At 42.9% G+C, this 144,179-nt stretch overlaps 3 protein-coding genes across 4 annotated transcripts; all 3 read right to left on the bottom strand.

Moving 5' to 3' along the window:
* Window positions 1-6,921: 6,921 nt before the first annotated feature.
* Window positions 6,922-112,444, bottom strand: LOC139403093 (mannosyl-oligosaccharide 1,2-alpha-mannosidase IB). 2 transcript variants are annotated; one of them, XM_071146802.1, is made up of 15 exons: window positions 112,234-112,444; window positions 111,530-111,596; window positions 110,429-110,898; window positions 83,773-84,028; window positions 65,882-65,978; window positions 48,785-48,903; window positions 41,901-41,981; window positions 33,896-33,990; window positions 33,658-33,781; window positions 29,161-29,254; window positions 20,707-20,822; window positions 18,885-19,104; window positions 11,935-12,107; window positions 9,559-9,674; window positions 6,922-9,312 (listed from the first exon to the last, which is right to left on the bottom strand). In XM_071146802.1, exons 3-15 carry the CDS (start codon window positions 110,740-110,742, stop codon window positions 9,180-9,182), a joined length of 1,938 nt encoding a protein of 645 aa, XP_071002903.1. In that variant the 5' UTR covers window positions 110,743-110,898; window positions 111,530-111,596; window positions 112,234-112,444; the 3' UTR covers window positions 6,922-9,179. The 2 variants fall into 2 exon arrangements, with proteins under 2 accessions (XP_071002903.1, XP_071002912.1); XM_071146811.1 differs by lacking the exon at window positions 112,234-112,444 and adding an exon at window positions 111,864-112,174.
* Window positions 112,445-119,237: 6,793 nt separating this feature from the next.
* On the bottom strand, window positions 119,238-124,548 carry LOC139406114 (E3 ubiquitin-protein ligase TRIM45-like). Its single transcript, XM_071148589.1, has 6 exons — window positions 123,796-124,548; window positions 122,824-123,575; window positions 121,476-121,605; window positions 120,374-120,488; window positions 120,147-120,273; window positions 119,238-119,692 (listed from the first exon to the last, which is right to left on the bottom strand). The coding sequence occupies exons 1-6, from the start codon at window positions 124,284-124,286 to the stop codon at window positions 119,505-119,507; spliced, it is 1,803 nt and encodes a 600-aa protein (XP_071004690.1). The 5' UTR covers window positions 124,287-124,548; the 3' UTR covers window positions 119,238-119,504.
* A 411-nt stretch (window positions 124,549-124,959) lies between these two features.
* Window positions 124,960-127,277, bottom strand: LOC139406115 (V-set domain-containing T-cell activation inhibitor 1-like). The gene is made up of 5 exons (XM_071148590.1): window positions 127,246-127,277; window positions 127,001-127,065; window positions 126,402-126,779; window positions 126,055-126,309; window positions 124,960-125,289 (listed from the first exon to the last, which is right to left on the bottom strand). Exons 1-5 carry the CDS (start codon window positions 127,275-127,277, stop codon window positions 125,162-125,164), a joined length of 858 nt encoding a protein of 285 aa, XP_071004691.1. The 3' UTR covers window positions 124,960-125,161.
* Between the last annotated feature and the right edge of the window lie 16,902 nt (window positions 127,278-144,179).

The raw sequence follows: 144,179 nt of genomic DNA on the forward strand, positions 1-144,179 counted from the left end.
TTAAATTAAGTTAACTTTGATATAAACCACATGGAACATTTTATAAATATGAATAAAGACTTGCGAAAGAGCCAACATTTTGCATTTTGACATGTCCCTTTGCTCACCATCATTGTAAAACCCTAGTTATTTTCTTGCTTTGACAAAGTAATTATTCAAAGTTATTATTTTAAATCACATTAAATGTATTTTCCTTATTTTCAGGTCAATCCTGTTACATGAACTGAAATGTATTTTTAATATGGTGAAAATATTCCTTTAAAAAAAATTTTTTTTCAAGAAACATTGATCATCTGATAGTCAAATCATTGTGTAAATGTAGGTAGGAGCTGGTTCTACTCTTTTTGGCAATATTCTGGTGTTTTGTGGTGGAAAACTGAGTGGCTCCATCAATCTGCACACCACCAAGGTGACTCTTTGTTGACAGTGTTGGGGGATGGGTAATGTATTGATGCTCCGTGTGCCAAATCAACACAAATTTGTTTCTATTTGTCTTTGTCACCTATTTTTTATATTTATGAGTCTTATTTTTGTATATATTTATATAGTTTCAAATGTTATGATTATTTATTGCCCAAAGAGAAGAGAGCCATACAAGCTTGAACCGCCACTGTCCAGGAGTCTTGATGATCTTCCAGGTGCTTCCTGGTGCTTTTTGGAAAACTTCAGCCAACTTTTTGGACCAGATGGGTCCCATTATGTCTGTTGAAAACCAAAAGTTGCATTCCACAGTAAGAGCCTCATACCAGCGGTCAAGCATGGTGGTGGTAGTGTGATGGTTAAAATGAGGTGAAATAAAACATTTGTTTTGACTAAGTTACACTACCTAAAATGTATTCATTTCATGGAACCCGTATGTTTTGAAAATAAATGTATTGTTTTGTAAAAGGCCAGTGTCTTGTGGACTCCAAAAAAATGCTTGTCCGTGATTGAGAAAAACTGTAATACACTAAATATGTTTCAGCCCACATGTTAGGGGTGGAAGACATGACTAGGCATTCATAATATTAATTGTATACACATCTATACAGTATTGGTGCAGCAGAATAACAAATCCTTACTGAACATTTGATATCCTAAATGGCCCTTGCAAACCAGAGCCAAGAACGGGTATTGACAAATCAGCTTGGTAATTGTCCATCATATAGCACTATACTATGTTTTAATTCAGTGGTATTGCAACAAAGAGAGTAGCACAATGCTCCCTCCTCTGACCAAGCTGGGGCATTGCATAGAGTGAAACAGGTGATAGTCAATGTGATCTTTAAAAAAAGTCTTTCTCGATGTGGAGGAAATATATTTGGGAGATTTTGCAACTACTTTTGGCATTTCTTAGTTTCTTGAAAAAAACTTAACAGAAATACTTTATTAACAGAAACTGGTATTGGCTGTGACTATTTTATTTGACAATACATGGATTTAACCACATTTTGTGGTTGTAAAAAAAATTTGCACATTTTCGGGATTTAACTGCCAGGCCATAAGGTTTACTTGGTTAATATGATCAGCTATCATAGATAAACTTAAACCACATAATGAGATCTATTCTTTAAAATAGAAAAAAATCTAGATCTAGTTATAGGTAATGACAAATAATATTATCTTGGCATATTCAAAGTGACTTTTCTTGAAGGTGGAGATATATCATACACTCTCCATGTCATATCCTCTCCACTGCCACTTCCCAGTTCTTGTGTGACTTGATGTGAAAAACCAGAAAAAATACTAGAATTTATAATTTTGTTCAGAGTGATGGTAATAATGCAATACTGTGAGGCTGTATTTTGTGTAAAAAAAGGAATAAATGACTTGTTATGCCCATTAAATGTTTATACAATTTCCATTTCTTTTTCTAAACAGGTGCACTAAATATTTTCAAATGATCAACATATTTTAAAGTGTAATAAACATTGCAAAACAGAGAAATCCAGACACTGCATTAGAAATTAAACAAAGAAACAAAATTGCAAGCTGAAAAAATAGGTTACGGTTATTTTAGTGTGTTCTTTATACAGCGCATTCAGAAATTATTCAGACCCCTTGACTTTTTCAATGTTTCAGCCTGATTCTAAATGGATTAAATAGATCTACACACAATACCCCATAATGACAAAGCAAAATCAGGTTTTTATGAATGTTTGCAAATGTATTACAAATAAAAACTGGAAATAACACATTTACATAATATTCAGACCCTTTACTCAGTACCTTGTTGAAGCACCTTGAGTCTTCTTGGGTATGATGCTACAAGCTTGGCACACCTGTATTTTGGGAGTTTGTCCCATTGTTTTCTGCTGATCCTCTTAAGCTCTGTTAGGTTGGATGGGGAGCGTTGCTGGACAGCTATTTTCAGGTCTCTCCAAAGATGTTCGATCGTGTTCAAGTCCGAGCTCTGGCTGGGCCAATCAAGGACATTCAAAGACTTTTTCCGAAGCCACTCCTGCGTTGTGTTGGCTGTGTGCTTAGGGTTTTTGTCCCATTGGAAGGTGAACCTTCACCCCAGTCTGAGGTTCTGAGCGCTCTGGAGCAGGTTTTCATCAAGGATCTCTCTGTACTTTGCTCCATTCATCTTTCCCTCGATCCTGACTAGTCTCCCAGTCCCTGCCACTGAAAAAGATCCCCACAACATGATGCTGCAAACACCATGCTTCACCGTAGGGATGGTGCCAGGTTTCCTCCAGATGTGATGCTTGGCATTCAGGCCAAAGAGTTCAATCTTGGTTTCATCAGACCAGAGAATCTTGTTTCTCATGGTCTGAGTCCTTTAGGTGCCTTTTTGCAAACTCCAAGCGGGCTGTCATGTGCCTTTTACTGAGGAGTGGCTTCCGTCTGGCCACTCTACAATAAAGGCCTGATTGGTGAAGTGCTGCAGAGATGTCCTGGAAGGTTCTCCAATCTCCACAGAGGAACTCTAGAGCTCTGTCAGAGTGACCATCGGGTTCTTGGTCACCTCCCTGACCAAGGCCCTTCTCCCCCGATTGCTCAGTTTGGTTGGACGGCCAACTCTAGGAAGAGTCTTGGTGGTTCCAAACGTCTTCCATTTAAGAATGATGGAGGCCATTGTGTTCTTGGGGACCTTCAATGCTGCAGGAATTTTTTGGTACCCTTCCCCAGATCTGTGCCTCGACACAATCCTGTCTTGGAGCTCTAAATCAAATCAACTTTTATTGGTCACATACACATGGTTAGCAGATGTTAATATATGTGTAGCAAAATGCTTGTGCTTCTAGTTCCAACAACATGTAATCTATCAATTCCACAACTACCTAATACACACAAATCTGAGGAATGGAATAAGAATATATACATATAAATATATGGATGAGCAATGACCGAGCGGCATAGGCAAGATGCAATAGATGGTATAAAATACAGTATATACATATGAGTTGAGTAATGCAGGATATGTAAACATTATTAAAGTGGCCTCATTAAAGTGACTAGTGATCCATTTATTAAAGTGGCCAATGATTTCAAGTCTGTATGTAGGCAGCAGCCTCTCTGTGTTAGTGATGGCTGTTTAACAGTCGGATGGCCTTGAGATTTAAAAATAGCTTCTGTCTCTCGGTCCCAGCTTTGATGAACCTGTGCTGACCTCGCCTTCTGGATGGTAGCGGGGTGAACTGGCACTGGCTCGACTGGTTGTTTTCTTTTATGATCTTTTTGGCTTTCCTGTGACATCGGGTGCTGTAGGTGTCCTGAAGGGCAGGTAGTTTGCCCCCATTGATGCATTGTGCAGACCACACCACCTTCTGGGCGGTGCAGTTGTCATACCAGGTGGTGATGCAGCACAAAGGATGCTCTCAATTGTGTATCTGTAAAAGTTTGTGAGGGTTTTAGGTGACCAGACAATTCCTTCGACCTCATGGCTTGGTTTTTGCTCTGACATGCACTGTCAACTGTGGGAACGTATTGTCATAGCTGAATCAGAATTAGTTAGGTAACAAAGATAAATAAGATGTTTTATTTACTTTCATTATATGCTTATGTGAGATACTTGTCATTAGAATGTCTCTTTTTGGACTATACTGTCGGCAGTTGCATTTTTCCTTTCTTCTCTAGGAAAAAGTCACTTGGGGCCCAGAGAGGGGAGAGGTCAGGCTTGTCTTTTACATGTCTGGTAATATGCAGAATATCAGAAAGGAAGAGGTCAGAATGGAACTTGATCTTCATATGTGAATGTATCTGTTAAACCATGTGAAGGGATGATTAAGGGGGAAGCAATTATCTCTTGGCTCCACAATGTCTGTGTACAAGTCACTCCCCTCAGTGAGCTTGTCCAGGGGTGGGGTGTATTTGAGATGGGAGTATCGAAAGTTGACAATCGATATATGCCATTGGATGAGGTAATGTTTAGGTACTATGAAGTACCAAGAATGAGATTAGAACCTCATCTTAGAGGTCAAACTGAACGATAATTTATAGCTAATGCTATCTGGCTATGGGATACTCCTCTCTCAAGTAAAAGGCCCTTTGTGAAGTTCCTGAGATCTGTGGTTCGTCATGTGAGTTGAGAGGGGTGTATCTTGGCTATAAAATATACTATAATTATTTTGTAAGCACTCAATTCATTTATAGACACTGAATTAATCTGAGAGTCAAAGGGCTATGGTGAAGCTCATATAATTAAAGACAAAGTTGAAATATAACTCTGACTTGTGTGGTTTGTAAACTCTCCTCATTTAGTAATACAGGAAATTACCATGACATTATACAGACAGGTGTGCGCCTTTCCAAATCACATAATCAATTGAATTTACCATAGGTAGACACCAATCAAGTTGTAGAAACATCTCAAAGATGATCAATGGAAACAGGACGCAGCTAAGCTCAGTTTCATGTCTCATAGCAAAGGGTCTGACTACTTATGTATATAAAGGTATTTCTATTTTGTTTTTTTTAAAATCTATATTACCAAACATTTCTATAAACCTGTTTTCACTTTGTCATTTTGGGGTATTGTGTGTAGATTGATGAGGGGGAAAAAAAATCAATTTTAGAATAAGGCTGTAAAGTAACAACAAAATGTGGAAAAAGGGAAGGGGTCTGAATACTTTACAAATGCACTGTACATGTAAAAGAAAAATATACATCAAAAAATCTAAAATCTATAGCCTAGTACTCGTGTAGCGAAACAGAATGTAAGCTTGCGAGATCAGGATGGTTAGTACGAGGCAAAAAAAATCTACACCTGAAACAAAAAAAGCCTGCAGTTGCAAAATCTCACTTGTGTGAAAATAAGAGCACGGGGTGAACTACTGTATGTATGATGTGAAGAGTGAAATAGGGTTGTTTGCTTGGGACAAGTCTATTTACCCATTCAGATCACTGTAACCTTGGCAGAGTCCCATTCTCGACAGACCTGTCCTGTTCCTCTACACACACTACCCCCTGCTCCACTCCAGGGTGTGTGCAGATGAAGCAGCCTAGAGGAGCAGGACATGGACAACACAAATACTTCAAATAAACCTATGACATTTTGTGGAGAATCTGTTGGACTGATGTGGGCAAATAACCAGCAATAGAAATCAATGTCCAAATATTTTCACCTGCTTTTTTATTACCCACATCCGACTACTCCTTCTTCAGGAGCACATCAGTCCAACAGATCCTTCCAACATAATGGAACTGCTTTCCAGGAACAAAGACAAGGTGAATAGTTGATTTACTAATGCGTTTTGCTATGCTGTATTATTGCCAGTCCTTTCTGGCCATTTGTAAATGCAGTGATGTGACCGGTATGTCTGTAGTGGGTGCATCTCAATAACTTTAAGTGGCTTTGTTTCTTCTACTGGACAGGTGGAGGTCGAAGCGACAGTTTAAAATGCCATAGTGCCTCCACCTGTCCTTTCAGATCAGTGCAGATGAAGAGTGGAAGCCATTTTAGACCATTGAGATGCAGCCTGTGTGTCTGAAGGCCCTAAGCTGGAAATCGTCTGACATAAGGATTCTTCTCAGGTCAGATAAATGTTAGGTGGTCAGGCCCTGCTCTCTGTCTATCCATCCTGGCCTGTCAGCCTGTCACTAAAACTGATGAGACTGATGAGGGGTGGATGAGAGCAGGAGAGTCCGCCATCCCGATCTGGACAGAGGCCGAATAAAATCATTGTAGGAAACATTACTGAACTGCTAAAATCACTAATCTGAACAGAAACGAACATCTACATTGGGACTCTGCACTGACATTGTATGACTCAATTAAATAGTATAATCACTTGTCTTCCATCGACACCAGTTGTCATGACATCGGTCATGTCATGATTACTTAATCTAGGCTTTGAACAACAGGGGTGGTTGAGTGTAGTGGTGCCAAGCAGACATCCGTCAGAAAGCGGGAGGAAGAGAGGGGGCAGTGTGACATGCCGTGGTTTTGTAGGCAGAGGCTGCATGCCAGGGCTGTGAAATACCTGTTCCCTGTAACTGTAGGTCTTCCTACTAAGATAACGTGGAGAGCAGGGCAAAAAGACTGGGGCAAAAAGGTCCCAGAACTCAACTCAATACACTAAACGTGTAGAGATGATGTGTGCAGGAGTTCTCTTATAAAGAATTGAACTGTGGAACTCTAATTCCCTGGCGGCACCACGAGACAGAACACAAGTGTGCTCATCTTTTGGGACTGGAATTATAACACCAACCAGTGATCTCTGCCGAGCATCAGATCAAAGTTTTGGTGTTGAACATCTGAAATAGGATGAATCTGTGAAATCAATGAAACCTTATTGTTAAGCCTTAGCTGTTGAATTGATGTTTTGTTAACCAAGGCTGCCCCCTCAGGACAGGAGCTGAAAGAGAAGACGACTTCACCTTCTATAAAGAGGTACAGTAAAAGAGGTGCTGAACACCACAAGCTAACACCTGCATGTAAACCTCATTAGTTAAGGGAACAGAATGAACAACAGGTAACAATCACCACCAATACACCGTTTTAGTTATTCTGTTCACTTTTCATAAGATCTTTATTGAATTTGTGTCTCATTTAAACATATTTACATGTCTTTATTTGTTCAGTAAAAATACAAATACAGAACACTTTTTTTCCTTCAAAATCAACATTCTCACGGCGACTGACAGCGCCAAAGGCCTGGGCTTCCTCCCCAGACAGAAAGCAGTAATGTCAGAGAGTAAGGTGGGGGCAGGGGGGCGAACAGTGATACATATACTTCATAACGTTCTACACCAGTAGGCTGCTGCTACTGCCTCCACCACGAGAAGGAGACACTGAGCTGGGGACAGGGGGAGGGATAGCTGGGGAGAAAAAGACAAATAGAAGATTCTAGGGATATGAAGGAGTAGAAAGGGTGTGACAGAGTAAAAAGAGGCAGAGGAAAAAGGAATGGTGAGATGGTGGGACAGGTGGTACTCAGTTAACACATGAGAAATGAGTGACAGAAACCAACCAATTAGCTAAACAGAGACACACATTGTATGGCTTTATTGATTGGCAAGGTGAGTGGTTCTGTAATCAGCCCATCATCATCGTGTCTCTGCTAGAGGGACAGCAGGGTGGCTCTGCTAGAGGGACAGCAGGGTGGCTCTGCTAGAGGGACAGCAGGGTGGCTTATAGAAAAGGAACTAGTGTATGAATAACTTTTTGTAAAAAAATGATAATGAAAAAGCACAGTATTGGTGAAAGGCATCACATAGTAACACTTGATAAGGCTTTAAATAAATGTATAGGTCCAACAAAAATGTTTTTTCTTTCAGGGTACCCTTCTATTTCCTAGTGTTACCGTCAGCCCCCTAAACCATTCCCCTCCACACACCAATCACAGATTCATCACTGAACACAGCAGACTTCCTTGTGTTCCATCTGCTGTTGCAGAAACCACATTCACACAAAACACAATAGATCCATTTAGAACACACAAGTCCATAGAGAATGAATGGCATAACATTCAACATACTCATTGCACAGGTGACTGAGGCCAAGTCCTAATTTGCAAGTGGTGATTAGGATAAGAAGAAGAAACAGTTTGGGTAGAATCCTATCAGCAGGGTGAGGAGTTGTTCCTGAAGAGTAACAACTCCAGGCCCAACCCATCAGTGGCAGTGCAACACTCTGGGTCCATGTCAAAGACACAGGGATTATACATGGAGGGCTTTGTCTTCAGCTCCAACAGTGGTGTAACTCTTTTCCCTCTTAGTAATACAAACAACAAAGTGCATAACAATTTATCTATAGGGGCCATTTAATCAGCAGACAGAAAACACTACCAAAACAAGCCTTGTCCCAATCTGCCTGTGGAGTGGTAGTGATTTATGGAAAAGACAGGAACGGAAGTTTACCAGGCTAGAAAGGCGTGATTGGAGAAGTGAAGAATGACAAGAAAAAGAAGATGGAGGGAGTTGGAATGGTGTGGTAAGACGAGGTAGAGATGCAGCATCGGTTGAATAGCAGCAACAACATGAGGCCAGGCTAAGCTACGTCACCTGCTAATCATAAGAGATGGAAGGAGAGGGCGATACAGAGGGAGAGAGAGTGTGTGTGACAGAAAGATCAGAAAGTATACAGAAACGGCAGAATGTAGCATAGAGAATGCTATTGAAAATAGTTCCATATCCCCGGTCCACTTTTCAAAGGTTCCAGAAGGGTAGACATGAAGCCGTTGCTCCCATCCACAAAGTGACACTGATACAGTTCCAGGTCAAAGTTCAGAGTAAGACAGTGAACAGGAAATGGCAGAAGGACTAGGACGGTCGCAGTCTGTCGTGCCCCCGCCAATCAGCATCCAGGACACAAAATGACAAAAGAAAACAAACCCTATAGATCCCATAGTCTTCGGTTTGACTGTCAGTCTGTCGGTCTGTCTGAAACATACACATCCCTTCAGAGGAAGGTCCATCTGTCTGTTTGTTCTGACACTGTCTTGCTCCTGTGTGCGTCCATTAAAAGACAGTTTGGCCAAAACAAATCAAGCTTCCTGATTGTGGCTCTGTGTTTCAACAAAAAAGTAACAACGAATAGGAGGACTTCCCAGCCAATCACAAAAGTCGAACGCACCCTCCGTCCTGACGATAAGCAGAGAGAGCTATAGAAAGAGTACGAGCCAGAGAATGAAAGGAGAGCGAGCGAGAAAGGCTATTGTTTCAGTGCCTTCCACTCTGCAGTGGTCTGAGCGCTCTCCTTCTGCAGTCTGTAGCAGTGAGGGAGAGATGGAGGCAGGCAGGGCCGCTGGTCTCTACGGCTGGGCCTGGCTCCCTGGGAGGGTGAGGTTGGCCAGGTGCAGTACCGGCAGGGGGTGAGCCTCCGTGTTGAACACCCAGCTCTCCAAAGGCATCAGGTCATCACTGGAGAACAACAGGTACAGATACCTGGAGAAGAGAGAAGGAGGGAAAGAGAAGGGAGAGCAGACAATATTCAGCTGCTATATTCTGTTAATCAGTGCTGTAGTAGTATTTGTGAACAAAAACAAGCAGAGCGACCAGCAGGGGGGAGCAGAGCACATAGTTCCAGTGCATTCTGGGGGCTGCCAGGACATCCCCATTTCATACCAACTGGATGTGAATTAACAGAACACAGAGGAGCAGTAAAGGAGCAGCAAATGGAGGAAGACTTACTTGAGCGTCTCGGCCAGGAAGAAGCTCTGCTGGACATCGTCGTAGGTTGGGTTGGACGAGTAGACGTCCTTGACACCAGAGAACCCACCGCTGACCCTGCAGTACTTATCAATGGCCTGGAGGGGGAGACCGAGAGCAGCACTTAATTACCACACATTTACATTGCAGTCACTTACATTGCAGTCACGAGATGGGTAGACTCTTATCCATTAAAACAGTGTTTAAGGGTTGGAGGAGACATTCTATCCATCACCACTCTAGTCTAAACTGGGTATGTGATGAATAACATTTGATTTAAAATCGCTTTGTTTTAATTGAGATTTTAAGGGAATGCCTCCGTCTGTGACCTCAGTCAACGTGCTAGATCTGTGAATTTACAATGCACAGAGTATTTATTTTCTGAAGTGTCCAGACAGAGTTAATCAGTTGTCTTTTTAAAAATCTCTTTGTCCCTCTGCACCGCATCAGGTGTAATTCAAGGGAGGGTAAATATGGTGGATCTGTTAACTGACACAGTAAGATGACTTTGTGTCTCTGCCTCGGTACTTGTCTGGTCTTCTCTCTTAATGCCCCTCTATTAGTCAGTAGCAGTCAGCAGAATCTCTCTGAAGGAGATTAACTATTTTCAATGTTTCATGGACCACCGTATCCAATGTGTGTGTGCGTTTGTCCTTCTGCACACACACACACACACACACACACACACACACACACACCCCTAGACTGCCTCTGTACTCCAGGCCTGGGCACAACCACATATGCACATCACAACTACCCAGCCACATGCACACCTGAACTAGAATCCAGTCCTAATACCATCTGGGTTAATAAAGTGTGTGAGTCTGTTTCTCTTTCTACCTGGAGGAGAAGGGTGTGTGTGTGTGTGTGTGTGTGTGTGTGTGTGTGTACAGCTGCTCTCTACTGGGCTCATTTCACAGGGCCATGCACTACAACAGCTGGGCCAACAAACCTCAACACACATGACTCGCACACGCTTAGACGAAGTAGGATGAAGTTGCCCCTAGACAATGATCTTAGATGTTCTCACTAATGGTCAAGCTTAGGACTTAGGAAGGTAAGCTGCCTACTACACAGAGCCTCGGGTAAAATAGTAGTGTGTGTGACATCAAACAGGAGCTGATGTGATGGTGTAGGAGCACTAGACAGGTAGGGAGATCAAACTGTATAGAACTGTCAGGTGATTTTCACAAGGGGAGAAAAAACGAGACGGGGGCAGAAAGAGGTAGAGAGAGAGGGAAGCAGGGAGGGGTAAGAGAGGGGAGAGGAAAGAGCATGTACGACAGAGGAAGAGAGGAAAGAGAGCGTAAGAGGGGAGGAGAGGAAAGGAGAGAGTAAGAGGGGAGGAGAGGAAAGGAGAGAGTAAGAGGGGAGGAGAGGAAAGGAGAGAGTAAGAGGGGAGGAGAGGAAAGGAGAGAGTAAGAGGGGAGGAGAGGAAAGGAAAGAGTAAGAGGGGAAGAGAGGAAAGGAGATAGAAAGAGGGGAAGAGAGGAAAGGAGAGAGAAAGAGGAAGAGAGGAAAGTAGAGAGAATGAGAGGGGAAGAGAGGACAGGAGAGAGAAAGAGAGGGGAAGAGAGAACAGGAGGGAGAAAGAGAGGGGAAGAGAGGAAGAGAGTAGGAGGAGGAGAAGAAAGGAGAGAGAGCGTAAGAGGAGAGGAAAGGAGAGAGCATAAGAGGAGAGGAAAGGAGAGAGCGTAAGAGGAGAGGAAAGGAGAGCGTAAGAGGAAAGGAGCGAGCGTAAGAGAGGAGAGGAAAGGAGAGAGATGTGCATGGTGCACAGGAGCAGTCGAGGTTAGAACAAAGAAGAGAACTCCCTCATCTCCACTCAGTCACTCAGGCTGAGGGAGGCTGCATTCAGACCCACATCAGCTCAAGAGCACCAACACAAACACACAGGAACAGATCGAGAGAGGGGAAAGAGGAGAGGGAGAGGAGAATAGAGCGACAGAGGGAGATAAGACAGGTGAATGGTGGCGAGAAGGAGAGAAGTGAAAAATGAGAGCAGAGTGATTGAGTGGTTGACGAGGATGAAGAGAAAGCAGAGGTAGAAGAGTGTTTCACTTTGACCTTTGAAAATAAAAGAAAGAGGACTATAACTGGAGAGAAAAAATGAGAAAATTGAGTTCTCTGTTCTCAAGTAGCATTAGTAGTCTGTTGTGTGTTGATACTCTGATCCGCTCTCTTTTTTTAAGTTACAAAGGGTCCATGCACTTATCCAATTCTTTCAGATGTACACTGGTGCAGAGAAGGTACTGCTAGGGGTCAGGAGGTGATAGGGGATTGGGCATGATGGATAAGTAAAAGCATAAGGGCAATATCATAGTAGTAATAGTTTGGAGTGATTTTCCAGTGGCTCACCTGTGCTGCTTCCCAGCCCCACTGCCTGTACTTGGGGTCGTGGGTGAACCTCCACATGTACCAGTAGGTCTCGATGACCTCTGGCCTCAGGATGTAGTACTTCTCATTCTGACGTACTGCCACTGCCTCCAGACCACTGTCAAACTTAAAGGCCTCTGGACCCAGCTTCAACACTACAGAGAGAGGGAGGGAGAGATATTCAATAACCATTAATTTTCCTGGTTTAGCATAAGAACACAACATACTTCCTGCCAATTAAACATTTAGAGTAATAGGAGCAGATTACAGTGATCAAGTAGTAGCCAGGAGACTTATGACAGATTTGTTCTGCACGCCTTGTCACTGTGGATGGGAACCAGAGACCACTGGATTCAGGTTGCAAAGGGTCGGAAACTTTCCGGTAAATTTTGGGAATTTTGCTTAAATTAATTTAAAAAAAGTTAGCTTATAACAGTTAACCTTTTTTATGGGATACACTTAAGGCAATTATATTTCAATTCATATTTTGGTTAAACTATCCCCAATTCAATGGAATTGCAACCCTTTCATCACATGTACAGCTGATTCTGAAGATCTTGCACTCTAATGAGATGCTATTGATCCCACACTACTACACTGTCTGAGCCAAGGACTACATGCTTTCTGGTAAGTTGTGATAACAATACTGTGTGGGGTGAATATATTTTATATGACATACATGATTTTGTGTTAACTAGTAAATACAAGCCTACAGTAATGTGTTTAAATCATTTCTAACTTCTTAACAATTTCAGTTTTTGCTACCATGTGGGTTTCAGCTTGCTTGATCCTGCTAATTGAGTGTTAATTCACCTGTTTCCATACATGTTTCATTTTAAAACATGTAACTTACAAAGGAGCTGTTTAATCTATCTGTACATGGAATTGTATTTATTTATTCACTAATTTTTTTCCTAATCTTCACAGGAAAAACCTACGAGCACTATCTGATGTGTGGAGACATTTCACTGCACCTAATGTAGAAGGAAAAGCTGTGTACACTTGCAAATACTGTACCAAATCATATGTGAAGAATGCAACAAAGATGCAGAATCATCTGGCCAAGTGCATAAAGCTCCCTCAGCTATCACAACAAGCAACCTCTGACAAAAGTCCCTCTACTTCTATTCGAGGTGAAAATGTTGAATCAGACAACTTATCGATAGATGGTCCTCCTGGAATCTGAAGTTTTTTTAAAACTCAATGGAGGAACGTAGTCAGAGAAATGCTGATTAATGTGTATGCAACTGGTTCACCTCTGATGCTCACAGGCAGTGTGTATTGGAAGAGATTCTGAATGTTCTTCGCTCAGCATACACCCCTCCAACCAGACATGCTTTATCTACTAAATTGCTGGATGCAGAGTTCAACAGAGTTCAAGTGAAGGTCAAGCAAATAATAGAGAAAACAGACTGTATTGCAATCATCTCTGATGGGTGGTCGAATGTTGTTGGGCAAAGAATAATTAACTCCATTATACACTGCTCAAAAAAACAAAGGGAACACTTAAACAACACAATGTAACTCCAAGTCAATCACATTTCTGTGAAATCAAACTGTCCACTTAGGAAGCAACACTGATTGACAATACATTTCACATGCTGTTGTGCAAATGGAATAGACAACAGGTGGAAATTCTAGGCAATTAGCAAGACACCCCCAATAAAGGAGTGGTTCTGCAGGTGGTGACCACAGACCACTTCTCAGTTCCTATGCTTCCTGGCTGATGTTTTGGTCACTTTTGAATACTGGCGGTGCTTTCACTCTAGTGGTAGCATGAGACAGAGTCTACAACAAGTGGCTCAGGTAGTGCAGCTCATCCAGGATGGCACATCAATGCGAGCTGGGGCAAGAAGGTTTGCTGTGTCTGTCAGCGTAGTGTCCAGAGCATGGAGGCGCTACCAGGAGACAGGCCAGTACATCAGGAGACGTGGAGGAGGCCGTAGGAGGGCAACAACCCAGCAGCAGGACCGCTACCTCCGCTTTTGTGCAAGGAGGAGCAGGAAGAGCACTGCCAGAGCCCTGCAAAATGACCTCCAGGAGGCCACAAATGTGCATGTGTCTGCTCAAACGGTCAGAAACAGACTTCATGAGGGTGGTTTGAGGGCCCGACGTCCACAGGTGGGGGTTGTGCTAACAGTCCAACAGCGTGGAGGCCGTTTGGTATTTGCCAGAGAACACCAAGATTGGCAAATTCGCCACTGGCGCCCTGTGCTCTTCACAGATGAAAGCAGGTTCACACTGAGCACGTGACAGACGTGACAGTCTGGAGATGCCGTGGAGAACATTCTGCTGCCTGCAACATCCTCCAGCATGACCGGTTTGGCGGTGGGTCAGTCATGGTGTGGGGTGGCATTTCTTTGGGGGGCCGCACAGCCCTCCATGTGCTCGCCAGAGGTAGCCTGACTGCCATTAGGTACCGAGATGAGATCCTCAGAGCCCTTGTGAGACCATATGCTGGTGCGGTTGGCACTGGGTTCCTCCTAATGCAAGACAATGCTAGACCTCATGTGGCTGGAGTGTGTCAGCAGTTCCTGCAAGAGGAAGGCATTGATGCTATGGACTGGCCCGCCCGTTCCCCAGACCTGAATCCAAGTGAGCACATCTGGGACATCATGTCTCGCTCCATCCACCAACGCCACGCTGCACCACAGACTGTCCAGGAGTTGGCGGATGCTTTAGTCCAGGTCTGGGAGGAGATCCCTCAGGAGACCATCCACCACCTCATCAGGAGCATGCCCAGGCGTTGTAGGGAGGTCATACAGACACGTGGAAGCCACACACACTACTGAGCCTCATTTTGACTTGTTTTAACCTCTCTGATCTCCCCATCCCGGATCCGGTATCAGGAATACAGACTCAAGCTCATTACCATAACGCAACGTTAACTATTCATGAAAATCGCAAATGAAATGAAATAAATATGCCATCTCTCAAGCTTAGCCTTTTGTAAACAACACTGTCATCTCAGATTTTCAAAATATGCTTCTCAACCATAGGAAAACAATAATTTGTGTAAAAGTAGCTAGCTAGCGTAGCATTTAGCGTTAGCATCCAGCACGCAACATTTCAACAAAAACATAAAAGCCTTCAAATAAAATCATTTACCTTTGAAGAACTTCTGATGTTTTCAATGAGGATACTCTGTTAGATAGCAGATGCTCAGTTTTTCCAAAAAGCTTCTTTGTGTATTAGAAATAGCTCCGTTTTATACATCACATTTGGCTACCAAAAAAACCCGAAAATTCAGTCCTCAAAACGCAAACTTTTTTCCAAATTAACTCCATAATATCGACTGAAAACATGGCAAACGTTGTTTAGAATCAATCCTCAAGGTGTTTTTCACATATCTCTTCATTGATATATCGTTCTTGGAAGCATGGTTTCTCCCCTCAATCAAATGGAAAAGTACAAGCAGCTGGCAATTGCGCACCGAATTCCACGCAGGACACCAGGCGGACACTTGGAAAATGTAGTCTCTTATGGTCAATCTTCCAATGATATGCCTACAAATACGTCACAATGCTGCTAACACCTTGGGGGAACGACAGAAAGTGTAGGCTCATTCCTTGCGCAATCACAGCCATATAAGGAGACAATGGAAAACAGAGCTTCAGAAATTCTGCTCATTTCCTGGTTGACGCATCATCTTGGTTTCGCCTGTAGAATGAGTTCTGGGGCACTTACAGACAATATCTTTGCAGATTCTGAAACTTCAGAGTGTTTTCTTTCAAAAACTGTCAAGAATATGCATAGTCGAGCATCTTTTCGTGACAAAATATCGCGCTTAAAACGGGAACGTTTTTTATCCAAAAATGAAATAGCGCCCCTAGAGATCAAAGAGGTTAAAGACATTACATCAAAGTTGGATCAGCCTGTAGTGTGGTTTAATTTTGAGTGTGACTCCAAATCCAGACCTCCATGGGTTGATAAATTTGATTTCCATTGATCATTTTTGTGTGATTTTGTTGTCAGCACATTCAACTATGTAAAGAAAAAAGTATTTAATAAGAATATTTCATTCATTCAGATCTAGGATGTGTTATGTTCGTGTTCCCTTTATTTTTTTGAGCAGTGTATATCCTTTCTTGGCAATGACAGAGGTCAAACGTTTTCTGTAAGTCTTCACAAGGTTTTCACACACTGTTGCTGGTATTTTGGCCCATTCCTTCATGCAGATCTCCTCTAGAGCAGTGATGTTTTGGGGCTGTTGCTGGGCAACACGGACTTTCAACTCCCTCCAAAGATTTTCTATGGGGTTGAGATCTGGAGACTGGGTAGGCAACTCCAGGACCTTGAAATGCTTCTTACGAAGCCACTCCTTCGTTGCCCGGGCGGTGTGTTTGGGATCATTGTCATACTGAAAGACCCAGCCACGTTTCATCTTCAATGCCCTTGCTGATGGAAGGAGGTTTTCACTCAAAATCTCACAATACATGGCCCCATTCATTCTTTCCTTCACACGGGTCAGTCGTCCAGGTCCCTTTGCATAAAAACAGCCCAAAAGCATGATGTTTCCACCCCCATGCTTCACAGTAGGTATGGTGTTCTTTGGATGCAACTCAGCATTCTTTGTCCGCCAAACACGACAAGTTGAGTTTTTACCAAAAAGTTATATTTTGGTTTCATCTGACCAGATGACATTCTCCCAATCTTCTTCTGGATCATCCAAATGCTCTCTAGCAAACTTCAGACGGGCCTGGACATGTACTGGCTTAAGCAGGGGGACACGTCTGGCACCGCAGGATTTGAGTCCCTGGCGGCGTAGTATGTTACTGATGGTAGGCTTTGTTACTTTGGTCCCAGCTCTCTGCAGGTCATTCACTAGGTCCCCCCGTGTGGTTCTGGGATTTTTGCTCACCGTTCTTGTGATCATTTTGACCTCACGGGGTGAGATCTTGCGTGGAGCCCCAGATCGAGGGAGATTATCAGTGGTCTTGTATGTCTTCCATTTCCTAATAATTGCTCCCACAGTTGATTTCTTCAAACCAAGCTGCTTACCTATTGCAGATTCAGTCTTCCCAGCCTGGTGCAGGTCTACACTTTTATTTCTGGTGTCCTTTGACAGCTCTTTGGTCTTGGCCGTAGTGGAGTTTGGAGTGTGACTGTTTGAGGTTGTGGACAGGTGTCTTTTATACTTATAACAAGTTCAAACAGGTGCCATTAATACAGGTAACGAGTGGAGGACAGAGTAGCCTCTTAAAGAAGAAGTTAAAGGTCTGTGAGAGCCAGAAATCTTGCATGTTTGTAGGTGACCAAATACTTATTTTCCACCATAATTTGCAAATAAATTCATTAAAAAATCATTCAATGTGATTTTCTGGATTTTTTTTCTTGTTTTGTCTGTCATAGTTGAAGTATGATGAAAATTACAGGCCTCATCTTTTTAAGTGGGAGAACTTGCACAATTGGTGGCTGACTAAATACTTTTTTTGCCCCACTGTATGTGAAGGGTCATCAAGCTATAGCAGCAATCTACCTAACCAAGCAAAGTGAGAAGAATAAGAGCACCACATTGAAGCTTCCCAGCAACTCCCATTAGCGTGGTGTTGTCATCATGTTTGACATCTCCTGGAGGGAAAGGAGTCTCTCCAAGAAATGGCCATATCACAGTCTGCCAATATGGACAGCCCAATCAAGAGGATCATCCTGAATGATTACTTTGGGACAGAGTGGTAAGCAGCCTGAAACTCCTGAAACCTATAGCAGTAGCCATTGTACGGATTGAGGAAGACAATGCCATCCTGTCGACTCTGCTTGCCCACCTCACTGTTGCTCCAAGCAGTTCTGAAATGCAACAAAAAGTGTGAAGACTTCTGCCTGAAGCCCATACATGCCGCAGCGTACGTTGGACCCCAAGTATGCTGGCAAGAGCATCCTGTCTGGTGCAGAGATCAACAAAGCCTATGGTATCATTACTACCGTGTCTCGCCACCTTGGCCTGGATGAGAGCGAGGTTCTTGGCAGTCTGGCGAAGTACACTTCCAAGCAAGGACTTTGGGATGGAGATACAATATAACAGTCATGCCAACATATCTCATCAGCCACCTGGTGGAAGGGACTTTGTGGATCTGAGAATCTTTCCCCTGTTGCCTACATCATCCTCCAAATCCCACCAACATCAGCCGCCTCAGAGCACAGCTGGTCCTTGTTTGGGAACACACACACCAAAGCACAACAGGCTGACCAGAACAAGGGTTGAAACATTGGTGGCCATTCGGGCAAATTTGAGGCTTTTTGAGCCTGACAACGAGCCATCCTCAACAAGGTTGGAAAGTGACTGAAGATGAGACTGATGTTCAAGAGGTGGACATTGAGGAGGTCCAGGGAGAAGACATGGAAGGTTAAGAGGAAGACAACCAAAGCTTTAGTTTCTAGACTATCATTTTACAGATGCATGTTGGAAACGTTTCTCGGAGACGCGATGGATCATAGGGAATCATTCAATATTCCCTTTCTTTTGTTGTTCAGTAAAATCATCCCATGTGAAGAGTCAACTCATTTAATTAAAGTTACATACGAAACTAATTAATTAATTAATTTATATTGGAAGGATTTAATAATTTGCAATTATGTCTACTTATGATAAGGTAAAAGGTTTATGTTTGTCTCCATTTGATATGGTAAATATACCCAATGCAAAAAAACATCTACATTTAAGTGGTATTAATATTCCCATTAATTCCCACGGAAAGTTTCCACCTCTGAATATTCCCCAAAATGTGCAACCCTACGCTGGATGAAACTACGAAATATCAGTCAAACCTTACTTCCAGGAAGTTCAGCAAGTTCCAATGGTAACCTCACTTAAAAAAACATTATCCTAAGCTCACACTAAATCGGACTCAACATCAGGGAACAACTCAAATCCATAGTACCAAGACCACCCCAAGTTACCATTTATACCTAAACTATGTTTAGATGTGTCTCACCGGTGCGGTCGTAGGACTCGTGGCAGGTGTGTGCGATCTCAGCCCCCAGCTGTAGGTAGTGTCCAGCCTTGTCGTCAGGCGAGCCGTCGGCCCCCAGAGCGAACATCCCACCGGCAAAGCACGTCAGGTGACCCATCTTCCTCTCCAGGTGGCCGTTCTTCCACTCTCCGATGAACGTCAGGCCGCCGTTGGACTTACGGATCAGGTGACGCTCGATGGCCTGGAGGGGGGTGGGGAAAGGGTGTGGGTGGTGATAGGAGAGCAAGGTGCGTGTTTAGGGAGGAGGGTGTGTGGGTGGTGATGGTAGAAGGGATAGGTGTGTGTATGAAGCAGAGAGAGATAAAGGACAGGTACTTTTTTGTTCCTGTTCCCGCCACTGTGCCAGGGACTATGTTGTCTAAGTGTCCTCAGCTCCAGTCCTTGAGAGCAGCAGCAGAATCTGCTGTTCTCCTCTCCCTGACAGCAACTGTACCTGATCAATCAACATCAATAACTGGCCATACAGTCCAGGCATCTGCTTACTGTTAACTAAATCACACACTGAATAAAAGGCAAACATGGAACTCAGTTGACCCTGCAGTTAACTTCTCTGGGAATAGTGGGACGCTAGCGTCCTACCTCGACAACAGCCAGTGAAATTGCAGGGCGCCAAATTCAAACAGAAATCTCAATTAAAATTCCTCAAACATTTTACACCATTTTAAAGATAAACTTTTTTTTAATCCAAACACAGTGTCTGATTTCAAAAAGGCTTTACCGCGAAAGCACACCATGCGATTATGTTAGGACAGCGCCTAGGCACAAAAAAACCCCAGACATTTTCAAGCCAAGGAGAGGACTCACAAAAGTCAGAAATAGCAATTAAATTAATCACTTACCTTTGATGATCTTCATCTGGTGGCACTCCCAGGACTCCATGTTACACAATAAATGTTTGTTTTGTTCAATAAAGTCCCTCTTTGTCCAAATACCTCAGTTTTGTTTGCGCGTTTAGTTCAGTAATCCAAAAGGCAAAGAGCTCGCTCACAACATCCAGACAAAAAGTCAAAAAAGTTCCATTAAAGTTCGTAGAAACATGTCAAACGATGTTTATAATCAATCCTTAGGATCTTTTTATCATAAATATTCAATAATATTTCAACCGGACAATACCGTTTTCATGAGAAAGGAAAGAACGGACGGCGCGCTCACGGCCACACGCGATAAACAACTCATAGCTTTCAGCAGAGCCACTTACTCTGAGTGGTCTTATTCTCTCCCCTTTCACAATAGAAGCCTGAAACAACTTCTAAAGACTGTTGACATCTACTGGAAGCCTTAGAAAGTGCAATCTGACCCCACAGACACTGGATAGGCATTCACTTAAAACTTTAGAATTCCCACTTCCTGGTTGGATTCTTCTCAGGTTTTCACCTGCCATATGAGTTTTGGTATACTCACAGACATTATTTTAACAGTTTCGGAAACTTTAGAGTGTTTTCTATCCAAACATACCAATTGTATGCACATCCTATCTTCTGGGCCTGAGTAACAGGCAGTTTACTCTGGGCACGCTTTTCATCCAAACTTCCCAATGCTGCCCCCTCTCCCAATGAAGTTAAAGGACTTTGAGGAGTTGAGGAACAATCCTAACTATCTGGCCTGAAGGATATAGAGCAAGGTAGTTGCTATTTCAGGGTAGGCTAGATGGAGTTGAAACACAGCTGTGTGTTTGCCAATCAAAGCCATCTCTATGGAGACCAGGTAAGGGAAGCCAGTCTCCATGGAGACCAGGTAAGGGAAGCCAGTCTCCATGGAGACCAGATAAAGGTGTGGTGCGTACCTCGATAGCGTCGTCGTAGGTCTTGCGTGCCTCTGTGTCGGTCTTGTCTGACATGAGCCAGGCCTTCAGCAGGTACTCATAGAAACTGTCCCCCAGACCTCCAACTGATGTATGGTCTACAGGGGGAGGGGCGGAGAGAGAGAAGAACAAGAAGAGAGGGAGGAATGGGAGAAAGATAAGTGTTTGGGGAAAGGGACAAAGCAAGGGAGAGCGAGAGAGAAAGAAGAAGAGATGGAGGTAGTCAGAGGGACAAAAATAATTAATTATTCATTGGATGATGTTTTCTTCAGAACTCCAACCAGAGTCAACACTATTCTTCAGTAGGGGTTTTAAGTTACAGCAACAAAACAGCTATGGAGATTATTTGCCCGTTTTACAGTATGATGGCAGAGACTAGATGATTTGGGTTGTTTACTTTCTCCCTGATGTAGTACTTAAAGACCCTAATGTCGTAGTAAAAATTGATTCAGACTTTCTAGCTGGCCTAAAAAGGGACACATTACAGTGAGCAGGAGAATGTGCCAAATCTCACTCAGCAAGAGGACACAGATGGGTAGGCACACACACACCCACGCATATACACACACGCGCATATACACCCCCCCACATGCATGCATGCACCCACACAGTCTCTCGCTCTCAATCTGTCACAGACTACCCCGAGCCATGGTTCTGCAGTATTAAACAATGTGGTAGTTTAAGTAGCAGAGCCAAGACACTCAGAGTACAGTGTTCTCCATGAGGCCCGACTCAGGTTAAAACCTCTTGAAACTAAGGGGCACTATTTTTAATTTTGGAAAAATAACGTTCCCAAAGTAAACCGCCTATTTCTCAGGACCAGATGCTAGAATATGCATATAATTGACAGATTAGGATAGAAAACACTCTAAAGTTTCCAAAACTGTAAAAATATTGTCTGTGAGTATAACAGAACTGATATTGCAGGCAGAATCCTGAGAAAAATCCAATCAGGAAGTGACTCTTATTTTGAAACCCCTGTCTTTCTATGCATCCCTATTGCCCATTGAAAGGGATATCAACCAGATTTCTTATTCTGTGGCTTCCTTACGCTTCAGTTGTTAGCCAGGAGGGACTTAAAAGAAAATTCAACCCAAAAATGATCCATTTGTTTCATTAGTCCATTGTTGACATAGTCCCAAAATGTTTTTCTTGTCAGTATTCAAGTTAAGACATGTAACTTTCACAACAAATAAAAATCCTCCCCGTATGATGGAAAATGCAGCATCTCACCATACAGGGACGATTTCTGTATTTTGAAAGATACATAACTTGAAAACTTGAATGCTGACAAGCAAAACATTTGGGACTATGTCAACAATGGACTAATAAAGGAAAATTCCACAAAAAGTACATTTTGGTATTTGTTTCAAGTCCCTCCCTGCTGGCTAACAACTGAAGTTAAACAGAGTCAGGCATCATGGGGAGAACACAGTACTCTGAGTGTCATGGCTCTGCAACTGGCACTTGCTACCATACCCCATTCAAAGGGACTTCAATCTTTTGTCTTGCCCATTTACCCTCTGAATGGCACAATCCATGTATTAACCTCTTGGAACTCCCCATACCGGATCCGGTATCAGGAATACAGACTCAAGCTCATTACCATAACGCAACGTTAACTATTCATGAAAATCGCAAATGAAATGAAATAAATATGCCATCTCGCAAGCTTAGCCTTTTGTAAACAAAACTGTCATCTCAGATTTTCAAAATATGCTTCTCAACCATAGGAAAACAATAATTTGTGTAACAGTAGCTAGCAAACAAAGGATTTAGCGTTAGCATTAGCGTTAGCATCCAGCACGCAACATTTCAACAAAAACATAAAAGCCTTCAAATAAAATCATTTACCTTTGAAGAACTTCTGATGTTTTCAATGAGGATACTCTCAGTTGGATAGCAGATGCTCAGTTTTTCCAAAAAGATTCTTTGTGTATTAGAAATAGCTCCGTTTTATACATCACATTTGGCTACCAAAAAAAACCCGAAAATTCAGTCCTCAAAACGCGAACTTTTTTCCAAATTAACTCCATAATATCGACTGAAAACATGGCAAACGTTGTTTAGAATCAATCATCAAGGTGTTTTTCACATATCTCTTCATTGATACATCGTTCTTGGACACATGCTTTCTCCCCTGAATCAAATGGTAAAGTGGAAGCAGCTGGCAATTGCGCACCGAATTCGACGCAGGACACCAGGCGGACACTTGGAAAATGTAGTCTCTTATGGTCAATCTTCCAATGATATGCCTACAAATACGTCACAATGCTGCTAAGACCTTGGGCGAACGACAGAAAGTGTAGGCTCATTCCTTGCGCAATCACAGCCATATAAGGAGACAATGGAAAACAGAGCTTCAGAAATTCTGCTAATTCCTGGGTGATGCATCATCTTGGTTTCGCCTGTAGAATGAGTTCTGGGGTACTTACAGACAAAATCTTTGCAGATTCTGAAACTTCAGAGTGTTTTCTTTCCAAAACGGTCAAGAATATGCATAGTCGAGCATCTTTTCGTGACAAAATATCGCGCTTAAAACGGGAACGTTTTTTATCCAAAAATGAAATAGCGCCCCCAGAGATCCAAGAGGTTAATTGTCCGAGGCATAAAAATGCTTCTTTAACCTGTCTTCTCCTAGTCATCTACACGGATTGAATTGGATTTAACAAGTGGCATCAATAAGGGAGCATAGCTTTCACGTGATCAGTCTGTCATGGAAAGATTCCTAATATTTTGTATACGCAGTACATACATCTATATAAAGTTGAAGTCAGAAGTTTACATACCCTTAGGTTGGAGTCATGAAAACTCGTTTTTCAACCACTCCACAAATTTATTGTTAAACCTCTTGATACTACCCATCCCGGATCCGGGAGCGTAATCATCGCCTGAAACTAATTAGCATAACGCAGCGGACATAAATATCCCTAGAAAATATTCCTATTCATGAAAATCACAAATTAAATATATTGAGACACAGCTTAGCCTTTTGTTAATCACACTGCCATCTCAGATTTTCAAAATATGCTTTACAGCCAACGCTAGACAAGCATTTGTGTAAGTTTATCATAGCCTAGCATAGCATTATGCCCTGCTAGCAGCAGGCAACATTTTCACGAAAATAAGAAAAGCAATCAAATTAAATAATTTACCTTTGAAGAACTTCAGATGTTTTCACTTACGAGACTCCCAGTTAGATAGCAAATTTTCATTTTTTCCAAAAATATAATTTTTGTAGGTGAAATAGCCCCGTTTGTTCTTCACGTTTGGCTGAGAAATCGACCGGAAAATGCGGTCACTACAACGGCAAACTTTTTTTCCAAATTAGCTCCATAATATCGACAGAAACATGGCAAACGTTGTTTAGAATCAATCCTCAAGGTGTTTTTCACATATCTATTCAATAATATATCCACCGGGACAATTGGTTTCTCATTAGAAGCGATTGGAATAATGGGTACCTCTGTACTTTACGCAAGATTTTTTTGCGGGAGCCATCATGTGACCACTTGCTCAATGTAGTCCCTTACGGCTATTCTTCAACATAAATGCGTAAAAATACGTCACAATGCTGTAGACACCTCGGGGAATACGTAGAAAGCGTAAGCTCATTCGTAGCCCATTCACAGCCATATAAGGAGTCATTGGCATGCAGCGCTTTCAAAATATGGGGCACTTCCTGATTGGATTTTTATCCGGGTTTCGCCTGTAACATCAGTTCTGTTGCACTCACAGACAATATCTTTGCAGTTTGGAAACGTTAGAGTGTTTTCTATCCAAAGCTGTCAATTATATGCATAGTCGAGCATCTTGTTGTGACAAAATATCCTGTTTAAAACGGGAAAGTTTTTTTTTAATCCAAAAATGAAATACCGCCCCCAGAGTTTCAAGAGGTCTTGACGCTCCCCATCCCTTAAGCGGGATAATTGTCATCAGCAACCGCTGAATAGCATAGCGCCTCAGTCAAATAATATAACTAAAAATATTTATATTCATGAAATCACAAGAGCAATATAGGAAAACACAGTTTAGCCTTTTGTTAATTCACCTGTCGTCTCAGATTTTGAAATTATGCTTTACAGCGAAAGCAATCCAAGCGTTTGTGTAAGTTTATCGATCGCATGACAAAACATTAAGTACACTTAGCATCAGCTAGCTTGGTCACGAAAATCAGAAAAGCAATAAAATTAATAGTTTACCTTTGATGATCTTCGGATGTTTTCACTCACGAGACTCCCAGTTACACAACAAATGTTCCTTTTGTTCCATAAAGATTATTTTTATATCCAAAATACCTCTGTTTGTTTGGCGCATTATGTTCAGAAATCCACAGGAAAGAGCAGTCACGACCATGCAGACAAATTCCAAATAACATCCGTAATGTCCACAGAAACATGTCAAGCGTTTTTTATAATCCATCCTCAGGTTGTTTTTAAAATACATAATCGATAATATATCAACCGCAAATGTCTTTCACAGTAGGAGTAAGAAAAGCAATACCTATCCAAACTGTTGCGTGAGCAAAACTCATGTGACCACTTGACGCGATGTTATCGTTCTGGCTCATTTTTCAAAATAAAAAGCCTGAAACTATGTCTGAAGACTTGACACCTTGAGGAAGCGATAGGAAAAGGAATCTGGTTGATATCCCTTTAAATGGAGCAATGGGAGGCTATGGAACATGGAGTTTTCAAAATAGAAGCCACTTCCTGGTTTGATTTTTCTCAGGGTTTCGCCTGCAATATCAGTTCTGTTATACTCACAGACAATATTTTGACAGTTTTGGAAACTTTAGAGTTTCTATCCTAATCTGTCAATGATATGCATATTCTAGCATCTGGTCCTGATAACTAGGCCGTTTACTTTGGGAACGTTATTTTTCCAAACATAAAAATAGTGCCCCCTAGCTTCAAGAGGTTAACCTCTCTGGTACAAGTGGGACGCTAGCTTCCCACCTCAACAAGAGCCAGTGAAATTGCAGAGCGCCAAATTCAAATACAGAAATACTCACTATAAAAATTTAGAAAAAAATACAAGTGTTTTACATAGGTTTAAAGATTAACTTCTTGTGAATCCAACCACGGTGTCAGATTTCAAAAAGGCTTTACGGCGAAACCATACCGTACGATTATTTGAGAACATCACCCAGCAGACAAATCATTACAAACAGTAACCAGTAGAAGAGTTACACAAGACAGAAAGAGATACAAATTAATCACTTACCTTTGATGATCTTCATATGTTTGCACTCAGAAGACATTCATTTACTCAATACATGTTTGTTTTGTTTGATAAAGTCTCTTTATATCCAAAAAGCTCCGTTTTGTTCGTGTGTTTTCTTCAGTAATCCACAGGCTCAAACGCAGTCACAACAGGCAGACAAAAAAATCTAAATTGTATCCGTAAAATTCATAGAAACATGTCAAACGATGTTTATATTAAAGCCTCAGGTTGTTTTTAGCCTAAATAATCTATAATATTTAAACCGGACAATAACCTCATCAATATAAAAGGAAACATGAAAGGCACTCTCGGTCGTGCGCATGAAAAAGCTCTGACACTGCAGGGTCCACTCATTCAGACTGCTCTTACTCCCTCATTTTTCAGAATACAAGCCTGAAACAATTTCTAAAGACTGTTGACACCGAGTAGAAGGCATAGGAACTGCAATTTAAGTTAGGGAGAGGTTGGCCGGTAGGGATATCCTTGTCTCATCGCGCACCAGCGACTCCTGTGGCGGGCCAGGCGCAGTGCGCGTTAACCAAGGTTGCCAGGTGCACGGTGTTTCCTCCGACAGATCGGTGCAGCTGGCTTCCGGGTTGCGCATTGTGTTAAGAAGCAGTGCGGCTTGGTTGGGTTGTGTATCGGAGGACGCATGACTTTCAACCTTTGTCTCTCCCGAGCCCGTACGGGAGTTGTAGCGATGAGACAAGATGGTAGCTACTAAACAATTGGATACCACGAAATTGGGGAGAAAAAGGAGGAAATCCCCCCCCCCCCATTATGTTTGGCCATAATGACCATTGTTATGTTTGGAGGAAAAAGGGGGAGGCTTGCAAGCCGAAGAACACCATCCCAACCGTGAAGCACAGCAGCACCATGTTGTGGGGGTGCATCAGGAGGGACTGGTGCACTTAACAAAATAGATGGCGTAATGAGGGAGGAAAATTATGTGGATATATTGAAGCAACATCTCAAGACCTCAGTCAGGAAGTTAAAGCTTGGTTGCAAATGGGTCTTCCAAATGGACAATGACCAAGCATAAGGACAACAAAGTCAAGGTATTGGAGTGGCCATCACAAAGCCCTGACCTGAATCCCAAAGAAAATGTGTGGGCAGAACTGAAAAAGCGTGTGCGAGCAAGGGGGCCTTCAAACCCGACACCAGCTCTGTCAGGAGGAATGGGCCAACATTTACCCAACTTATTGTGGGAAGCTTGTGGTAGCCTACGCAAAACGTTTGACACAAGTTCAACTATTTAAAGGCAATGCTACCAAATACTGAGAGCGAGAGAGGAGCTGAAGAGACTCAGACACACATATAGTTTGCACGCCCAATTTTTCAGTTTTTGATTTGTTAAAAAAGTTTGAAATATCCAATAAATGTCGTTCCACTTCATGATTGTGTCCCACTTGTTGTTGATTCTTCACAAAAAAATACAGTTTTATATCTTTATGTTTGAAGCCTGAAATGTGGCAAAAGGTCGCAAAGTTCAAGGGGGCCGAATACTTTCGCAAGGCACTGTATGTATGTATGTATGTATGTATGTATGTATGTATGTATGTATGTATATATATATATATATATATATATAAAAAAGTCAAAGGGTTGCAATACTTTCCGAATGCACTGTATTAGCAACCCATCCGAGTTGTTGTATCTGTAGATTCTCACTAAGTTTCTAAAATAGATTTTAAATCTCGGGTGACATATGGAACCGCTATCAGGTGCACTGCTTAGAATGGTGTTTTCTGTCAAATGTTTGAAAATTATGTTTTATTGGCAGCTTCATTACATGAGTTGCATGTTGTGTTTTAACTTCTTAGAACTACCCCGCTCGGACCCGGGAGAATTGTCATCAACTACACTAATTAGCATAACGCAACGGACAAAAAATCTTCCTTGAAAATATTCATATTCATGAAATCACAAGTGAAATATTGTGAAACACAGCTTAGCCTTTTGTTAATCACCCTGTCATCTCAGATTTTGAAATTATGCTTTACAGCCAAAGCAAGACAAGCATTTGTGTAAGTTTATCGATAGCCTAGCATAGCATTATGTCCAGCTAGAAGCAGGCAGCTTGGTCACGAAAATCAGAAAAGCAATCAAACCTTTGATGAGCTTTGGATGTTTTCACTCACGAGACTCCCAGTTAGACAGCAAATGTTCATTTTGTTTCATAAAGATTATTTTTATAGCCAAAATACCTCTGTTTGTTCTTCACGTTTTGTTGAGAAATCCACCGGAAATTGCGGTCACGACAACGCCGAAAAATATTCCAAATTAGATCCATAATATTGACAGAAAAATGGCAAACGTTTTTTATAATCAATCCTCAAGGTGTTTTTCAAATATCTATTCGATAATATATCAACCGGGACAATTGGCTTCTTAGTAGGAGCGAGAGGAGCAATGGCCGCCTTTGTCTATTACGCACCAATCACTCAGAGCCACCAGCTGACCACTGACGCAATGTTGACGTTCACGCTCATTTTTCAAAATAAAAGCCTGAAACTATGTCTTGTGACTGTAGAAACATTAGGGAAGCCATAGAAAAAGGAATCTGGTTGATATCCCTTTCAATGCTCAATAGGGAGGCATAGGAACGCAGAGGTTATACTCACAGACAATATTTTTACAGTTTAAGAAACTTTAGAGTGTTTTCTATCCTAAGCTGTCAATTATATGCATATTCTAGCATCTTGTCCTGAGAAATAGCCCGTTTACTATGGGAACATTATTTTTCCAAAAATGAAAATACTGCTCCATAGTCTCAAGAGGTTCAGATGAATTACCATAATCTAAATGTGATTTCTGTCATTCTGAGCACCATGGTTAGACACCCTAATGGGTTATACATCCAATGCTTAGGGGTCCGGTACATTTCTCAAATGGCCGGTAAATTATAAATCTTCCCGGTCATGTTTTCCTGTGCCACAATGGAAACCCTGGCGTGTGGGTGCGTGGTCAGGTTGAGCAGTGAGAGGTAGAAAGAGTAATTAAACTGCTCTGTCTAAGTCAGGGTAATTAACAATTAGTTAAGATGCCTCCCGCCAACAGCTTTTAATTATACATATTTATTAAAGCTCCAAAAACACCCAGTACTCACACACAGTCATTTGCACAGCCTAGCGGCCCACAGTGGTGAGCACAGGCACACACACCTGTCAGTATTATTCTCTGATGAAGTGAGAGACAACAGGTACTTACGTTGGCCCCAGCGGCCAGTACGAGGGTTCAGATAGTTTGGGTAGAGCCCGTTGGGTCGGTCCATTTTGGCCAGCAGCTTCCGTATGTGCATCACCTGTCAGGGTTAGAGGAGACATGAATCTCTCTTACCCAGGAGAACACACAGACACTAAGCCTGGAAAGCCACTAGTGGGCTTTATAGATCTCCACCATCGTTTGGGCTTGATGTGTACAGGCGTGGCCAAAAGTTTTGAGAATGACACAAATATTAATTTTCAAAGTCTGCTGCCTCAGTTTGTATGATGGTAATTTGCATATACTCCAGAATGTTATGAAGAGTGATCAGATGTATTGCAATTAATTGCAAAGTCCCTCTTTGCCATACAAATTAACTGAATCCACAAAAAACATTTCCACTGCATTTCTGCCCTGCCACAAAAGGACTAGCTGACATCATGTCAGTGATTCTCTCGTTAACTTCTCATGGTAAAGGGGACGCTTGCGTCCCACTTGGCCAAAAACCAGGGAAAATGCAGTGCGGCAAATTCAATTAAATTGATATAAAAATCTAACTTCCATTAAATCACACATGTAAGATACTCAATTAAAGCTACACTCGTTGTGAATCCAGCCAACATGTCAGATTTTAAAAAGGCTTTTCGGCGAAAAACTGATGATAGCACAGTACAGTAAACAAAAAGGGTAGCATATTTCAACCCTGCAGGAGCTACACAAAACACAGAAATAAAATATAACACATGCCTTACCTTTGACGAGCTTCTTTTGTTGGCACTCCAATGTCCCATAAACATCACAATTGGTCCTATTTGTTTGATTCATTCCGTCCATATATATCCAAAATGTCAATTTATTTGTCACGATTGATCCAGAAAAAAAACAGCTTCCAAAATGCGCAAGTCACTACAAAATATTTCAAAAGTTGCCTATAAACTTTTCCAAAATATTTCAAACTACTTTTGTAATAGAACTTTAGGTATTTTTAAATGTTAATAATCGATCAAATTGAAGACGGGTCTATCTGTGTTCAATACAGGAACACAACAAACCAAGCTACTTTTCAAGTCTTGCGCAACTCTCAACAGTGTTACGCAGTCCTAGTTGGCCCTAATTCTTCATTGCACAAATGAATAACCCAAATTCCAAAGACTGGTGACATCCAGTGGACGCGGTAGGAACTGAAAACAAGTTCCTAAGAAATATCATTTGCTAATGAGAACTTAGTGAAGAGACCTAAAAAAATATATATTCTCAACGGTTAGTCCTCTAAGTTTTGCCTGCTACATAAGTTCTGTTATACTCACAGACATGATTCAAACAGTTTTAGAAACTTCAGAGTGTTTTCTATCCAAATCTACTAATAATATGCATATCTTATATTCTTGGCATGAGTGGCAAGACATTGGGCACACTATTTATCCAAAAGTGAAAATGCGGCCCCCTATACCTCAAGAAGTTAACACAGGTGTGAGTGTTGACGAGGACAAGGCAGGAGATCATTCTGTCATGCTGATTGAGTTCGATTAACAGACTGGAAGTTTCAAAGGGAGGGTGGTCCTTGGAATCATTGTTCTTCCTCTGTCAATCATGGTTACCTGCAAGGAAACATGTGCAGTCATCATTGCTTTGCACAAAAAGGGCTTCACAGACAAGGATATTGCTGCCAGTAAGACTGCACCTAAATCAACCATTTATTGGATCATCAAGAACTTCAAGGAGAACGGTTCAATTGTTGTGAAGAATGCTTCAGGGTGCCCAAGAAAGTCCAGCAAGCGCCAGGACAGTCTCGTAAAGTTAATTCAGCTGCGGGATCGGGGCACCACCAGTACAGAGCTTGCTCAGGAATGGCAGCAGGCAGCTGTGAGTGCATCTGCACGCACAGTGAGGCGAAGACTTTTGGAGGATGGCCTGGTATCAAGAAGGGCAGCAAAGAAGCCACTTCTCTCCAGGAAAAACATCAGGGACAGACTGATATTCTGCAAAAGGTACAGGGATTGGACTGCTGAGGACTGGGGTAAAGTCATTTTCTCTGATGAATCCCCTTTCCGATTGTTTGGGGCATCCGGAAAAAAGCTTGTCCAGAGAAGACAAGGTGAGCACTACCATCAGTCCTGTGTCATGCCAACAGTAAAGCATCTTGAGACCATTCATGTGTGGGGTTGCTTCTCAGCCAAGGGAGTGGGCTCACTCACAATTTTGCCTAAGAACACAGCCATAAATAAAGAATGGTCCCAACACATCCTCCAAGAGCAACTTCTCCCAACCATTCAGGAACAGTTCGGTCACGAGCAATGCCTTTGCCAGCATGATGGGGCACCTTGCCATAAGGCAAAAGTGATAACTAAGTGGCTCGGGGAACAAAACATCGATATTTTGGGTCCATGGCCAGGAAACTCCCCAGACCTTAATCCCATTGAGAACTTGTGGTCAATCCTCAAGAGGCGGGTGGACAAACAAAAACCCACAAATTCTGACAAACTCCAAGCATTGATTATGCAAGAATGGGCTGCCATCAGTCAGGATGTGGTCCAGAAGTTAATTGACAGCATGCCAGGGCGGATTGCGGAAGTCTTGAGAAAGAAGGGTCAACACTGCAAATATTGACTCTTTGCATCAACTTCATGTAATTGTCATTAAAAGCCTTTGACACTTATCAAATGCTTGTAATTATACTTCAGTATTCCATAGTAACATCTGACAAAAATATCTAAAGACACTGAAGCACCAAACTTTGTGGAAATAATTTGTCATTCTCAAAACTTTTGGCTACGACTGTACAGTCAGTAATACACTCGTGTCCCCCCGGTGACCGGTTCATTCATCTTTATTTTATCCCGTCAGGCTGCAAAGGCTTTGATTTCCTCCTGAACTACATTTAAGAGCGATAACTGGGTATGCAACACCTAGGACTAGCATTCCTAAGCATTAGCCACTCTAGCATGGTGGTGGAAAGTGGTGTCTTCACTGACATTTTCAACCTCTCCTTGACAGTCTGTAATACCTACATATTTCAAACAGACCACCATAGTCCCTGTGGCCAAGAAAGCGAATGTAACCTGCCTAAATGACTACTGCCCGTAGCACTCACATCTGTAGCCATGAAGTGCTTTGAAAGGCTGGTCATGGCTCACATCAACACCCTCATCCTGGATACCCTAAACCCACTCCAATTTGCATACCGATTCAACAGAGCCACAGATGACAATCTCAATCCACACTGCCCTTTCCCACCTGGACAAAAGGAACACCTGTGTGAGTATGCTAGTCATTGACAACACCTCAGCGTTCAACACCATAGTGCCCACAAAGCTCCTCACTAAGCTAAGGACCCTGGGGCTAAACTCCCTCTGCAACTGGATCCTGGACTTCCTGACGGGCCGCCCGTCAGCAAGACAAAGGAGAAGATCGTGGACTATTGGGCAAGGGCCAAACACGCCCCCAATCACATCAACGGAGCTGTAGTGGAGCAGGTTGAGAGTTTCAAGTTCCTTGGTGTTCACATCACCAACAAACTATCATTGTTCAAACACACTAAGACAGTCACGAAGAGGGCACAACAAAACCTCCTCCCCCCCCCAGGAGACTGAAAAGATTTGGCATGGTTCCCCCAGATCCTCAAAGTTCTACAGTTGCACCATTGAGAGCATCCTGACAGGTTGCATCACCGCCTGGTATGGCAACAGCTCGGCATCCGACCGTAAGGTACTAGAGGGTAGAGCGTACAGCCCAGTACATCACCGGGGCCAAGCTTCCTACCATCCAGGACCTCTATACTAAGCAGTGTCAAGGAAAGCCCAAAAAATGGTCAAAGGCTCCAGTCACCCAAGTCATAGACTGTTCTCTTTGCTACCACACGGCAAGCGGTACCGGAGCACCAAGTCTAGATCCAAAAGGCTCTTTAACAGCTTCTACCCCCAAGCCATAAGACTGCTGAACAATTAATAAAATGGCCACCTGGACTATTTGAATTGACCGCCCCCCTTTGTTTTTACACTGCTGCTACTCGCTGTTTATCTATGCATAGTCCCTTTACCCCTACCTACAAGTAAAAATTAACTCGACTAACCGGTACCCCCTGTATATAACCTCATTATTGTTATTTTATTGTGTTACTAAATAAAGTAAAAAAATGAAAATATTTTATTTACTCCATTTTCTTCAAACTGCATTGTTGGTTAAGGGCTTGTAAGATAGCATTTCACGCTAAGGGCTACACCTGTTGTATTCGGCGCATATGGCAAATAAAATTCGATTTTCCCCCTGTTTTTTCCACCTTCTCGCCATTAAATCTAGTTGAGGAAATCGAAGCCTTGCAGCCTGAATGAAGAATGTTTAATGTACAAACTGGTCACATGGGGAAAAGAGTGCATTACCTTCTGTACACATCAAGCCCAGATGATAGTGGAGATCAAAAAAGCCCACTAGCGGCTGCTCAGGCTACCAGACACCCACTCTGACACACACACACACACACACACCAGTACTAAGGAGGTGTCTCACCTTCTGATAGTATGCAGGGTTCCCGGTGAGGTAAGTGAGGTGGACAAACTCCATGTGGAGGGTTCCAAACTCTGCTAGGATACTACTGCCTGCTGACGCCCAGCCCCAGTTACGACCCACACCACTGAACACAGGGCGAACAGACACACTTTGAATCATTAAATACAGAATCATGCTGAAATGAGATTGTTGCAGTTGGGGACGTAGATCTAGGGTTGCGTTGTGATCCGAGACTGACCTCTTGAGGTTGACCATGGCCCAGGGGATGCCTGTGGGAGTGTTGAAGGCTGGGAGCAGCTTCTCAGCCAACTGAACTGCCTTTACCTTAAACACCTAGAGACAGAGAGGGCGAATGAAAGTTGAGAAAAAGCTTCAGAAAGAGAGGAAACATACTTACGAGATGTAGCAATACAGCAGTTTACATGGGACAAAGAAATATCACAAAGCATCTGAGCTGGTTTACAGGAGGCTCAGATCTCTTCTCTTCTCAGAGACCACTAGAATAACTGGACACACACGCATGAAGAATGCACAACTACACTACATGACCAAAAGTACGTGGACACCTGCTCTACAAACATCTCATTCCAAAATCATGGGCATTAATATGGAGTTGGCCCCCCTTTGCAGCTATAATAGCCTCCACTCATCTGGGAAGGCTTTCCACTAGATGTTGGAATATTGTTGCGGGGACATTAGTGGGGTCGGGTGATAGGTCTGGCTCGCAGTCAGCGTTCCAATTCATCCCAAAGGTGTTCAATGGGATTGAGGTCAGGGCTCTCTGCAGGTCAGTCAAGTTCTTCCACAACGATCAAGACGAACCATTTCTGTATGGGCCTCGCTTTGTGCACGGGGGCATTGTCATGCTGAAACAGGAAAGGGCCTTCCCCAAACTGTTGCCACAAAGATGGATGCACAGAATAATCTAGAATCTCATTGTATGCTGTAGCGTTAAGATTTCCCTTCACTGGAACTAACGGGCCTAGCCCGAACCATGAAAAACAGCCCAGACAATTTTTCCTCATCCACCAAACTTTACAGTTGGCACTATGCATTTAGCATTTTTCTGGCATCCGCCAAACCCAGATTTGTCTGACGGACTGCCAGGTGGTGAAGTGTGATTCATCAATCCAGAGAAAGCGTTTCCAATGCTCCAGAGTCCAATGACAGCAAGCTTTACACCACTCCAGCTGACGCTTGGCATTGCGAATGGTGATCTTAGGGTTAAGTACTGCTGCCTGGCCAAGGAAACCCATTTCATGATGCCTGCGATGAACAGTTATTGTGCTGACGTTGCTTCCAGAGGCCGTTTGGAACTCAGTAGTGAGTGTTGCAACCGTGGACAGACAATTTTTATGCGCTTCAGCACTCGGCGGTCCTGTTCAGTGAGTTGTGTGGCCTACCACGTCGCGGCTGAGTTGTTGTTGCTCCTAGACATTTCCACTTCACAATAACAGCACTTACAGTTGACCGGGGCAGCTCTAGCAGTGCAGAAATTTTACAAACTGACTTGTTGGAAAGGTTGCATCCTATGATGGTGCTACGTTGAAAGTCACTGAGCTCTTCAGTAAGGCCATTCTACTGCGAATGTTTGTCTATGGAGAATGCATGGCTGTGCGCTTGATTTTATATACCCGTCAGAAACAGGTGTGGCTCAAATAGCGGAATCCACTCATTTGAAGGGGTGTCCACATACTTTGGTACATGTAGTGTACTTCAGGGGTCAAATAGCTACATGAAATCAAATAGCTTAATTATCCTTACTATGAATTTCTTAAAACAATTCCATACAGCTTAGAAGAACCCCCCTGGCTTTGACTCTCATTGGTTAACAAGCTCTCCCTCTCGCTCTCTCCATCCCTCTATCATGATTAGCTGTGAGGCCAGGTTGGCAGGCCGGGTCAGTCGGCAGTATTCCCAGATTGCAGATTTGGAACTCTGGCTGGCTGGTCGTAGTGCTGACTAATCTGCTGCTCCCACCTATCCTCTAATTTAGGAGCTGATCCTGTTATTACACATATGAGTATATGAGCCCTGGTCTCACTGGGATAGACCCGCAGGACCACTCAGCCTGCCAGGGAGCACACACACAAACACACTATAAAAAATAAAAACACTAACAAACAACGATCTAGGCAAAAAAATGAAATGCAATTTCACGTACAACACAGATCAAAACACTTGGGTAAACTGTTAGAATCATTATTTATAATTATTTATAATAAGCTAAAAGTGGAAAGTAGCATTGTTCGTGTTCGCATTTCACCTAACAGAACAGAACGCAAACATAGTGAATCTAACAGCGAGGAGGAGGAACTGCAGTACTTGAGTGCCATGGCGTTGGTGTGTGGGAAGCAGCCGCAAAAGGAGAAAAAAACTGAGTTAACTATAAAAACGAACATTACACCTGGCTAAAATGCGTTTCATAATACTGCATGCGATTTGGATCTCTGCACATTTCAATATTTTGATTTCGATGTGAATTAGATTAATTGTGCAGCCCTAACACACATTGAGGCACACAAACACACACTCTCCGTCATCTCTCTCTCTGGGGGAGTATGCCACTGTGTACATGTAATGGAGTCCCATAAAATGATCAGAAGGTATACTGTGAAATCTGGTGAATGAGCCTGTTTAGGAAGAAGGCCCTCAAAGGCTCCAGGGAGAGACAGGATTAGGTCAACTCACGATTCTACGTCTATGGGGTTTACACCGTTTATTACTTCGCTAATTATTGTTTATCTTAATCCTGTGTCATTCCTTAATTATTTGTCAAATACTATATTCTATGGTATCAGGCCTCAGAAACAAGCTTGGAAAACCATGGGACTGTGTTCTTGGGAATTTATCCACAACTGCGTAACTGAATTTACTAATCAAGCAATTGAGCTACGGTTTTACCTGAGCTCAGGCCATTCTAGCCAATCAAGATTGTATGCCCTCCAACTTAACCAATTAAATTGCATGATTATCTTCTATATGACCTAGCTGATTCTCTCACATCCATACTATTCATATGCAGTCCCTCCCTCCCTCGGTGCAATGGTGGCCGGCCAGTGTGACAGAGGGAGCGGTGTTCTGCATTTGATGGGCTCCATGTTTGACAATATGAAAGTGAGTCAAGCGCTCCCCAGCGAAACAGACACAGCCTCGGCTCACAGCACCAAACTGAAAGACATAGCAAAGTAGAGCACAGCATACATGATAAACCAGGGAGAGCACGCAAGATGGAGGGAGGGAGAAAGGAAGGAAAAATATGTATTGTAGAGACCGCTGTCTAGCTGCAGTATGTCATTGTCCCAGCTCATTATCTTACATTACAAGACCTGCTCCCTTCTCTGTTTTCTCTCTGCAATCAGCTTGCTCTCTGTGTTTCCCGCCCCAGTCTCTCTGTCGCTCCCCCATCGCTCGCTCCCCCCATTGTTTCTCTCTCTGCGGAGAGGTTATTACTCTGTACATGCTGTTAGCTGTTGTCCTCCTGGTCTAAACAGTAGAGCGCCAGCAGCTTTCACCGAAACTACATATCCCAGAGGTAATAGCACCTTTCACCTAATCTACATATACAAGACACTAGGATATTTTTATTTATTTTATTTTAATTTCTTATTCTTATGGTCGAGTCACAATATATACATTGATCTTTTAAAATGTTTCTTTAAATAAGCTTCGTTAATACAATTAAAATATAAAATTCACTGTATTTCTAAGTCAGCCATAATCAAATGAATTCAGTGCTTGTGAAGTTATACCTAGGTTAAATATAAGCCTCCCTTACCCATAAGACCCACTAATAATGTAATTATTTTATCAAAATAGTTAAATCTGCTTTTTTGCAATCACTGATATGGCTTTCAAGTCGGTCTTTGTTACAAATTTAACCAGAACCATGCATGTTTCAGTCTCCATATGACCCATTCTGTTGGACCAAAAACTCAAATACAAATAGTGAGTCGAAACCGTTTGTCAGAGAGGAAGAAGTGATCTCTGGTCTTGGGGGAGGGGCTTGGTGCGTGTATAAATGAAAGGTGCGCACAGCAAAGAATGGAGTGAAAGGGGATGAGACCAAAAAGACATGAACAAGCGGACATACAGTGGTTCTGCCTTTAAATGTTTCAAGCTTGCTCCGACCGTTCGTGGTAGATAGAGGCATTCTGTCATTGCACCACAATACCACAGGGGGAGTTAGAACGCTAATCTATCAGTAGTCTAAATTGTGGCACAAAATGACTATCTTGTCATAAATTAATGGAGGCGTTTTCAGTCTAAGAGTCCTCTCTTCTCTGGCACTAGATTTGTGCATCAGGCAACAATGACAAACTGTCAGTGGTCCTGGAGTTAAGAGAGAACTTGGGTAAATACAATGGGGGAATTACACTTGACATGTGGAATGACGATTTTTGAAAAATATGCATGGTGGGCTTTTGGTTTCTCTCCCTCTAAAAACCAAAATAAATCATTCTAATTAACAAACTGTTTTTATTTACCACAGTGTGAAAGACTGATAGCCCCTCTATAGAAAGTCCTTCTTTGCTGATGAAGATATTGTTATTTTTTAAACAAGCCATAGAAAGTTGGTTGCAATTTCAGTTTAATCCACCAGAAAAGACAAAACAAATAATACAACAAATAGTGTGGTTAAACTTAGATATACTAATTTATTTTAAAAAAACACACGTTATTAATTGGAAGGGAGGAAAAGTGGAAGGGAGGAAAAGTAAGGAAGTTGTTTGTGGGTCCTGCATTAAAGACTATAATTGGTTAAAGAAAATCGTGATAAATAAAAATATACCCGTTTCATTTAAGGACCAAAAAAAATGACAGTATAGATTGCAAAATAGTTGGGAAGAGATTTGAGATGTCGCGATTCAATGGCACATGGTTTATGAACTGACAGATAATTTTCCGTTCCTCCTGAAAGCCTTAATCTGCTCACTTAAATGAACAGAGATCCTGGTCATGGTGCTACATACAGTATGTTGTTATAGCATCAAAGTGAGGACAATCGCCAATCTGATGTATACTTATGGCTTATTGTAAGCTGCAAGTCACACCTTTCAAGTACTCCTCACCTCACCCCAAACTCCCCCCTTAACACAGTTACCATTCAAAAATGAGCTATTTATAAAAAATAAACATAAATGACATTGCGACCAAAGAAAACAGACAAAATGGACAAAGTTCTCATCAAGCCAGCTACCCGTAACAGGGTTAGGACTGTAACCACCAGAGGACTAGAAAAAGAGATTGTGAACTCTGCAAACAACATTTCCACTCTGAGAATGGTAAATTACTACTTAATACATTCATTCAATACATTGGAATACAAAAGAGGCCATCCACTCAGGATGGACTATTAGCCGGACAATACACTTGCCAAGAAGGAGGGGGGCGGGCATTGTAATTGTATAAAAGCCCCTTAGATATTTCTCTAACGTTTTACATCTCTAAATCAATATCACAGACCAGATTTGCCCTAACGAAAAATGCCCCGTAGATATTAATTTAGAATCCTTAATTAGATCTACAGGGACATTTTATTGACTTGCAAGTATTTTCATTCAGAAGCCACCTCTTAATGAGTTCCGAGAGCCGTGCCATACCAATTATTATTGGATTATTCACCATGGCAACCACTTGTTAGTATAAAATGGGAAATTATGTGCAATTGATTTTTTTTATCGAATTCAATAATATATTTGTAGCACTGTAGATGCTGTGTTTTTTTTACAGTAGTGATGGACAGCTGGAGGCATTTTGTTTTTCACAAGCGTAGCAGGCTGTGAATTCTGTAAACAAGGTTCCCATGGATGGGCTTTAGCAAGACAATAGACTTCAACCTTTATAAAAGGATAGTCTAATAGCTCGGCTACTGTCGGTGTGAAAAGAAAACGCCCCCAACTTGCAATGTATTAAGTACTCTAAAGTTGTACATTTCTAACTCTAAACCTCATGCAACCGGAAAATGTTGGATCAAGCATATATTGTACCGTATTTGCTCAACATATTTATGCTTTCGTTAATAAAATAATGATAAAAATACTAATTCAAAATGCAGATGGAGGGAATAAATATCACTGAATGACAGAGCATGGGGACTGGTCTTTATAAATCAGATTTTTATGTGGAAATGTAAGGTTTAATTTGCTCTTCACTCGCAGTCACTTAGTAGCCTAGACCTACACCCGACCGGTCACGTTGTACAGCACCATCTTTTCCTATCTGAAACCCTCAATTAAATCGTTTTAGCCGTGATTGTAAAATTAAAATCAAGGCTCCATTTCTTATTTAGTTTGTAACTAAAATGCTTGACTGTAATTAAAGACATGGATGACTTGTATGCTGTGTGATGACATGCACAAATTAATGAGTGACTGATGTACTGTATATTTAAGCAGGCCTTTATGCCAATAAGTAAGTTACGCTAAAACAGCTACAGTAACAAATGCATTTTTGTTTTCTTGGAATAGAAACACGTTGTCCAGTGCCATATCTTCGTAACGGAAACCCTTAGGCCTACAGTACCACAGCTACATTAAGAAATACATTTCAATTTTTCTTGGAATAGAAAAAAAAAGTATTCAAATTAAGCTACATTTCTAAAAAATCAATCCCATATTGTCTGTTCTATTCAAGACTCCCTTTGACTTGACACAGTGGTTGCATTAAGGAGAAGTCTATGCCTTTCAGCGGAATGTTGTCGAGGGGTTCCGCGTGCCATAGAAATTTGCGGCAGCCAGCATGCTGTGCTGCAGTACAACACAACTTTTAAAGGAAGAACCACTATAAATGACCATGAAAAAATATACAATAAACAATTCTTGCGATACAGGCATTTTGAATATCGCACCAAAACATATATTCTATTAAATGAAATTCAGTCAATATTGCCCAGCCCTACCAGAGGCGCTAGCACCTTTCACGTAAACTACATATCCCAGAGGACCAAGCACCTTTCAGGAGAGAAAAGAAGGAGAGGGGCAGAGTGAAGGAGTTTGTGAGAGAAAAAATTAAGTAATGAAACTGACCGAATGGAGAAAGAGAAGGGAAAGAAGAGGAGAGAGGGGGAGAGCAGAGGAGTACACATCATCCATCACTGCATGGCAGGGCTAGTTCTCTGGCATGCACACACACATGGAATAAAGGACTCAAAGAGCTATAACCCAATGGACGAACGATATCACCCCTCCCAACCACAACACTCCTCCAGCCTCAACATCTCCGATTCCCTACCACACCCAGCCTCAACATCTCTCCGATTCCCTACCACAACATCTCTGATTTCCTACCACATACAGCCTCAACATCTCTCCGATTCCCTACCACAACCAGCCTCAACATCTCTGATTTCCTACCACAACATCTCTGATTCCCTACCACACCCAGCCTCAACATCTCTCTGATTCCCTACCACACCAATCCTCCAGCCTCTGCAGAATTATCACCATTTATTCAGAGGGGGAAAGAGGGAGAGGTGAGAGTAACGTCAGAGAGTGAATGAGAAGAGGACAGTGGAAGTTAAGCAAGCGAGTGAAGGAAAGGAGGGGAGGAGAGATGAGCACTAAGAGGGAGCATGGAGCGCAGCCAGAGATCTGCTCCTGTTAGACGAGGAGCATGGGGCCGGCAGAGAGGCCGAAACGCATGGCTGGAGCTCAATTCCACCACTCACATTCCTCTAATAGGAGCAGGGAGAGGGGGATGACTGATACCGCAGGGGAGACAGACAGAAAGAGGGGGAGAGAGGGAGGGGGGGGGGGACAGGAGGAGGATTTGTGGTCATTTTCATTAGAGCTAGAGGGCAGATAAGAATGTTGGGAGGTGTGTGTGTTCATTAACATGGTGCACCTCAAGTGTTATTTCCCAGGCGACCATCTCTAACCTGTGGGCCCCCATCACTCCCCAGATGGCTAATGAAAGACTCTATCCCCCTTTCTCTTCCTCTCCTTGCTTTCACTCCCTTTGCGTTCCTAATCTGAGCCTATTTTTCATTTTGCTCTCCCCTGCCTCTGCTTCTCTACCTCTTTTGCATTCTGTTCAGCTGAACAAAGTCTGGTGCTTCATCAACAGCCTGTCAAATACCCCCACACACACACACACACACACACACACACAAAGTAAACCCTCCCCAGCCTCCCACAATTGACACACACAGCAAAGACTCCCCCCCCTTTGCAGACACACACACACACACACACACACACACACACACACACAGTGTAAACTAATCCCAGGTGAATAGTTACCTCCTGTCCTGAGAGGTAATAGGCGGCAAGCAGTCCTCCAATGAAGCGGATGTTGACCTCGAAGACAGACACCTCAGCGTTCTGAGGAAACAGAGGAGAGGGGGATCAATCAGAGACAGAGCACAGTACTGCCAGAGCAGCCTTGCACCAAAAACACATCCTATATACTGCACAGTAACACTAACACCAGTTTGTAATGGCACACATTCCTAAATTCAACTAGCCTACTATTCAGACCAACACTAACACCAAATTCATGTGTCAGACTAATAAAAAATAAGAAATGTACCTTTCCAAGTACTACCACAAATACAAACTTGTTCCCTGTGTAATACCCTCAACGTTCTCTCGAACAACCTGAATGGGCTGTAAATCCAACTGTCACCCTGGGAGAGTGGAGAAAGAGGTGGAGTGGGGAGGCAGCCCTGTCAGCTCCGCTACCCATTTCCAACAAAATTTAGGAGCCAGGTGCAGAGCGCCGTCGTAAAACATCCTGTGTTAGAAAGTCTGCGGTTGGTCAGGTTATGCACACTACTGCACAACACAAAATGTGATAGCTGCCATATGGGTGATGCGCGCGCGCGCACACAGTACCAAAAAAGAGAAGTGTCATTCAGGTGACTGAAAACCTCAACGCAGTAACTATAAGTCATTCTGGTTACGCAGAAAAATCAGAAACGTTACAATCATACAGTCATTCAGGTGTCTCAATTCATGTCATTCATGTGACTCCTGTAAACACAATGTGTAAGAATGAGAATACTGAAAGACTTCATACAAAGTAGACGTGAGAAGTCAGAAATGTTCTTTCCTCACCCCTGCAGTATTTCAACTCCTTTGAAATACGATGTGGCTTTTCATATTCAAAAGAATCTTGCATGAAACATTTAACATATGTCAGAATTTTCCTTTAAACCATTTTAAATTGTGAATGAGGAATGTTACTCCATATTAAAATCAGGTTAATCAAATCCAAGTGGGACATCATGTACTAGGCCTAATTCATCTCCCACAGTGCTATCCATTCACATCAAATCTTACTTTAAACTCAGGTTTATTCATTCCGATCCCAGCATTGACTAACAGACTACATTAATTCAGTCGTGTCAATTAAATCTGACTGCATTCAGAGTCATCCATCACTACAGGGTGGTCTAGTACAGGCCTTGCAGGAGCCATCCAGCTTTCGATGACTAAAGGACAAAGGACACGCCAACATGGCAGCTATTTAATCATTAATTATTAGAGGCTTTAACAAACACACACACACACACACACACACACACGTGTTTTTCACAATCCTGACATTTAATCCTAGTAAAAATGACCTGTTTTAGGTCAGTTAGGATCATCACTTTATTTTAAGAATGTGAAATGTCAGAATAATAGTAGAGATCATTTGATTTATTTCAGCTTTTATTTCTTTCATCACATTCCCAGTGGGTCAGAAGTTTACATACACTCAATTGGTATTTGGTAGCATTGCCTTTAAATTGTTTAACTTGGGTGAACAGTTTTAGGTAGCCTTCCACAAGCTTCCCACAATAAGTTGGGTGAATTTTGGCCCATTCCTCCTGACAGAGCTGGTGTAACTGAATCAGGTTTGTAGGCCTCTGTGCTCGCACATGCTTTTTCAGTTCTGCCCACAGATCTTCTATAGGGTTGACGTCAGGGCTTTGTGACGGCCAGTCCAATACATTGACTTTGTTGTCCTTAAGCCATTTTGCCACAACTTTGGAAGTATGCTTGGGTCATTGTCCATTTGGAAGACCCATTTGCGACCAAGCTTTAACTTCCTGACTGACGTCTTGAGATGTTGCCTCAATATATCCACATAATTTCCCTCCCTCATTACGCCACCTATTTTGTGAAGTGCACCAGTCCCTCCTGTAGCAGAGCACCCACACAACATGATGCTGCCACTCCCGTGCTTGAAGGTTGGGATGGTGTTCTTCGGCTTGTAAGCCTCCCCCTTTTCCTCCAAACATAACAATGGCCATTATGGCCAAACAGTTCTATTTTTGTTTCGTCAGACCAGAGGACAGTTCTCCAAAAATTATGATCTTTGTCCCCATGTGCAGTTGCAAGCCGTAGGCTGGCTTTGTTATGGCGTTTTGGAGCAGTGGCTTCTACCTTGCGGAGCAGCCTTTCAGGTTATTTCGATATATATGACTCGTTTTACTGTGGATATATATACTTTTGTACCGGTTTCCTCCAGCATCTTCACAAGGTCCTTTGCTGTTGTTCTGGGATTGATTTGCACTTTTCTCACCAAAGTACGTTCATCTCTAGGAGACAGAACGTGTGTGTTTATACTTGCATACTATTGTTTGTACAGATGAATGTGGTAAACTTGTCTACAAATACATCCACAGGTACACCTCCAATTGACTCAAATGATGTCAATTAGCCTATCAGTAGCTTCTAAAGCCATCACAATTTTCTGGAATTTTCCAAGCTGTTTAAAGGCACAGTCAACTTAATGTATGTAAACTTCTGACCCACTGGAATTGTGATACAGTGAAATAATCTGTAAACAACTGTTGGAAATTTGTGGAGTGGTTGAAAAACAAGTTTAAATGACTACAACCTAAGTGTATGTAAACTTCCATTAAAAACCAGCCATTTCCAGCTACAATAGTCATTTACAACATTAACCTCTCTGGGATCGTTCGGGACGCTAGCATCCCACCTCGCCAACAGCCAGGGAAATTGCAGGGCGCCAAATTCAAAACAACAGAAATCTCATAATTAAAATTCCTCAACCATACAAGTACTTTACACAATTTTAAAGATACACTTCTCGTTAATCCAACCACAGTGTCCGATTTCAAAAAGGCTTTTCGGCGACAGCAGAACATATCATTCATTATGTTAGGTCAGCAACTAGTCATAGAAAGCATTCAGCCATTTTCCAACCAAAGAGGTGTCACAAAAAGCAGAAATATAGATAAAATTAATCACTAACCTTTGACGATCTTCATCAGATGACACTCCCAGGACTCAATGTTACACAATACATGTATGTTTTGTTCGATCAAGTTCATATTTATATCCAAAAACCTCAGTTTACATTGGCACCATTGTTCAGAAATGCCTCCAAAACATCCGGAGAAATTGCAGAGCGCCACATAAATAACAGAAATACTCATCATAAACTTTGATGAAAGATACATGTTTTACATAGAATTATAGATAAACTTGTTCTTAATGCAACCGCTGTGTCAGATTTCAATAAAGCTTTACGGCAAAAGCACAATATGTAATAATCTGAGAACAGCGTTCAGTCACAAAAGCAAGCCATACAGTTTCCCACCAAATTGTGGAGCCAACAAAAGTCATAAATAGCATTATAAATGTTCACTTACCTTTGCTGATCTTCGTGGGGAATGCACTCCCAGGACTCCCACAAGAAATGTTTGTTTTGTTCGATTACGTCCATATTTGTCCAAATACCTCTGTTTTGTTTGCGCATTTGGTTCACTATTCCAAAGGCACAGTGCGAGAGCGCAAAATCCAGACAAAAAGTCAAAAGAGTTCCATTACAGTTTGTAGAAACATGTCAAACGATGTTTACAATCAATCCTTGGGGTCTTTTTTATAATAAATCTTTATATAAAAATATTCCAACCGGACAATAGCCTATTCATTACAGAGGAAAAAGAAGGCAAGGCGCGACCGCGTGACCGCGCAGTAAACAACTGATTGGCCACAGCCTAGTCCACTTGTTGAAACAGCTCTTATTTGACCCCCTTCCACAATATAGGCCTCAAACATCTTTCTTAAGACTGTTAACATCTTCTGGAAGCCTTGGGAAAGTGCAATCTGGCCCCATAGACACAGCATATTGGATTGGCAATCCCTTAAAGGAAACTACAAACCTCAGATTTCTCACTTCCTGGTTGAATCACAGACATCATACAAACAGTTTTAGAAACTTCAGTGTTTTCTATCCAATACTACTAATAATATGCATATATTAGCATCTGGGACAGAGTAGCAGGCAGTTTACTCTGGGCACCTTATTCATCCAAGCTACTCAATACTGGCCCCGTCACCAAGAAGTTAACAAGGTCTACACTGTATTTCTGATCGAGTTGATATTTTAATGGACAAAAAAAATGTGCTTTTCTTTAAAAACCAAGGAAATTTCTAAATGACCCCAAACTTTTGAACAGTAGTGTGTGTATGTATATATATGTGTGTATATATATATATATATATATATATATATATATATATATATATATATATATATATATATACATATTATCCTTCTATCCCTCTCCCTCAGAGCTGACCGGAGCAGTTCAGAGGTAAATTACATTCCACAGCGTCAGCCTGTCATAAACACGCACCGCCTGTGCTGTCATTACCTCTGCAGGGCTTTAATAACCCTAGCCAGAGCGAGAGAGGTTGAGGGAGAGAGATTGGTAAAACAGAAAATCAAGACAGAGGGGGAGATGCTCAGGCAGAGAAACAGACATGTGGGGTGTACTGATTGTCGTCCATTGGTCCTTTATGTGGTCTGGTGAGGGAGTTTATAAGCGAGAACCAGACAGCCAGCCAGCCAAAGCCTCCTCTCAGCCCCTGCTCTCCTCTCTCAAGCAATCTCTCCCTCTCCTCTTTGCCTCTCCAATCTGCATATTTTGCATTCTCCCTCTCTCTTGCATACCTTCTATATCTCACCTTCTCGGTTTCTCCTGGGTAAACAGAGTAAGGGTCTGGCTTAATGATCAGTGAGATGTCCGGGCAGCCAATCCTCTCCGTGGCTAACTCAGACCATGCTCTGCTCCAGACTCCCAGGCCTACGACCAAATGACTCAACTTATCTGGCTCTGCACTGGGACTTCTGCTGCCGCAGTGTCAATAATACTAATAACAATATAATATACAGTGCATTCGTAAAGTATTCAGACCCCTTGACTTATTCCACTTTTTGTTACATGAAAGCCTTATTCTAAAATTTATTACATACAAATTCATCAATCTACACACAATAGCCCATAATGACAAAGCAAAAATAGGTCTAGAAATGTTTGCATATAAAAAAAAAATACGGAAATACCTTATTTACATAAGTATTCAGACCTTTTGCTATGAGACTCGAAATTGAGCTCAGGTACATCCTGTTTCCATTGATCAGTCTTGAGATGTTTCTACAACTTGATTGTCGTACACCAGTGGACATGATTTGAAAAGGCACAGACCTGTCTACATAAATTTCCACAGAAAAAAAAATCTAGATTCTCTGGCCTGATGAAACCAAGATTGAACTATTTGCCCTGAATGTCAAGTGTCACGTCTGGACGAAACCTGGCACCATCCCTACGGTGAAGCATGGTGGTGACAGCATCATGCTGTGGGGATATTTTTCAGCGGCAGGGACTAGGAGACTATGGAAGGATCGAGGGAAAGATTTACCGAGCCAAGTACACAGAGATCCTTGATGAAACTCTGCTCCAGAGGGGTCAGAACATCAGACTGGCGCGAAGGATCACCTCCCAACAGGACAACGACCCTAAGTACACAGCCAACAATGCAGGAGTGGCTTCGGAACAAGTCTCTGAATGTCCTTAAGTGGTCCTACCAGAGCCCAGACTTGAACCCGATCGATCTAACATCTCTGGAGTCCTGAAAATAGCTGTGCAGTGACGCTCCCCATCCAACCTAACAGAGCTTGAGAGGATCTGCAGAGAACACTGGGAGAAACTCCACAAATACAGGTGTGCCACGGTTGTAGTCGCAAACCCAAAACTCGAGGCTGTAATTACTGCCAAAGGTTCTTCAACAAAGTACTGAGTAAGGGTCTGAATACTTATGTAAATGTGATCAGTTTTTAAAAAATGTATTATAAACTTGCAAAAATGTCTAAAAACCTGTTTTTGCTTTGTCATTTTGTCATAAGGTATTGTGTGTAGATTAATGAGGGGAAAAAACAATTGAAACAATTTTAGAGTAAGGCTGTAAAATACTTACTTTGAATACTTTCCAAATGCACTGTATATGCCATTTAGCAGATGCTTTAATCCAAAGTGGCATGAGGCAGTCATGCGTGCGGACACATTTATAAATAACACCTTGTGTAATATACTATTCTAACTTGCAACAGTAAATTGAGACCCCAACTGGGGTTAATCCGAGGGCCTTCAAAAGGGGGGCCCACGAGCCGCCAGTTGCCCATCCCTGATGTAAACATATAGATCAGTAACATCCTCCCTCTCTTTTTCTCTCACCCTCCCCTCGATCTCTCTCATCCATCTCTCTCCATCTTCCTTTTCCTTCTCTCCCTCTACCCCAGAGCTGACCGAAGCAGTCCAGAGGTTAATTACATTCCACAGTGTCAGCCTGTCAAACATTCACAGACCACCTGTGCTGTCATTACATCTGCAGGACTTTAATAACCCTAGCCTGAGAGAGAGCGAGAGGGGTAAAACAGAGAATCAAGACAGAGGGGGAGATGGCAGAGAAACAGACAGGTGTCTCAGTCAGGGGTGTACTGATTGCAGTCCATTTGCACTTTATGTGGTCTGAAACACTTTCCCTGCCCACATCATTTCCATGACTCCGACCGGCGTGTCCAGTTCTCCCTCCATCACAGCAACGCTCCTTTCCTCATGTCTCAAAAGGCTTCACTACTGGACAGGGACTAAAAACCAGAGCCGTCTGTCCGTAGCGTGGCGGACTCTCTAGCGCCCCCCGTCTGTGTGGTTGATAGTAGATCTGATTAAGGTATAAGTGGCATCAAGCAAGTTGTTGGTTCTAGGTTCTCTGAAGGTTCTACCACATGCTTATATGGCACTGAAGACTACAAAACAGAAGGTGGCAAAGTACAGCGTTTTCACTACTGAAGTACAGAAACAAAGGTTTTGTGCTCTACTCACCACGCTGAAGTCCAGGTTCTGCTCTATCCACTCTTGTCCGTCCTTGAACTCGTCGTGAAGTCCCATCATGTACAGGCTGTCTAAGGCGTCTACTATGGTGGCCCCCATCTGGGAATTACCTGGACAGAGGACATACACAGGGTTAGGGTCTCATGTAACAATAAATAATGCAACCAAAGGTCCTTATTGCCATATATATCATGGTTAGGGGTCAATTCCATTTAAATTCCAGTCAATTCAGGTAGAACAGTGAAATTCCAATTCTTATCAATAAGGAAAATGTAGAATTTCGATAATTTTCTGAATTGACTAGAATTTAAATGGAATTGACCCGAACCCCTTCCAGCATTGTGCTCCCCATGTCTACTTATATGGGCACAAGCACTGTTCATGACAAACTGTTGGCAGAGAGAAAATGTTGCAGTTTTAAAGCTAATTTTCTTGCCATTGTATACATTTTACCATATCTAATGTGTATTCATGTGATATTTGAGTGACTCCAACATTACAACAAATTCTATGGGCAAAAGAACCTAGCTATAAAACATTATGACGTTCTAAATAGTTCTAAGGTATGCAATGACTGACATGACAAGAGAAACTCATGATGCACTACCCAATTCCGAAATTGCCCCTTGTGCATTCTACTACAACAACTTTCAAGAGTACAGGGGCGCGCCCCACAGTTTGGGAAGCACTGTATTAGGGTGTGATGCCTGGCCTTAAATGATAACATAGAAATGTTTTAAAAAGTGGCGCAGCGCCCCTCTTACATTCTTTGGGGAGAACTCCTGCGGCAATAATTTTTCCTTGTCAGGTCACTTGGTCAGGGAACACTCCTGGTTTGTTGTATAATGTCCCCCTTAGAGTAGGAGGTGTTGTCCCCCTAAAAGTAGGTGTTGTCCCCCTAAAAGTAGGAGGTGCTGTGCCACTACAGCGGGCGTGACTTTAGATGGAGATCCCATTTTAGCATGGACATTAAGGAGCGATCAGCCAATGATCAGAGTATCGCCTTCTTCAAATTGGGTTGCCTATGGTTTATAAATCTCTAGGAAGCACCATGACTTTACAATTACCACTACGACCCACCTACCCCTGTCACTGAGAAGGCTGAATGAGTGAGAGGGAGAGCAGAGCAGCCCTCTCCTCTCTGGAGTCTAGGGTAATCACTAGCTCACCTTCAATGGAGAGAGCGAGAGAGACGCCATTACGGCTAGCAGGGATCTTCATTAAAACACGACTGACAGCCAAACCACTCACACTCCTCCCCTCCCTCAATGTGACCACAGGCCAAGGGAGTGATGCAGTCTGCCCAGGGTGGTGAGTGTGGGTCATTATAATTCACTTTAACTAACAGCAAAGCTCTATCACTGTAGTTCTGTTTAATACCGCTGAAGCGGCCTTAGTTTAATACTACATCTTAATACTGCAGCTCAGTTTGATGGTACAGCTGTAATACTGTTGCTCTTTTTGATACATTTCTAGTACTATACCTACATCTCAGCATGCATTTCACTGCAACAAGTATTTCACTGCACCTTTAATACATGCTGTTAACTGTGTATGTTGCTTTGCTGGTGAACCCTAATGAGGGGAGAACCAGCCAGGCTGTAGTTCTGCTGGAGCTGCAGTGTTATCACTACTGACAGCAGTCCTAAATCACTCTAAAAATACACCCACCGGGCTGGCTGGCTGAGGCTGAGACTCTGGCCTGCCTGGGATCTGGACAGATTGGCCCTCCTGGAAGCAGAACAGACTCAATGCCCTTTCCCCCCCAATTTCGATCTTGTCTCATCGCTGCAACTCCCCAACGGTCTCGGGAGGCGAAGGTTGAGTCATGCGTCCCCAGAAACATGACCCGCCAAACCGCCATTCTTAACACCCGCCCGCTTATTAACCCAGAAGCCAGCTGCACCAATGTGTCGGAGGAAACACCATTTGCCTGACAACAGAGGTCAGCTTGCAGGCGCCCGGCCTGCCACAAGGAGTCGCAATGAGTCGCCTTAGACACTGTGCCACTTGGGTGGTCCATCATTTGGTGTTTTTGTTGACGGTGGTGGAAAACGCTGTCACAGGCATCACTCAAGAATCTCCCAAAAGAGTTCAATTGGGTTGAGATCTGAGACGGCCATGATGTATGGTTTACATCGTTTTCATCTCAACATCTTAATCCATCTAATCCCTCCCTCCATCTGTCCTCCATGCCTCCCATCATCCCTCTGTACTTGTCACTTCATGAGTCTTATCAACATCCACTTACAACCTTTCAAATTGGGCCAATCATATCAAATGAAGCTGATTGGCATTTATACCTGGAAGTATTTAAAGATGCCAGACATTGTTAATCTGATACAAATTGTCCTGGATAAGGTTTATTTGGGGAATAATCATAACAGCTACTTTCTTCCTCCCTACCCTCTCCTCTGCCAATTTCATTGGGTGACAGACTTCCTAGCACTCCAGTATAAATCCACACATGGCACGGAACGTGATGTTTCATTATTCACTCATTTTCTCAGTCTAATAAACTGCCGGGTGTGTGTGTGTGTGTGTGTGAGGGGGGGAAATGGAGGGGGAGGGAGAGCTCCACTCAGACAGACCAGACCCTGGGCCCAGTGCAGAGGGAGTTTGAGGGAAAACCAGACAGCTACTGCGCTGAAGCTGAGACCGAGTCCATGCCAAAGCCTCCTCTCAGCCCCCTCTATCTAGCAATCTCTCCCACTCTGCTCTTTGACGCTCCCCTCTACACATTTTGCATTCTCCCTAACCCCTTCCTCTCACCTCTCTTGCATCCCTCCAACAGCTCACCCTCTCTGTTCCTCCTGAGTAAACAGCATGTGGGTCTGGCTTAATGATCAGTGTGGAGTAAGGGAAGCCAATCTCCTCATGGCCAACTCAGACCACGCTCTGCTCCTTCCGCCCACCACCAAATGACTGGCTCTGCACTGGAACATCTGCTGCTGCAGCATCTACAGTATAATAACAATATAATATGTCATTTAGCAGACACTTTTACCAAAAGCGACAGTCATGTGTGCATAAATTTGACATATGGGTGGTTCTGGGAATCGAACCCACTACCCTGGCGTTACAAGCGCTAAGCTCTACCACCTGAGCTACAAAGAACCATCTGTCAATTAGCCGGCTCCTATGAGCATCTCTGACTGGGCCTTTCACTGAGGACATGACCCTACATACACAGATTGACTGGGGGGTTTCTGTCGGCGCCACACCATCACCACCAAGACGCTGGCCAAGCCAGAGACAATTCAGGCTCCCTCCCACTAAGAACACAACTGGTTATATACTAATGACTGGATTAAAGCTGTAAGTCATATCTCTCTTCCCAAAGGGTTTGCTGTTAGCTCCACAGGACTACAACACCAGAGATTGTAAACAGAACACACTGGGTCTGTTAACAACACAGAGGGCTTGATCGGAGTCTTGCTTGCCACTGTGTTTGAGATGACATTCAGCGCCCTGCCTTCTCAGTGAAGCTGAGAATCTCAATGAGGATTTACAAAGTTTTTTTCTGATTGTCTATTATTTACTGTTAAGGTTAACTAGAGAGTCAAGATATCAACAATGACAAGAGGATTCCTGCTGGATGCCTTAAGCTGCAGTTACGACGCAACTTGCACGCAATTTTAGTTGCTTGGAACACAGTTGCTTCTCGATTGCTCCATGAAACACCCCGCCTGTAACTAATAAACTTGATTGCATCCAATTGAAACTTTTCAACTTTGTGTAACTAGTTGCAAGCAACAGCCAATCAAAACTAATGCTTTTGTCACATGATCCATTCAAAGATTTGGGAAGTTGTCATGTCAACAAAACAGCTGTCAGTGCTGTGGAAACCGTGTTCAAGGTGGACAGAAGAAACATTACCCAAACTAGCACTGTATAAAGAAATACTGGAATCAGGGCTGGTACATGGTTTGGAAGTCAATGAATACAATTTCTGAAGTGAACCCAGACCTCTCTCTGACCAGTTTAAACAAAAAAATTGTTCAACATGTGCTGCGCCAGCTAGCAAACTTGTTAGCTCATTGCTAGCTACACTATATATAGACACAAAAGTATATGGACACCCGTTCAAATTAGTGGATTAGGCTGTTTCAGCCACACCTGTTGCTGACGGGTATAAAACCGAGCACACAGACATACAATCTCCATAAATAAACATGGGCAGTGGAATGGCCTTACTGAAGAGCTCAGTGACTATCAAAGTGGCACCGTCAGAGAATGCCACCTTTCCAATAAGTCAGTTTGTCAAATTTCTGCCCTGCTAAAGCTGCCCCGGTCAACTGTAAGTGCTGTTATTGTGAAGTGTAACGTCTAGAAACAACAATAGCTCAGCCGCGAAGTGGTAGGCCACACAAGCTCACAGAACGGGACCGCCGAGTGCTGAAGTACGTAGCATGTAAAATCGTCTGTCCTCAGTTGCAACACTCACTACAGAGTTCCAAACTGCCGCTGGAAGCAACGTCAGCACAAGAGCTGTTCGTTGGGAGCTTCATGAAATTGGGTTTTCATGGCCGAGTAGCCGCACACAAGCCTAGGCCCTTTAGTTCCAGTGAAGGGAAATCTTAACGCTATAGCATACAATGACATTCTAGATGATTCTGTGCTTCCAACTTTGTGGCAACAGTTTGGGGAAGGCCCTTTCTTGTTTCAGCATAACAATGACCCCGTGCACAAAGCGAGGTCCATACAGAATTCGTTTGTCGAGATCGGTGTGGAAGAACTTGACTGGCCTGCACAGAGCCCTGACCTCAACCCCATCGAATACCTTTGGGATGAATTGGAACACCTACTGCAAGCCTTTCAATAGCCCAACATCAGTGCCCGACCTCACTAATGCTTGGGGCTGAATGGAAGCAAGTCCCACCAGCAATATTCCAACATCTAGTGGAAAGCCTTCCCAGAAGAGTGGATGCTGTTATAGCACCAAAGGGGGGGACCAACTCCACATTAATGCCCATGATTTTGGAATAAGATGTTCGACGAGCAAGTGTCCACATACACTTCATGACCAAAAGTATCTAGCGAGCTTGATCAAAGTGTTGGCAATTTCATTTTGTCTAGCTAGCTAAATTGTACAGCCAGCATTTTGTCTAAATCAATAATTTGTGAAATCACGATGTAATGCAGCAGATGACATGGCGTGAGTTTAGAATTGTCACACAATACCATAGAAGCAGCTTCAATTTGATTGGCTGTTGCATACAATTTTAATCGTGTTTGAGTTGCTTCATGTAACAGCAAAGCTGCTTTAGATCTCACTTGCAACCTGCAACTACAACAAAAATTTTGTGAATGTTGCTTTGTGTAACTCCAGCCTTAGGTCTGAGAACATTACATTGGAGATTACATGGGATAAGTAATCTGATAACTTCTTTCTTGCCGAAAGTTCTTCTTGCATTCTCTCATTTGATATTTTTAAAAGAGGAAGAACTAGAACATGACTAATGTGCATGACTATTGCAGAGATCATATGGGCTTTGAACCGCTAACCAAGGGAACAAACTGCCTTCTGGCTGTTTTTTTGTGCACTCCATCTCTCTACAGAAGACTATGTTATATCCAATGTGTTATTTTAAGTGTACCAGGCCCCTCACAGATTAACATATCTTGTGTAAACTTTCAACAAATTACTTCTAAGGCTGAAGGGCAAGAGCAGCAACGTTTCTTGAAAGTTGGAATACACACAAAGTCATCCGACAAGAACTATGTGTGGAGACTTCTGTGCATTCGGTACAGCAGCATAGCTGAAGAAAACAAAGGTCTACCAGATCCTTCAAACACCAGCGGCATGCAGGTACTTTAGGCAGTGTAAACGAATCACACAATCTGAGTACACCAATCCATCTGTGTCAAAAATTGAGATAAAGGAGTTTGAGAAGGGGAAACCAGGGTAAATCTCTAGTGTGCTTTATCAAATAGCCGTACCAGGGACTGTTGGAAATGATATACAGGTAACTGCAAAAAATAAAGGAAACACCAACATAAAAAGTGTCTTAATAAGGTGTTTGGCCACCACGAGCCAAAAGAGATTCAATGGGCCTGGGCAAAGATTATACAAGTGTCTGGAACTCTATTGGAGGGATGCAACACCATTCTTCAACAAGAAATTCCATAATTGTGTTTTTTTGTTGGTGGTGTAAAAGGCACCGCTCCAAAACCTCCCACAAGTGTTCAATTGAGTTGAGATCTGAGACAGCCATGACGTATGGTTTAAATCGTTTTCATGCACATCAAATCCTTTGGTGACCACTCATGCCCTCTGGATGGGGGCATAGCCATGGTAGCCAAAATAATGGGCACCTGGTCCTACCCTAAGCCTGAGGGGATGTTAATTACTTAGGAATAGCTCAGGAACTACACCTGTGTGGAAGCATCTGTTTTTAAGATACTTTGTAGACCTCATTCAAGTGTTTCCTTTATTTTGGCAGTTATCTGTATTCTACAGCTATTTTAGGTCTGTTGCTGTTTATTAGTAACGAGTACAATGAACTCTTCAGCGATTTTTTTTGTCATGTTTTGACAGACTAATCCATTCACTGAAGCAGGAAGACTAGGCCTGTACTTTGAGTTGGCAATACTTCTTATACATCCATGTAGGGCTGTAGGCACCAAAACTCTAGACACAGTAAGATGTGAAAAGGTTTTCTGACACGCTTTTATTTGTCATTTTTTTCAGATTAACCTAGTACTTATACGCACTGGGGTTAACCCTGAACTCAATGAAGTGTGTGGGCTGAGATTCTTGATTTAAATGACGTGTGTGCACGTGTGTGTGTGTGAGAGGATGGAAGTGTGCATGTGCGCAGCTGCTGACAGACTTTTCACACCCGGAGAACATCCATTCTCACATCCAGTCTCTCAGCGTAGGCTTCTAGCCTGGGTGATAACTAAACCTATAGAAGATGCAACCACTCAGAATTCAGGAGAACATTATCTCCGACCTACCAACATTCCTTTCATTACAAAGGAGAGGTGCTCCCCCTTCCTAACTCGGTTGGCGCCTGCCTAAAACAGCTAGGCTTTTTGATTTCTATGGTGAAATTTTGAGCTCGTCTCTTCTCAATGTCTCCATCTTTCCATATTTCTCTCTCCTCCATCTCTCCCTCTCAATCTTCCGCTCCCTTCCATGGCCCATCTCCAGAGGGACTGTGTGATGAGGCTGTGGGCTGTGGGACCTGCCAGTCACTATATACGGCCTGATGAATATTTACTGAGCTATACCACTTTGATGAAATTCTGGAGCAGTGAATGTGAGCGAGGCCTCGTTTTAGGGACACCTACACTGTGGTGAGCAGCAGATGTTCTTCCTTCCTCCTCCCAATGGTCTCACTCTGCATGATGGGTCTTCTCAACGTGACGTCCTGTACCATTATTAAGCGTTCCCCCTTCCAGTCATTAGTACAAATATTTATAGAAGAAGATGTTAACGACCCCAGAGCTGCAGAGTTGAGGAACTGGCTCCTGAGTGGCCCATTCAATAGCGTTACTCCGAACAGTTTCTCTTGTCATAAATGTGATGTTTTGTCAAACAAAAGGGGGAGCTCATTTTGTGCTCCTTTTTAGGCTGTCATTAAAGTGGATTGTTCAAAAGAGTTCTAACTTTCTCCTTATCCCTTTTTCCTCGTGTTTGAGGGGCTTATACGCATTCCGAACAGACTCAGAAGAGGGAAAATCAGTTTGCTTTCCTGCCTGCCGTCCAATTTGGCACCAGCCTGCCTGTTAAAAGTTGAATCAGAGTGTAACGCTGGGAATATGGGTAAAGGGGAGAGTTGGAGCAGCTGAGAGGGAAATGTGACAACATCCTGTTGGGAGGGACCCGGAGCTAGCTTCAGTCTCTGCAATTGTTCCCTAGCCCCTATATAGTGTACTACTTTTGACCAGAGCCCATTGGGCAAACCAGTAGTGCGCTATATAGGGACTAGTGGGCCAGTTTGGACACAGTCTCTCATCTCACCGGGTCTCTAACACTGCTAGCAGGTCCAGGCCAACCTCAACTTCAGCACTGAGAGAAATAAATAAATACTATAAAAAGGCGACATGCAACAATTCCTCCCTAAACATCCTCTCTGAGGGCCAGGAGGATTTAGACTACACCAAGGATAGAGCCCATGTAACACACACCCCTAGAAACACACTGTACGGTACAGAACATACGTGCCAAACAGAGAGGTGTTTACTACTGGCACAGTACTCACTACTGTGCACTGCTGCACTAATGCATATGGATTGATAAGAAATATCACAAACACAAATATGCAAACAAACAAACACTGGAGACTAGAGATGTTGTGCTGGCTTATTGGAGGTGTTCGCTCATTTCAGAGTGTCTGGTATTGACTGGGGAGTTTCTCAGCACTTAGAGAAAACGAGATAACCTGACTCACCAGGCTGAGCCTCATCTCTCCTTACTCATCTCTCCATCTTTCTTTCTCCCACACTCCCTCAAGCTGAAATCAGTATCTCTGGCCCCTCCATCTGTCATTAAAGTCATCACCACCACATCATCCCTCCCCACTCAGGATTCATCCACTACCACAGTTAAAGCATCCATCCCAGTGATCCCACAGCACAGCCGTCCTGGGAAGCTTTAAGACTAACGTCGCCACTGCTGTATCATTTCCCACAAGAGCAGCGACAAGCTCCCTCGCTCTCTCACCAACATGGTCGTCCAACAAGGAAATGACTGTTCATTAGGAGGATATTAGCCACCCGGGGAGCACAGTTCGACAACCAGCAGAAGAGTATGTGTGTAATTGGAGATGTTATCAGAGCTCCGACAGGGGGGCTAAAGGGAATGGGAATATTATAATGAGCTTATAAATATTGAGGAGAGATGAGAATATAACCCTGGGGGAGGGACTTAGTCTCGTCAATCCCACATCCCCCGAGGTGTGATTGGAGGAATCCATCTGTCATAATAGAGCTCCTCAGCTTATAGTCCTAAAAAACAGAAATTAGTTACCTCTGGTTCATTCAGCCATTCATATGGGGGAAAGAATGGGGTTTTGGGATAAACGCCGAAAATAAGGTCTGAGGTAAACACAGGCTTAGGCGACCTTACATGTTTTGTTCAATGAGATAAAATGCTTTAAAATTCACAAAAAGTGAAATTAGCTGATGAAGGTTGTGTTTACCACAGACCTTTTTGGCATTAATTTAAATACAGATACATTTATTACCCCATTGGCTTTGAATGAGCCATTGCGTAGTTAATGCCTGCAAAAACACTGCTTTCTATAGCTGCTCATGTTTAGAGCCACTGAAGGAATCATTTAGAACGCCAAAGTGGTATTACATCCTATGTTGCTCTGTGATCCCTCCCTCAACCATCCTTGCTTTGGACCTAACTGGAGTGCATTATTTTCTCAGGTTGCTTCTTATGAACCCTCCCTGTATATTTTCAAAAGGTGTTCCATACATTACCACTTGTGAATTCTACTCTGATCTTGTCACCAGTGAACACAAACTGACATGCACACCTCCCTCTCCTCCAGCCTCATTTCACTGCATATTCCCTGCACATTGCTCTCTCCTCATCTTCCCCTTCATGTTTCTCTCCATCTCCCCTCAACTCCTTTAACTCAGCACCTCCCTCTTCTCTATCCCTCTTTTTCTCTCCTCACCCTACCCTCTGGACAGAGATGGTATGTGTATTCTCTCAGTGAGTCTCAGACATCTGGGTTCTGAATGATCCTATTTGGTTCTTCATCCCATTATCAGACATCCACTGCTAGGTTTCTCCACATCTCCTCTCCTCTGCCCAACGTGCGTTAATCATAACTCTCCCACGGGCGCGTTGCCATGGCGCCATTTCACAGCCCTTCCCAGAATGCTCCAATGTGCTATTCTGCCCTGGGAAACGACCATATGAAGACATGACCTACATGTAAAAAACAACCAACTGACTAACTAACTAACGGCCTGCAAACTGAAGGAGGAAGAGGAGCTGTGGACCACGGGATGGCTCCAAATGTATGATCCTATCTAATAAATCTGTAATAACAACTAATCTTATTACCTAATCAATTAATTCCCCCTACAGGACTGTTGAGTGGAAAGCAAAGTGCTAACAGCTAGGCTAGCAGGTTTGTAGTGTATTACAGAGAAACGACACAGATAAGGGACGACACAGATAATCCATTACATTGACCAGATACTTCATTGGTCGCTCTAACAATGAAAAGGCATTCCTTTAAAAAATGGAAGGCAGTCGGGAAGAGGCAAGATCCGGTGGGACCATTCTAGGCAATGAGAGGGCAGAAACGAGTGTAATAGCGGGCACAACTCCAACATAAAAAGTGTTTATTCTCAAACTTGCTGGGATGTCACGTGACCTATTTATATCAGTGCACTCGTAAGCATTACGAAACTTCTATTTGAGCAAATAAGCCATTCGATTTTTTTGTTAATCAAATTTTACACTTGCTCATTAACCTCCATACAAAAATTCCTTGCTTGGTGAGCGAAAAAAAGAAAAAAAAAACGCAACCTGCTGGAGAAGACAGATTTTGGGCCCAGTTATTCCTCTCGCTTCGCCTCTGCCTCTCTGGGGAAGACCAGGCGTCCAAACAAACCTGAACTCAGCTGCCAGTTTAATCGCTATGGCAACTGCTCTCTGAGCTGAGCAGAGTAGGGAGCCAGAGGGTGGGGCTGGAGGGAGAGATCCTTTCTGGAAGACAACCTGGATTCTACTGTGTGAGGGTAATACAAAGTGAGCCCTGCTATGCTGTCTGGGGTTGTAGGAAGGACAGGCAGGTGTCCATGTCATGTCTCATTTCTCATCCTATCCCACAATTCAGCAGGCCTTTAGACAGTGCATACCAAGAGTACCGTTCTTTGTGACGTCACTATGCATCAGCCTATTTGTAAAGGGAAGTGAAATAAGAGCGAAGGGAGGGAGCAACTTATTGGAATGAGATCCAGCCCTGGTTGCATAATATCCTCAGGAGTGGGATCTCCTGGGCTTGGTCATAGAACCATCAACATCCAGGCAATGCAAGCAGACAAGCTTTTACAAAAACACTGCATAAGGACTGCATAGATGAGCTAGGAGATCCTAAGTGCACTGAAAACACTCCCAATCCAATTGGAGTCAAATGTCACCATAAATGTTACTTTATTAAAAAAATATAATTCTTTATCCGACCACATCAATGCCGTTAATGTTGATAAACCTGAGGTGGTTATTACATTGTGTGTATTATCTGCCTAGCCTGGCCCTGCCGTGGGACTGCTTGGCCAGTGGTGTGGCTTTCAGTCCAGTTTACAGTGCGGATCAATGTAACCCGACCCTGTGCTCCCCAGAGAGCAGTTTCCTGTAAACACCAGAGAGTCCGTCAGTGTGTTTAAAGATCAGAGCCTTGTCAGTCTGCTCTCCACCGTTCCACAGTAGACAGAACGACCTTCTTTCGCCGCTCTGCTCTCTGTGACCGATGGATGACCACAATTACAGGTCAAACGCTTTCCAACCGAATCCATGCTCAGGTCGATGGGACTGACAGACTATGATCCCGTTATGTGAGTGGGCCAGACAGTGAGGGATATGACTATGGACTGACCACAGAGGGATGACACTGCTGCTAAAAGAAGTCAGTTAACCACCCACAAGTAGGTTAAACCACATGCTGGAGGATGTTGCATGCAGCAGAATGTTCTCCACGGCGTCTCCAGACTGTCAGATGTGCTCAGTGTGAACCTGCTTTCATCTGTGAAGAGCACAGGGCGCCAGTGGCGAATTTGCCAACCTTGGTGTTCTCTGGCAAATGCCAAACGTCCTGCACGGTGTTGGGCTGTAAGCACAACCCCCACCTGTGGACGTCGGGCCCTCATACCACCCTCATGAAGTCTGTTTCTGACCGTTTGAGCAGACACATGCCCATTTGTGGCCTGCTGGAGGTCATTTTGCTGGGCTCTGGCAGTGCTCCTCCTTCTCCTCCTTGCACAAAGGCGGAGGTAACGGTCCTGCTGCTGGGTTGTTTCCCTCCTACGGCCTCCTCCACGTCTCCTGATGTACTGGCCTGTCTCCTGGTAGCACCTCCATGCTCTGGACACTACGCTGACAGACAAAGCAAACCTTCTTGCCACAGCTCGCATTGATGTGCCATCCTGGATGAGCTGCACTACCTGAGCCACTTGTGTGGGTTGTAGACTCCGTCTCATGCTACCACTAGAGTGAAAGCACCGCCAGCATTCAAAAGTGACCAAAACATCAGCCAGGAAGCATAGGAACTGAGAAGTGGTCTGTGGTCCCCCCCTGCAGAACCACTCCTTTATTGGGGGTGTCTTGCTAAATGCCTATAATTTCCACCTGTTGTCTATTCCATTTGCACAACAGCATGTGAAATTTATTGTCAATCAGTGTTGCTTCCTAAGTGGACAGTTTGATTCCACAGAAGTGTGATTGACTTGGAGTTACATTGTGTTGTTTAAGTGTTCCCTTTATTTTTTGGAGCAGTGTATATATAATTTACTTAGGTATTCAGACCCTTTACTCAGTACTTAACAAAAAAGTTAAATACAACCTTTATTTAACTAGGCAGGTCAGTAAAGAACAAATTCTTATTTACAATGTCCTACCTGGACAACGCTGGGCCAATTGTGAACTCCCAATCACGGCCGATGTGATACAACCTGGAATGAAACCAGGGACTGTAGAGATGCCTCTTGCACTGAGATGCAGTGCCTGAGACCACTGCTCCACTTGGGAGCACTCGGGAATAACTTTTGGCAGCAATTACAACCTAGAGTCTGCTTGGATATGACGCTACAATGGCACACCTGTAGTTTGTCCCATTCTTCTCGGCAGATAGCTCAAGCTCTGTCAGCATGGTTGGGGAGAGTTGCTGCACAGCTATTTTTAGGTCACTCCAGAGATGTTTGATCTGGTTCAAGGTAAAACCTTCGCCCCAGTCTGAGGTCCTGAGCAGGTTTTCATCAAGGATATCGGTACTTTTCTCCGTTCATCTTTACCTTGATCCTGACTAGTTTCCCAGTCCCTGCCGCTGAAAAACAACCCCACAGCATAATGCTGCCACCACCACCATGCTTCACCGTAGGGATGGTGCCAGGTTTCCTCCAGACGTGACACTTGGGATGCAGGCCAAAGAGTTCAATCTTGGTTTCATCAGACCAGAGAATCTTAGGTGCCTTTTGGCAAAATCCAAGCGGGCTGTCATGCGCCTTTTACTGAGGAGTGGCTTCCTTCTGACCACTACCATGAAGGCCTAATTTGGTGGAGTATTGCAGAGATGGTTGTCGTTCTGGAAGGTTCATCCATCTCCACAGAGGAATTTTGGAGCTCTGTCAGAGTGACCATCGGGTTCTTGGTCACCTCCCTGACCAAGTCCCTTCTCCCCCGATTGCTCAGTTTGGCTGGGCGGACAGCTCTATTAAGAAGTGGTTCCGAACTTCGTCCATTTAAGAATGGAGGCCACAGTGTTCTTGGAGACCTTAAATTCTGAAGACATTTTTTGGTACCCTTCCCCAGATCTGTGCCTCGACACAATCCTATCAAAGCTCTCCGGATAATTCATTCGAAGTCATAGCTTGGTTTTTAAATTGACATGCACTGTCAACTGTGGGACTTTATATAGACAAGTGTGCGCCTTTCCAAATCATGTCCAATCAATTGAATTTACCACAGGTGCAGTCAAATCAAGTTGTAAAAACATCAAAGATGATCAATGTAAACAGGATGCACACCTGAGCTCAATTTCGAGTCTCATAGCAAAGGGTCTGAGTACTTATGTAAATAAGGTATATATTTTATTTTTAATACCCGTTTTCGCTTTCTCATTATGTTGTATTGTGTGTAGATTGATGAGGCCCTAAAAAATGTCAGACTCCAGCCACCCAAGTAATAGAATATAGAAAGGGGGGACACCATTCGGACGCCACAGATGTTTGTGAGAAGACGGGATGTCTCATGGTCTGACAAACATGGTCTGACAAACACCACTCTAGCTCTGCCACCTTGCACTGCAGATGCAGAAGTGCGACAGCGGTGGATTGAGACACATCCAATGCAAAAAAACAGCTCTAGATTAAACTGATTTAAAAAATGTAAAAAATTAAGACTTTTGTAGTATGTTAGTTAGGTTCACGCACCGGTGCGTTAATCGACTCTAGGGGATTAATACACCAATGGTAACATATTCTTTTATCTAATTTAAATAAGTACCGCCTTGTTACCAACATCGGAGAAGGTGTATTTGCAGAGGGCAGTGCTACTCTACTGGTGCCAAGATTTTACCGTAGGGTGTCAGCAAATATAATTACAAGTTTACCTAATTAATCTATGGCAAAAATACTTGTTTCCCCTTTCATCTGTCTGGTGTTAATTAGTTACTGTCTAGCTAGGCCCTCAGCTAGCATGGAACAAAGGCGGGGGGGCATTGAAATCTGACGCAGTTGTCAAGTCAACATCTGTCAGTGCTGCATTGAACTGCATCACAAGAGACATGCCAAACGGGAAATGTATTAAAATTATTCAATATCATTGATGCAATTTCAATGCTGTTAGAGTTGCTTTGTGAATCACCAAATTTCATTGAGATGATTTTACTGCAGCACTGCATCCAAGTTGCTTAACATAGTCATTCGAAAGAGCTGTCAGTCCAGGCGACTCAGCCAATCTTTTCAAACTTGCTGGTAGTTAGCCATGAGAGAAAAAGTAGTTTTCAGAACGACTGTTCAGGGTCTTTAACCCATAGCTACCCAGACTAATTATTTAGCAGTCTCACGGCTTGGGGGATAGAAGCTGTTCAGGGTCCTGTTGGTTCCAGACTTGGTGCATCGGTACTACGTGCCGTGCGGCAGAAGAGCAAACAGTTATGACTTGGGTGGCTGGAGTGACAATTTTTAGGGCCTTCCTCTGACACCGCATACTATAGAGGTCCTGGATGGCAGAGAGCTCAACTCCAGTGATGTACTGGGCTGTACACACTGCCCTCTGTAGCACCTTGCGGTCGGATGCCAAGCAGGATCCAGTTGCAGAGGAAGGTGTTTAGTCCCAGGATCATTAGCTTAGTGATGAGCTTTGAGGGCACTATGGTGTTGAACGCTGAGGTATAGTCACAGCATTCTCACATAGGTGTTCCTCTTGTTCAGGTTGGAGAGGACAGTGTGGAGTACAATAGAGGTTGCATTATCTGTGGATCTGTTGGGGCGGTATACGAATTGGAGTGGTTCCAGGGTGTCTACGATGGTGTTGATGTGAGCCATGACCAGTATTTCAAAGCATTTCATGGCTACAGATGTGAGTGCTATGGGGAGATTGTGATTTAGACAGGTTACCTTGTTGTTCTTTGTCACAGGGAATATGGTGGTCTGCTTGAAACATGTAGGTATTACAGACTGGGTCAGGGAAAGGTTGAAAATGTCAGTGAAGACACCTGCCAGCTGGTCAGTGTATGCTTTGAGTATTCGTCATGGTCATCAATGTTTCAGAGGGGTTGGGTTAACTTGTTGACGCTACCCATCCCGAGGGCGGGATAATTGTCATCAGCAACCGCTGAATAGCATAGCGCCACAGTCAAATAATATTACAAAAAAAATATTCATGAAATCACAAGTGCAATATTGCAAAACACAGCTTAGCCTTTTGTTAATCCACCTGTCGTCTCAGATTTTGAAATAATACTTTACAGAGAAAGCAATCCAAGCGTTTGTGTAAGTTTATCGATAGCACATTAAGTAGCTAGGTCACGAAAACCAGAAAAGCAATCAAATTAATCATTTACCTTTGGATGTTTTCACTCACGAGACTCCCAGTTACACAACAAATGTTCCTTTTGTTCCATAAAGATTATTTTTATACCCAAAATACCTCAGTTTGTTTGTCGCATTATGTTCAGAAATCCACAGGAAAGAGCGGTCACGACAACACAGACGTATATTCCAAATAGTATCCATAATGTCCACAGAAACATGTAAAAAGTTTTTAATAATCAATCCTCAGGTTGTTTTTAAAATATATATTCGATAATATGTCAACCGGGTGTGTAGGTTATTCAATAACAGCGGGAGAAACAATGGCCGCTTTACTCAGTTGCGCAAAACTCACTCAGAGCCCCCACCTATCCACTTTCGCAATGTGATCTTTCACGCTCATTTTTCAAAATAAAATCCTGAAACTATGTCTAAAGACTGTTGACACCTTAGGGAAGCCATAGAAAAATAAATCTGGTTGATATCCCTTCAAATGGAGGATAGGCATGCATAGGAACAGAGAGGTTTCAAAATAAGAGGCACTTCCTGATTGGATTTTCCTCAGGCTTTCGCCTGCAATATCAGTTCTGTTATACTCAGACAATATTTTTACAGTTTTGGAAACTTGAGTTTTTTCTATCCTAATCTGACAATTATATGCATATTCTAGTTTCTGGGGCTGAGAAATAGGCAGTTTCAAATGGGTACGTTTTTTAGCCAAAAACAAAAATACTGCCCCCTACACGCAAAAGGTTAAACAAGGAAGGCACATTTCAGTTGTACAACTGACTAGGTATCCCCCTTTGCCATCTGTCCCTGCGGTCTTGTTACCTGTTACCCTGTTTAAAGGTCTTACTCACATCGGCTATGGAGTGCGAGATCACAGTCTGGAACAGCTGCTTCTCTCATGCATGGTTCAGTGTTGCTTGCCTCAAAGCGAGCATAGAAGGAATTTCACAGGAATTTAGAGAACCAGGAGACAGACCACAGTACTGCAGCTCATCTACCATTTAACAGCAGCTCATCAAATACCACAAGAGCTTATAAACAATTTGATCCACTGAATATTAAAACTTTCCACACAGAACACGCATGAGTGCGCTCACACATACATACACACACAGTACACACGCAAAAACATGAGCCGCAGTTGTCTGACCTGCTTTACCGCAGTAGGTAGCTGCAGAGCTGAACAGTAACAGCAGCAACAACCCTGGCAGAAACTGGTGGAGTGAGAAACTGGGTTTGGTGGGACCCACTGGTCATGGATGATGCATCCAAACACCAGAGTATAAGGACAGGAAATGTGAATGTGTGTGTGTGTACTGTACGTGTAGTAGTGAATAGCGACATGACACTTACCAAAGATATTGGTGGAATGTCCTTTCTTGGCGAGAGGTTTCAGCTCGTTGTGTCCCCATCCGTACTGTCTGTAGCTGTCCCACGCATGCTTCATCATCTACAACATACACACGAGCAGCCTGGTTTAGACAAAACATCTGGTACACAATGAGCTGGTACACAAAAACAGTAACATCTTGAACTATGGAGTGGAGTTAATACCACCAGTGGAAGAGACCATTCCAACAGGCTTATCACAGTCAAATAAATGACTCATAATAGAACAAAAAACAGAGATTAGCATGCACACACACAATCCTTTATCTTTTTTTCACCATCATTGCAGCCTTGCCAGGAGAGAGGGCGGCACAATACCTAGCCCTCTGTTCTGGGCAATGATGCTACTAAGAGAGACATCCCTGTGCCCCTTCAGCCAGCCCCTGGTGTGGCCTTAACCCTGTCTGTTCTGTCACTCGGTTGCTAGGTCACTACCCAGCAGCTCCCTCACCACAAGGCTGGGTGGACAGGACACGACAGTGTGAGTGTGTGTGCATGTGTGTTTATGCGTGTTTATGCGTGCCGTGTAACTCCTCTTCAGACATTGTTAAATTGTAGCCGTGGGGCTACTTCACTCTCAAAGCTTTGTTTTCCTTGGCTGTCTGGAGGCACTGACTAGACTTGGTGGATAAAAACACTGCTTTATTCTTAACATAACCTTTAAAAGAGAAGCCGTAAGAGCTGGACTGAGAATAAACAGAGAATAAAGAGGGTGAGCAGGATAAGAGCGAAAGAGACAGAATCGTGAGACAAGTTTTGACATTGGAGACAGTGATGCTGACGCGAGATGCACATCCAAGGGAAACTGTGAGGACAACACTACTGACTGGCAGAGAGTCACGCTTTCCCAAAGCTCTACTGCATTCTCACTACTTCCAATTTCCCTTTGTCTTATTAATCACCCTAGTCTGATGGGATCAGCTATCCCATAGGAGAGCATTTCGTCACCTGGTCCTTCTCTGTCTGCCGGTCATGGCAGCAGTCTAAAAACCAGGACAGCTTTTCCTCCTGTACCAGCCATAGCCAGCTCTCCTCTCCTCACAGCAAGACGAGGGCGAGGGAGGGAGCCAAGCCAATAAACCCGGGCGTTTTGTGTTCTTGGCTTGGTGACGTTCCATGACGCACTTCATCTCCACACGCAGGAGAATAAATATAAATTACATTTACACACCAGGACAAAGCCACTTAACCATTGGCTCCCGACGACCAGGTAGATGTCCAATTGGCCGGTTTATCAAATAATGATTGGCCCATCTGTTGAGGAATATAGGACGTACAAAAACAGAATATTCAAATTCTACACTGATGGGACATTTCATGAACATGAAACTCACTTAAAAGCCTAAAATCCCAGTCATTAATTGACTGTCACTTCTGTAGTACGGAGTTGGATCTAAAATCCAATAGCCAATTGGAAAAATTCTCCCTTCATGTGTGAATGTATGGTACGTTCCAACAGACGGTGCGGTGCGCCTACAGGTTAGGTTACCTCCCTGAGCACATATTGAATGTCAGGTTCACTGAAGACATACAGACACGGCTCCCTATTCCCTATATAGTGGATGAGCCCAGGTCAAAAGTAGTGCACCGTAAAGGGTGCCATTTAGGATGCAGGCCAGGAGAGTAATGTGTTAATTTGTGTGGCAAGGGCAAGTATTTAAATTTGATAAGGTTTTGGTTGGCTCCGTTTCGGTCTGGTTTCAGCTCTCACACGTCCACATTCTTCACCAGCTTAGCTATGCCTCAGATTCTTCACGGAGACCATGGGAGTACTGAGGGATTCACAAATCACAACATGAGCGAGAGGAATAATGCTCATCAGCAAATAGAGGGAGATTCTGCACTCTGCAATAATACAGTTCTAGCTATGCTCCCAGCTGTGTTAAGTATGACAAGGTTTAAACTATGTCTCATCAGGATTAAACAATATCATAATAAATTAAGTTGCATTTGCGGATTCTTCTCTTCTACTAACTAAATTTATTCTTCCCAGAGGGTCAATACAACTGCATTAGACAAAGACATTGTTCACACAAGCACTGATATTTAACCATCTCTCCTATGCTGTCTCCTCCTACATATCTGAACAAACATTATCTTTACTGCTAGGCAGGAAACTAAGTGATACGGCCATAAACTTTCTTCTCCCTTAAAGTGACCTGACCTGGACCCCCTTCATCACTAATCCATGGCTCTTTCCCGTTATCAATGCTGCCACATGTGATCGCTTTCCCTACACTCAGTACATTCCAAGCTTAATTGCATACACACCATATACCTTCCTCCTACAGAACCATTAACCTCTGATGTAGACCCTCTAAATCTAAGCACTCACTATTTCAATAGGATACCTGATAATTAACCCTATCCCAAGTTGAGGAGTTTGTCTATGATGGATTCTGGGTACTAAGACACATAATGGCACTTCATCCAGACTGATCTTTTGAGTTCCTTTGGCATTTTTGAATGCATGCATTAAATCAATCAATTAGACAATCAATTTGACAATTTTTTTTAAACAAATCTAACTACACTGAACAAAAATATTAAAAAATACATGGAAAGTGCTGGTCCCATGTTTCATGAGCTGAAATAAAAGATCCCAGAAATATCACTGTTAGCGAGCATTTGACCTTTGTCATGATAATCCATCCACCTGACAGGTGTGGCATATCAACAAGCTGATTAGAGAGCATGATCATTACGCAGGTGGACCTTGTGTCAGGGACAATATAAGGCCACTTTGAAATGTGCACTTGTCTCACAACACAATGACACAGATGTCACGTTGAGGGAGCATGCAATTGGCATGTTGACTGCAGGAATGTCCACCAGAGCTGTTGCCAGAGAATTTGGCAGTATGTTCAACAACATCAGACCACGCGTAACTGCGCCAGCCCAGGACCTCCACATCCAGCTTCTTCACCTGTGAATCTGTGCTGAGGAGTATCTGTCTGTAATAAAGCCCTTTTGTGGGCCTGGCTCCCCAGTGGGTCGGCCTGGCTCCCAATTCGGTGGGCCTGTGCCCATACCAATCCCACCCATGGCTGTGCCCGCCTAGTCATGTGAAATCCATAGGTTAGGGCCTAATTTATTTCAATTGACTGATTTCCTTATATGAACAGTCACTCAGCAAAATCTTTGAAATTGTTGGATGTTGCGTTTATATTTAGTATACATAACTTATTTATTTGAATGGTAAATCTCTATTGATAAACTGGGTAAAATCAAGGCCTATTCACAATACAGGAGAATGCAAATTCAATAGTAGTGTGTGCATGCATTGAGTTATTAGCTTATTCCACGAGGCTACAGATGAAAAACAAATCTGCTTACCTTCCATTCGGGACTTATTTTATTGTAAAGGTAAACAACATTTGCAAAGATGAAGCAATGACTTATTTTATAAAAGTGTGTGCTGTCTATTTAAGACCACTGACGTCATTCACACAAAGTCGGTTCGAGGCTTGAGCAAAGATGATCTTGACTGGGATAGACACGAGGTGGGGGAGATGAAATGAATGAACAGCTTTCGGTGACAATCAGCTTAGTACTCAGCAATATTTTGATTTATGGTTTGCATATTATCACAAACAAGGTACTAGGGTAGTGAATTGATGTTGACTTCTGCTGTACGCTAGCAAGGAAGGTTAGCCTCCACCGGTATCTTCTTGCATTGTAGTGTTCTAGCCTGTACTTCACATTGTTTTGGGAACAGTAATGAGCAAATTAAAAATGTCTACATGCCATGTGGCATTATTCTAGTGTGTTCACTTCTGTCCAGCATAAGTGGTGATGCAGCCTGGACTCAGTGGTTCCTCATGGCAGACTAGCACTAATGGGGCAGGGACATTGTTGCATTAAGAGACGTGATTTTCTCTCAAAGTACACAATGTGAGACACTTGATATTTATACTCTAAGTAACAACATTTCTAGTGGTCTGGGGCATGCAGTGGTGGGGAGGGCGCTTGTTCCAGAGCCGGGAGCCGAGACAGCAGAATGCTTGGGAACCCATTGTTTTTAGGCGTGTCTTTGGGACTGCAAGGAGTCTGACTGGCTGTAGAGGAGCGGGTCAAGAGCTAGCTCGATAGCTGTAGTGTCCAGGTCCAACGCCAAGTTGATTTATTGCGGTCCCAGCAGAGCTCAGCCTGGGAATTAGGCATCAGAGATGGATCCAGGTAGACAGTGGAGTGAGGTGGAGAGAACGCCAGATAGGAGATTAGCAGGTGATCAGCAATGGAATCGTACATGTATATATTTCAACACATTAAGTCTTTCAGTTTGATGGCAATTTCAACTTAGAAAAACTGCTAATAAAACAAGCGTCTAATAAACAAAAAACAAAACGGTTGGTGTGAGAAGTGGCATCAATCGCGCTGGCATCCTCACGTGTGGCATAGAAGAAGAAAAAAATACAACTTATGTGTTCTACCCTTTTACATTAGAATTCTTTCAAACGTTCAACTTCTATCTAGCCCCATCCCATATCTCTCCTACCATCACACTATAAAAGCTATCCTGGGTAGGGCCACCCTCCAACAGTCTAGTAGTTAAATAGACCACATTGAGATCCCTCAGTCTCCCTCTGTCAGTGCCTGCCTTATCCTCCTGATGTTCATTTTGTGCTCCATTGGACTTCTCTACTCTTGGCTTTTATTCCCAGTGACTGTTGGAGGCGTTCTGCTTGTCGGTTAGCAGCCTGCCTGCCTAACTCTGGGCTTGGTGGAGGGAGCATAGGGAAATGACAGCTTGCGGTGGGGTGCTCAGTGTCTGTTAACTGAAACCCACGCGCCACAGAGATTATGAAGACAAGCACACAAACTGTGTAAGAAACTCACAGCCAACCTTGTGGTTCTGGCTATGTTGGTTTTAAAAATGGCAACTTGCAACACCAAGTTTGTGGGCTCGATTCACACGAGGGACACATACACTAAGTGTACAAAACATTAGGAACACTTGCCCTTTCCATGACATTGCCTGACCAGGTGAAAGCTATGATCCCTTATTGATGTCACTTGTTAAATTCACTTCAATCAGTGTAGATGAAGGGGAGGAGACGGGTTAAAGAAAGATTTTTAGCCTTGAGACATGGATTGTGTATGTGTGCCATTCAGAGGGTGAATGGGCAAGACAAAGGATTTAAGTGCCTTTGAACAGGGTATGGTAGTAGGTGCCACACGCACAGGTTTGAGAGTGTCAAGAACTGCAACGCTGCTGGGGTTTTCACTCAACAGTTTCCTGTGTGTATCAAGAATGTCCTACCACCCAAAGTACATCCAGCCAACTTGACAAAACTGTGGGAAGTATTGTGTCAACATGGGCCAGCATACCAAATTGAGGCTGTTCTGAGGGCAAAACGGGGTGCAATTCAATATTAGGAAGGTGATCCAAAATGTTTGGTACACTCAGTGTATACTGGATATAGCCTGTGTTAACTAAGTCACAATGGATAAAAGCATCCATTTAATAACCATCATTATCTTGGTCTGTCTAGCAGAGGCTATGCGGTTTTTGTCTTGCGCTGACATTGCTTATGTTATGTTAATATCCACACCAGGATAATTACATAGTAATTTCTACCCACTATCTATCATGGTGTGGACCATGGAAGACGTATTAATCACGCCACCTTCGACCTTGGCTTGGAACGGACTCCACCCTCTCTGTCCATCCATTATCACTGAGAAGTGTATTAAGATTTCTGGGAATGTCTGACAGATTCATAACCAGTTCTGATATATGTACACACTGATGTGGAAGGAAAGGTGGATTTCATCATCTGTGCCTTAAAGGACACGTCACCTTGTCATTTCAAGTCGGCGAGCTCTGGTGATATGATTTTTGTTCTAAATATCTGATGTTTTACCTGTTGTGGGCTGAGGTCTTGGGCGCGTTGCATGAAGACATTATTTCCCCGGCTGATCACTTTTCCACAGCGCAACATTGCAGAGAACCTTGAGGGTGACATCCTTTTAGAGTAAATCACTTCTCTTGAACCACTTCTTGGAGAAGCAAGGCCAGGACTGGCGCAAAGCACAGAAAGAGGGAAGGGAGAGATGAGGGAGAACGAAAGAGAGAAGCATGCAAAAAGAGCACTACAGAAAAAGTATTCAAGCAGTGAGGCGGCAGAGTAGCCTAGTGGTTAGAGTGTTGGACTAGTAACCGGAAGGTTGCAAGTTCAAACTCCCGAGCTGACAAGGTACAAATCTATCGTTCTGCCCCTGAACAACCCACTGTTCCTAGGCCGTCATTGAAAGTAAGAATTTGTTCTTAACTGACTTGCCTAGTTAAATAACAGGTAAAATAAAAAAATAAAGATAGAGGGATAGAAAGAGGGGGGATTGCAAGAGCAAGACAGACGGAAACAGAAAAAGACAAGAGCAGGTATAGATAGGGTGATGGGGGTATGACTCAGTGTGACAGAACAGGACCTACCTTAATCCAGTTGAATGATGTCTAACAATCTGAGTTGCACCCCCACCCACAGGTTAAACCAGAAGCGGTTGTTTACTGGACTATTTCCTGTTCCTGCATAACTCAGGCCAGGGGGGGAGGACAGGGACGTGGGTGGACAGCCTATAAACTGAGAGGTCCGCAGTGCGGCTGGCCAGTGCTCTCTCTGCCTTCCTGTCTCCCGTTCTGGGAAACATTGCCCACTAGGAGCTCTGCTCTGACCTTCACAATGACAGCCAAACTCTGGCCCACCAGGCACCTATGTCCCGCATCCTGCCCGGGTCTGTCAGGACACAGCCTGCCCTCAACCATCACCACCAGGTGATTCACACAGCAGAAGCTACCCCCCACCACCGCACCATGCCCTGTAAGTCACACCTGCTGCCAAATATTCATAAATCCATGGGAGTCACAGTGCTGCTGAGGGAGCAGGACCATTTCTTCTAGGCTGCTGCCATTGTTTAAATCAACTTAGCTTGAGAGGCGAGGGGAGCTGCTTTGGAGGTTTGGAGTTATGAATGTACTGCCCTGGATAACCTCGAGTCACCCTGATTGATTTAAAAACCTCCATCCTCCCCCCTCGAACGGATCCTATCTGCTCTAAAGGACGGCCCTTCACAAGATACACAATGGCAGTGAAAATGTGACAGATCTGCGCTCCACTGTAAATACATTCATTGATTTTAAAAAGTAGCTCAGATAGGCCCCTTAAACAGCTCTTAGCGTCGGGTCCTAACAAATAAAGAGGATAATACAGCTGCTGCTCCATTGTAACATATGGTGCTCTCACACCTATCTAGCCACCTAGAACACTCATCGTGGATTCAGACCCAGTCACAATTAATTCATGTGGAAGCACAACAAGAGGTGGGTTCAGGAATTACACCCCTGTCAGAATAGCAATCACAGCCAGTAAACATGGCAGTCAGGTGAACAAGTTTGGGTAGTGGTACAATATTAGAGAGTCACCACTTTGTTGAGAAGCGTTTGCCTTCAAATGAAAACTCACTTGGCCCATTCCCTCTGGCACATTCTCCTGACCTTGCTGTGACTGTTCTTTGGGATGGATAATATTAACTGGTATTCTGCCTCTTTCTCTCCCAGTCTCTCTGACCTTGAGTACTTCCGTGTGCACCACTATGCCCCCTCTTTCTCACTCCCTATACTGGGCATATGCTCAGCCACCACTGAACTGGTCCCTGTGCTCCCCAGTCCTCTCCCCCCAGGGCTCCCAGTATCCCAGGCCAACCCCCCCCCCCCAACCTCTATTGATCCCAGAGAGCCGTGCTAACAGTGAACAAAGACACTCCACTCCCCCTCCCTGCTAAATCGGTCTCTAACGGAAGGGTGAGGACCACGGATTTACAGGCTGTCTGTTTACAGACACTCCCTGACAAGCCTATAGTTCAAATCACAGAACTGGAGAGTTCTCCTGTCATTGAGAGTTTCAAAAGGCATGCATACACAGAGAAATGGACATTACAATCCATTTCCAAGTACAGCTGATTGAGTTGGAAGGATACTAAAATGGAATTTTACATCGTAATGACGAGATTGCCCGGGTCAGGGAAGTAGAAATACTATACAATGGGGAGAACATTACATTTTATGGGGCAGCAGAAGTGAACCAGTAAACATGTGAAACCAAGTGAAACCAAGACAAAACCTCTGTTACGGGATTCTTCCGTCGAAGGAGAGGCGGACCAAAATGCAGCGTGGTTATGGTTGAACATCTTTAATAAAGATGATAACGTGAACAATATACATATACAAAATAAGAAAACGTGGAAAAACCGAAACAGTCCTAACTGGTGCAAAACACAGAGACAGGAAACAATCACCCACGAAATACCCAAAGAATATGGCTGCCTAAATATGGTTCCGAATCAGAGACAACGATAAACACCTGCCTCTGATTGAGAACCACTCTAGGCAACCATAGACTTACCTAGAATACTACACTGAACACAACCATCATTCGACAAAACCCCTAGACAAGACAAACACATAATCACCCATGTCACACCCTGGCCTACCCAAAATAATAAAGAAAACACAGAATACTAAGGCCAGGGTGTGACAACCTCTCCCTTTCTACCCCACTTCTTGCTCTCACGCTAATCCATGAAGGATAAATTATTTTCAATTTTTAGATATTTTTGAGATATTATCTAAAAATGCCAACATTGGCATCGGCCCGATGTCTAGTTTGATGCCGATGCGCAAAACCAATGTCAGAGCTGACGTGAATACCTATATAACGTAGGTAGATGACGTAATGACGCCATGAAAAATATAGCGGCTCGAGCAGTCATCAAGTCGAGCAGTCATTTGAAAGAGTCAGAACATTTCAGTGGGACAATGCAAAGGCAAGCCAAGATAATGGAATTCATTGCCCTTGACAATCAACCATTCTCTGTCGTGGATGATTTTTTTATGTCACCTTTATTTAACCAGGTAGACTAGTTGAGAACAAGTTCTCATTTGCAACTGCGACCTGGCCAAGATAAAGCGTAGCAATTCGACACATACAACAACAGAGTTACATGGAATAAACAAAACATAGTCAATAATACAGTAGAACAAAAGACAACAAAAAGTCTATATACAGTGAGTGCAAATGAGGTAAGTTAAGGAAATAAACAGGCCATGGTGGCGAAGTAATTACAATATAGCAATTAAACACTGGAATAGTAGATTAATCTTCTGCCAATGTGCAGGTAGAGATACTGGGGTGCAAAGGATCAAAATAAATAAATAAATACCAGTATGGGGATGAGGTAGGTAGATAGCCCATCTGTAAACAGCCCATCTATGTACAGGTGCAGTGATGATGTTGGCTTTCGCCGACTGGTCGAGCACCACTACCAATTAGGCGCCATTTTTCAGCTGCTGCCTTACCGGAGTTACACAGTATTGATGAAAATCTCACATCCATGATGCATCACTGCTATTACTGCTTCCCGACTGACATTTGGACCAGCGATGTCAGCCCCATGACCATTAGGAGCCTGACAGCACAGTGGGTCCACAAGGATTTCCTACTGAGGAAAGCCGTATTGCATGCTCAAGAAGGTGCTGGTTCTTCTCATACCGCTGCCGCCATTTCAGTGGCATTGAGAACATGTTTGAAACATGAACACTCCTAGCTCCATTCGAACAACTGACTTGAGAAATAAACTCAACTGCGTCTGCAGCAGACGTGATACCCTGTCATGACATTGAAAGTCCTGCTCAACAAAAATGTCGACACAGAACGTCGGGTTAACTTGGAAAAGTACTTGACTAGAGGCTGTGAACAAGCGATTTGGTGGTATTCTCTCTGAGCCTCTTTACTAAAGACTCATCTCTTCAGTGGGTCATATGATTGAGTGTAGTCTGGCCCAGGAGTGTGAAGGTGAATGGAAAGGCTCTGTAGCAACGAACCGCCCTTGCCGTCTCTGCCTGGCCGGTTCCCCTCTTTCCACTGGGATTCTCTGCCTCTAACCCTATTACAGGGGCCTATGACAGAGTCACTGGCTTACTGGTGCTCTTTCATGCCGTCCCTAGGAGGGGTGCGTCACTTGAGTGGGTTGAGTCACTGATGTGATCTTCCTGTCTGGGTTGGCGCACCCCTTGGGTTGTGCAGTGGCAGAGATCTTTGTGGGCTATACTCGGCCTTGTCTCTGGTAAGTTGGTGGTTGAAGATATCCCTCTAGTGGTGTGGGGGCTGTGCTTTGGCAAAGTGGGTGGGGTTATATCCTGCCTGTTTGGCCATGTCCGGGGATATCATCGGATGGGGCCACAGTGTCTCCTGACCCCTCCTGTCTCAGCCTCCAGTATTTATGCTGCAGTAGTTTGTGTCAGGGGGCTAGGGTCAGTCTGTTATATCTGGAGTACTTCTCCTGTCTTATCCGGTGAATTTAAGTATGCTCTCTCTAATTCTCTCTTTCTTTCTCAGAGGACCTGAGCCGTAGGACCATGCCTCAGGACTACCTGGCATGATGACTCCTTGCTGTCCCCAGTCCACCTGGCCGTGCTGCTGCTCCAGTTTCAACTGCTCTGCCTGCGGCTATGGAATCCTGACCTGTTCACCGGACGTGCTACCTGTCCCAGACCTATTATTTGACCATGCTGGTCATTTATGAACATTTGAACACCTTGGCCATGTTCTGTTATGATCTCCACCCGGCACAGCCAGAAGAGGACTGGCCACCCCTCATAGCCTGGTTCCTCTCTAGGTTTCTTCCTAGGTTTTGGCCTTTCTAGGGAGTTTTTCCTAGCCAACGTGCTTCAACACCTGCATTGCTTGCTGTTTGGGGTTTTAGGCTGGGTTTCTGTCAAGCACTTTGAGATATCAGCTAATGTACGAAGGGCTATATAAATACATTTGATTTGATACTGTGTCACCACCATGCTCGATGCAAGGTACTTCAATGCAAACAAGAAACAGGGTTTACGTGAAATGTTACAGGCACAGCTGGACAAGATGGAAACGGACACAGTGACCGTGCACACTGAGTGCACATGAAATCCTGGTTGATCAAATGAACGAAATAGCACAACAAGTAAGTGAAAGAAATGTTTTACTGGTAATGGGGACATACGTAAACACCAACAAAATAACTTTTGGCAGTGTGTGTGTGTTTCAACTATTTAACTGTACTAGAATGCTTAAAAAGGCCGCTAAAATGTTAAATATCGGTATCGGGTTGTTTTTTTGCAAGGAAATTATCGGTATCGGCCATAAATGTCATATCAGTGCATAGTTCAAACACCAGAGACAACACTGATATGAGCTACTGTGGCAACAGTCCTGAGGCGAGTGGCATTGTGGGTCTGTCTTGTCCTCTTCAAGTTTCTCCGTCACACTCATCGGCCCATCACCATGCTACTCGTTAGGCCTATACTTAGCATTTAGCTGCTGTGGTTTGCCTGGAATACAGACATGTCTTTTCACCACATTCCTTTTCACCATCTTTCCATTTAAGAGAAGTGCTAAACGACAGCAAAAAAGTCATGGAATCATGTTGCCAAACACATCCACACTTACCGATAGGGCAGTGACGGTCAAGCGACCACTGCCACCGTAATAACTGCTTGAATTCGGGAAAAAACAAACAAGGAACAGTCTGTTACAGGAGAATCGGACTCAAAAGCAAGAATGCCTGGCCGGCCCACCTTTATTCAGCTGTTCGTCACCCCCCCCCCCATCAATGTATTGAGGTTATTTAAAAAAAATATTTAAAAAAAATGTAAATAAGTTTTCATGATGGTAGTCATCTATAACTGTCAGTTACATGATTATACGGCCAGCCCTACTTACCAACTCATACACATACAGAGGTGTATTCTAGCAGAGAGGATACTGTTGAAATATAGATCCACGACATCTATACATAATATATAGAGGTCTAAATTCTCATGAATCATGGATTCTGGTCACCGGGTAGTGTTTCACTTCCGGGGATATAGGGCTGTATTGGATGGGCATAGCTTACGACAGACAGTGTGTATCACACAGAGCAGAAACCTAGATTGGCTCTCTGAGATGAGTCGTGTTAGATGTGGAAAGGGGCCTATAGCATAGTGCTGTGGCCAATGGATCTTATTTTCTCATTTACTCTCTAGATACTTATTTCGCAGTTTCACAAATAGTATAAAATGGTGAAGAGGAAGGTTCATCCTTAAAAACAGATACATATCAGTTGAACTAGACTATAGCTTTGGATGTAAACCCTATGAGAAATAAGTGTCGTTACACAGTGTTAGAATGAGTGTATGGCAGATGGCCATGCTGGAAGGAGGCTTCAGAGAGCTTTACGATGCCCTAGAAGAGACGTGTGATATTCATGGACACACGCAAAAAGTCAGAACGCATTAAATGTAACTATTTTTCTAGATAAATACAAAGACAAACATTTTTTTTTAATTGACAGTTACTTCCCATTAGCGGCAATGCTCTAGACAAAAAAAAAGTGCCAAGCAAGACAACTGAGATGGTAGCCTATGATTTAAAAAGTTGGTCTAAGCTATTTCAAATAACATTTCCAGGAAATGCATAAGATATTTGGATGTGCAACATGTCAAAATAGGATCTAGAATTAATCAGACTTCTTTTTGGCTCTTCAGAGAATCTTTGTGCATATTGGCCTATATTATTCACCACCTGGAAACGCAAAACACTTAACTAGACTGCTAACTAGCCTACATGGCAGATGTCCTACAAAAATATTTCAGCGCTAGGCCTAGGCTACTTTATGTAGACGAGGGATAGGCAACTAGTGGCCTGGACCCTTTTGTAGGCCTTCGGATCAAACCCTGCCCCCCCCCCCCCAACTTATTTTTGAGTTAGAATAGTAAAATACACAAGGTGCAATTTTGAAATGTGGTTGTACATCAGCAGTTTCTCTTGTTAGGTCAGTCAGTGTCACTTAATTAGCCCATCCATGTAAGCTTACATTTTATAGATTGTTAAGATAGCTGGCTGCTAGACTAAACTTGTAGTAGTCATGGTCAAATAATCGTCCCCATTGTTCATCAGAGATCATATAAAACTGCACAAACATTTTTCTCAATTTAATTTAGGGCCCCCAATTGGCTATGGCCAGCTCTGACTGCATGTGTGATTATGGATGTGGATACGCAGACCCCACGAGCCACTGTGGCCCCTCATGATAAGTTACACTTTTTTGTGGCCCCTACCCCCATCAATGTTACCCATACTTTATGTAGGCCTATTCACTGCAAAAGGCATGCTCCACAGGTGCATCAAAACCATACTACACAATTGGTGCCATGAACTCAATATTAAGAGGTGACAAATAGAACGGTCATATGCTTGTGCTTTTCAGAATGCATCTCTCCCTCCTCTATGCACACAGCGGTTAGAGGGAGTGAGAGCCAGCAGCGAAACAGGCAGATACTTTCATAGCAGGAATCAACATAATGCATATACTGTATTAGTGTTAACAAAATAATGGCTCTCAACAATCTATAGGAACGTTGGGTAACACGTTATTTGGATGGTCTACAGCAGCCTTTCTTAAAGTGTGTGTCGCAACCTGTTAATGGTGGGTCGCAACGTGTAATTATTTCATTACTGGAATTGATTTGGCCAAGTGCAACTGCGCTCTCGGTTCAGTGCGCTCTCCACTTAGCAGCTGTCTCTGCTCAGTTTGGCAGCTGCGTGAGTGGGAGATGCCTGTGTGCTTCGCGGTTTACCTGATCTTTTTTGTGCAGTTCTCTTGAAGATCAGCAACAGATGATATGCTGTCAGCCACTGTTATTCCCACACGCCATCACTCACCGCTGTCAAACGGACTCATGCTAGCCACAAGTTCCGACTGAGCTCAATCCTCATGAAACGCAAAAACATCGATTAGTTTCGCTTTCACACAAACTTTGAGAAATAACAAGCAGCACCCACAATGTTTGTTTCGGGGAAGTGCTTAGTAACGGGTCTCAAAACGAACAAATGAATAAAGTGACACGTCCTGACCAAACACAGCACGATGGTAAACCCAGGGAGTTCTTTCAGAACAGGGCAGAATGCTTCAGGAAACAGGTCTACGCAGATTCCACATCTCCATCTAAGTGCTATCTTTATGGGCCCATACATCTCTGTACAGGCAGCATTTAGATCCCCCCTTTTTTAAAGGCCTACTTTAGCTATTGATTTATCTGGGCTTTACAGTCACAGTACCCAGCTCCATGGGGAATAACACTAGAGCCCGACCAATTTATTGGCTGACCGATATGCTCGGCCGATATTAGCCGTTTACAGGAATTATCTGTATCACCGTTTAATCCACTGAAAAGGACAGATAATATTTGTGCTGAAGAGGGCGCTCTTTACATGGCCCTAGCCTATTTGCCTTGGCATGCTACAGCAAGACTGGACACGATCACCCAATGCAGTTACACTAGTCAGAGAGGAGAGTTAACTACTGTGAACTGTTACTACGGTGCTGTTTCTACGAGTGCTGAGTATATAGAAGCTTGACAGCTCAATAAAATGTGAACTGTCCATGTCCTGTTACATGAAGTGCCATGGTAGGGTGTTGTTAAGCACTTTCAACTCTGTGGTAACATTAACATTACAGCCCTTTAGTGAAGCCTGCAAAATGTGGTGTTATATTTGCTGTTTGCGAAGGTTACTCCTCCAGTTACTCATATGTTTTCAGAGACAAAAATAACAGCAGGTTCAAAACTAGCACATCGCAGCTACGTTTTGATGTATGGGTTGTCACTTTACGCCACCCCATTTCCATGACAAGTGCTCGGCAAACTAGCTGTATGAGAGTACTTGAGGATTAGTGCCATCTGGAATCCTTAGGACACCTCCCTAAATCCTAAACTTAACCCCTACCCTAACCATAACCCTTACCTAAGCCGAACCTTAACATAACCATTTTAAAATGCTTACTTCAATGGTGTAGGGACATTAAGGATCCCACATAGCAAGGACCGTTCACTGAGGCAACACTTGGCACTAGAGGCAGAACAGCAAATTTTGTGATATGTTTTTCCTTTCAAGTGACAACTGCCATATTTCAGTGGCTACAGCCCTGCAAACAACGAAAACGTAGCTAAATATTAATACATTGAAAATGTGTCCTGTCGTTGTTGTCTAGCTGGCTAGCAACAAGTAAGCTCAGTCTTCAGTCTAGGAATTTATTTTTGCTGGAATCAGTGCAGTTTATCGTCCTTTCGCTAGAGTAAGTTTTTCCATTCGAAAATCTAGTCTTTCTGGTGCTCCTACATTTTTATGTGGTGCTCCTAACCTTTTAGTTCACAAATTCAAAGCTTGCCTAATAATTTTGAATTATTCCGCAATCTGAATGTTGTTTTTGCCTACAGTTATCATTTAATTATCCACTTACATAAATCATGTTTCATTCACAACTGTACAGGTGTGATCTACTTTTGGGATAAACAAAATGACCATAAGAAAACAGCAATGTCCTCAATTGTCAAAAATAAGTTAACCAATTATCAAAAATGCTCAGCTTCCAAATCCATTAAATGTTTCTTAAATTTAAGAAATCTGCTTTGAGTATTTTTGTAGGGCTGTTTTAAGCACAATCCATACAGAAGATAATTGTTTTATTTTATATTCCAGCTATTATTATAATTATCATCAGCAGATATCAGTTATCGGTGAATAGTTCCACAAAAATCCCATAATCGGTCGAGCTCTAAAACACACAAGCAGAAATTATAGCCACTCACTCAACTATGATCATTTTCTTAATTTATGGTCAAGAAATTTAGGTAACAAAATCATTCACGCAAACAAATTCTAATAAATGCAGTACAACACGTCTTTTCCTATTTTTTCTAAAAACACCACAATGCTATAATCCTAACCAACCAAAGAACACTATTTTCCTCTATCAAATAACAACCCCCCCCCCCCTCCCCCAAAAATACTGTATTTTTCCTCCCCTCAAAAGGACTCCTCCATCGTCCTCATGACAAAAGCATAACGGCTGCATGACCAGCCCTTTCATAACCAAAGTGGAGGGGAATAGTGCGCTCTTTTCAAGCTAATGGAGGGCTAGCATGTCAGCTCTGGTCCCTATAGGAAATATGAATATGGTGGTGGCGATTTGGTATATGGTGGGAAACTGAACTTTGAAGAGGGTTGGATATCTAGGGACAGGCTGAGTGACATAGGGTTGAAAAAAATAATCTGTTGACAGTTCTGCAGAAATCCTGGTTGGAAGATCTCTGGAATTACGAGGAATAAGCAGGAAATCGAGGAATCATTCAAATAGAATTTCTGGAAAACCAGGGAATTTTGGGAACGTTACCAGAATTTTGCAGTACCCCAGTGACATGACAGCATGATCGCCACCCTACTTTGAGGAGTAGCTACATGAACCCATAAGTGATCTGTGTCTCCACAGATCAAAAATCTACATCAAACTGTCACATGCGCCAAATACAACAGGTGTAGACCTAACTGTTACTTACAAACCCTTAACCAACAGTGCAGTTCAAGAAGAGTTAAAATATTTACCCAATAAAATAAGTAAAAAATGATAAAAAGTAACAGAATAAGATAACAATAACGAGGCTATATACAGGGTCAATGTGCGGGGGTACAGGTTAATCAAGATAACTTGTACACAAAATAAATAATCCAGTGGACATTTTATTCATTGTTCAGCTTGGGGGTAAGAAGCTGTTGAGGAGCCTTTTGGTCCTAGACTTGGCATTCCTGTACCGTTTGCCGTACGGTAGAAGAGAAAACAGACTATGACTTGGGTGACTGGAGTCTGACAATTTTATGGGCTTTCCTCTGACACTGCCTATTATATAGGTCCTGGATGTCAGGAAGCTTGGCCCCAGTGATGTACTGGGCCGTTTGCACTACCCTCTGTAGCGCCTTACGATCAGATGCCGAGCAGTTGCCATACCAGGCGGTGATGGAATGAGTAAGGATGCTCTCGATGGTGCAGCTGTAGAACATTTTGAGGATCTGGGGACCCATGCCAAATCTTTTCAGTCTCCTGAGGGGGAAAAGGAGTTGTTGTGCCCTCTTCACGACTGTCTTGGTGTGTTTGGACCATGTTAGTTCATTGGTGATGTGTACACCAAGGAACATGAAACTCTCAACCCACTCCACTACAGCCCAGTCGATGTTAATGGGGGCCTGTTCGGCCCGCCTTTTCCTGTAGTCCACAATCAGCTACCTTGTCTTGCTCACAATGAAGTTGTTGTCATGGCACCACACGGCCAGGTCTCTGAAGTCCTCCCTATAGGTTGTTGGTGATCACAGGGCACTGACCTGGCTAGTGGCTCGCTACATTACCAAGTAAACACAGAGCAGGGACGTACAGTATACAGTGATGTTATTGGTTGGACAGATGGTGTGCCTCATTTTCATTCTATTAAACAAGTTAAACAAGTCGTGACTGCAAAACATGCAAGTAAAAAAATACAACATTTTGCAACAGTGCGACACAAATAGCCATCCTCGTGATTAAAACATTATCGTTGATGACAGTCGGCCCGTGTTCTATAGAGATATGACTTGTGCTCACAGTCACAAAGCAATCGGGTGGCCACCGTATAGCTATTAGCGCTCCTCATTTGGGAGTTTATGGCAGCATACTTTGAATGATAATTATGTGGGAACAAAAGGCAGGTTGGAAGACAAAGGCAGGTTTAGAGTGAATGGGCTGGCCCTGTGCCGCAGTAAGTGTTCAGAAAGGGATTAAACAAGGTAATTATCTCGGAGAATGGATGGATGGGGGAAAGGAAAGCGGTCTCAGGTTGGCTCTGACTGTCTCCACTTAGCACCTCAGAAATAGCAACTAAACGATCAGATCGCTGAAAAATAGGGGCAGGTAAAAGACAACGACGTCGCAGAGACTCTTAGTTACCACCCCAAGACCCTTCTCGCTCTCACCTCTCTGATCTTGTCTCGTTTCTCCTTGATGTCAGGCTCCCCGGGGTCTCCATCGTTGACCCCCACCACCTTGGGCATGGGGACCGGTGGTAACGGCTTGGGCCCCTCCTTCTTCAGGTCCTCCAGCACCTTGCTCTTCTCAGTCTGGATCTCAGCCCGCAGCTCGTCCCGGGACTTCCTCAGCTTCTCCTTGGCTTCCTGCAACGCCCGCTCGTGGTCCGCTCGGATCTTATCCCGCAAGCTCTCCTCCTCCTCCCTAAAGAGAAACAGGAAGTCAGCTCACAGGTTACAACACAACCAGGAAGTAAATGACATCAAACCAAACAGCTTGAAATATTACATATAGGTTTAACATTGTATAACAAAGTAAAGATCTGGGCCACATGTCAAGGCTTATTCCCTAAGGCCATATTCAGCCTACTGTGGAAAAATAAATACAAAGGAATCAAAAGCCTTGACAAAAAAAAACAGTCCTCTTAATCCCTTTTCTCTTGCGGTTCTATAATATACTAGATATGTTAGAAATTATAAAACACCTCTACCAGTTCTCAGCTGTAAGGGCCCTGGAGATGCAGGCTGTGAACTGGAGGGCTAAACCCTGACAGAGCAGGGGACTTGCGTGTGTAAGAGAGAGGGAGAGAACAGGACATATAAAAGCCAGCCGTGAGTCAAAGTGCATAAGAGCAACTGCCACACAGACAAAACACACAGTACAGCCTGAGCTGTAGGCACAGAAAGACAGAGAGCCAACATCTCTAGCAGTACAGCGATAAAAGAAAGCATGAAATTGAGAGGAGAGAGCGAGATGAAACACAGCCAAAAAAAGGGGTCAGGTGGATACGGAGACGTGCTCTGATGAGATCCGCCATCACGGCTCACTTCACCTATGATGAGCCCCCAGGCCGGCAGAGAATAGAGAGCTGCACAACGGGGGGGGGGGGGTCAGAGATCAGATCACTTACTGTAGCAGACAGGAGACATTTCATCGCTGTCATTAAAACATTAAAAGCCTATTTATGCTTGATCCAAAAAAGTGGTCTGAGGCTCCATATGGAGGATATGATGCAATGGTGGAGCCTCCAGAGGCATGCAGAGATCAAATTGAGCTCCTTACCGCATCACCATGCGCCCCCCAAATGTTTTAACAATGCAGAGGGCTCCGTATAGCTCCGCATTGACATGATTGGTTGACGGTAGGTGGGTGCGGGAGGTCCTGTATAAACACACTCATTTCCTTGACATCTTCCTTCACAACAGCTCTACAAAGCGCAAAAAGCATGAATGCCCTGACTTCTGCAGAGGCTGTATCCCCGTAAATGTTGCACGGCTAATGCAGACATGGGATTGAACATGAAGCGACATTAACTCACCAAGACAGACAGGCATTTTAGATGAATTACCCTTCATTCAAAGTGGACTGGCTCCTAGCATAGACAGTGATCCTCCGTTTTATTTCATAACCATACGGTTCCCTGATGTGGGCCTATCCACACCCCAGGGCCAAAATAACAGCCCCACACTAGTTACATTAACCTTCAGAACATTTGTTGATGTGCGTGTCGGTCTCCATACTAATTGATAGGAAATGGGTTTACACAGTGATGAGGTTTGTGTGTGTTTAGAACTGACTCAGTCCGGATAGACACACTGTACTGGCATTTCTAACCCACCGGAGGGCTGGAGTCATACGCATCGATAAGTATGCCCTCGCAAACATGCATTCAAATATGGTATTTAGTGGGTTATAATGTTCAGACTGACTGAAGCGCTTAGCGGTCATGAAGGTTTACGTGTGTGTGGGGCACGGCAGCGTGTAATGAGATGGTGTTTTCAACCCACACCTTACTATAACGGCTCCTAGTGAGACGGAAAGGCCAGGATGACAACATGAAACACCAATAATACGGCATTACTATACAGCCCCGGGGCTAATGGGCGGAGTCAACATCTGACTCAATTATGATGACGAAGACATGAGCCCAGGCCCCAGCAATCAAGCCTGCCTCGGCTAACGTTCCTGTTCCCTTCAGCAGACAAGAGAAATCGCATCCACCTTCCTGATTAGTGCCTGCAGTCATGTGCATCGTCATAGTCACTTCCTGCTTTCATTAGCCTCTTCCAATGGCATCTCATATTCTATTGTTACAGGAACATTTGGTGCTCTGTCTGTCTGTGTCAAAAGCCATCATCAGCAACGGTAAAAGGCCATATCTCGGAAAATAATATTAACCATGGAAACAATGACTGGCAAAACGGAAGCAGCAGGGTGTAACCATGGTAATGCTAGAACACTTGCAGCCGGTCTATGAGAAAAGATTGTCAAGACTGCACCACGATGTAATTACTACTATGCTTCGGATGTATATAGTTCACTGGGGTATTTGGAAAAAGCCATAGGATGGTTTTTCAATACCGTCAACTAGTTTTCTTTTAATTATAATTTTTTTATACCTTTGAATATTTGTAGCAACATTGAAGTAAATACCTGCAGTGAACTTGAGAAATACGTTAGGATATAAAGAACATTAAGTTAATTTCATCTGTCACATTATTGTGTAGTTTGTTAGTCCCCAGGAGGGTTGCACATTTTGGGGAATATTCAGAGGAAAGTTTCCGTGGGGAAAAAAAACGGAATTACCGGGAATATGTCCAATATTAATACAATTTAAATGTAGATGTTTTTTGCATTGGATATATTTACCATATCATATGGAGACAGAAACATGAACATTTTACCTTATCATAAATAGACATAATTGCAAATTATTAAATCCTTCCAATAGAAAAAATTTGTTTCAAATTTAACTTTAATTAAATGAGTTGACTCTTCACATGGGATGATTTCACTGAACAACAAAAGAAAGAAAATATTGAATGATCCATCGCATCTCCCAGAAATGTTTTCAACATACATCTGTAAAATGATAGTCTAGAAACTAAAGCTTTGGTTGTCTTCCTCTCAGGCTTCCATGTCTTCTCCCTGGACCTCCTTAATGTCCACCTCTTGAACATCAGCCTCATCTTCCGTCACTTTCCAACCTTGTTAATTAAGGATGGCTCGTTGTCAGGCTAAAAAAGCCTCAAATTTGCCCGGGTTGGCTTCAACGCTTGTATTGGTCAGCCTGTTGCGTGCTTTGGTGTGTGTTTCCAAACAAGGACCAGTTGTGCTCTATAACCCACTAAATACCATGACAATCATATTTCAACCCGCCAGGGGTGACAAAAACCTCAGAAATAACAATATAATTCATGCCTTACCTTTGAAGATCTTCTGTTGGCACTCCAATATGTCCCATAAACATCATAAATGGTCCTTTTGTTCGATAAATTCCGTCGTTATATCTCCAAAACAATAATGTACGTCATAAAACATTCACCCCACCCAGCATTGTAATCAAAACTTTCCAGAAAGCATGTAGTCCTTGGCTCAGACAGTGTAGTCGTCTGGGCTCAATAGCATCTCATTAGAGTGCAAGATTTTCAGAATCAGCTGTACATGTGATGGAAGAATGCAATTCAATTCCATTGAATTGGGGACAGTTCAACCAAAATATGCCACAAGACCTAGAATTGCCTTGTGTAGCCCACAAAAAAAAAGGTTCCCTGTTTTTTTGATGAATTTATGGAAAATTCCCAGGCTTAACTTCCCATGGAAAATATCCGGAAATTTACCGTAAAGTTTACGACCATTTGCAACCCTAGTCATGTGGTGTTGGTTTACAAGCACACAACGACAAGAGACCGGAGCCTTGAGTAACTCACTGTCGTGCAGCATGCGCCAGGTGACCTAATTCCAGTATGGGATTCACAACTAAAATGTTTGTCAGCTAGATATCTTAGAAATATTAAGTTAAGTCTAAAATGGGCTAAATGCTGTGCAGTTGTGCATTTGGTTTGCTAATTTAGTAGCTAGTTGGCTAAATGTTTAGCCTCTTCCAAAATCAAGCATTCGCTTGGTAACAGCAGTGAATCCCCTCCTGAATCAAGAGCCTTGCTGGCTAATATTCATTTTGTGCGTGCAGCAAACTGAGTAGCATGAGTTACTTGTATAATTTAGGTCAGAAACTGTACACAACGCTCGTTAGAATTTAGTGTTGTCTATAAGGATTCCTTAGTACATTTTGTTAGCATTTTGGTAAATTACGTTTTTTGGGCTTTGAAAATTAGCAAGTACTTTAAATAAATACCTGCAGTCAACTTCTGCAATAGGTAACAGATAAAGCAGAATGTTAATTTTGCATTTAGCTTTTTTCTTATGATGCTTACCGGTAAGAGTTGCCCAAAACAGCAGTTTGAGCCAGCCACGTGTGTTTGTTTACAAAGAAGCATAATGAGCAAAATGGGAGATTCGTGAGGTAAGTCACTCCTGCAGCGCAACTTAAGTGAGGTGATCGAGTTACACTTGCATGAAATTCACAAGTAATGTTTGCCAGCTACACACACACACAATACCAGTCAAAAGTTGACACCTACTAATTTTTATTTTTACCATTGTCCACCTTGTAGAATAATAGCAAAGACATCACAACTATGAAATCATGTGGTAAGCAAAAGTGTAAAAATAGATTTTTATATTTGAGACGCTTCAAAGTAACCACCCTTTGCCTTGATGACAGCTTTGCACACTCTTTGCATTCTCTCAACCAGCTTCATGGGGTAGTCAACTGGAATGCATTTCAATTAAAATGTTGGGGATTTTCACTTTTGGATGAATAGCGTACCCAGAGTGAACTGCCTCCTACTCTGTCCCAGATGCTAATATTTGCATATTATTATTAGTATTGGACAGAAAACACTCTGAAGATTCTAAAACTGTTTGAATGATGTCTGTGAGTATAACAGAACTCATATGGCAGGCGAAAACCTGTGACAAATCCAACCAGTAAGTGGGATATCTAAGGTTTGTAGTTTTTCAACGCTTGGCCTACCGAATACAGTGTCTATGGAGTCAGGTTGCACTTCCTACGGCTTCCACTAGATGTCAACTGTCTTTAGAAACATGAGACCTCTGAGTCAGTCAGTGGGTCTGGCAGAGTGCCTTGGTCTCATGACGCGTGCTCCCGACAGAGTTACCTCTCGTTCCAGTGTTTTTATTCAGACATAGTAATTCTCCGCTTGGAACATTACTTATGTTTTATGTTAAACATCCGAACGATTGAATCCATACATCGTTTGACATGTTTCTAAAGGACTGTAACGGAACTTTGAGTTTTTGTCTGGATGAAGTGCTTGCGCCTCATGAAGATGAATTAGTGGGCTGAACACGCTAACAACAAGTGGCTATTTGGACATAAATTATACCTTATGAAACAAATCAGTCATTTGCTGTCAAACTGGGATTCCTGGGAGTGCCTTGTGATGAAGATCAAAGGTTATTGATAAAATGTATCCATATTTCTGCTTTTTGTGACTCTTTGGCTGGAAAAATGGCTGTATTTTTTTGACTTGGCTATGACCTAACAATCATATGTTGTGCTTTCGCTGTAAAGCAGTTTTGAAATCGGACACGGTGGGTAGATTACCAAGATGTTTATCTTTCATTTGCTGTATTGGACTTGTTAATGTGTGAAACGCCTGCGCTAGAAAGGTTAACCGGTCATGCCTTGTTAAAACTATAATTGGTGGAATTTCTTTCCTTCATGTGTTTGAGCCAATCAGTTGTGCTGTGATAAGGTAGGGGTGGTATACAGAAGATGGTATTTTACCAAATAAAGTTAAGTCCATATTATGGCAAGAACAGCTAAAATAAGCAAACAGATGACAGTCCATCCTTACTTTTAAACATGAAGGTCAGTCAATAATGAACATTTCAAGAATTTTTAACGTTTCTTCAAGTGGTCGCAAAAACCATCAAGTGCTATGATGAAACTGGCTCTGAGAAGCGCCACAGAAAAGGAAGCCGCAGAGTTACCTCTGCTGCAGAGGATAAGTTAGAGTTTACTGCACCTCAGATTGCTGCCCAAATAAATGGTTCAGAGTTCAAGTAACAGAAACATCAACTGTTCAGAGGCTGCGTGAAATCAGGCCTTCATGGTCGAATTGTTGCAAAGAAACCACTACTAAAAAGGAAACTAATAATAAGAGACTTGCTTGGGCCAAGAAACACAAGCAATGGACATTAGACAGGTGGAAATCTGTCCTTTGGTCTGATGAGTCCAAATTTGAGAATTTTGGTTCCAACCGCCGTGTCTTGTGAGACGCAGAGTAGGTGAACGGATGACCCAGAAGCATGGAGGTGGTGGTGTGATGGTGCTTTGCTGGTGACACTGTCAGTGATTTATTTAGAATTCAAGGCACACTTAACCAGCATGGCTACCACAGCATTGTGCAGCTATACACCATCTCATCTGGTTAGCGCTTAGTGGGAAAATCATTTGTTTTTCAACAGGACAATGACCCAAAACACTCCTCCAGGCTGTGAAAGAGCTATTTGACCAAGAAGGAGAGTGATGGAATGCTGCGTCAGATGACCTGGTCTCCACAATCCCCCGACCTCAACCAAATTGAAACGGTTTCGGATGAGCTGGACTGCAGAGAGAAGGAAAAGCAGCCAACAGCATAGCAACAACTACTTCAAAACTGTTGGAAAAGCATTCCAGGTGAAGATGGTAGAGAGAATGCCAAGAGTGGGCAAAGCTGCCATCAAGGCGAAGGGAATTTGAAGAATCTCAAATATATTTTTATTTGTTTAACACTTTTTTGGTTACTACGTGTTATTTCATAGTTTTGATGTCTTCACTATTATTCTACAATGTAGAAAAAAGTAAAAAGAAATCAACTGAACGAGTAGGTGTGTCCAAACTTGACTGGTACTAACATATGTGGAAAAAGTACCCAATTGTCATACTTAAGTAAAAGACACCTTAATAGAAAATGGCACAAGTAAAAGTCACCCAGGAAAATACTACTTGAGTAAAAGTAAAAAATTATTTGTTTTGAAATATTTCAGTAACAAAAGCAAAAATATTTTTTTGCATCACAAACGGTCCTTTTGTTCGATTAATTCCGTCGATATATATCCAAAATGTTTACGGATAGACAAGGGTACACAGACATAATTTACAAACGAAGCATGTGCTTAGTGAGTCTGCCAGATCAGAGGCAGTAGTGATGACCAGGGATGTTCTCTTGATAAGAGCGTGAATTGGACAATTTCCATGTCCTGCTAAGCATTCAAAATGTAAAGAGTACTTTTGGGTGTCGGGGAAAATGTGTGGAGTAAAAAGTACATTATTTTCTTTAGGAATGTAGTGAAGTAAAAGTTGGCAAATATAAATAGTAAAGTACAGATACTTTAAAGTACTAAAGTAGTTTGAGATATTTTTACTTAAGAACTTTACCACTGTAACATAAACTATTAAGTTAACTAAGCTCCGCCAAATAAATTCTTCCCAGCTTGATTTTGCTAACTTGCTAATGTCATTAAAGTGGCTAACACTAGCTAGCAAGATCAAGCTTCTTGGTAACAGCAGCAGAGACAAGATTTCTGCTGCCTAATATTTGTTTTGTGCATGCTGCAAACTGCGTTTTGAGATACTTGCACAACTTTATGAGCTGGGTTGTCCGTCCTAGTCCTAGTAGTAAATTAGCATTTACCTAGCCTTCACTATGAGAAGTCCTTGGTACTTGTTCGCATTTCAGGAGGGATGTTTTGGGGGATTTTATTACATTTGAAAAAACAAATAGCGCCCCGTGTTTACACTACCGGTCATACCGTATATATTCCGGGATGGCACAGGCACAGTATTAAGGTATGGAAATCTAGATACCTCCCAACCATAGTAAATACCTATTTGTCCAATAATGCTGGGGGAAAAAAAGAGGGCAGTCTTTGTCACTGTGCAATTTGTGGATACCAGGATGTGGCTTTTTTACACAGCTTCAGAGAATCCATTAACGATGGCCTAAGACAACCACTATTGTTGATCTCAGATGTTGTCATCTCCTAACCCTACTGCTGCTTTCTCCTTTCTCTCTCACACAAGTTTTACTGTACTTGTAAGGACCAATTGATTCCCATTCAAAAGCCTATTGTCCCTAACCTTAATTCTAACTCAAAAAGCTAAGCCTAAAATATCCATTTACCTTATGATGACCGGCAAAAAGTACTCACCTGTTAGCATTTTCCTTGCTTTATTATTTGTGAGGACTTCTAGTGCTCAGAAGTATAGTAAAACAGTGAGACAGGTTTTTAGTCAAATGAAATTGGCACAGGCTCCAGGAGAATATTAATTTGTTTACCTATTCATTGATGGAAATACCAGTCGATAGAAATACATGACTAGTCAGGTTTATTGGTCTATAGGTTCACTTGCATAATTTAGTGGAAATTTAATTGGCCCATGTACAGTATATTAGTTATTTACCACACATGTACAGCATACAGGTAGAGCCCTGAAATAGAAATTCTGTCAGACAGCGCAAGAGCGGCTGCAGCATCTTGTGATGCTTTTAAGACAACTGGGAACGCTGAAAAATTCGATGTCAAATCATGACGTCAGCGATCTTCAGGTCTGAAAGTCGGAGCTCTAGATAAAAGGCCTGAGTTCGAGTTGGAATTCCGAGTTAGATGACCGTTCAAAACGATTTCTCCCGGTCGGAGCTTGTTCCCTCCCCCCAGTTAACTTGAACATGGCATCAAACGGCAATGGAAGGAAGGGTTCGTCAGCATGTCACACCACTGTGCAATGAGCTGGAGGCAGTTTGGATTTTGAAAACATATACTTAACTGTTTGAAACCTTTATGTTTAATACGAGGTATGTCTTAACATGCTTCAAAGTAGCCTATCAGATCTCGTTCGAAATGTAATCTCCGTCACATGGAACCGGTAACATGTGCAGTGCACTTTTGACAATGGCATTTTCTTGCTAATTGCATTATGGAACGAACATTTGCCATAGCCGACAGTCTTGTGCACATTGCTGCGCTCATTAATAAATAGTTTCTCAGCATTTTAAGCTAAACGCCTGTTGCATCACTCTTAAATTTTTTTTTTTTAAAAAGGTAGCCTAGGCGTACTGGTTGTATGAATTTCAGATCTATCGTCCCACAACTGTCCCAGAGTCTGTTTGGAATAGGCTATTTCTTTCTCGACAAGATGACGAACAGAATAGGTAGCCTAAACTTTTCTACCATAGTAAATTGACATAGACTAGTGATTTATACGTTCGTTACTTATCTTCTTAGCTGAGGAAAAGTAAAATGTGGACAGTTATTCTATCATGTTCAAAGTGCACATCTGAATTCGGTAAGAAGGACCACACATCGTTGCATGTTAATATGAATTACCATTTTTGTCATTCTGAGCAATGTGGGTTGACGCACTAATCAGGTTTCGGACTCAATGCATATGGGGCCGTTAAATTTCTCAAATGTCCGGTAAATAAAAATGTTGCCAAATGAAAACCCTGACACGCACTCATCTAAAACATAGGTGCAGACGCGGTGGCTACATACAAGGTACAAGGATCAAACCCTTTTTCAGAGGAATGCTTCATTCCCCGGTGCTCCCTGGCACTCGCTGCCTATCCCGAGGCTTTTGGTCCAGGCACTCCGGGCAGAATGACTCACTGTGGAGAGCAGCAGACTGCCTTAGCTTCCCCACAGAGACAGCCTTCACCATGGTACTATTCAGAATAGCCATGAGGCTTAGATCAGAGCTCATTCTCAGGGATAAGAAATACAGCCAGGGGAAGAGAGGTTTTTATCTTGGGAGGCTGAGGTTTCACGTTTAGCAGAGGAGCTGGAGATGAGAACATGGGCAGGGCTCTACACTGACTTAAAAAAATAAAATGTTTTTTTTTTTAAGTACAAGGAGCACATGTGCACCGAAGTTGAAGAATATTGGCACACAAAGAAAGTTAGGCGCACAATTCAAAATATTTAAGGTACTCAAGTTGATGGAAGTCTCTAGATACAATGGCAGGGAATGGTAAGTGATGCTGTGTGTCCCAAAAAGCAATTTAGCAATGCTGTGAAAACAATGTGCGACTAGACAAAGAAAACAGTCTCCAATATAACAATGTGTCCGACTCCATACCCCAATCCCCATATCCCCCCCATAATAACTAGGGTTGCCAACTTTCTCACTAACAAATAAGGGACAAAAGGTGGCGTGCCAGTGCACGGTGCCACGGCGGTGTGGGTATGGTGTTGTGTGAATAAATACAGTGTATATCATATGCTTAGTCAATTGGAAAGGCAAAACATTTTTATATTCCATTTAGTCTATAGCTGTACTAAAACTGTATCATTATGTAAACTTATGTGAATAATCCTCAAAATAAATTATCAAAGAAATCACAATTTGGACCTTTACCGCGCGAGAGAGAAAAAAAAAAAATCTAAGTGCAAAAGAGGATAAAAGGGGCACGAGTCTACTTTTTCCATGGATATTTTTTGCTGGTCTTGACTGATTCAAGCAGTCCTTTGTCCTTTTGCATAGCCAGAGAGAAGTCCTTACATGAGAAGTCACAGTTCACAGATATTTGACGTTCATTTTTGATCAGCTCTGTCACAGAGACTCTGTGCTGCATTCGTTTCTTGAGTCTGACCATTTAAATGGTCATCAGAGAGAAAGTCCTCTCCACAAAGGCATTTGAGCCTGGCACACTGAGGACAAATGAGAGGCCGATCAGTTTCACCATTACATGTTCTGGTGAGAAATCAAACCACTTGTCAATGTATGTAATGACAGTGTCATAGACCCTCAAAGTCCCGTTGCTGCTTGGACCTTTGTGCTGACAATTGTTTGTCCATCAGCTGCTTGGTCTGGTATCCAAAAAAGCTCTTCTGTTGTCGCTGAAGAATCTTAATTTTGAAATGTTGGACTTCCTCGTAAACATCTGTGACACAGAGCGTTGTTTCCTCCAGCTTTTTCAAGAGTTGGTCAAAAACACACCCCACGTTGTGGAAAAAGCACAGATAAATCTCAGCAGCTTCCTTTTTTTCTTCATACTCAAAAATACTCTTCAGTGCCACAGGACAAGTCTCCCCAAGGGACCTGAAGTACGAAGTAAGAGCTGGCCAGCCATGCAGGAGACGATCGACAGTTGGATGAAGAGAGCGCCATTGTGCGAAAAGATGTCGCAGAATTTAAATGTCAACAAAGGCAAAAAATGCAAGCAGTTCTTCTCTTCGGGAAGCAGATACTGCGAAGTAGCTGTAGAGCTTTAAAACAATTGTCTCAATATCCACTGACAGCTCATCTCAGGTGTGCTTGCAGGCATTATGAGCTATGTGAGCTGGGCAATTAGCTTTCAGAATGCGATTTTTGGCACTGCTCAATAACTGGTAAACGGAGAGGTGTTTTCCAAAGTTGACATTGGTATTATCTGCTGCATAGGCTGTGATGTATCTAATATCCAGTTAATGCTTTTCCAGACAGTTCATCAGAGCTTGATGAGTGCCATTTGCAGTTTCATCACTGTCTTCATGAAAAGTCAAGTAACTTGCACTGCACTCCATCACATACAGAGAAATATCTCACGCACACTGGAAATATTTTCCTATTTCTCTTGTTTGAGGCATCACTGGCAACTGAGAAATACACAGGCTCACCTTCGGTCGGGACAGATCATCCAAAATATCCAGCACAGTATTTGGTCGTAAAACATTCACTGGAATCATCTCAACTTTCTTTCTTCCCAACATTTGAGTCATGAAACAAGGCACCTTTGAGCTTAACAAGACAGTCGGTGCTGTTGTAGCTGCGTCCATGTTTAACTGTATGGTACACGAGGCTTCATTTGCCGCGATTGTCATTTTCCGAAGGAAAGTTGTCACGCTGAATGCACCGATATTGCTTGCACCTTTAACTAGCGTGGCCTTCTTGTGCATTTCTGTGGATGCATGCTGAGTTAAGTCATTCTCCTATCAATGGCCAATTGAGAATTCCCGATGGCATAAAGTACAGAAAGCTTTTGCCGAGCCACCACGTCTTTTTTTGCATCCCATTGTTTGCTGTGATTGGATGAATATACGGGACAAGGGAGGTCCCGTATGGGACAAACCAATTTAGCCCAATATCAGGGACAGCCCAGCTAATACGGGACATTTGGCAACCCTAATAATAACTGCCATGGCACCACAACTCAGTCTAAACAAAAGAGCTCTGCACATATTTTAGATGAGTGTTTAAATTATCTTTTTGTTTAATAAGTCATGAAGTGTTGGTTTCGATATGTTTGGTTGTTTTTATCCATAGAGCTGAAAAATTGATGGCAAGTCTGCTTGTTTGGTTTGGCTAGCTAGATCGCTAGCTGATGGCTAATGTTAGCATTTAAAAAGATGCACCGGCTCCTTGATCAATGACACCTGACTGCATTGTGGAAATGGCAAAGAGCTTGTAGTGAGGATGACTAATGCTACGGACTGATCTGTGCTACACATTAGTTGTGGAGGACTACTAAGTCCAGGCTACAGAGAGGTTGAGCTGAGGACGACATCAGGGCCAGCAAGGGAACTGCATCAATATCATCAAATCATCTATCTCCACTGGGTTCTCAAAAGCACCAGTCTCATTGTAAAGAAACTGTCCAAAGCTGGCTTCATCACCATCAATTTCATTGTTTTGTTAATCTACCCAATTGTCACGTCTAGTTTGATTTTTGTCTTTATCAGTAGGCCTATACTGCAATTCAGCTTTCAACTGTGAATGTGTAGCCTGTAAGATTAAATGAACACATGAAACAATAAAGCCTTCATATAACTGTCTCTCCTGCTTTCCGCCATCCTCCCACAGTTCTCTGTTCGGTCGTGTTCCATCCTTCCATCTGTGTGGGCCCTGATGACATCAGCCCGGATGGACAGTGGGTTTAGAGTTACTCATCTCCAGTCCTGGCCCAGGCATATGCTCTTTAAAATGAGGATTAGGGAGGAATGAGTAAGCCTTTGCTTTTTTACCTCCATTTTCCTCCTGACTATTTACAAGGTAGCGGAAAGAGAATTAACACCAGGGATTTAAGGAACAGCAGAGTGCTGGATTAGCTACCTAGTATTGACACTAGAACCAGAAAGCAACAGAGGGAGAGCGGGAAGTAGAGAGTGAAAGACGGTAGAGGATTTGCAAACGCATAGATGCTGTTTTGGGGGTTGACATGAATAATGTAATGCAATGAAACGCTTCCCCTGCACACAGGTGTCTCACCCACAGAAATTACTTCATCCATTGATCGCCTGCTCTGCTTAAAACCTCCCGCTCCACAGAATTAATTACGTCTGGTGGCTTGGAGGGTTTGATGGCTGATTCACAGCGTCTCCCCCTCTCATTACGCCAGGGTCTTCACAGTGCAGCCATCGTCGCTGGTTACTGATAGTGTTTACTTTGAGAATCAGTCATTTGCTTGAGAAAATCACGCCTGTGCTCTGCTCATTTGGAATTGTTTCCCCTCTTTAAGAGGAGTAGATGAATGCCAAGCAGGTGGAAGAAGTGTGTGCTAAATACCAAGAGGCGCACTGCAGAATAGATCATGTCCATTGTTCAAGGTTATCAAGTCCACTTCAGTGTCTCAAACAAGGTAAAGAGAACATAATGGGTTTATAAATCAGCAGCACAGAATTTAACAAAAACCCTCAACCGAAGTTGATAGCTAAAATGTCCCATCTCTGTAGTCAGTGAAAGCAGTCCCTCTCTGGTGAAACCCATTGGCATAGGCCTAAGAGGCAAGTTTGTGCATTTGTTTGCTCTGTATCAAAACTGCTCTCAGAGAGAAGGGCTCTCCTGGGAACAATAGCCTCATGGTATCGATCAAGTGATGCACACAAGTCTAGCTTTACTTCACCTTTAAGTGGAGAGGTCTGACAGATAGTGAAAAAAATACATGCTGAGTACAATTGTTCCGTCTTCCTCCTCCACCTTCTTCTCCTCCTTTGTCTTGTGTTCATATAAGCCGCTGCTGGCCATAGACTTCCCATCCCAGACTTCCCATGACCCACTTGGCATGCCTGAAGCGAGCGGTGGTGTAACGGACGACAGCACTCCAAGCTCGGCATTCAGGGGGTGTGTAATGACATACTTTCCCTGGCTGCTCAGCCATTGTTCCAGCTGGTCACCTGAGCCCCTGGCTGTATGGCCTCATCACACCATCATGACCTATATCCCTGTGTGACTAATGCCTCTTAACAGCGTTCCTCAGCGCTACAATCCTGGGGACCAACAGGGCTGTACAATTACTCTAGCCCAGAAGTAGTAACACTCATGATTCAATTATCAATCATCAAGCTTGAGGCTAGATGAATATGGTGTGGGCTGCTACAAAATGGTGCCCTACACAGCAAGACCAGTCAACTGAAAAACAAAATGGGAAATTGTGGGTTTTAGATAAGGTGCTGAATCACAAACCTCTGCTGGAGCCCCAATTTAATTTACTCATCAGCATGTACTAATTACCACACCAGTTGCCAACAAACGCTGGGGTCAATTCCACTTCAATCTCTAAGGTCCTGAATTGAAGGCCATAGAGATTGGATACGGTTTCTAATTCACTGGGCCTCTCAGTTTGAACTCATTTCCTGAATTGACAAGAGTAGATTGCAGCTCCGGTCAGTTGGCTGGCAAGTGATGCCACTCGGCTTAAGTGCTGTCCCTGCCAGCCATTGTGTTTTAGAGAGCATTGTGTTACAGTCAGACACACAAACAAGTCTCTCTTTCAAAGAAGCTCGTCATCACCATTAGTGAGCGGGAGCAGCTTGGAGCAGACAAACAGAGGCAAAGTGAGACACTCCAACAGGCGATGACGAGTCAAACACACTGCTCTGCTCAGGCAGGTGCTGGCACCATGGCTGGCTGACACTGTCGTCCCTGAGTAATGTGCAGGGTCCTGGGAGAGCCTTCTCTATTGGTCTCTCCCCTCCCTTAGGGGGTCTGGGCTGATCAGCGCTTTGTGACAGAGCACTAAGTCCATGATGAATCCAGCTTCGGACTGTTTTAGTCATGGGCCCTGCAGTTCACTTACAGCGGAGTCTGACTGCTGCAGCATGGAAACTGTGTGTGTGTGTGTAGGTGTGTGTGTGTTACTGAATTGATTGGCTTTTCAGCAATGTGCTCTGTATTGATGGATTCTTGTGTTTCAGATGTCTTTCTCTAGAAATGTGTATAGCCATGTTTATCTTGATGGCCTTCTATTAGTCTAGTCATACACTGAGTGTACAAAACCTTAGGAACATTTGCTCTTTCCATGAGACTGGGTGAATACCAAAGCTATGATCCCTTGATGTCGCCGGCTAAATCTACTTCAGCCAGAGTAGATGAAGGGGAGGAGACTGGTTAAAGAAGGATTTTGAAGCCTTGAGACATGGATTGTGTATGTGTGCCATTCAGAGGGTGAATGGACAGGAAAATATATAAGTGCCTTTGAACGGGGTATGGTAGTAGGTGCCAGGCGCACCGGTTTGGGCCAAGAACTGCAATGCTGCTGGGTTTTTCCACACTCAACAGTTTCCAACAGTTATCAAAAATGGTCCACCACCCAAAGGACATCAAATTGTAGAGTCCACACCCTAACAAATTGAGGCTGGGGGTTGTAACTCAATATTATTAAGGTGTTCCTCATGTTTTGTACTCTATTTCAACCACATTTCTCTATGGTTGTCTTTCAAAAACCATGTAGCATAGATCTCCCAGTCACGTTAGTCTTGTGTCTCTGGGGTTTTGTTTGTGTTGCACCTTCTCAGACCAGTCTGCCCTTCTCTACCCCTCATCTTACACACACACACACACAAAACCGTTTACAGCTTGAGTACATTCTGGGATCGTCAGAAAGACAAAAACCATCTACAGCACATGCATGAAAATCCCAGATCTAGGGCCATTAAGTTGCCTAGCCATTTCATGGATGGCAGAAACTGGTAGGTGGGTGGGGGAGGAGAAGAGACACAGAGCTCATGTTTGGCTCCAGAGCCTGAGGAGCCCTGAGAGGAGATCCTCTTTATGGGTCATAAGTGAAAGCAGATGCCCAGCTGTTCCCACACATACTACATTATTCATGAACAGCCAGCAAAGCTGACCCGGGTAGTGTATTCACAGAGAGAAATCCCTGCGACATGAGTCTTTCACCATGGATTCAACCCAGTGAATGAGTTCCCCTAGCGCAACAAGCAGTAATGCCAGCTTTCCAACAGTCTAAAGCCTGTCGCATGCTTCTCAGATGAAACAGTGTACGATAAAAAAAACAGCATGTTAATAAAAGAGAATGAGAAAACCAAAGCCTCCCCATTGCTCTGCATGGTGTTCTTGGTTACACCGATTTCACGTGATTAACCCCCCCCCCCACCCCCACCCTGAAGCAGCAGCATATATTGGTAGTAGGCCTAATCATGTATGATGAGATGACAGTACCCATGGTGACCTGGAGGTGTTCAGCTATCTTCTGAGAGCCAGTGGATCAGGAACCCATTTTAGAAGTGCAGTCACACACATGCTTCCTTCTCAGTGTGAAGGGCTGCCTGTCACTGGTTTCACCAGATCTGCAATCCAATAAGTTTTGTTCCATAAGCTCCTCCGCACCGAGATGGGCGAGGTGTGTGCGCACGTGTATATGTGAGTGTATTATTAGTCACGGTTCAGTGCAATGCTCACACACACACACACAGAGCTGCAGATGAATCTAGGCATGCTGTTTGTGTCTGACATGGAGAGAATGAAGCACAGAACAGAGGTATGATTCCTAAGATCACACCAATTATGATAAATCAGCAGGCTGGGGAGTCAGGCTGAAAAATGACCCAGATTGTTAGCATTGTTAGGTATATGTAATTACATTTACCTGTGGCTCAGTGCAACCACAGCTCTGGTATCGGGTTTCCTCTGGCAGAGACTGATGCACCTACTACGGAAGACCAGCACACAGACTTTGCGAGTAGGCTATTTTTTTTATTCATGAATTGATCCCAAGGCTGGCTCTGGCATGATGACACTGGTTGGGCAAATTGTTACCGACTTGGCAGACAGAGATATTTAAGAAATATACAGTACCAGTCAAAAGTTTGGACAAATATTCATTAAAGGGTTTTTCTTCATTTTTACTATTTTCTACATTGTAGAATAATAGTGAAGATATCAAAACTATGAAAGTACAAATATGGAATCATATAGTAAGCAACAAAAAAAAATCCAACAAATCTAAATATATTTTATATTTGAGGTTCTTCAAAATAGCCACCCTTTGCATACTAGGAATTCTCCAAACCTGCTTCACCTGTAATACTTCTCCAACAGTCTTGAAGGAATACCAACATATGAAGAGCACTTGCTGGCTGCTTCTCCCTCACTCTGCGGTCCGACTAATCCCAAACTATCTCAATTGGGTTGAAGTCGTGATTGTGGAGGCCACGTCATCTGATGCAGCACTCCATCACTCTCCTTCTTGGTCAAATAGCCCTTACACAGCCACCGAGGTGTGTTGGGTCATTGTCCTGTTGAAAAGAAATGATAGTGGGACTAAGCGCAAAGCAGATGGGATGGCATAATCGCTGCAGAATGTTGTGGTAGCCGTGCTGGTTAAGTGTGCCTTGAATACTAAATAAATCACTGACAGTGTCACCAGAAAAGCACCCCCACACCTCCTCCAGGTTTTCGGGGGGCGACCACACATGCAGAGATTATCCATTCACCTACTCTGCGTCTCACAAAGACACGGCGGTTGGAAACAGAAATCTCAAATTTGGACTCATCAGACCAAAAGGACAGATTTCCACCGGTCCAATGTCCATTGCTTGTGTTTCTTGGCCCAAGCAAGTCTATTCTTATTGGTGTCCTTTAGTAGTGGTTTCTTTGCAGCAATTCGACCATGAATGCCTGATTAACGCAGTCTCCTCTGAACAGTTGATGTTGAGATGTGTCTGTTACGTGAACTCTGAAGCATTTATTTGTGCTGCAATTTCTCAGGCTGGTAACTAACATCCTCTGCAGCAGAGGTAACTCTGGGTCGTCCTTTCCTGTGAAGGTCCTCATGAGAGCCAGTTTCATCATAGCGCTTGATGGTTTTTGCAACTGCACTTGAATAAACTTTCAAAGTTCTTTACATTTTCCAGATTGACTGAGCTTCATGTGTTAAAAGAATGATGGAATGTCATTTATCTTGCTTATTTGAACTGTTCTTGCCATAATATAGACTTGGTATTTCACCAAATAGGGCGGTCTTCTGTGTACCACCCCTACCTTGTCATGACAACTGATTGGCTCAAACGCATTAAGGAAAGAAGTTCCACAAATTAAACTTTTAACAAGGCACACCTGTTAATTAAAATGCATTCCTGGTGACTACCTCATGAAGCTGGTTGAGACAATGCCAAGAGTGTGCAAAGCTGTCAAGGTAAAGGGTAGCTATTTAAAGAATCTCAAATACAGCGGGGCAAAAAAGTATTTAGTCAGCCACCAATTGTGCAAGTTCTCCCACTTAAAAGATGAGGCCTGTAATTTTCATCATAGGTACACTTCAACTATGACAGACAAAATGAGGGAAAAAAAATCCAAAATAATCTCATTGTAGGATTTTTAATGAATTTGCAAATTATGGTGGAAAGTAAGTATTTGGTCACCTACAAACAAGCAAGATTTCTGGCTCTCACAGACCTGTAACTTCTTTAAGAGGCTCCTCTGTCCTCCACTCATTACCTGTATTAATGGCACCTGTATAAAAGACAACTGTCCACAACCTCAAACAGTCACACTCCAAACTCCACTATGGCCAAGACCAAAGAGCTGTCAAAGGACCCCAGAAACAAAATTGTAGACCTGCACCAGGCTGGGAAGACTGAATCTGCAATAGGTAAGCAGCTTGGTTTGAAGAAATCAACTGTGGGAGCAATTATTAGGAAATGGAAGACCTACAAGACCACTGATAATCTCCCTCGATCTGGGGCTCCACGCAAGATCTCACTCCGTGGGGTCAAAATGATCACAAGAACAGTGAGCAAAAATACCAGAACCACACGGGGGGACCTAGTGAATGACCTGCAGAGAGCTGGGACCAAAGTAACAAAGCCTACCATCAGTAACACACTACGCCGCCAGGGACTCAAATCCTGCAGTGCTAGACATGTCCCCCTGCTTAAGCCAGTACATGTCCCGTCTGATGTTTGCTAGAGAGCATTTGAATGATCCAGAAGATTGGGAGAATGTCATATGGTCAGATGAAACCAAAATAGAACTTTTTGGTAAAAACTCAACTCGTCGTGTTTGGAGGACAAAGAATGCTGAGTTGCATCCAAAGAACCCCATACCTACTGTGAAGCATGGGGGTGGAAACAATGCTTTGGGGCTGTTTTTCTGCAAAGGGACCAGGACGACGTGTAAAGGAAAGAATGAATGGGGCCATGTATTGTGAGATTTTGAGTGAAAAGCTTCTTCCATCAGCAAGGGTATTGAAGATGAAACGTGGCTGGGTCTTTCAGCATGACAATGATCCCAAACACACCGCCCGGGCAACGAAGGAATTGCTTCGTAAGAAGCATTTCAAGGTACTGGAGTGGCCTAGCCAGTCTCCAGATCTCAACCCCATAGAAAATCTTTGGAGGAAGTTGAAAGTCCGTGTTGCCCAGCAACAGCCCCAAAACATCACTACTCTAGAGGAGATCTGCATGGAGGAATGGGCCAAAATACCAGCAACAGTGTGTGAAAACCTTGTGAAGACTTACAGAAAACGTTTGACCTCTGTCATTGCCAACAAAGGGTATATAACAAAGAGAAACATTGAGAAACTTTTGTTATTGACCAAATACTTATTTTCCACCATAATTTGCAAATAAATTCATAAAAAGTCCTACAATGTGATTTTCTAGATTTTTTTTCTCATTTTGTCTGTCATAGTTGAAGTGTACCTATGATGGAAATTACAGGCCTCTCATCTTTTTAACTGGGAGAACTTGCACAATTGGTGGCTGACTAAATACTTTTTTGCCCCACTGTATATTTTTACTTGTTCAACACTTTTTTGTTTACTACATGATTCCATGTGTGTTATTCACTAGTTTTGATGTCTTCACTATTATCCTACAAGGTAGAAAATAGTAAAAATAAAAATAAATCCTGGAATGAGTAGGTGTGTTCAAACTTTTGACTGGTACTCTGTGTGTGTGCGTGTGTGTGAGATATGAGGTTGACCGAATATGATTTGTCAACGCCGATACCGAATATTGGAGGACCAAAATTAAGCCGATACCGATTAAAATCAGCCAATTTTTTTTTGTGTGTAATAATGACAATTACAACAATACTGAATGAACACTTTTAGTTTAACTTAATACATCAATAAAATCAATTCAGCCTCAAATAAATAATCAAACATGTTCAATTTGGTTTAAATAATGCAAAAACAAAGTGTTGGAGAAGAAAGTAAAAGTGCAATATGTGCCATGTAAAAAAGCTAACGTTTAAGTTCCTTGCTCAGGACATGAGAACATATGAAAGCTGGTGGTTCCTTTTAACATGAGTCGTCAATATTCCCAGGTAAGAAGTTTTAGGTTGTAGTTATTATAGGACTATTTCTCTCTATACCATTTGTATTTCATATACCTTTGACTATTGGACGTTCTTTTAGGCCCTTTGTATTGCCAGTGTAACAGTATAGCTTCCGTTCCTCTCCTCCCCCCTACTTGGGCTCGAACCAGGAACACATCGACAACAGCTACCCTAGAAGTATCGTTACCCATCGCTCCACAAAAGCCGCGGCCCTTGCAGAGCAAGGAGAACAACTACTTTAAGGTCTCAGAGCGAGTGACGTCACCGATTGAAACGCTATTAGCGCGCACCCCGCTCACTAGTTCGGGAGTGGATAGGCTTGAAGTCATAAACAGCTCAATGCTTGAAGCACAGCGAAGAGCTGATGGCAAACGCACAAAAGTGCTGTTTGAATGAATGCTTAAGAGCCTGCTGCTGCCTACCACCGCTCAGTCAGACTGCTCTATCAAATCATACATTTAATTATAACATAATAAACACACAGAAATACGAGCCTAGGTCTTTAATATGGTAAAATCCGGAAACCATCAAAACAAAACGTTTATTCTTTAAGTGAAATACGGAACCGTTCCATATTTTATCTAACGGGTGGCATCCATAAGTCTAAATATTCCTGTTCCATTGCACAACCTTCAATGTTATGTCATCATTACGTAAAATTCTGGCAAATTAATATCCTGACTTTGCGTGCAATCAACACAAGAGAAGTGACACAATTTCTCCAGTTTAATATTGCCTGCTAACCTGGATCTCTTAACTAAATATGCAGGATTAATAAAATATACTTGTGTATTGATTTTAAGAAAGGCATTGATGTTTATGGTTAGGTACATTTGTGCAACGATTATGCTTTTTTCGCAAATGCTCTTTTGTTAAATCATCCCCCGTTTGGCGAAGTTGGCTGTTTTTGTTAGGAATAAATAGTCTTCACACAGTTCGCAACGAGCCAGGCTCGTACCCAAACTGCTGCATATACCCTGACTCTGTTGCACAGAATGCAAGGGAAGTGACAGTTTCCCTAGTTAAAATAAATGTGTGAAAGCAGGCAATATGAACTAAATTTGCACGTTTAAAAATATATAGTTGTCTATTGATTTTAAGAAAGGCGTTGATGTTTATGGTTTGGTACACATTGGTGCAACGACAGTGCTATTTTCGTGAATGCGCTTGTTAAATGCGCTTGTTTAGATTAACTAACTTCTTAGTAATGACTCGGGACGTCGGGTTTGATACGAAAGCTTATTTTAGTAAGAATACTTGTTTACGTTACATTTAACAACAATTGTTTTGGTACAGAGCAATGCAGGTAAGATGCTGTTGGAAAGTCAGCCACAATCATCCGCACCTGCACATAATTGGCGCGTTATCACTCATTCCTCTCGCAAGGCATTCTGGGACTTGCAGTCAAAAAGCGTAATTCAACACAACCCAATACAATTACATATGCAAATAAATCTAAAGAAATATCTTTAGATACAGCTCAAAGAATAAACTTAAACATTAACTCTGTAACACATTAAAGTTACAACAGAAGTAGGCTATGATTCAATGATAAATTAACAGGCACCGGGTCGATTATATGCAACGCAGGACATGTGTGATTATGTTAAGATTTGTTTTTTTATAAGATGCGTTTAATGCTAGCTAGCACCTTACCTTGGCTTCTTGCTGCACTCACATAACAGGTAGTCAGTCTGTCACGCAGTCTCCTCGTGGAGTGCAATGTAATCGGCGATGATCGGTGTCCAAAAATGCAGATTACCGATTGTTATGAAAACTTGAACATCGGCCCTAATTTTAAAAAACATATATATATAAAAATAACACACACAATTAATTGTCCTCTTTCATGAACAACAGTGATGCCTATGAATACGTGTGTCCTTTCCCAAAATCTGTTTGGTGAACACTGGCTGAACCCGTCAGATAACTAGATGTGTTGATAGGATTCAAAACAAACTGACCGAAAACAGGTAACAAATATCTAAACAACTTCAGATCTGTCAGTAATTCCTAAAGGATTTCTCAACACCCTCAAGCTTAACGTTCAACTCAACCATAGGCATAAATAAATAAATAATGAACACAGCACACATAATTATAGTCATGTTTACGAGAGTATACTGAACTCACTTCAAGATGGAAGTTAAAAGCACGTGAGCCAAGGATTCAATCCTTTACAATTTAATGTCACTGCCAAGAATCACAACACCTTCGGAGACAACGGGCCGATCCAACAGAGGACAGTACAGGGAGAGTGCCAAACCAGACGTGGAGCTAAACATGCACTTAAAACCAACTTCCATATCTGAAACATATACAGGAACAAAAGAAAACCCATGGCACAAAGTAATAATAATAATAATAATAATCTGGACTCTAGTTATTCTCCTAGAACATATTTCCTGAGGGGATTTTTTAAATCCTCCTTGTACTCATTCAGGGCCCGTTTGAACACTGTCCTCACTAACACACGATGATGATGTTTTGCTAATGGCTGAGTCAGCTGTTTAAAAAAAAAAATGCAAAGCCGAATATATTTCCATAAGCTGTGAGCGACAAAAACACAGCCAAGAAAAAAAAAACTAAAACAAACTAATGAATGGTTCTGGGAGGTTAAACGCAGAATGCTCGTTCAACATTCTTCATGTAGAACATGAACACTCACCATATCCCACCCCCTCAAACCCCACCTGTTAAGCCAATTTCAGTTGGCAGTGATGCCATTGTCTGAGGCTGCCACCAACACCATTACCTTCTTTCAATGAAAACTAAACCCATCTACAGTAAGCGACTGAAACATAAACCCTCTTTACTTCAGCAATACAGTAGTGACTACTGCAGTGTTGTTCACACTGCTATGTAGCCTACCACTTATTTCTGATCCCAGCCTCATCTCTTCCCAGGCATCAAACAGCAATAAATATTTTATTTTGGGCAGGCCACGTCAACGTAAGCTATGGCAAGTTCAATGACAAACAGAAAAATAAAAAACACGCCTCAGGTGGTGACAGAGGTCACTGCAGAGCGAGCAGTAGAGAAAAAAGCTTTTAACACTTACTGCTCTCTACATCTAAAGACTGCTTCACAAATGCCCACAATACACCTCTCGGGACAACTCCACTTTACCCACCTCTCACAGGCAAGCAAACGGCAGCCTACAGTAAACAGGGGCACTGATTTTTGTGATAAATTATTTACAGGTAAATCTAAACATTACAGTAGGTAAAAAATTAGGGGGAAAACGAGGGGCACGCTAGTTACTAAAATACTATAGTGCTAGTAGTGCCCTACTTTCATTCTTTGTGAAGCACTTGTCAACTCCAGCAGGTTCACCGCAGAAAGTGTGTGTGTTCATTCACCAGTTCAATGACTTGAACACTGTCAGTAGAGACAAATGTCAGTCAAATGGTGATTACAACCTCTTTTTGCAATGTTCTCCAATTTGCCAGGTTTGTCTCCCAATCAGGAACACATCAGCAGTACCTCAAGTTCAGTCTTACACAACCTGTACAAAGTAATTAACCAAAAGCTAGGTGTGAGAATCTAAAGCCTTGCAGGCCTTAATGCCCAAATAAGTTATTTTTCAAATCCGTTCTGGAATACTGGCTGTCCAAACAGCAAGTTACAAGTGGCCACATCAGATGTGTTGTGTTCAGACAGCAGTCATTTCATGACATGGCAATGCTAGTTGTCATAGTAAAGACGGATGTGTAAGCAGTGTAGGCTGATTAGTTAACTTCTGAGTGCACCACCAAAGTGACGGTGCATGCCATGGACATGTCCCAGTTGCTTTGAATGTTCAAAATCATAGTGTAAGAACTCTTAAAGCCTCAATAGGATGATGAAACTTTTAAAACAAGTCCTTTATGTCTAGCTACAGCAGTCAACTAGTTAGGTAGCCATTTAGCATTCCAGCACATTCACTCATCTTTTTGTAAACAATTAACAAGCTTCAAATCAAACTTTATTTGCCACATGCGCCAAATACATGTGCAGACCTTACAGTGAAATGCTTACTTACAAGCCCTTAACTATTATTGAACTGCACTGTTGATTACAAAGGTAAATGTGTACATGTAGGTAGGGGTGAAGTGACTATGCATAGATAATAAACAGCGAGTAGCAGCAGTGAAAAAAACAAATGGGTGACATTGTAAATAATCCAGTGGCCATTGGTTAATTGTTCAGCAGTCTTATGGCTTGGGGGTAGAAGCTGTAAAGGAGCCTTTTGGTTCTAGACTTGGCATTCTGGTACCGCTTTCCGTGCGGTAGAAGAGAAAAGTCTATAACTTGGGTGACTGGAGTCTGACAATTTTATGGGCTTTCCTCTGACACTGCCTATTATATAGGTCCTGGATGGCAGGAAGCTTGGCCCCAGTGATGTACTGGGCCAAACGAACTACCCTCTGTAGTGCCTTACGGTCAGATGCCGAGCAGTTGCCATACCAGGCTGTGATGCAACCAGTCAGGATGCTCCTGATGGTGCAGCTCTAGAACCTTTTGAGGATCTGGGGACCCATGCCAAATCTTTTCAGTCTCCTGGGGGGGAAAGGTGTTCTCATGCATTCTTCAAGACTGTCTTGGACCATGATACTTCGTTGGTGATGTGGACACCAAGGAACTTCAAACTCTCGACCCGCTCCACTACAGCCCCGTCAATGTTAATGGGGGCCTGTTCGGCCCACCTTTTCCTGTAGTCCATGATCAGCTCCTTTGTCTTGCTCACATTGAGGGAGAGGTTGCTGTCATGGCACCACACAGCCAGGTCTCTGACCTCCTCCCTATAGGCTGTCTCGTCGTTGTCTGTGATCAGGCCCACCACTGTTGTGTCGTCAGCAAACTTAATGATGGTGTTGGAGTCATGTTTGGCCACGCAGTCGTGGGTGAACAGGGAGTACAGGAGGGGCCTAAGCACAGCCCTGAGGGGCCCCAGTGTTGAGGATCAGCGTAGCAGACGCGTTGTTGCCTAACCTTACCACCGGGGGTGGCCCGTCAGGAAGTCCAGGATCCAGTTGCAGAGGGAGGTGTTTAATCCCAGGGTCCTTAGCGATGAGCTTTGTGGGCACTATGGTGTTGAACTCTGAGCTGCAGTCAATGAACAGCATTCTCACATAGGTGTTCCTTTTGTCCAGGTGGGAAAGGGTAGCGTACAGTAGAGTGCGACTGAGATTGCGTCATCTGTGGATCTGTTGGGGCGGTATGCGAATTGGAGAGGGTCTAGGGTATCCGGGAGGATGCTGTTGAGAGCCATGACCAGCCTTTCAAAGCACTTCATGGCTACCAACGTGAGTGCTACGGGGCAGTAGTCATTTAGGCAGCTACCACATGTTCTTGTCAAATTCAGAGTAGCTAGCAAGCAATGAGATATGCCAAATAATCTAAAAACTACTTGGTCAAATAAATCTAATTTGACCTTTCAGACAAGTCGCATGGACAGTAATCAAATTTGTATCGGATTTCAAACCACCTTCATAGATGGTTTGAAATGTGCATTGAAACTTCCGATTCCATGTGCTTTTTGACTGTTCAGACGGCATGATAAATAACATATTCGAATACGCAAAAAAATATGATTGGAGTCGCTGTAAACTGCCTGTGCGAACAAGGTTGAGAGTAACCCAGATGCATAAAGGCTACAGGAGTTCTTATTGTGTTGGTTTCAGTGGCCATCCCTCACCCCTAGGTATGAAATGCAGAAGACACATTTCAGTTGAATACATTCAGTTATTCAACTCACTAGGTATCTCCCTTTCCTGTCCCACCTGGCTTTTTAGAGTCATGTGACTGTACTCTGGTAGCTCTTGAATAAGATCTGTGGACAAAAAATTTGCTGGAGATACAGACCAGACAGACAGTGTTATTTTATGTAAATGCTACCGATGTCCCAATAAGCGGTTGAGTTCTACATAGATGATTTCTCTGCTCCTCTTTCTTCAAAGCCGTCATAGGGCGGCGCACAATTGGCCCAGCATCGTCCAGGTTTGGCCATCATTGCAAATAAGAATTTGTTCTTAACTGATGTGCCTTGTTAAATAAAGGTTACATTTAAAAAATGTTTAAATAAAAGCAGTGTCTAATAAATGTAGCCTAGTTGGAGTTGCTTTAGAGATTGCACTTTTGTAATGCATTTTAATTCACACTGACATGTGTAAAGTTTAGGGAGCAACAGGTGAGCAGCCCTCAGCATCTCTTACCTGTGTCTGTGTTCATCATGGTCCCCCTGTCCATGTATGACCACCTGTCCACCAGGATGCTTAGCCCCCTTGGGCGCCTCGATGTGTGGAATCAGCACGTCCTCCAAGCCCAGGTCGAAGCGCTTGTGTTTTGAGTTGTCCGGGAGGAAGAAGAAAGCTCCAAAGCATAAAGTGATGAAGGCACTGAGGATGAGGAGCAGGATAAATTTCTCTGAGAGCCTCAGGGTGGCCCTGTGGTGTGGGAAAGAGGCGGCGCCGGGTGACAGGGTGGGTATCCTGCGGCCCGACAGTGGCAGTAGAGCTGGTGTGGTCATGTTGGATTGTGGAAATTAACTCAGGGTGGACAAATGTCACAGCTGTATTATCTGCTGCTGTATTATCTCATTGTGGCGGCAAGTACGTGTCCAGAAATCAAGTGTCGTGGTCCCTCAGTGAAGTGACTGGTCACCAGTAAATGTATGGGTTTTATTCTGAAATTGAAGGAGAGAGTAATGAGGAAATAGCAGGTAGCTAGCTACATTACTCCGATATTATCGTATGGTTGGATTAGCCTGAAAACTGCCTGTCTTACAGTCAGACAAATGGCATAAAAAAGGTCACACTCAAAATACACTGGAGGCTTTTAAAAGTCATTACATTTACGAAAGCATAAGCACATGCTTCTGACTAGGGTGAAATGTACTATATTTATGAAGTACACAATCTTAGTTTGTCCATAAGGACAAGTCATACAGAACGCACAGTGCATTGAAAGCACTTTCCAAGGAGTGTCGGCAAATAAATGTGTCAAACCGGTTTGAAAAGGGAAAGATATTTCTAGGTATGCAGGCTAGCAGATGTTACATAAAATTGCGCTACGTAGATAGCAGAAACACCTGCGTGAGCGCGTGATACCATCACACACTACGCCAACAATGCACATCACCACCACCATTCAGTGATACCTAGTGTACTAAACTCCACTTCTTCACCGTGGAGTTATCATATAACAAATGTAGTGCGAGACGACACATTTAAAAAAAAAAAAAAATGTTACTGTAATATACTTCCAAGTAACACTTAAGAATATTTAGTTAATCAGCTTGGAGAAACCAATCTTACCGTGCAAATCCTTTTGTCATTCTGATCCAGAATGGTTTGGTTGAGATCCGAACGCTAACGTTCTGAACTGGATAACAAAAAAACGAATCAAACCCAACGACACAAAACTATTAATACAGTTAAGCAATTGTTTAATACCTAACTAACTAAATGTTGTAAACTAATTGAGCAGGATACATAGCTTTCAAACAGTGAAAAATTAACATCGAGCGATTGTCGCATAATCGACAAGAATGAAGCCTTAATAGCTAAATTACCGAGAAATTCCCCCATTACCATTTCATAAACAAATGCGCAGGTAAAATGTTATGTTGCCGTTAAATTCAACACGTACTGCTAGCTAGTTGAATACTCCCAATATATTTTCTCAGCTTCCTCACACGGCCCTACGTCTGATGTCGGCGTCTACACAGAATACCAAGTTCATCCGCTGAATTGACAGGCTTGGCTAGCACAGCTAGATGGCTAGCTAGCTAAATTGCTAAAGGAGAAACTGACTACCATTAGCTGATTAAACAAATACATGTGCACCCGCAATAATTGTATTGTAATATTAGCAACTTTTTTCCGAATATGTTGAGGTTTAAAACGACTTGGCCAAAAGACTGCGCCTTTTTCTGTAAAGGCATCTACCTAGCTAGCTACTGTAAGCTAGCTACCGGAGGCGGTCCGTTACGATTGTTTCGCTGCTGCTGCTGCATCACCTCAATAATGCCTTTGAGGAAATCGGTGACAGAAAGGCATCCTAGTCCACAGTTTCCAAATAGCCGCTTTCAGAAATGTGCTCATGTCTTCAGCTAGCTAGTTATGATTGCCTTTAAGAGTTTTGCTTTCCACTTTGCTTCTTTCGTTGTGATTAACTAGCCCTGTCTATGTTCAGGCATGTTGATACTGCTGCAAAGACCGAAAACTCCTCCCCTCATTCTCCAGCCTGGTAAATTTAGGGAGCGTCTATCAATTTCGAAAGGCTATTTGCAACGTGTTTATCTGTGTAAATTAGCAGTGTTCTGGCTGCGTTTAGACAGGCAGCCCAATTCTGATATTTTTTCACTAATAGGTGTTTTGATAATCAGATCAGATGTGATTGGTCAAAAGAAAGCATTTCACAGGGATGCTGGCCAATGTTGACTTCAATGCTTCACAAAGTTGTGTCAAATTGGCTGGATGTCCTTTGGATGGTGGATCATTATTGAGACACACAGAAACTGTTGAGCGTGAAAAAAACAGCAGCGTTGCAGTTCTTGACACAAACCTGGAACTTACATATTTTGTGTTGACCATTCACTGCCTAAATGGCACAAACACACAATCCATGTTTTTATTTTATTTTTATTTCACCTTTATTTCACCAGGTAGGCAAGTTGAGAACAAGTTCTCATTTACAACTGCGACCTGGCCAAGATAAAGCAAAGCAGTGCGACACAAACAACAACACAGAGTTACACATGGAATTAACAAGCGTACAGTCAATAACACAATAGAAAAAAAATAAAGTCTATATACAGTGTGTGCAAATGGTGTGAGGAGGTAAGGCAATAAATAGGCCATAGTAGCTAAGTAATTACAATTTAGCAAATTAACACTGGAGTGATAGATGTCCAGATGATCATGTGCAAGTAGAAATACTGGTATGGAAAAGAGCAGAAAAGTCAGTAAAAACAATATGGAGATGAGGTAGGCAGATTGGATGGGCTATTTACAGATGGGCTATGTACAGCTGCAGCGATCGGTTAGCTGCTCAGATAGCTGATGTTAAAAGTTAGTGAGGGAAATATAAGTCTCCAGCTTAAGCGATTTTTGCAATTTGTTCCAGTCATTGGCAGCAGAGAACTGGAGGGAAAGGCGGCCAAAGTAGGCGTTGGCTTTGGGGATGACCAGTGAGATACACCTGCTGGAGTGTGTGCTACGGGTGGGTGTTGTTATCGTGACCAGTGAGCTGAGATAAGGCGGAGCTTTACCTAGCATAGACCTATAGATGACCTGGAGCCTGTGGGTCTGGCAATGAATATGTAGCGAGGGCCAGCCGACCAGAGCATACAAGTCGCAGTGGTGGGTAGTATATGGGGCTTTGGTGACAAAACGGACGGCACTGTGATAGACTGCATGCTGAGTAGCGTTGGAGGCTATTTTGTAAATGACATCGCCGAAGTCGAGGATCGGTAGGATAGTCAGTTTTACAAGGGTATGTTTGGCGGCGTGAGTGAAGGGGGCTTTGTTGCGAAATAGGAAGCTGATTCTAGATTTAATTTTGGATTGGAGATGTTTAATATGAGTCTGGAAGGATAGTTTACAGTCTAGCCAGTGGGGAGAACAAGTATTTGTTACACTGCCGATTTTCCTACATACAAAGCATGTAGAGGTCTGTAATTTTTATCATAGGTACACTTCAACTGTACCTATGATAGGTACAGGATTTTAATCCATGACGGCGTAGTGCGTTACTAATGTTACTAATCGTTTTCTTTGAGACTGTGGTCCCAGCTCTCTTCAGGTCATTGACCAGGTCCTGCCGTGTAGTTCTGGGCTGATCCCTCACCTTCCTCATGATCATTGATGCCCCACAAGGTGAGATCTTGCATGGAGCCCCAGACCGAGGGTGATTGACCGTCATCTTGAACTTCTTCCATTTTCTAATAAACCATTGGTTGATGCATGCAAATTCTGAGCAGGGGAACACAAACAATGTTGGCATAGGTCTGTGATTTCCAAGACTACTTTGCAAGGTCTTAAATTAAGGTACGGGAGCATTTAAGCCTAGGAAAAATTATGGAAAAGTGGATGTTTTTTTTACATTTAAATTTTGTAGAAATACATTTTGTTTGGAAACAATTAGCCTAATCATTTGTCAGTTTACAGAGTGCAACTTTTGTCCCGACTACCAGTCAAAATGTGTTTTCTGCTCAATGTTTCTCCCAAGTCTGAAACTATCTATTCACACTGTGCCTAGTGACAGTATAAGTTGTTATAATGGTTGTGTTGTCATTAGTGTTGTTATGTCTGCCTATTTTACAGTATGTCAATGAGAGGGCCGGAGTAAGCATTTCTTGACACATGAAGTCAATCCATCTTGAAATGCGGTCACGTCCTGCTGAGTCAGGGGATCCCGAGTCCGTCAGTGGGTCCTTGAGCTGCCATTAGCTCGGGCCCAACTCTGCAGTCCACACCACAGGACCACTGGGCTGATTTATGTGACACCCCTCACTGAGTGAATTAGTGGTGTGGTGCCATATGACAATTGGGTACTTTTTCCACAGAGTGTGCCATAATCAATGTAGAGTCCTTTTTGAAGACGGATCAGGTGAGTCACGAACGCTCGCTCAAAAAACTGTACATTTTAAACACTGTGCGGGTGGCTCTCTGCCTAAAATACAAAAGGACTGACGCTTTTTTAAAGCTGAGCCAAGTTCCAGAGGGAGGGGAACCATTTGCTTCACTGCATCTCTGGTTATCAATGTCAGAGGGTTATGGATCAATGGCTTGGAGAGGATTCATGGTGAACTTCAAGCCCAATAAAACAATGCAGCAAAGACAAAGTGCTCATTACAAACACTTCAAGAGAGGAAAAAAGAGTGGAGAGGGAAAAAGAAACAAAGAGAGAACAAATGAGACAAAGAGATGGTTGGTGGTGAGGGAGATAAAGATTTAGAAAGATAAGGCCTTGGTGCAGCAAATGAAACACCAACATCCAGCAGGTAAACATAATGAAACAGCATCTGTCTTTGGAGCGCCGTGTGAACGGGAGGGTGAATTACGACAGTTTAAACCCAGTCAACAGCGTAGAGTACCATCATACCACCCTGGGGATCTGGGCCGGGACAAGGGTAAGAGGATGAGCTCCCAAGCTGCATCAGAAAATACGCTGAGGGAGACTCAGTCAGAACAGTGTTTGTGGGGGTAATTAAACTGTGTAGTATTCAGGAACTCTGTATACACACACCTCTTTTAAGCCCAAGATTTCTGATTACGTTACGTCCTGTATGGCCAAGTTCACATTATTGCCTGGAGATAACCATTGGGCACTCCACTCTCCTGTGTGATGTAGGGTCCATTTAGAGCTATGTAACTACATTAGTGTGATGGCTATGGCTCTGGCCCCTGTGTGAAATCAGGTTACACTGTGTTCAGAGTGACCCATAGTCGGAGTCTTTATGTGTCACAAACACACAGAAAATCACCTCTGACTCTGCACCATGGAGCAGTAGCTACAATGCAGTGGATTCCTCCTATCTGGACTGCGTGCTGTATCTATCTAGTCCAAAGGGAATTGACTAATATATTACGCATTTTTGGGCTAGAAAGTGGGTCCTGCGATGCACATGAATAATTGAGGTTGAACTAACATAAACGAATTAAACTAAATTATTCAAAGTTCAGCATGGTCAGACTCTACAAGGCATTGGCATTCCATCACTGTAAATTTATAATTACAAACTGCTCTGGGTTCATGTTCTTTTAAATTACCTCTATTTCAACCTCTGCAATGATGAAGAACATTGCGGCTCATCTCTTGGAGCCCTGAGATGAATAGCCTATCAGAGTGGGATGTCAGACAATGTCATAACACAGTTGTCGTGGTGATGTGACTTGGCGAGCTCTTGCCAGGAGAGGGATAAAGATGAAGTCATCACCTCAGAAACGCACACACACAGGAGTGATGAGAAAGACAGGAGTATGATGGTCAGCCCAGCACGCCAAGAGAAATGGAGTGAGGGAGTCAGTGAATGAAACAGAGATTCCTTGTGAGAGAAGGAATACAAATACAGGGAGAAAGACAGAGAGGGAGGGGAGAGGGATAGAGGGGAGAGGAATAATAAGAGTTATTTTTCGTTCACATTTTTCTGTTATGTTGTATTACAAGAGGTTCTTAAGCTTACAAGACACGTTACTTCAGTTCTCAATCATGGGGTTAAAGAGTTTAATGTGGGATGACATAAACCTCTTCTCTCCTGGGTCCACTTTGCAGTCCTAAAACTATGGTTTAATAGTCCACTGCAGTGGTGGAAAAAGTACCCAATTGTCATACTTGAGTAAAAGTAAAGATACCTTAATAGAAAATGACTCAAGTAAAAGTCCACTACTTGGTTTTTAAAATACTTAAGAATCAAAAGTCAATGTAATTGCTAATATACACTTAAGTATCAAAAGTAAAAGTATAAATCATTTCAAATTCCTTATATTGGGCAAACCAGACGGCACAATTTTCTTGTTTTTTAAATTTAGGGATAGCCAGGGGCACACTCCAACACTTAGACCATTTTCCTGTCTTGCTAAGCATTCAAAATGTAACGAGGACTTTTGGTTGTCAAGGAAAATGTATGGAGTAAAAATGACATGATTTTCTTTAGGAATGTAAGTGGAGTAAAAGTTGCCAAAAATATAGTTAGTAAAGTTAAGTACAGATATCCCCAAAAACTACTTAAGTAGTACATTAAAGTATTTTTACTTCAGTTCTTGACACCACTGGTCCACTGTAATGTGGTGTCAACACTTGGTGGGTGTGTGTTCTTATGTAAGAGGTGGGGGCAGTTGTTCAGAGAGATCAGGTAGCAGAGGTCTGTTTTTGATCCAAACCTTCATCATCATCATCATCTCCAATGATCTTTAACCCCTCCCTGCCCCCACTAAACAACTATACAGAGGAGGTTCAGCTCCCTCAGGGAGGGTGAGAATGCATTTTGTTAAGTGTAACACCAGTAGTCAAACAGCGTTTCAACCAACAAGCAGTGAGTGGTACAGCTTCCACATAGGCAGCAACTGTACAACCAGCTAAACATTACATCTGGTTAGAACAGTCAGTGCACTATTACTCAATTCCAATATAGCGTAATTAAATAGGTATTGCACTTGATTAGGCACTGTACCCACTAATAAGGATTCGCCAAGTAGCTCGTATTTAAGGGAATATTTCCAATACTGAGATGGTATGATGGGCTGAAGTAGGAGTGAATAGCCCACTACTGCTATACAGTGGCGGAGAGAGGAACCGCAGTGACAACTAAATATCACCCCGTTGTGTATTCTAAACAACTAAATGTATTAGGAAGTATATACAGTTGAAGTCGGAAGTTTACATACACTTAGGTTGGAGTCATTAAAACTTGTTTTTCATCCACTCCACAAATTTCTTGTCAACAAACTATTGTTTTGGCAAGTCGGTTAGGACATCTACTTTGTGCATGACAAGTCATTTTTCGAACAATTGTTTACAGACAGATTATTTAACTTATAATTAATTCACTGTATCACAATTCCAGTGGGTCAAACGTTTACATACACTAAGTTGACTGTGCCTTTAAAATGATGTCATGACTTTAGAAGCTTCTGATAGGCTAGTGCCTAATTTGAGGTGTACCTGTGGATGTATTTCAAGGTCTACATTCAAACTCAGTGCCTCTTTGCTTGACATCACAGAAAAATCAAAAGAAATCAGCCAAGACCTCAGAAAAAGAATTGTAGACCTACACAAGTCCAGTTCATCCTTGGGAGCAATTTCCAAACGCCTGAAGGTACCATGTTCATCTGTACAAACAATAGTATGAAAGTATAAACACCATGGGACCACGCAGCCGTCATATCGCTCCGGAAGGAGACGCGTTCTGTCTCCTAGAGATGAACGTACTTTGGTACGAAAAGTGCAAATCAATCCCAGCAAAGGGCCTTGTGAAGATGCTAGAGGAAACAGGTACAAAAGTATCAATATCCAATGTAAAAAAAGTCCTATATTGACATAACCTGAAAGGCCGCTCAGCAAGGAAGAAGCCACTGCTCCAAAACCGCCATAAAAAAAGATAGACTACGGTTTGCAACTGCACATGGGGACAAAGATCGTACTTTTTGGAGAAATGTCCTCTGGTCTGATGAAACAAAAATAGAACTGTTTGGCCATAATGACTATCGTTATGTTTGGAGGAAAAAGGGGGGGCTTGCAAGCCGAAGAACACCATCCCAAACGTGAAGCACGGGGGTGGCAGCATCTTGTTGTGGAAGGGCAGCAGGAGGGACTGGTGCACTTCACAAAATAGATGGCGTCATGAGGAAGATAAATTAGGTTGATGTATAGAAGCAACATCTCAAGACATCAGTCAGGAAGTTAAAACTTGGTTTCAAATGGGTCTTCCAAATGGACAATAACCCCAAGCATACTTCCAAAGTCGGGGCAAAATGGCTTAAGGACAACAAAGTCAAGGTATTGGAGTGGCCATCACAAAGCCCTGACCTCATTCCTATATAAAATGTGTGGGCAGAACTGAAAAAATGTGTGCGAGCAAGGAGGCCTACAAACCTGACTCAGTTACACCAGCTCTGTCAGGAGAAATGGGTCAAAATTCACCCAACTTATTGTGGGAAGCTTGTGGAAGGCTACCCGAAACATTTGACCCAAGTTGAACAATTTAAAGGCAGTGCTACCAAATACTATTTGAGTGTATGTAAACTTCTGACCCACAGGGAATGTGATGAAAGAAATAAAAGCCGAAATAAATCATTCTCTCTACTATTATTCTGACATTTCACATTCTTAAAATAAAGTGGTGATCCTAACTGACCTAAGACAGGGAATTTTTAATTGGATTAAATGTCAGAAATTGTGAAAAACTAAGTTTAAATGTATTTGGCTAAGGTGTATGTAAACTTCCAACTTCAACTGTATGTTATGCTTTGTATTCAGGATAGAAACCTCATAACTGTTAATATTGTAGGACACATTAAGTTATTCCAGTGTTATTTATTTCAGAATAAAAATAATGGTCTTTCAAATACATGAAAGGCACTAAATCAGTCTTGTGATGTAACATGCACATGCAAAACAATAGAAACGACAGAATAGTTAGCTACAGTAGCGGATCACAACAAATATTGTTTTGTGTAGTGTGTATAAAATCTACATCTTGAAAATAGAAATAAATAGAAATTCTGAAAGGGTTGATTTGTAGACCCATGATATCTGGTGGGGATAGGGGTGTCCTGGCCCTGTCCCTCAGAGCTCCACTGTCCTGAGGTGGCCCCGAGGCGAGCCTGTCCCCCCCACTGCTGTTATTGTTCCACCCACTGCCGTTATGACACTCTGTGGCAGGCACTCTGAGGCCTCCACCGTACTTCCACAGCACGACCAGTGGGGCTTACCGGGGTGACCCTTATGGCCGTGACCACAGCCCTGGAACCCTCCTGCGCACACACACAAAAAGCGAGAGTACTATTCATACATTGTACCTGATATTTTCAGAGTAAGAGAAGAAAAGCAAAGCTACCGTGACCGTCTGTGTTTATTCACTTTGGAAAATAGCAGGTGCACATTTGCAAACGCTTAGTAAATCTGGCTGGTGCATAATGTCATGGGGGACATAATGACAGACACAGAGCCGTAACGAGTTACTGTTACCTGATGTGACATTTCCCATTCTGCAGATACTTAGCGTACCGGTCCTTTAGTAGCCTTTACTCTGCTGCACATACTTGGCATACTGTCCCTAGAGGACATACCTAGCATCATCCCTGCACCAGTACTAGATGTGGCCTTGCCATTGAGTTCTGCAGATAAGTGTATATTTCCTATTCAGCGTACCTATGTGTTCCATTTGAAACATACGTAGCCAGGTACCCTGTAGTCTGCTGTACCTACCTGGCATGGTTCCCATGCAGCCACAACGGGCCTCTTTAGAACCCCCACTGGAGCAGAAGGAACAGCAGTGGAACGTTCCACGGTGCCACCGGACCTGTCTCCTCACATTCAGGACAAAGGGGGAACCCTGGAGGGTGAAGCGATTGCCAGGGTCATTAAGTAAGCATAGTATTATTACTAAATCCTGATTGTCACGATTACCGTCATTATCAAATACTGTACAGTACCTTAACGTGTAGGGCCTTGACACACACCCACACAGAGTAGGGCCCTGGCTCCATGGGGGTGTAGGAGACAGAATAGGAGCCATCATTGTTATCCACCACCGCCGCCTCCACTCTGCTACAGAGGACACAAGTAATTATTTATTTATCTGTTATTTTACCAGGTAAGTTGACTGAAAACGCGTTCTCATTTGCAGCAACGACCTGGGAAATAGTTACAGGGGAGAGGAGGGGGATGAATGAGCCAATTGTAAACTGGGGATTATTAGGTGACCGTGATGGTTTGAGGGCCAGATTGGGAATTTAGCCAGGACGCCGGGGTTAACACCCTTACTCTTACGATACGTGCCATGGGATCTTTAATGACCTGAGTCAGGACACCCGTTTAACGTCCCATCCGAAAGACAAATTAACAGCAAATTAACAACATATTTTTTTTAAATTTTACCCCCTTTTCTCCCCAATTTCGTGGTATCCAATTGTTAGTAGTTACTATCTTGACTCATCGCTACAACTCCCGTGCGGGCTCGGGAGAGACGAAGAAAAGCAAAGCTACCGTGACCAAGTCGCACTCTTTAACACAGCGCGCATCCAACCCGGAAGCCAGCCGCACCAATGTGTTGGAGGAAACACTGTGCACCTAGCGACCTGGTTAGCGTGCACTGCGCTCGGCCCGCCACAGGAGTCGCTAGTGCGCGATGAGACAAGGATATCCCTACCGTCCAAACCCTCCCTAACCCGGACGACGCTAGGCCAATTGTGCATCGCCCCATGAACCTCCCGGCCGCGGCTGGATGCGACAGAGCCTGGGCGTGAACCCAGAGTCTCTGGTGGCACAGCTAGCACTGCGATGCAGTGCACTAGACTACTGCGCCACCCGGGAGGCACGCAGCAGATATATTTGATGATGTACTTATAACGCATGGTACCACTTACAAAGCATGTATGACTCCTTTATAACAGCATCACCTCATAATGATCCGGACTAAATAACAAATGTTCATCAAGATTAGCTCAATCAGATCAGAAACCCGGCACACCCGGCACACCCAGTAGTACAGAGAACTTGGTAGATGTGTGTGCTGCAGATGATCTGGTTCCTCACCAGTCTTTCTTCTCCTTGTGGACCATACTGACCAGGACAGCTTCCCCTCCACGACCCATCTGCTCCCCAGCAAAGTCTCTACACACCAGGGTGAACTCCCCTCTCTGGCCTTCCCTGCCACGCTGCAGACCTGGGGGCAGGGACAGGTTAAAGGTCAGTCTCTCTTTCACTCACACACACACGTTCGTATCACTTCCCTCTCAGCGCTGACAAAGGTTTCCCCCTGAAACACCTTTTTGGATAACACTTGAGTAGAAGGCTCTGTATATACATAAGCACATAAAGCCACTCTGATCTAGACACTGGTGGTGTGGCTTTGTGTGTGTGTTCTGGTGACAGCCATGCACCCTGTCACACTGCACCAGCAGCTGTTGCTCTTAACACACAATGTACTGCTTGTCCTACACTACAGTGGGCCAAACCCCTGACTTCAATCATTTAATCGCAGAGCCTGTGTGGTTTTAACATGGGCACACATTTGTAAATACTGTATTATTGATAAGAGTGGCTTAAGCCTGTATTTCCTGATGTGTAGATACTACAGCCTTGTGTAATCTACAGCTTTGTTTATAAACGCTAAACATGGGCACTAATTCTATAACATCCTTATCCTTAAGCCCAGAAACTGGGGAAGTAAAGAAACAGTGACATGGGCTGCAGGTTCTCTTTTTCAACTCTTATCACAAACACTCTCCAAGGCCCTGTAGTAGGCACAGACAAAACACACACACCTGCTTTATGGATTGACATCTGTCCATATATTTAAATGAATACAACTAGGGGCAGTTGACTTTGACACAGAGAGTCTCTATTTTCTGAAGCCATGCATCTCCAGCTCAGCAGGCAAACATTAGCCACAGCAGAGAATAGCTCTTTGTACTATCACAGTGGGCATGCTGCTACAGAGCGATGTGTGTGTGTGTGTGTGTGTGTGTGTGTGTGTGTGTGTGTGTGTGTGTGTGTGTGTGTGTGTGTGTACCACAACAAAAGAGAGGGGTATATCTCAAATACCCGTGTTTTGACAAAGCAAATACCTGCCACTTGAAATGTTTCCATAAAGACCAGGAATGTCATCCACTACTTATCCTTTACATACTGTATAATTGCCTAAGGTCTCTGTTTGTTTGTGTGTGTGTGTGTGTGTGTGTGTGTGTGTGTGTGTGTGTGTGTGTGTGTGTGTGTGTGTGTGTGTGGGTCTGTTGTAAAAGAGCATCTCCTAAATATAGTTAAAGAGGTTGCCTTCAGGGTTGTTCAAAGTGGGACAGGAGAACTGCCTCAGAATTAGGGGCTAGGGAAAATATGGCATAGGGGCTAAGGGTTTCTGGACGGGACCTTGGTTGGGTCTCACCTTCCCCTTCAATGGTGCACCTGCTGAGCTCCAGGGTCTTGGTGTGGATCACCCCCACCATCGGGTACCCCGCCATCTCGCCTGCACTCTCCTGTGGCAGGAAGCAAATACTGCTCCCTTCATCGGGGCAGACGGCTTCTGGGGGGGGGTTGTAACCAGTCTCCATCAGGACAGCCAGCCTGCGGAGGGTCACGTCCTTAGCACTGAGGATTTCTGCGTCCGACCCGCACGTCAGCAGCCGCTCTGCAAACTCCACCCCCCCACGGGTGTCCGACAGGGCCTGCTGCAGCTGCGCCCTCTGCAGATGGAGATGACTCCTGCGCTGCAGACCCAGCTCCTCTAAGCGCCGTAGCAGCAACAGGCAGTGCGACTCCACAGCGCTAGCATAGCCTCGTGCGAAGGAACGCACCTCGTCCACCGCCGCATCCACCCTGGTCTGCAAGGTCTCCTGGGATAGGTCCACCTTCCGCAGTGACTCCTCCAGCTGGTCCAGCCGTGGCCGCAGGCGCCCGGTAACCAAATCCCGGATACGGCCCCCATGGCGATCGATGACATCACGTGTGGGGAGGCAGCGGTGGTCGCGGTGGAAGGTGGCGGCACACTCCAGGCAGACAGGTAGGTCACAGGGCTCACAGAAGAGACGCAGCTCCTGGGCAGGGTGGAGGGAGCACAGGACGGGCCGAGAGAGACAACCCTGGGTCTTCAGGTCCTCCAGACACTGGACGGTGTGAGACGACGTCCTCTTCTGTCTCCTGGGGAGGAAAGAAGGTAAAGATTGTGAACTCATAGGTTCCACTTGATTACACTATAATTGCATGTAGCCTACCTGCCTACAGTTATCATGTAATAAAAGGCAAGTGGCCAGCTCAAAGCTTAAATGGAAGTCGGGAACCAACCATAATCCTAGACTAGTTAACTTGCAACAATGTTGAAACATTGAACATGAGTTATAAATATTTTTTATGCACTCACCTGTGTGCTTGAATACAAAACTCACACAGGTTGACACTGCACACCTCACAACGCTTCTCTGCGTCCCCGTCGCTGCACAGGTCGCATACCACAGAGTTCTTGCTCATCAGCGTCTCCAGAAACACTTCGTCCAGGGCCAAGTGGTCAGTGGTCAGCCCGTCCACTCCGGACAACGGGATGTCCACCTCGGAGTCACACTCCGGACAGAGAACGGTGACGGCAGAGGGCGGCTCGCCTTCCAGAGGGACCGCTTTACCATTGTGTACTCCCGAAGACACCGAAAATGGTTCCAGTTGACGAACGCAGTCTGCGCAGAAGGTGTGTAAACACTGCATAATTTTAGGCTCGCGATATAAACATTTACAAACGCGGCACACTGCCCTCGCATTGATCACGACGCCCCCGTTATCTCCGTTTTTAGAGCTCGAGTTTGTGGTCGCGCTTGGCGAGGAATCCACATCTTTTTCCAAAATTTGGTCACAGTGTGACATTGTGTTTTATAGTATTGTCTCGTTTCTTTAAAAACAATTTGTTACCGGATTTTGTTTAAGAATAAAAAATACCGGTGTCAGAAATCGACCTAGGCTACCAATTTGCAACTATATCAGTAGCCTAGGTTACAGTTAACGTTAGTAGGCAACAGAAAACCCCAGCATAATACCGTAACACCAAAATAACATTCCGTGTAGGACTGTATAGGCCTATAACTATTGTTACGCTGTTTCCTACACCCTCAACTTTTCTTCCGTAATACTCCACACTAGGTACATTCTCTTCCTTGAAACATGAAACCCTCTTCTCCAGTCCAATGAAAAACAGCCTTTGCACCCCCAGGCGTGGTTTGAAGTTGTTCGCGATCTGGAGCAGAGAACTAAACGACGTCCAGGCCCCTCAACTCAGCAGAGACAGAATATCCTTCCCGCAGGCCCCATCTACTGGTTTGAAAGACCATGCATGACCCATGCAGCTAACACAGAATGAACTTCAACAAGCACCAAACTCTAAAATCATTTACATTTTATTGTAAAAAAAATAAACTATAGACCTATAGATTCACGTGTTACACTGATAGCCCAGTAGACTGATTGCCACAGTGAATCCCATAGAAACAAAAAAATAATTGTTATTATTATGTAATTACAGTATTGCTGCTGTATGTAACTATAATTTCACCACTTATTAGATAATCTATGGCCACGCACGCACGCACACACACTGTATCTCCACTTGTTATATCCAACATAAATTCCATCAGACTCCAGGCAGCCCAAGGCTAGTGGATAGTACCAGACTAGTTCACTTTACCACAGTACTTTTAGTAACCTTGACTGTAGGCTATGAGGAACAGTTGGTGTCAATGTGTTTATCAGGTTAGCTGGTAGATCCAGAGAAAAACACTGGCCGTAGCTGCGAGAACGTGCCATTGAGGTTGTAGTATGGGTGGTGCAGCTGAAGTATTGAAGGAGAATAAAGTCTTTGCTGATATCTCTGTATCTGTAATTCAAAAAAAGATGCTGACTGTACAGTATGAACACTGCCAAACATACACTGAGTATACCAAACATTAGGACCCCCCCAGAACAGCCTAAATTCATCAGGACATGGACTCTACAAGGTGTCGAAATCATTCCATAGGGATGCTGGCCCATGTTGACTCCTGATGCTTTCCACAGTTGTTAAATTGGCTGCATGTCCTTTGGGTGGTGGACAATTCTTGATACACACGGGAAACAGTTGACTGTGAAATACCCTGCAGCAGCGTTTCTTGACACAAACTGGTGTGCCTGGTACCTGCTACCATACACCGTTCAAAGGCACTTAAAGGTTTTGTCCTGCCCATTCGCCCTCTGAATGGCACCCATACACAGGCCATGTCTTAAAGGATTAAAAATCCTTCTTTAAAGTGACATCAATATGGGATGATAACTTTCACCTGAATTCACCTGGTCAGTCTATGTCATGGAAAGAGCAGGTGTTTTTAATGTTTTGTATGCTCAATTACTTCTGTTAGTTATGTCCTAGAGAGCTCCCAGTCATTGGTAGGGTTAAACGCCACTTTAATTGCATCTTTATTTAGTTGTCATGTTTGGCCGGGTTGTTGTGGTGAAATAGACTGAAGAGTGTGTAGGTGTCCTCTGAGTGAGTGACTTAACTTGTGTAAGTGTTTTTAAACTGGATGAGAGTTGTCTAACATGCAGTTCTCATCCAAGTATTTTCTCAGTATAAAATTGTATTTTCTCTGAAAGGTGTTTACTGGACCTTTGATGGTTGCCTGGGAGATAGCCTTCACCAGAGGGTTTTGGATGATGCAGGTGTAGCTGCCATACAATTTGATTGGCTGAAGGGAGCTGATGAATTGAGTTATCCCGGCGGAGTTGTTGAAGAAGCTAGTTTCACTCTCGTTCAGGACGTTGTCATTGACGTCCAACCAGGTGATGTTTGGTTTGGGGAACCATCTCTCTGCCTCTGCCGTTAGGGTAGAGTTTACCCGCTTGAATTTGGGGGCTGAGAAAGCTGAAGTGAAGCATATTTTCAGAGTAGGCTACTTTGTGTGCAGTTCAATATTCAGTGTGAAATTGAGAATGTCTAACAAGTTGGCTCCTTACCTGCAGCTCTGAGGTTAACACTGGCAGTTCCAGAGAAACTAGGAGTGCTCACACTGCAGTAGTACACCCCATTGTCTCCCACTTTTACATCCCTCAGCAACAGGGAGGCATTGCCTCCACCTATGGCATCTGAGAACAGCAGGGTTCTATTTTTAAACTGATGGTTTTGCTCCGTCAGCTGGACTGCTCCTTTATCATACTTGTACACCACTTCACTTAGCCCCTCCTTCGTCCAGGTGATTGACACCTGACTGGTCGATTCTCTGCTGTTAGTGGAAGTCTTGAACTTGCAGCTCAAGATGACATCCTCTCCCAAGTACCCGATGGGCCACTTGTCAATGCTATCCACAGTGCCCTTGGAACCCCCCAAGCCCTGACCTAGAGGACAGCACACAGCAGAACACAACATACAGGAAGCTTCATTTCCATACATAGAGATGTGTGCAGTTCATAGGAACTATAGTTACACACACACACACTGGCAAATGCACACAGGTACACATGCAATCTCACATATGCTCAAATACATGTTAACAGAGACATCACATGAATATTGACAATGATGGTAACACAAGTCAATATATATGCTCACTACGTACCTGAAAATGACACAGACAAGATGAGAATGATGAGTCCAGCAGTTACGAAGATACTGACTATCAAGCTGCAAAAGGAGATGGGGGTGAAACTATCAAGAACTTTCCAAGTCAATTGAACATCACAATATCCAATGATTAATTAATCTCACTATGCATTTGTTGGTGATAAAAAGCACAGCTGTTGCTGGGCCTCAAACAACAACAACCATATATATATATATTTTTTAAACACATTGTGTCCTCACCCCCACAAGATTATCTGTCCAAATGAGGCCATGGCTCCTCAATGGTAGCTGGCTCTTTTTTTAGCAGGGTTATGATAGTTCCAGCTGCTCCCTTTACCAGAGTCCACATACAGTATCCATGTGATGTGTCGTCTGCAGCAGCTACATACTGTATGAGATCGACTGTAGCGCCACATCGGAAGTCCTCACCCACTGTATGTCATTCATGTAATATCAAACCCTGTACTCAGGAAAGCGAGGGACTCTCCTTGAGTAAATATTGTCATTTAGGTATGTGTGCACTGCTTACTGACTTACCATTAACATTTTTAACCAGAGGGAAGAAATAGGGATATAAGCAGACTTACTTGGCTTAAGCCCTTGGCTCCATAGGAGCGTAGACCATTGACTGATCTTCAACACGGGGGCCCCACTGGGGTGCGTGCTCAGCCCCCTCCTGTACTCCATGTTCACCCAGGACTGCGTGGCCACGCACGTCTCCAACTCAATCACGAAGTTTGCTGACGACACAACAGCGGTAGGCCTGATTACCAACAACGAAAAGATAGCCTACAGGGCAGAGGTGAGTGCCTTGGTGGAGTGGTGCCAGGAAAATAACCTCTCCCTCAATGTCAACAAATCGAAGGTGCTGATCAGACTGCAGGAGACAGCAGAGAGAGCAAGCCCCCATCCACATTGACGGGGCCGCAGTGGAGGGTCACAAAAGCTTCAAGTTCCGCAGCATGCACATTACTGACGACCTGAAATGGTCCCTTCAAGTTTTAATGTCACGTGCACAAGTACAGTGAAATGCCTTTCTTGCAATCTCTAAACCCAACAATGCAGTAATTAATAACATAATACTAAAAATAACATACAGTAGAACAAAAACACATAAGAAAGTAAGTTCCAGTACCATATTTACAATGTGCAGGGATACTGAAGTGATAGAGGTAGATATGTAAGGTGACAAGGCATAAGGTTCTATGATAAATATGATTATATGTGAGTGGGTGTGCGTGTGTGTAGAGTCAGTATAAATGTATTTGCATATTATGTGTGTGTGTGAGCAAAATATGAAGTGAGTGCCAGTGTGTGTGTGAGTGTGTAGGGCCCTTTGAGTGTGCATAGAGACAGGTCAAAAATAAAATAAAAGGGTCAACTCAGATAATCTGTGTAGCCATTTGTTTAGCTATTTAACAGTCTTATGGTTTGGGGAAAGAAGCTGTTGAGGAGCCTGTTGGTGACAAACTTGATGCCAGCACCTCTTCAACCTCAGGAGGCTGAAAATTTGGCTTTGCCCCGAGAGCATCCTGTCAGGCTGTATCATCACCTGGTACGGCAATTGCACCGTCTGCAATTGCAGGGCTCTACAGAGGGTGGTGCGGTCACCCCAACGCCTCATCGGGGGCACACTGCCTGCCCTCCACAACATCTATAAGGAGGAGGCAGTACAGCTGCATCAAAGCTGGGACAGAAACTGATAAACAGCTTATAGTGTATCTGCAGGCCATCAGACTGTTAAACAGTCACCACTAGCCGGCCTACGCCCAGTACCCTGCCCTGAACCTCAGACACTGTCACTAGCCGGCTATCACCCTCTACACTACCCTGTACCTTAGAGATCGCTGACCTACAGTTGAACTCTGAAGTTTACATACACCTTAGCCAAATACATTTAAACTCAGTTTTTCACAATTCCTGACATTTAATCCTAGTAAAAATTCCCTATCTTAGGTCAGTTAGGATCACCACTATATTTTAAGAATGTGAAATGTCAAAATAATAGTAGAGAATAATTCCTTTCAGCTTTTATTTCTCATTCCCAGTGGGTAGGAGGTTTACATACACTCAATTAATATTTTATAGCATTGCCTTTACATTTTTTAACTTGGGTCAAATGTTTTGGGTAGCCTTCCACAAGCTTCCAACAATAAGTTGGGTGAATTTTGTCCCATTCCTCCTGACAGAGCTGTTGTAACTGAGTCAGGTTTGTAGGCCTCCTTGCTCGCACACACTTTTTCAGTTCTGCCCACACATTTTCTATAGGATTGAGGTCAGGGCTTTGTAATGGCCACTCCAATACCTTGACTTTGTTGTCCTTAAGCCATTTTGCCACAACTTTGGAAGTATGCTTGGGGTCATTGTCCATTTGGAAGACCCATTTGCGACCAAGCTTTAACTTCCTGACTGATGTCTTGAGATGTTGCTTCAATATATTCACATAATTTTCCTTCCTTGTGATGCCATCTATTTTGTGAAATGCACCAGTCCTTCCTGCAGCAGAGCACCCCCACAACATGATGCTGCCACCCCCGTGCTTCACGGTTGGGATGGTGTTCTTCGGCTTTTTAGCGTGCCCCTTTTTCCCTCAAACAACAATGGTCATTATGGCCAAACAGTTATATTTTGTTTCATCAGACCAGAGGACATTTCTCCAAAAACTACGATCTTTGTCCCCATGTGCAGTTGCAAACCGTAGTCTAGCTTTTTGCTGTTGTTCTGGGATTGATTTGTACTTTTCTCACCAAGGTACGTTCATCTCTAAGAGACAGAACGGGTCACTTCCTGAGTGGTATGATGGCTGCGTGGTCCCATGGTGTTTATACCTGCCTAGAGACTGCGGTTGAAAATTAGCCGGCTGGCTAAAACCGGCACTTTTACTGAAACGTTGATTAATAAATACTGTCCCTATAAAAATAAAATAAACTCAAACTCAATATTGTTTGTACAGATGAACATCATACCTTCAGGCGTTTGGAAATTGCTCCGAAGGATGAACCAGACTTGTGGAGGTCTACAATTTTTTTCTGAGGTCTTGGCTGATTTTTTTGATGGCAAGCAAAGAGGCAATGAGTTTGAAGGTAGGCCTTGAAATACATCCACAGGTACACCTCCAATTGACTCAAATGATGTCAATTAGCCTATCAGAAACTTCGAAAGCCATGACATAATTTTCTGGACTTTTCCAAGCTGTTTAAAGGCACGGTCAACATAGTGTATGTAAACTTCTGACCCACTGGAATTGTGATACAGTGAATTATAAGTGAAATAATCTGTCTGTAAACAATTATTGGAAATGTAGTGTCTTAACACTTAGTACTTATTTATGTAATAAGAAAGACTCGGAATACAAGCAATTGAACTGGAGCTTCACATTTACTCAAACTAGTTAGTACCAGAATAACATAGAACAATACTGCGCATGACCAAGGGTGCTCCATCCTTAAAGGGGACATCAGTAATTAACAGAACATAACAGGAAAAATGACTTGTGTCATGCACAAAGTAGATGTCCTAACCAACCTGCCAAAACTACAGTTTGTTAACAAGACATTTGTGGAGTGGTTGAAAACGAGTTTAAATGACTCCAACCTAAGTGTATGTAAACTTCTGACTTCAACTATATGTACAGTGGGAAGAAAAAGTATGTGTACCCTTTAGAATTACTTGGATTTCTGCATAAATTGGTCATACCATTTTGTCTGATCATCTAAGTCACAACAATAGACAAACACAGTCTGCTTAAACTAATTATAATGTTTCATGTCTGTGTTGAACACACCTTGTAAACATTCACAGTGCAGGTTGGAAAAAGTATGTGAACCCTTGGATTTAATAACAGGTTGACCCTCCTTTGGCAGCAATAACCTCCACCAACCTTTTTTTGTAGTTGCGGATCAGACCTGCACAACGGTCAAGAGGAATTTTGGACCATTTCTCCTTACAAAACTGTTTCAGTTCCACAATATTCTTGGGATGTCTGATGTGAACCGCTCTCTTGAGGTCTTGCCACAGCATCTCAATCGGGTTGAGGTCAGGACTGACTGGGCCACTCCAGAAGGTGTATTTTCTTCTGTTGAAGCCATTCTGTTGTTGAATTACTTCTGCCTTTTTGGTTGTTGTCCTGTTGCATCACCTAACTTCTGTTGAGCTTCAATTGGCGGACAGATGGCCTTACATTCTCCTGCAAAATGTCTTGATAAACTTGGGAATACATTTTTACGTCGATTATAGCAAGCTGTCCTTGCCCTGAGACATCAAAACTGTGTCATTACACACACCTGGTAACAATTCCTTACTGATTGTGTTTGTATAAATATGCCCTTTGTTTCCCCATTGGGCTGTCGATTATTGTTCCCATGTCTGTTGGTCGTGTGAGTACCTATGTGCTGTGTCAGCCTGTGCTGCATGTTTTGTGTATTACAAGTCTCGTCCCGTGTCGTTCTACAAGGTTTATCATCGCTCTTTTGTTTGGGTACATCCCAGTGCTTTGTGTAAGTGTTTGTTTTGGGTGTATTAAACTCAGATGTATTCCTGCGCCTCTCTCAATCCTTTACACAAGCGTGACAATGATCCCTCCACCACAGTTTACAGTTGGGATGAGGTTTTGATGTTGGTGTGCTGTGCTGTGCTGTGCTGTGCCTTTTTTTCTACATTGTTCCTTCCAAACATCTCAACTGGAGTTTCATCTGTCCACAGAATATTTTGCCAGTAGTGCTGTGGAACATCCAGGTGCGAACTTCAGAGGTGCCGCAATGTTTTTTTTGGACAGCAGTGGCTTTTCCCCCAACCCTGGATATCATTTACGCACCACATTCTCCATGAATCTATTACAGAAATTGATGCTGTGATTTTAATAGATCTACAGATTTACATTAAAACATCCTAGAAGTGGCACAACGTTTGGTTACATTATGAAATGCCTTTAATGAGCTCCACTTCCCTTTTACTGAGCTCCACTTCCCTTTTACTGAGCTCCACTTCCCTTTAATGCCGTTATTGCCACAGTTCGGTATTCCAGTAGAATGTTGATTTTGATGTGTCAGTGCATTCCTGCTAATATCATGCTATCTTCATCAACTGGTGCAATCTAAAAAATTACAAAGACAATAATTGTGGAGTCACAGACCTCACCCAGTTTTTATTTTGGTAGAGGATGGGGTGCAAAAACCATGATCACATGACAGCTTTTTAAATAATGTAGGTGCTTTCCAGAGGGAACTGAAATATGACCATGTTATTTAGAGTTCCAACAGCTGAACACAACAACCCATAATCTAGACATGTTGACCTCTGAACCTCAGCACCACTGATAATGATGAGTCCAGTTAACAAGAAAGTAAGGACGATCATGCTATCCAAGTAATTTGAGCATCACAATAAGTTCGTCACACTATGCACTTGAAAGCACAGCTATCGCTGGCCTCGAATAGCAACCACAATATTTTTTCTGGAAAAACATCGTAGACATTGCTTTACCTCTAGCAGAATACTTTTTTATGTGAAGCCATGGTTTCTTGGTAGATGTGTCTTTCTCAGCAGTGGGGTTATAGTTAGTTCCAGTCGCTCCTTATCTTTTGCCAACAGTAGCTACTTCCAAACCCACACTCTGCCATTCATGCAACTCAGGAGAGAGAGGGACTCTCCTTGGGTCAATGTCTGCACCGCTTACTGACTAAACAGTAACATTTGACCAGAGGGGGAAAAAATAGGGTAGAAAATAGGGATAACATCTATCCACCACGTTCTCCCTAGAGAGCCTCAACAGTTGCACACATCAACCTATAATCAAAACATTTCCTCCTGTGATCCGTAGCAATAAGATGAGGATGATGAGTCCAGTTATTATTATGATAAGGACGATAGTGCTGCAAATGAAGATGGATTTAAAAAAAAATCTAAATCAATTTAGAATTTTCCAAGTCAATTGAGCATCACAATTTCCAATGATAATCCAATTATACCACGCCCTTGTTGGTGATCGCTGGCCTTGAATAACAACCACCCTATTTTTCCAGGTAAAAACACATTGAACAGAGGCCTCACTTCCAGAAGATGACCTTTCCACATGAAGCCATGGTTTCTTGGTTGCTGTGTCTTACTTAGCAGGGTTATGGATAGGTCTAGTTGCTCCTCTTACCAGAGTCTACCTTCTTATCAAATTAAATCAAACTTTGCCACATGCGCCGAAAACAACAAGTGTAGAATTTACTGTGAAATGCTTACTTACAAGCCCTTAACCAACAGAGCAATTCAACGAGAAGAAAATATTTACCTAGTAGGCTAAAATAAAAAGTAATATTAAAAAGTAACACAAATAGAATAACAATAACTAGGCTATATACAGGGGGCACCAGTACCGAGTCAGTGTGCAGGGGTACAGGCTAGTTGAGGTAATCTGTACATGTAGGTGGGGGTGAAGTGAAAAAACAAACAGTGAGTAGCAGCAGTGTACAAGGGGGGGGGGGTCAATGTAAACTGGTCCTGGATGGCAGGAAGCTTGGCCCCAGTGATGTACTGGGCCGTTCACACTACCCTCTGTAGTGCCTTACGGTCAGATGCCGAGCAGTTGCCATACCAGGTGGTGATGCAACCGGTCAGCATGCTCTCGATGGTGCAGCTGTAGAACCTTTTGAGGATCTGGGGACCCATGACATATCTTTTCAGTCACCCGAGGTGGAAAAGGTTTTGTCGTGCCCTCTTCAAGACTGTCTTGGTATGTTTGAGCCATGATAGTTTGTTGGTGATGTGGACACCAAGGAACTTGAAACTCTCGACCCGCTCCACTACAGCCCTGTTGATGTTAATGGGGGCCTGTTCGGCTCTCCTTTTCCTGTAGTTCACGATCAGCTCCTTTGTCTTGCTCACATTGAGGGAGAGGTTGTTGTCCTGGCACCTCACTGCCAGTTCTCTAACCTCCTCCTTGTAGGCCGTCTCATCGTTGTCGGCGATCAGGTCTACCACTGTTGTGTCATCAGCAAACTTAATGATGGTGTTGGAGTTGTGTTTGGCCACGCAGAAAGGGCAGTGTGGAGTGCGAATGAGATTACGTCATCTGTGTATCTGTTGGAGCGGTATGCGAATTGGAGTGGGTCTAGGGTGTCCGGGAGGATGCTGTTGATGTGAGCCATGACCAGCTTTTCAAAGCACTTCATGGCTACTGACGTGAGTGCCACGGGGCGGTAATCATTTAGGCAGGTTACCTTCGCTTCCTTGGGCACAGGGTCTGCTTGAAACATGTAGGTATTACTGACTCGGCCAGGGAGAAGTTGAAAATGTCAGTGAAGACACTTGACAGTTGGTCCACGCATGCTTTGAGTACCCTTCCTGGTAATCCTTCTGGCCCAGCAGCTTTGTGAATGTTGACCTGTTTAAAGGTATTGTTCACATCGGCTACCGAGATTGTTATCACACAGTCATCCAGAGCAGCTAGTGCTCTCGTGCATGCTTCAGTGTTGCTTGCCTTGAAGCGAGCATAAAAGGCATTCAGCTCATCTGGTAGGCTCGTGTCACTGGGCAGCTTGCATCTGGGTTTCCCTTTGTAGTCCATAATAGTTTTCAGGCCCTGCCACATCCGAGGAGCGTCAGAGCCGGTGTAGTACGATTCAATCTTAATCCTGTGTTGACACTTTGCTTGTCTGGTGGTTCATCAGAGGGCATAGCGGGATTTCTTATAAGCGTCCGGATTAGTCTCCCGCTCCTTGAAAGAGGAAGCTCTAGCCTTTAGCTCGATGTGGATGTTGCCTGTAATCCATGGCTTCTGGTTGGGATATGTACGTATAGTCACTGTGGGGACGACGTCATCGATGCACTTATTGATGAAGCCGATGACTGAGGTGGTGTATTCCTCAATGCTATTGGATGAATCCCGAAAAATATTTCAGTCTGTGCTAGCAAAACAGTCCTGTAGTGTAGCATCCGCGTCATCTGACCACTTCCGTATTGAGCGAGTCACTGGTGCTTCCTGCTTTAGTTTTTGCTTGGAGGATAGAATTATGGTCATATTTGACAAATGGAGGGTGGGGGACAGCTTTGTATGCATCTCTGTGTGTGGAGTAAAGGTGATCTAGGATTTTTTCCCCCATGGTTGCACATGTGACATGCTGGTAAAAATGTGGTAAAACATGATTTAAGTTTGCCTGCATTAAAGTCCCCGGTCACTAGGAGCACCGCTTCTGGGTGAGCATTTTCTTCTTTGCTTATGGCCTTATAGAGTTGGTTGAGAGCAGTCTTAGTGCCAGCCAGTGATGGGCATTCCAGCTCTTTTCAGTGAGCCTGCTCGTTCGGCTCAGCTCACCAAAATGAGCCGTCTCTTTTGGCTCCAAAAAGGCTCTTTTAAAAAAAACATGTTTTGTGTTTTTTCAAGTCAAACAGTTTGCAATAGTTTGACTATGTTTGGTGTTAAAGCAATTCTAATTGAATTATTAAATGAAATAATACTCTACCTTAACCGCGATGTATTTAAAAATGCATTGGTTTGTTATGAAAAATAATGCTATTAAACATTTGCGTTTAAAGTATAACTTTTTAATGTATATTAACAAAGTGGATATAAATACAATCTGAAGAGCATAATAGAATATTGCACCATATCAAAGAAAAATAAATAACAATGTGCAAAACAGAAGCATCCCACTTAAAACATTAAACTGGTCCCTCTTTTCTCTCTCTTATTTATTGCCATGTTTTAACCAACAGCACACAGCAATGCTCACCATATTTTGCTTTTATGAGAGATTTGCATTCAGAAATGCAAGCTGCCTCACTTTTGAGGAGCTGATGCGGTTTCTTCTCTCAGTAATTATTTGTCCCGTTTTCGAGAAGACCCTCTCAGACAGAACGGATGTGGCCACTATGCAGAGTCTCCCTGTCATGACTTTAGTAAGCCTTGGGTAGACAGAGGCCTTGTTCTTCCACCAGCTCAGAGGATCTGCAGAGCTCCTGCAAATAGGATCGGACCTCCATTATTTGATCTGCTGAGGGATTCCTTCGTGTTGCATCCCCAGGTGCTCTCTCGTCAAACAGCATTCAAACAGCAGATGTTTGTGGCACTACTGCTAGTGCTTCTGCTCCATATGATCCCTCTTCTTCCTGTTGCCCTGGTGCCTGAGCCAGCTGACTGCTGGGGCTATCCCTCCCTGCTGCTGATGTTATTATTTGAAGAGCCTCATCAATCACTCTGGCATCACTGAAGGCTAACTTCTTAAACCTGGGGTCAAGTGCAGCGGGTTTCTGATTGCACGTGATTCTATTCCATTCTGTGGAAATTTCTGTCCATTGATGAACATAGGGTGTCCATCAACTCTGTCACATGTCCTGTGGTTACATTTGCTTCTTTCTGGCGGCTGGCTGTGATTCGCTGCAGACCCTTACACAGGAGTATAATTTTTGAGGCTGTCACATAGCTGAAAAGAGAGAACAGTAACATATTAGTTCAGGTTCATGTTGTGTCCACTGATACTACATTCTCATCTACTGCTCATATACATATATAATACTGGATTAAATAATGATGTAGTAATAACTGCTTACTGTACCTCTCTCCACTGATCTCCACATTGACCTGCTCAAATGGTTCCAGGACTCTGCACATCTCCTCCACCACCTCCCATTCCTCTTGGGTCAGAGCATCAACAGGTGCATTGACAATGGCCAGGGTAGAGATGATGGCATCCTTTGACTCAAGAAACCGCTTCAACATATAACATGTTGAATTCCACCTTGTAGTGAAGTCTTGTTTAGCCTTGTAGTGTTGCGTAGACTTTAGTTTTTCAGCACATACTGTGCTCCTGTGGAATTATTCCACAGCTGTTTTCACTTTGTCCACAGTGGGCTTCATCACCTTCAGAGCATCTCTTACAATCAGGTTGATTGTGTGGGCAAGACATGGATGATGGGACCATTTTAAAATGTTCATGGCTTTGGTTATGTTAGCTGCATTGTTGCTAACACAACAGACCCCTTTTTCATCTACTTGCCATTCTCTGGCCACTCTCAACAGTTCTTCTTCCAAGTTCTCTGAGGTGTGTCTGTTGCTGAACTCAAAGCAGTCCAGAAGACAGCTAGACATCGAAAAATCTTCAATGATGTGACATGTAACCGACATGTAAGAAGTGGTTACCCTTGATGTCCAGCAGTCAGTGGTAAGGCAAACTGCAGTAGCTGCAGAACTCTTTCCCGCACTGAAGCCTGTGTGCTTTCGTACAGTTGTGGAATAAGTGATTTTGAAAGGGTTTTCCTGCTTAGAATTGTGTACATTGGATTTAGACTATTGCTATTATTTCTAAAACCTCCGTCCTCCACGATCAAAAATGGCTGGAAATCGTCTGCAATCATTTTAGCCAATGCAATATCAATTTGGCCTTGTTTTGCAACAGACATAGACTTTGGCATAAACTGGTCCATAGACGACAGTGTTGCTGTGGGTCGCGGAGCAGGCCTACTTGACTGCTGGCTCCACCACTATCACTAGCAGGCCCACGAGTTTCTCGATGCTCTGCTACAGCGAGCTTTACAGTTGGGTATACAGTTTGCATATGACGGTGTAGTGTCATGACTTCCGCCGAAGTCGGTTCCTCTCCTTGTTCGGGCGGCGTTCGGTGGTCGGCGTCGCCGGTCTTCTAGCCATCATCGATCCACTTTTCATTTTTCCATTTGTTTTGTCTTGTCTTCCCACACACCTGGTTTCAATTCCCTCATTACATGTTGTGTATTTAACCCTCTGTTCCCCCATGTCCTTGTCCGGTATTGTTTATTGTAAGTGCATGTGCACGTTTATCTGATGTGCGACGGGTTTTGTACCCATTGATTGTTTGTTCTGGATGCCGGTGGTTTTATGTATTAAACTGCTCCGTTGTAAACCCAGTTTTTGCTCTCCTGCGCCTGACTTCCCTGACGCCTGTACGCACCCCTTACATGTAGGTTGTGTGTGAATTAGTTAATTCTATTCATTTAAATCTTTTGATTATTCATATCTTTATTTTTTTTTTAACATTTTATAAATAGATTTGGCTCTTCTGATATGCGAGCCGGCTCCCAACCTTCACCTACAAGAGCCGGCTCTTGAGGCTGACTCGTTCGCGAACGACCCATCACTAGTGCCAGCTTTATGGTGGTAAATAGACGGCTACGAATAATACAGATGAGAACTCTCTTGGTAGATAGTGCGGTCGACAGGTTATCTATCATAAGGTACTCTACCTAAGGAGAGAAGTACCTCGAGTCTTCTTTAATATTAGACATCGCGCACCAGCTGTTATTGACAAAAAGACACACACCCCCACTCCTCGTCTTACCAGAGGTAGCATCTCTGTTCTGCCGGTGCATGGAAAATCCTGCCAGCTCTATATTGTTAATTTCTTCGTTCAGCCACGTCTCGGGGAAACATAAGATGTTGCAGTTTTTAATGTCCCGTTGGTAGGATAATCTTAATATTAGGTCATCAATTTTATTTTCTAATGATTGCAAATAAATAAATATATAAATAATATATAAATAAATAAATACAAATACAGTATGTCACTGATGGAAAGAGAGGAACACTCATAGAAAGGCATGGACACTGATCCTTGAGTCAATATTTTCACATGCCACTTATTTTTTTGTCAGCTAACAGTACCAGTTGACCAAAGTGTCACAGAAATGTATTAGAAACTGATGGTATCATATCACCATGTAAAATCAAATAATGATAGTAGACAAGTGTTTTCATGAATCCGTGACAGAAATAAAAAATGTTTAAAAAAATTCCCAGCTTCAGATGCTGATGCAGTTCCTATAATGTAATATGACAGCTCTAGAAGGTGAAGTGAAACGATGTGTGTGCTTTCCAGAGGGAACTTGGGTTAATGTATTCTGAATAAAAGCTCTCGGACATGATATCACCATTGAACTTTTTTGACTTTTTGAAGAGATCAAGTACCTTTTCTTTGTTTGAATCTCGGTAACTCCAGTAATTCCGTCTCAGACCATCTGCAGGAATACAATATTCTTTCTCAGACATTCAAGAAATGAACATAACTGCCCCTCAGGCCTTTATAGAATAAAAATCTGCAATTTTAATAACTTCCTTGTGGCATTTTCACATTTGGTAAGCCACCATGGCGAATCTCCACAGTTTTGACGTTCCTCAGAGACTTCTCTCCATGCTGACCAAAGCTGCAGGTGTTTTTGTTCTCCTGGCTGTCTTCATTCTGGAGTATATATTGAACTTGAACTTTCCATGCTTCTGCAGGCCTGCATGGGAAAGCCCACTACATATAGGCCCTCATGGCTTACTGTACATACTGTGCCCACCCACTATAATAACTTGTGCCATCATGCTAGTTGATAAGATGTACCAGAAGACGTTTTCCAGCAAGAGATGCAGTGGGTGCTGCACAAATTATAACTTCTGCAATTGTTTCTTTTCACTTACCAAACTTGGGATCACATTTCTGTCTGTAGTATTCTACTGGATAGCTGCTGTTTTCATAGATGGAGAATGGTATGTGTGCTATCAGACCAACAACCATCCAAAACAAGTTGGAATTCCCTGTAAAGAAACGAAAAACCTGACCTATGACGAGAGACTTGTCCTCACTGATTACAAGACTGACTCAGTTGTAAGTATTGGTTTATATTATGTTCAGAATGGAAAAAAATGATCATGCAAAAAAGGCTGTAAATATGTTACTGACAAATGCATCACAAATTAGATGCAATAAATTCTAGATTGAATACTAATAAATATCCCTGCCATTAATTAGGCATGTGAATGTGTGTTTAGGTTTAAAATTTGATAATGTAAATATTTAGACTGCCCAGGGATGGATGAAAAGTGTCTATATAACCAACTGTCATTTTAAAATATATGGGATTTGGATCAGATCTTTTCAATAACCACATTTTCATCCACAGTTTATATTGTCATGTTTGCCTTATAAAACAAATATCACGACAGGTGTGATGAAAACATAAAATGTCTGTACAAATGTCATATCAACTATTATAAATTTCACATTGGTTAAAGTTGGAATCCACGGAACGGCCACTGGTTGCCCTCACCACTGTTTATATTGCCAGGCTGAGGAGCATTGTGCAACAAGGTAAATAAAAAATGCAGTAGACCTAGGCTACATATTGTGCTCTTCTGTCGCACGTGCAATGATGTCGAGGGGGAAACAATTTGTTCCTTGTTTGCAGTAACTTCTTTGTTTTTGTAATATTGCAAATGGACGTGGCTGTTTCACCATTAAGGATTCCAGCTTTAAAGGTAGACTTGGTGAAATGACCACTAGCAGCACCGCAGTATCCGCACATGTACACAGGTTCGCTTCGCGCAGTTTACAGTGTGAAAATAGAAGTCCTTTCTATTTCTGACGCAGATCGCGCTGAAAGTCCTGCCTCTCCCATCTCCTCATTGGTTTATAGAAGCTGGTACCCACGTGCCATCTCCTCATTGGTTATTGGTTAGAAGAAAAAGCCTGGAAGGGAGAGAGATGACTAGAAACTATTTGGTTGACAGTTTTATGTGGGTTAATTGGCGGAGTAGAGGACATTGTGCATTTCAGGTAAAATAACAACTCAATGTTTATCTTCCTAGGACAAATAAATAGGATAAATTAGCTAGCAAGTGCAAGCTAACTAGCTAAATTGGCATAAATGTTTAATGCGTTTCGACCTGTCACCAAATTAATATAATTGGTTCAGAGTTTGTTTTGATATTTTAACCTGGTTTCGTGATCACGTTTGGTGTGGTGGGACAAAATAAATGCATGCACGATGGCGCACAGGCACAGCCGGTTTGGGGTCCGCCTCCACGGCAGGGAACCAAAACAGCGTAGTTGTTGAGGAAATATGCATTAATGTCATATTGCTGAGTCTACCTTTAAGTGATGGATGGTGATGAGCTTGATGCAAATTTCCAATAAATATTTAGTTTTATTTGAAAGCTGGTGGCATGATGAATGCTTGGCTCCCAATGATCAAATACAAATGATATTGCTATTATCCATACCCCTCATCCTATAACCTACCTGTAACGAATACGCTGGGAGTCAGAAATGATGTGCAGAATGTGAATTTAATAATGAACTGATGCAAATGAACATAAACGTAAGAGAAAACAATAACACTTAAGAACTGAGGGCTAAATAAAGGTGGAGTAATTGGGGTAGTGAGGAAGTCCAGGTGTACCTAATAATGGTTTATCAGCGAACTGTTGTCTTCTTAAAATGCACCACAACCAGATTGGGCAAGTTTTGTATTAATTGCAATAGTTTGTGTCAAAACCGTTGGTAGAGTTGGATGGAAACGCATTGAACTTCTGATTTTTATTCGGTAGGCCTACATGGAAACCTAAATGGTACATGAGCAGAAATTCATTCTTTTTTTTCAACTGAAAGACAATGCCCAGAGCTTACCCATGATGTTGCAAAACGATTGACGTCAAGTCATTGTTTAAGTAAAGAATGCAATATTTGGGCTTGAAGTCGGGACTGTTTCCGTTACGATATGACGTGCTAATAGTTTCAGTCTGACTCTTTTCAGGGCTGTGTTTTATTGGAATGTTACCACCCACCAGCATGGCATTGTTTATTGATCAGAAACATGTGCAAAGTTCTTCCTCTTCTTGAGTCACGACTGGTCCAAATAGTTTTTTGCGTTAGCCTAGACTTAGCCGCCTGAGCCATGGATCAAATTAAAATAGGGGGTGCAAACTTGTGCTTTTGCCCCTCCACCTTTTTTAATATATTTTTTAACCAGAACATTAACAATTGTATGCTTTTGGCTCGCCTGTATAAAAAATATAAATGGTACAATTGCTTGATATGATTGCATTTTGCAACCCTGCTGCCCCTGTTGCCCTGAGATGAATCGTTTTGACGAAGTCTTGCTTTGATTGGTGCAACTAAACCACATGTGTTTATCCTATATTATAAAATGTGTGGTAGGCTTTAGTAGTCTGATCATCGCGCTCTGATCATCGAATTCCGAAAGGTTCATGCACCTAGACCTATATTTAAATGTGTCTAACATGTCCAGATTCCCTATTCCTGCGCTATATTCAAATACCAGTATGCATTCTACAAACGGTGGAATAGGCTAAATATGCTGGCTACTGCCATCAGCGGTGTTAACTAGCCATCTAACCTCTAGCAATATTCACTTGGAAATATGTGCCAATTGGATGCAAACCTAGTCAAATTTGTCAGTAGCTATCTACTTTTTTTGAAAACATAAAGGAAAACTGCACACTGCTGCTCATGCTCCCAGATGATCTTTATTTACAACACTTTCACCCTTAGGTCTTCATCAGGCATTGACTTGAAACCGTTTTTATAGTTTCAATAATTCTAAATTGTGTTTTTTTCATCCTAATTTGAATATTGTATGTATATTACTATAAATATTGATCACATTCTGTGTATGATCATATATTTTGATACATTGAATGTTAATATTGTGAAATTATGTTATAGATTTATACCTCCTGTTTCAGGAAGTGATGTCACTGAGTACTGCCCCTATATATAGGACCTTCCACCCCCACCTGGGATATGGATCCCCGATGAAGACCTAGGGGTCGAAACGTTGTGAATAAATATCACTTGGGAGCATGAGCAGCAGTGTGCGGCGTTTCCTTTCTGTTTGCCTACATCTCCAGCACCTGTGGAAAGTACCTGGATGTGTGGATGTTCTTCAGCGTTTGTCTTCTTTCTTTCCCAGGTCATTGGCTTGCCTCTGGTTACCCTGGGCCTTGTTTTCTGGCACATGTGTGAGTGCTGCTTCACCTGTCTCAAAAGAACAAACAACCGCTGCCATCTTGATCAACCATATTATGAAAGGTTGTATGAAGAAATTCTTTCAGAGGAGGTAAACAATCATTTGAAGAATGAACTGCAGGAAATTGCGAAAGAGAGGGCCGAGAGGATCTGTCTTCGGCCCCTTCAGTTCATCAGGAGAGGGGATCCTGGGAATTCATGGCAAGATATTTCAAACTCTGATTTCTTTTTGTCAGACCAATATCAGGAGTCAGTGGGCACAGAAGAGTAATCTCATTCAATAGGGTACTGAAGACTCAGCCCAGTGAGTGTTATGATTTTTAAAAGATATTTTTAAAAAAAATTGGGTTGAAATGAATGTTGGAATGATGTACATTTTTCGGTTCTGAATGAAAATTGAAAATGCACATTTTCCAGATGTTGAAAATATGTCTTTTACATACATGGAATAACATTCATTTTCAGTTCTAAATTAAACTTGAAATGACGTCTTCTACAGACGTTGAAAATACATATTTGTTGTCAAAAAAAATTCTATAGCCAAATTTCAATTGTACATAATTTTTCCCTTTAAATATTACTGAAGAAAGCCTTATGTCACGCTCAAAAGTTTTATTTTCAATAACATAATGAATATTGCAGTATAGATTATTTTATTATTCACATTTATCACTCGCACTTATGTTAGTCTTTTCGAAAGCTTCAGGACTGAAAGTAATCATATCATATCATATCATATCATATCATATCATCAACATTTCCTGACACAATCAACAGAACATACACTACCACAACATTCTCAGTAACAGTTACAAAAACGTTTTATTTGCTATGATTCTGATATGTGGTTGAATGCACTGACTCTGGATAAGAATGTCTGCTGAATTACCTAAATGTAGAAATGAACACCTCAGTAGCCTTTTCCAGTGTTTACTTCTTACGTTGTTACAAGTTACATAAACTTTCCTTCTTAATTCACTCAGTAACGTTATAGGAAAAGGGTTATAGACATCTGTTTCACAAGTTTGGACAGCACAGACCAGTATAGCACAATATAGTACATTATACTATGCTATACTTTACCATACTGTAGTGTACTGAGCTGTACTCTACTCAACTATACTCTACTTTACTTTAATGTACTGCACTGTCCAAACTTGTGAAACATATGTCTATGATAATGTTATGTACTGTGCTCTGCTCTGCTGTACTGTGCTGTCCAAACCTGTGAAATGGAGGTCTATGAATGCTTCAGATCTGGTGCAAATCAGAACCAATCATAGACATCTATGTTTGGGACAAATCAAGGCCAGTCACTGGACCAAATATGAACCAATCATAGACCTCTGTTGTGGCTAAATAAAAGACAGTCTGGACCAGACCAAATCTGAACCGAAAAGGGGCCAA

This window comes from Oncorhynchus clarkii, chromosome 3 (assembly GCF_045791955.1).
Source record: "Oncorhynchus clarkii lewisi isolate Uvic-CL-2024 chromosome 3, UVic_Ocla_1.0, whole genome shotgun sequence".
NCBI classification, from domain to species: Eukaryota; Metazoa; Chordata; class Actinopteri; order Salmoniformes; family Salmonidae; genus Oncorhynchus; species Oncorhynchus clarkii.

Bases quoted from the DNA above. Each gene is read 5' to 3' on its own strand.
- LOC139403093 (XM_071146802.1), bottom strand. From the start codon at position 110,742: ATGACCACACCAGCTCTACTGCCACTGTCGGGCCGCAGGATACCCACC. The intron at 33,991-41,900 runs GTAACTATTCAC...CTCTGTCTCTAG, and splicing joins ATTACCTCTCAGGACAGGAG to GTGTTTAAGGTAAAGGCAGT. The intron at 9,675-11,934 runs GTGAGCCACTGG...CTCCCCCTCCAG, and splicing joins GGGGCTGGGAAGCAGCACAG to GCCATTGATAAGTACTGCAG.
- LOC139406114 (XM_071148589.1), bottom strand. From the start codon at position 124,286: ATGTCACACTGTGACCAAATTTTGGAAAAAGATGTGGATTCCTCGCCA. The intron at 123,576-123,795 runs GTGAGTGCATAA...TTTCCTCCCCAG, and splicing joins TTTTGTATTCAAGCACACAG to GAGACAGAAGAGGACGTCGT. The intron at 120,489-121,475 runs GTGAGGAACCAG...TGTCCTCTGTAG, and splicing joins CACAAGGAGAAGAAAGACTG to CAGAGTGGAGGCGGCGGTGG.
- LOC139406115 (XM_071148590.1), bottom strand. From the start codon at position 127,277: ATGGCCTCATTTGGACAGATAATCTTGTGGGG. The intron at 126,310-126,401 runs GTAAGGAGCCAA...GCTTCACTTCAG, and splicing joins TGTTAACCTCAGAGCTGCAG to CTTTCTCAGCCCCCAAATTC. The intron at 125,290-126,054 runs GTCCAGTAAACA...TTTGAATTACAG, and splicing joins CTCCCAGGCAACCATCAAAG to ATACAGAGATATCAGCAAAG.